This window comes from Plectropomus leopardus, chromosome 21, assembly GCF_008729295.1.
Source record: "Plectropomus leopardus isolate mb chromosome 21, YSFRI_Pleo_2.0, whole genome shotgun sequence".
Classification (NCBI taxonomy): Eukaryota; Metazoa; Chordata; class Actinopteri; order Perciformes; family Serranidae; genus Plectropomus; species Plectropomus leopardus.
The window spans coordinates 17,189,631-17,296,861 of record NC_056483.1 but is presented as its reverse complement, the minus strand read 5'-3'; the positions used below and the strand labels follow the sequence as shown (position 1 = coordinate 17,296,861).

Genomic DNA, 107,231 nt, shown 5'->3' with positions numbered 1-107,231 from the left:
GTTATCTTCCGGCCAGAAAAAGCAAATGCTCTCCATTTCCTTGTAAAGATCCCAACTCTAACGGATTTACAGTACATGCACTCAAATGTTATGTGTGTTTTACATATCAAGTTTAAGCATAAATACCTTCAGTTTCCTGAATGACATATACAACCATAACGAAGTGGTAACACTGTGGGAGACCGTAGCAGCTTGTCTGCGTTGTTTTCTAGCTGCTATTGATTACCTGACCCTACCCTTAGCACTCTATTTCACCGGTTTAGGAGGCCAGAAGAGAAATCAATGGCCTGGGATACCCATGAGAGGCCGGGGATAAGTGGAGCCTGGCCAGGCCTTGCAGGGTTTCATCAGAGTTGGAACAGGGGGATCAAATGGGGAGCTGCCAGAATGGACGCAATGGAGTGGAAGATATACAGAGAGAGCTTGACAAATTAAAATGACAAAGAGAGTCTTTGAAAGCTATTTCAGCACATAGTTGTTTGCCCTCTGGTGTTGCAGTAGAGTTCGTCAAGTGCAAATTAACTGATAAATGAAGTGTTTAACCTTTGAGGAATTTCAAGAAAATATTCATGGTTTTATTAAAACTGTCTTGAGTTTAGAGACAGGGTCAGACAAAGAAATGCTCCATATGGCTGCAGCCCCAAGCTCAGTGGGTGAGGGGAGTGACCCCCATTGTTATTTAGGTAGAGGGCCTCAAAAATCCAGCAAAACAGAGCTGTTGCCTCCAGTATAGCAAAATGCAACACAAGCTGAGTTAGATCAACTGAGTTGGAAGTTAGATTTGTGTTCTCTTACTCTTAAAGTTTTTAACTTTTAGTATTAGATTATCATGACATTTTGTACATAAATCATGGTCCCCAGATGATGAATCCTAATTACTATGATGGTCCTCTGAGTTTTAATCTAGCTACACCAGCAGGCCAAATCTTTATTAAACTAAGTGAAAAAACTTGACATAGACTATACTAGATATCAGCACGTTAACATTGGCATACTAGCTCAAACCACTGTTGTGCCTCAGCGCAGTCTTGGAGCCAAAGCGTGACAGAAGACTCTTGCTACTGTTATAAATAAGGATTATAAATAAATTCTGTGCAAATAACAATCATGCAAACTATCTATAACAGCCACTGTTACATAAATACTATAAGTTTCTAAAGTAAGAACAACCCAAACAGTGAGCCTAAAACACAACAGTATAAAAATACCTGCCTGAGCTGCATACACAGAAGTGGAACAGCATCTGATAAATAAATCATTGAAAGGTTTTCTCTCCAGACGACTTCCAAACATGACGCTGCTTTCCAAATGTTAGAGACAAAATGTTAAAAATATCTCATGATTAGAATAAAGAACAACTAATTAACCATCATATACTACACATAATCTACCCTCCACATTCTTTTGTGAGACAAGTTTGAACATCACTGTACATAATAATATTAGTTCAGTTTTTAAACCTCTATTTTATCAGTTTGGCCTCTGTCCAGTACAACAGTCTTTCTTGGGTTGCCATTGGTGTATGCTTATCACTGGACTGATGGTATCCTCCCCTCGTCTGAAAACTGACAACTGACATTGACGTTTTGCAACACTTCAAGTGGTATGCCAAGAGGTGAAGACAAGGCACTAAGGTAATGATAAATGAGTCTATATTTGTAATTGACATAAAATATAGTTTATTTTGATGCACCATATTGTTTCAAGGACTTCTGAGGTATTACATGAAATGATACATTGCCATAGCATATTACTTAATATCTGAACCAACTGTGCTCTCTCAGTGGTTTCATAAGTCTTGGATGCATAAGAACAATCTTTTGACCAGATGTTATGTAATCAAATACAGTTAATGCTGTGTTGTATATGGTAACTTACTTTTTCTACAAAAAAGGGTTTTGAATTAAAACTCTGCATGCAAAAGTATTTTAGTTCCTGCCTTCATATGAACATTTCCAACAACAATAGTGAGCTGTAATTCTATTTCAGTAATTAAGATCACAGGCATTCATGTCAGGCAATCATTTTAAAGGTTATATTTTAATATAAGATGAAACTCACATTATTTCTTATGTTTATTTTTGTATAAATTATAAGCAGATGGCCTTGACTTTGGCAGACCGAGCCATTGGGGCCATTATTGGGGCAGCAGTGGCAGATGCAGCAGGTAAGATAAACTGTGTGTTATGGTGCTGGGACTGAGTTAACTACATCAGCACGGCTTTCCATATTATAAACCAAATCTGCTTCCTTCCCTTGCCATATCTCAATAATTCATACTCCTGCTGTATGTTATGGGGCTTTTATGGAGCTTCTACTGTTTCATGTTACATACATGTTTATTTATCACATTGCAAATGTGATAGGGTTTATTTGTAACGTTTGTTATTTGTCATTTGTGGTTAAATATTGTTAAAAGCTTTCTAGGGCTTGTTGGGTTTGACATGAAATTTTAAACACTGTTTTCTTATGTGTTGCACTGAAGCATTATCAGTAGCATTGTCCATAAACAACATCTGTGCATGCTGATAAAGTACATGGGCTGTTCCTTAACATGTGTAGTCAACTTGACTTCACACACAATGTTATGAAAGCACATAGTTTCTGCAATATTGCACTGCTAAACTTAAACTCACCAAAGTTATCGTTTATTTTTACTGTCACATGTCATTGTAAATAATAAAAGGGTGGGTCCTAAATGTTGGTTCCTGTTTGATCCTCTTAGTCCAGTACAACTAACAACTATTTCCCTTTCCATGCTATCTGTTATTGACACACTGTATATACAGTATGTCGAGTTAAAAACAGAACTATTGAATGTTCCACTATTTTTCTACCTCTTTCCTATGTGTGTGTGTGTGTGTGTGTGTGTGTGTGTGTGTGTGTGTGTGTGTGTGTGTGTTATCCACCCATACAGCCCAGCCCATGCATTGGATCTACAATCCAGACCAGCTCAAAGAAGTTCTGTCTGATCTGGAGCCCTGTCCTGAATTTAGGCCTCAGTCAGCAAATCCTTTCTACCGCAGGTTGACTGGCGAGCAGACCTGCTATGGAGACCAGGCATATGTCCTTCTGGAGTCACTGAGCCAGTGTGGAGGTAATGGAATTAATTCAAACAGGCAGCAATTGTGGGTCATATGTCAGTGTGACATTCTCAGTGCCTGCCAGTTTGTTACAGTAACATTGTTGGATTGTTACCCAGATTGTCATATGTCATCATCAAAGTTGTCCCTATCTAGACTCTGAAACTGGTAAAATTAAGAATATATTTCTCAAAAATCCTGTGTCACCTATGATGCAAAATGGATGACTCTCCATAGATTTTCATTTTTTTCTTTACTGATAATTTTAAAAACCACTGCGTTAAATATGAAATAGCAGCCAGAAAATGATCATTTTGCTGGGCATAAAGACTGGAAATGGCTAGCCAAACTGAAATTTAAAAAGGAAAAGTTGTGGTTTGAAGGGCTGTTACTATTTTTTATAGCGCTGACTTCCCGGGTTATTTGGGGTTACATTCTGAAGACAAAACTTCAGAAAGTCCTGAAACCCAACCAAGAAACGGTCCAGCACATAAATACACTTAAAGGTCCAGTATGTAGGATTTAGCAACATCTAGTGATGAGGGTTGCAGATTGCAACCAAAGTGAAACTTTTCCCCTGTGCCAAGCATGTAGATGCCCTTAAATCCTCACTGGACCTTTACACTGAAAGACAATATGTGTTAACTGTTTAAAGGTCCTGGTTAAAAGATTTTGTTGCTTTTCAGTTTTCAGTTTCCTCTTTTCCAGTTTCTATGCTAAGCTAGGCCAATTGTCTTATCTAATGTTCAAATATAGAAGTGGTATTATTTCTCTTATCTAACAGCTGGCAAGGAAGCAAATACATTTGGTGATTTTTTATGCATCACTGTGTACATTGTCTTTTTCAATACATGGAGTTATAATATGTCTTTCATTTTGTCAAGGTAAAAGTCATTTGCTACTTTCATGTTTTTATTGAGGGGATAATGTGCATGTATCTAAATATTAATGTGTCCCCTGTATCCTCCACAAAATCTAATCCTATGTTTAAAGCTAACGTGAATGTTTTTTTTAAGGATACAGTCTATGTCATGTATTTGCAGATGTTAATGTGGAAGACTTGACCAAGCGCATCTACAAATTCTTTGGCCCAGGAACAGTGTACGACCTGCCCCTCAATGATCCTTACAGGAAGAAAGGAGGTACCTGTTCTGCTTTTATGTAACTGTCAATACTGAAATATATCAATCATCAGCTTAACAGTCCTAAAAGGATGTGAGAACCTCTGTTACTGTCTGATAACATTTTACATAATGTTTTTCCTACCAGCTAATGGGGAATTCCCTCTCTATGAAAATATTCCATACAGTCAGACCTTTCTGTTCTTGGTTGGTATCCAGAGCTTTGGATATTCTGTGCTTTTTTTACTGTCAGGATATCATATAAATGCAGTGCTGCTGCAAATCACCACCACAGCACAGGGCACTTTCGGGTACAGTAAACTCCAGACAGCTTTATGTCTTAGAATAATATAAGAAGAGCTGTGTCATCATCATTGGCAGAGATAGCCATGACTGAGCAGACAAAGAAAAGAGCTCCACCTACAGAAACTGAAACTGCATCAACATAAAGGAAATGTTTCTTTTCCTCTCTCACTTGTTTTGTCTCTTAGCCATACTTCTATCTTCACCACAGGTATTCTATGATGTAATTTTAGAGCTGTCATTAAAAGGGTTTATTGCATTTGTTAGGTCCTAAAGCCATCCTCCCTATAGCTGGCCCATGGAGAAATGGGAGTCTGAAAGCTTTCTTCAGAAATGTGGATGCCGGCAAAGAAGAAACTGGTAAAGATCACAGATCATATGAACATTAAGGTTTTCTCCCCATGCTTATTTGTTGGTTGTAATCTCTGTATACATTTGTGTTTTTGAGGCTGTGATGTGGACTGTCAGATGGACGGTGTCACTAAACTGGCTCCAGTGGTGGCAATGTACGCTGGGCGACCTGAGATGCTTGAGAAAGTGGAGAAAGCCATACGGGTGACCCAGAACAATGACATGTGTGTTGCTGTGACACTGGCTGCAGCGAGGTAAGAGACAGTTCTGCTGAAGGTCAAACCCATTTGATCAAACAGTAGTCATGAGAGGAGTGAAGGGAGGCGTAATCTTTGTTTGTCTGTCTAACTTTGTCAGGTTTGTGGAGCATTTCATTCTGAACGGTCCAGATCCCAATGCCTTGGATGCAGTTCTGGCTCAGCTGAGTGACCCGAAGAGACAAAACCCCCAGGAGCTGGACCTGGCTGTCATTGGTGAGGCTCCGTGCGTCCTCTGTCCTCTTGAGATTTAAAGGAGTAAATCATTAATTGCTTAAATATGACGAGTACTAAGATAACTGTCTGCTAAAGCACCACTGTGTAGGATTTAGTCGCATCTAGCGGTGAGATTGCAGATTGCAACCAACTGAATACCCCTCACCCCTCCCTTTCCAGGCCACGTCCCAAGGATGTGCGCTGGGCTTTGAGGCCAATTTTCAATTGGCCAAATATGTAATTAAACTTTTTGACTGATGAAAAAGACATGTTAGTAGTAATCTTTAAAGAACAGAGCCAGGGTAGCTGTTTCCCATTCCTTCATGTCTTTATGTTGAGTTAAGCTAATATGTGTCTGGGTCTAGCTTCACATCTTATTAAGTGGAGAGATGTTATGCAATCAACCTTTTCATCTAACTCTCTGCAGGGAAGCAATTAAGTGTTTTTGAAATTTGGAACTAACTTTCAGCATGATAAGCTTAAAAAAATGAGAGTAAAAGTAAGAATAAGCTAAATGACTTCTGGCTCAGCAATGTGACTGAGTCGTGTGGGTCTTCTGGGCCATCTAATTCTCTGAGGGTGAATGCCCAAAATGTTGGACTATTTAAATGTAATTTCTGTGTGCAAGGCATTTGTACCAGCCCTGCTAGCAACCTATATACTGTATTTTACAATGTATTGTAACAGGATGGGTTTAAATCTGCTGTATTGTTTGATTGTTTAGTAATGGGAAGATGTTTAGTATACAGCAGGAACTGTTTTTATTTTTTGCTCTTCCCTCATCCTTCCTCAAAATAAGAAGAGGCAGTGACAGGCAAACCAGAAGGCAAAAACAAAAACCAGAATGCAGAAACAAACAGGTCTTAAGGGAAATGTGGTCAACACTTTAAGAAACTCAAAATGCTACATGTAAGGACATGATCATCTTTACCGAAATAGTGTCTTTCAAAATCAAAACATAATGTTACAACAGAGATGTATAACATATCCTACATACTGTGTGTTATGACAATAGGCAGCCACAGCAAAAAAGGGTTACAATGTTTAAACACTAAACAATGTTTTCATCTCTCTTCTTCTGTTGCTGCTAAAGCGCATATTCACCAGGTGAAGGACAACCTAGCCAAGACATCCCAACAGCTCATACCTGCTGTGTTCACAAACACATGAGGTAAGCCAGTCGGTGGCAGCAGGATCCAGGTCTGTTGACTTGGCATAGCTCGCGTACCTCCCTGTCAGTATATCCGTTAGTTGGATCCTCCAGCCTTTGATCTCCTGACTAATGGTTTCCCTCCTCCTTCCTTTTCATTTTCCCTGTCCCGCTGAGCTGAGTGTCTCAGGTTTTACAGGGCTAAAAGGTTGAGATGCTTAATATACGTGTGACGCTCTGCAGGCCTGGTCTGTTCAAGTAATGATACTGCAAAAGTAAATCAAATAATGCATAGGGAATAACATAAGTAACTTGGGGGCAATATAAGGACATTTACAAAGAATTGATCTTATATTTGATATCTGATCTGTTATTGCATCATTTATCATGTAGCCACCTGCACTAAATCTGGGTATGTGTCTAGGTTTGCCTGGTGCGTTCCAGGGAGCGCTTCATGGAGTCCTGAAGCTGAAACAGCTGGATGAAGCAGTCAGGGACACCATGCGCTGTGGGGGATGCACCGCCAGCCGAGCCTCCTTCATAGGAGCCTGTTTTGGGGCGCAGGTACTGGAGGAATGTTGCCTCATATACCAATCATTAGTCAGTGATACACTTTAAAATTTGTAGTGGTGGAAATCAGTGCTTCAGTATCTGATGCGAAGATCACTGACAAAGTGGCAGTATTTGAGGAGTTGGGAATTAGAAGGGGCTGGTCATATTTTGTTCTACCTTGGATGGGGATTTTTGAAAAATAGCACTTTAGAGGACTAGTACTGTGAACCTTGAACCTGAAATTAAATTCCACCCATGATCTCAGATATATAATTTAGCATATTGTTGTTGTCTGTAATTGTGGAAGCTTTCTGTAGCTTTGATGCTTTCAGCTGTCGTTTTGATGTGTTTCAGACTGGTCTCCAGGGAATCCCAGAGTCTTGGAGGAAAAGGACACTCCGATACCCTCTGCTGCTTGAGCTGGCTGAAAATGTGGTCCAAAAAAGTCAGCAATTGTAGTTCAGCTTTGCTTTTGCCTATCAAGTATTTATGGGATGTGGATAATCAAAGCTACTTTAGAGGACTTTCACAAGTTGCAGATGTGCTTTGACACGACAATCCATGACAGTCTCATTCTAAAGTCTTGAACTGAATGAAACTCGAAGCCATGTGCTCTGTCAAAGTTGCATCATGTATGACTGTGAAAGTCTGTGTTAGGAATTTATCTTTTGTGTTGAGGACATGAAATATATTATCCTCAAAGGCTGCATTGTAAACAACGTCAAAATAAAGAACCTCTCTGTCACCAACATATCTGTATTGTTCCATTAGTTCTTCGCCCTGAAGTGGATAGTTGGGATTTCATAATCTCAGAAACATGGGTGGATTATTAAATAGTCTCACTGGGCACAGGCACAGGGGCCAGAATTAATTGTCAAGGGACTCCCTGGTCTTCACTTGTAAAATATCAGTCAGGTTTACATGTGCCAACCGAGAAAAGACACAAAATGACCGCAGAGATGCAACGACATACAAAATCATCACAAAACGGATGAAACAACCACAAAGAGGCAAAAAAGAGACACAATTATCTCAAAGGGACATAACATTACTTCAATAAGACACAAAATCACATTAAAGCAACCCAAACGTCAACAAAAATGCACAAAACGACAAAAGAAACAAAATGACACAACAAACAACAAAAAACACAATATCACTTAAAAGAGAAACAAACAAATACAAAAAACAAAACAATCACAAGGACACACAACAACCACAAGAAGGAAACAAATTGACAAAAAAAGACACAATATTACTCAAACAGACACAAAACAACCACAAGGAGAAACAAAACAACTACAAAAAGACACAGAAGAACAAAACAGATACAATATTACTTCAGGGAGACACAACTGACTACAAGAAGACACACAAAACAATATCACTGCAAAGATACACAAAACAACCACAAGGAGAAACAAAATGACTGAAAACAGACACAAAATAACAAAAAAGACACAACGTTACTTCAAAGAGACACAAACGACTCCAAAAAGACACAAAACTAGCCAAGGAGACACAAAAAAGCAGAGACAAAAGGACAATAGAACCCCACAATAGTACTTCAAAGAGACCAAAAACAACTAAAAAGTCCATGTGCTTGCTCCTGGGTAAGAGAGGTGGAGGGACCCTTTGCTTATCTGTGCTCCGGGGGCCCACTGTCTCATAATCCACCCATGTTCAGGAAGCATGATTAGCCTTGATGAGAAAGTCATTTTGCTGAAGTTAAGTTTCGCCAGGTTTTCATTTTCTTGTCTTGCCCTTGAGTGCTTTCTGTTATTGTGAAGTGAAAGAGCAGATACACACAGATTTACTACTGGAACAACCAGACTGCAGCCGATTCCTCCCTCAGAGGAGCTGTTCTGCCGTCATGAAAGTGCTGACTTCCATATTCGCGTGTTTAAAGCACCCGCCCCAACTACTCTGAATGTTAGCCAAGCATAAAGCGAAGCCAAAGCCTTAATTTCTTTGACATAGTGTGGTTATAAAAAAATGCAGTGTGTAGGCTACAGTTGGAGTGCTTTCGCTGTTTTATAGCTTATGTACAAAAATGATAAAGTATGAGCCTTTTTCAAATTGGAAACATTTAAAGGTTGACCCTATAAATCAATACTTTTATGTAAACTGGTATTACATGACATCTTGGCAGTACAATAAGAAACTACTGTATGTGTGTGATGGGAAAAGCCCATGGCATTTTCAGTTAAACACAGCATAGGAACAAATGTGTGGATGAAGAAATCTTCGAGCCACTGTTTAGTGGAGTAGAAAGGTTGTAGCTGACGGTGCATTGGAAGCCTACAGAGGGGAAGTCATTTGATTTCTCCCTCTGCCTGACTTCCTCCCACACAGCAGGTAGCAGGCTCTGTCTGGCATAATTACATCCAGACCTGAAGAGTGGTTTTGTTTTTCCAAAATCTGCCAAAGTTCCTCAAGACTTTTTCTGAGAAAGAGGAGAGGGTTGCACAAGATATTATATTGTAGATCCCACAGCAAGTGATCTGCATGCAACATGGCGGTATAAAACAGACAATATTCTAAATGGAGATCTAAAGAATCCCTCCCTGTCCCCATAATTATAATAGCCTCACTTGCACATCAATTTGTCCTTTACTTTCATTAGAATTGCAGAGTTTGGAGTCCAGCCATGACTGCCGCTAATAAGAAAATGCATATCTTATGAGGACAGATGAGCGTCCCTCTCTCCTCCTCTGCATAGAAGTAATGCATAATGAAATTAAATCCTGTGATGTTCCTGTTTATGGTGGGAGGGAGCAGCATCCAGGCTAGTGTCCCCAATATGATTTTCAGGAAAAAATATTTATTGTTCTCATATATTTGATAGAGTGGTGGTTTTGTGTTTGGATCTCGTATGCTATGAATTGCATGATGAAAGGTTAATTAAAGGTTAATATTCAGACTTGTAGTAAAGGGTCAATGAGCACAGGCAAAGTGTGCGAGCTCCAAGGTTTAAGGCAGATGATAAATATGTATGGTATTTAACTGCTGCTGTAAGGTGCTTTATTTTATGTAGTTTGAATGTTTAATGAAACCGCAGCTGAGAGAACACCAGTTTGTATTTTCCTAAGAGGAATCATCCTACATGTGATTTTGAGTTTGTAGCCTATCAATGCAGGCAAGAAGTCCATCTATTCTCGACAAATAGAAGAAAAAGAAGATAAACCTACAAAGTGACATGCTGCTGCATGTAGGTTACACCAAGGCTGTTAAATCCTTTGAGACCTGAGCAATTTGACTTGTTTTCTTTTAAAAACATGGGAAAAAGACAATGAGTAACAAAAGAAGAAATAGCAATCAAACTACCTAAAAACCAGTTAAATCAGGTAAGTAACCAGTTTGTATTTTCCTAAGAGGAATCATCCTACATGTGATTTTGAGTTTATATATATATATATATATATATATAGATAGAGAGATAGATAGATAGATAGATAGATAGATCGATCATTTTTTTAAATAATCCTCTTGCAACATGTGGAACATTTGTGTTGTTGTTGAAAGTTTAAATACTTGTGAAAGGTGTCTGAAAGCAGCACAAGAAAAGTGATGTTGTTCCAGGTTTCAAAAGGTTAAATGCCAAAAGAAGCAGAAGCAAGCAAAGTCGCCACAAGTACGAGCACCTGCCGTCACTGCGACCTTTTAACTTCCCTTTCAGTTTAACTTGTAAATATTATGTTAGTTGTAAAGATATGCCTACAAGGCACATGTGCATCAAAGTTGAAATTCATGGGTTTATTCACTTTTTACTAGAATTGCCAAATGTTTCTAGAATGTATAGCAAATGAAGTAAAAATAAAAAGGTAAAATAAATAATATTGTTGCCATATGCCTGCTGTATCTCTGTCCAGAAATGTCACATCTCAATTGTGCTGCTATTGTGGAGCATTTCGAACTTCTTGTTTCACTTCGCAATTTGATATTTGTGCAGGACATGAATGCTGCAAAATAGCAACTCCTGAGCAGAGCCTAACTTGTAGACCTAATAACCTCCAACATCCCCTAATAACACCAAATAGGCTTGCTTGTCGACCGACATGAAAAGCAAGACTTGTTATTATAAACTAAAACGTGTGCTGTGTAGTTTCACTTTATTGCTGTTCATTTCTTATTGTCACCTTCCCATGTTGTCGAATGCCAATGTGCGCATGCGCGACATTTTGTCCCAACTGTCAGAATCGGTTGGGGATGTGAACTATCTTGTCCGTATACTATCTTTGTCAGGATCAACAGCTGGGTGGAACTCCGACAAAAAAAGTTGCTTCAATGACATTTTCCATAGGGATGGCAGTTTGACTGTGAAACAAGCTAGCTTTTGTGTTAAGTGTTTATTTCCCCCCCGGTGCCATGGACTTTAACGTTAAGCGGTTAGCTGCAGACGCCGGTACTTTCCTAAGCCGCGCGGTACAAGTAAGTTTGACCGTCTAGTTTGTGGAAGTTGTTGCTAACCAACGTTAGCTCTTAGCAGTCAGTTAGCGTTAGCTCCTATGCTAAAAACCTAACGCTACCGTGGCTAAAGTAGTGTTGCTAAGTAGACCGTTATCAGAAAAATTATATATATCCTGCAAAGTAGGCTGCTGTTAGCCTTAGGATGTGTTAAACAATAATGTTCCCACTCAGTATTATAGCCAACACTTTATAGTTGCTCAACATAACCATGAAAGCAGGCCTCGAAAACCATAAGAGAGCGCTATCAACATTAGCATGGCAGATAACGTATATTTTGTCCAGCTTGCTAATCTTAATTGGCATCGTACTTATCCCTCATGACACTCGAGCCACTTTCTCTTAATATATTGTGTATCACTTTTAAGGCGATAGGTTATGTACACACTGTAATAGGATATTTTCTTTTTCAGTTTACAGAAGAGAAACTTGGCCAGGCTGAAAAGACAGAGTTGGATGCGCATTTGGAGAACCTTTTGGTCAGAGCTGAGAACACCAAGCAATGGACAGAAAGGATTATGAAGCAGACAGAAGTCTTACTACAGCCCAACCCAAGTAAGAGAATCAATGTGATGAACTTTATCAGACTGACAGACAAAATGCGGACATACTGGACCCCTTTTTAGAGCAATGTGGGAGAGGTACCAACTTTATCTTGCTCTCTTGATGTGGAGAAAGTTACCAGATTCCATCCATAATTCTGTCAATTCAGTGTCACTCACTTTTAAGTGCATTTTGTTGATTTCATGACTGATGACATAACAGTCATTGTAAAATTTACCGGTAAATTGGTATTAGAAATCAAATATATTGTCCATAGTATCATATTAGTGGTGAAAGTTGATACCTTGATTAGATGCGTTGAACAATAATAGCAGCTATGATTCAGGTAATGCCGCAATTCGGGATGTGTACCTGTTTGTCATTAAGAAGGCCACGGGTCACTCAAAAAATGCATAGCATCTCTGAGATGTTGTTTGACACACAGCAGTAGGTAGGGTGTCTGTGAAGTCTGTAAGCTCAGCTGTGCATCCTCCTCAGTTCACACTGTCATGTACAACCACAGCAGAGGCACAACAAACATGCACAGACCAGCTGCTGCTTACAGTCTTGTGTATCCATCTTGGATAATGTAAGCTGGATTTGTTCTACTTTTTTTAATGCATCCATAAAATGTACCACACGAGGGCTGACTGTGACTGTCCTTCCATGTGATGTGTTAATAATTTCTTCATGACTGTCAATATGAAAGCTTCTTTTTTAGTTAACAAATGTAATGCAGGCTGTCCGTAAGTTGCTGCCTGCGTTTGGCTCCCTCACTGTAGTCTTATGACTTTGTAATTAAGTTTTCTTGTTGCAATCTGCAGATGTCCGGCTAGAGGAATTTGTGTACGAGAAACTGGAGAAAAAAGCCCCAACGCGAATGAACAACCATGAGCTCCTGGGCCAGTCCATGATTGAGTCAGGGAGTGAATTTGGTCCTGGCACTGCCTACGGTGAGTGATACAGTGAGCTGCCCAACACACTGGGACTTAAATGAACATTTAACCTCCTGCTGTATTCTGCTAAAGAGTGCCTGTGGCTCAGACAAGTGTTGTTTTTGGAGTTTCTTTAGCTGATTCTTGAAGCTGGTTGACAAACACAATCCTCCCCTATGATTGTGCTTAATTCAAAGAATATAAAATGGTTGAAAAGCCTCTTAGTATCTTGCTGCTAAGGTTTAGTGTTTGGGCTTTGAGTAAAGGCTATTTGACATTTTCTGGTGAACATTTGAACATCACTCCTCTGCTATTATGTTAAACACCAGCTTCATCCCTAGCCTTGGCTTCTTGCAGCCTCCTTCAACAACAGCACTTTGTACATATCCACAGGTCTCTGTTTCCTCGCAAGGCGGAAGTCTTTAGTTGACACTGTGGTGCCACATTGTACATTCTCCTGTCCAGTATTAGTGAAGTTGTGTTTGTGCTGCTGACCATTACAGGAAATGCTCTGATAAAATGTGGGGAGACAGAGAAGCAGATCGGCGGGGCAGAGAGGGAGTTAATCCAAAGTGTTGCCATCAACTTCCTGACACCTTTCAGAAACTTTCTAGAGGGCGACTTCAAAACCATCCTGGTGAGTTGGACTTTCTGGGTACAGGTCATCTATCTCTTTCACTCTTCACCGACTCTCAGCGCTGGTGAGTGACTGTAAATCAGCGATTCTCAATTTCATACTGCAGGCCAAATCTTGCCAGTTGATTCACTCTGGCTTTTTTTTGTATATTAAATGTAAATAAGGTGCCAGATTGCATTAAAAAAGTGTTTGGGGAGGACCTCCTGCTTCCCTGAGAGGTCTGGGCTAGTCCCTTGAATGTCCTCCTGGAAAAAGCCTTTGCATACACCTGACCTGTGCTGGCCTGCTTTATCTGGATTTTCCTTGTTTATTCATTTTATTTAATAAATATTATTAATATCTGTATATTAATTGGCCTTCTGTCATTTTGCTAAAGCAGCCTCCAGGTCAAACAAGTTGAGTATCCATGCTTGTCATTACAATCATCACTGTGGAGCGTAGTTGAGTAAAGTCTTTATGACTGTCACTTTCTTTTGCAGCCAAGTTAGTCAAAAATACATTTCATTGTAGAATGTCAAAAGTTTCAAATTGTGTTGTGAAGTAAAACGTTACCAAAAGGCAAAATAGGTACAACTCTGGTATCTATTTGACAAAAATATAGAAACTGGCCCAGACAATACTACTGATAGAATTTCCTTCAAGATGTGAGACATAAAACTTGTACTTGTAAGTAGGGCAATATGATGCCCTCTGTGAGTCTGAGGACATGTTAATCATCATTGTTTGTTTTCTTTGATTTGGCTGTGTAATCAGACCCATTTCAAGCTTAAGTTTCACTTAATGCAAACATAACTATTCCCGTCTCTCAGAATTTTCTCTGGCTGACAGTTGCAATGCTTCCATAGAACAGCTGCTACTGCAAGATGGCCTACTTAAAGATGTGGAGATTTAGACACAAGACATGTTTAAATATTGCAGGGAGGAATGGTTAAAAAGAAGAAATGTAAAAAGTGAAGTGGTGAGATGAGGAAATATATTTCAGATATTCAGGACCCAGTTGTTTAGAAGTAATCTGATTAGATTTTGCTTCTCGGATTGGATCAAATGTTGAAAACAGGTTTTTCAAAAGAAAAAAGGGGATTCAGAAATCAGGTCACGTAATCCAGTTTTGGTTTTGATGTGGATCAGACCTTCAGTATATGTTGTTAAAAATGTTTTAGTAAGAGTGGGATACCACCGATTCATAAAATCAGGATCATCCTGATCCCAGCAGAGGGGTGGATTCAGGTTGGATTTCAGAAACAAAATGTGACAAAAAGTTTATGTTGGATAAATTAGACATTAGGCCATTGATGTCCAACTTTTTTTTTTTTTTTAATTTTAACCTTAATTTATCACTTTATATTAATCAAAATAACCCAGTCAAAAGTAGTTCAATCACCATGCTGTTTTCTCTCTCTTTCAATAAAAACACTTCATGTGACTCCACTGTTCTACTTGTTGTTCTTGACACAGCTATTATGCTACTCTGTGCTATGTAGTTGCATTTAGAGCATGATTATGGTCTTCTTTATTGACAGTGTGCACCTGTTTAAAAAAGAGTATGATACTGATGTAATTTGTTCCAATAGACTTTTAATCAATTGCCTCCAAATAGCCTGCACATTAGACATGCCGTTATACTAAGCAGCATGATTGTTCATTCTCCATCTACCGTAAAGTGAGTGATGACAGCAAATGCACACCACCGATCTCATATGCAAAACAAATAGTGACAGTACGTGATGCACGAACGGGAGAGTTCTATTTTTTTGAGAGTTTGATTGTGTTTTGTGTGCAGAAAGAAAGGAAGCTGCTGCAGGTCAAACGTTTGGATTTGGATGCAGCCAAAACCAGGCTAAAGAAAGCCAGGATGACTGATGCCAGAGCTGCAGTAAGTACACACACACACACACACACACACATCATTGTCAATGAAGGGCTTCATTGTTTTTGCATCAAGATTTCTTTAGGTCATTCTAATGCTGATTAATGAATAGTGAGTGAATTCTTCTTTTCTAAAATCATTAGCCAATTTCCTTTGAGAGGAAGAAAAGCTGTCTGGGCGTATACCACTGTCCTTCTGTCTGAAATCACTAGTCATGACTGCCACACCAAGTTACACAACATGAAGCTGATCATTTTATCTCTTGTGACTTGCATACGGTCACATGAGCAGCTATGGGAAGTTTATGCTTCCCTTTTTCTGGACAGCCTTTTTTCTTGCTGTGGTGTCTCCTTTTTCTTCTAACATCTGGGTTGAATTTCTCTTTTTCTTTGTCGTACCAGGGCTCCACACTACATTTATTGTTAGGGGCATTAGAGCTCTCAAATAAACAAAAGTAGTGGATCAGACAAAACTTAGGCACACAGTTATTTTCTAAAAGAAATAACAATGCATCTCTTGTCTTTGATTGTTAACACTTAACATACAGACACAAGAAAACTTGGAGAGTTAACTTGGAGATTACTAAAGAATTTTAAAACTTAAGATGTACTTGGGACCCATCAAGACAGCTGGTAAAATATGAAGGTGGCTGCTAGTTTTGCTTCACTTACCAGACAAAAAAACAATGGTAATCTATTGATTGGCTGCTGGATTTTGGAAACCACCAGCCACACTTGCAGGTGTACAAAAAAGTTCATTACAACACTGCTGGGTTTTGCAAGCAAGAGCAAATGCTTTTACTATGGAGCCCCACGTACGTGTCTTTATGCACAGTTGTCTTCCTGTGTCTGACGTCAAAGCTGTACATTGTCTTTCATGGCTCTACCAGGCAAGACTGACTTCCAGTTAACAATGTCTGAAGATGATATCTCTAATGGCCTCAATATTTATCAACTGAACCAAGACTTGGCCAAATGTTTTTGGAAAAATGTAACCCCTGTCATGCATCAAGAGTGGAACACAATGGATGTGTCAGCAATAAAAGAGATGAGACAAATGCTCAACTAAGATGCTGATATTTTACAACTACTGGATGCAGTATCTGTAATCAGTGTGATGTCATTTTAGGGGCGTGAATGGACATAAAAAATGCTGGGCAGTATCCCAACAAAGCTATTTGGCTGCAGAGCATCTTGAGTAAATGAGTGGCTTTTGAACACAATTTTCCAAAAATGCATCAAGAAACATGCTGAGACTTGGTGAACTTAATCTCCATCCCTCTTCACAAAACTATTATTTTATTCCCCTCAGCGAATTCCAAGCCAAGTTCTCCCTGCGGCTTGTCAGCATGCTCATTTAATGTAGCTTTTCTGAACAGCAGGTTTGTCTAATGGTCTGTTTAATCCATACAAACAAACTTGTCCTGTCAACAATATCTGCATGAACTTGTTTACTCATGAAGAACATGGTGTCACGTAAAAACAGGAGGTGTAAATAGTAGTTTCAGCTGGTTAACGGCAGCACCAGCTCTTCTTTTAATCTGTGTTGACAAATGCTACTCGGTGTCACACAGATCACACAGGGAGCCTGAGGTGCTTTGGTTGTGTGAAAGCTAAGGGATGAGAAATATCCCAGTGCTGCCGTCTACAGAGTGTGGTTTTGTTAAAGCATGCCCATTTCTCACCCTCACACCCTCTCACACACACACACACACACACACACACACACACACACACACACACACACACACACACACACACACATACACACACACACAGTGTAAGGATGTGTTGGCTGTGGCCGTGCAGCAGCTGTAGCTCTAACTACTGTGTCACTGTTTTCACAAACGCAAAGCAGCAGATGTGAGCAGAGGAAGTGACAGAGGTGAGTGGAATGTTGGAGCCATCTTTGAATTGAACACACACACACACACACACACACACACACACACACACACACACACACACACACACACACACCAAACCCCCTGGTAGCAGTGTCAACAGCTGCCGTCTGTTCCTCTCCCTATCTCCTCCGTGACACATACTGTCGTACCTCATGGAAAACCTTGAATCCTTGTTGTGGACAAGACCCAAACATGTTCTCTCCGTGGCTCTAATGTAAGCTGTGGAGAGGTCAGGACAGTAAGACCATTGTCCCTGTCTGTCTCAGCTCTGGACCATATGTTTGTTGGACTTTTTAGCAAGTCTCAACAAGCCATTGTTTAACAGGTCTCATGTTGAATCTTTTGGCTCAGTATGAGGAAAGGGAAACATTTCCCTCAGGACATTTCCCTCATGGTGTCCTTTTCCTGGTCTTTTCTTGATGTGCCTGTGACTTCCCTCTTCACTCTTAACCAACTGCACATATATGGATTTTGGCATCATCTTTATGTTGGGGTTCATTTTCAATGTTTAATGCCTTTTTGGAGACAAATCAGTATTGACACTGAGTTTAAATAAATTTGATTATTTTGTGCCAGAGAGTTTTAACAACTGTATTTTAATTTGTAATAGTAAGCTTCATACCAGTAGACACAATTATTTTATTCAAACACAGATGCATGTCAGAGGCAGGCCCCCTTTTCAGAAGAGAGGATATCAGCAAACTAATTTGTTAATTCATTCACACGTATGTTTTAAACCAGTGGTTCCCAACTGGTCCAGGCACAGGGTCCATATTTCTCCATCGTCATTAGTTCAAGTACCATACATTCACTGTATTACCACATATATAATTTTATTCAGTGAAATGTAACGTGTAGAACACAAATAAATAAAACATAGTAACTTCAAGAGTAACTTCAAAATGGCACTTTAAAATAAAAGTTTTGTGCTGGAAATTTCCTTTACTTCAAATAAAGTGTGTTTTTTTACAAACTTGACACATTCCTGAGTCACTTTCAGTCCATTCAGAATGGACCTGTGACCCTCTTTTGGACCACGACCCACCAGTCGGAAACCACTGTTTTAAACCAAATGTCCTTTGGTATTTAAAGCACTCTGATTACAGCCATAAATCAGTAAAAACTGGATTTGATTTTTGGTTTCTTGGATCATCATTATTTCTCTAAAGCAGGCACAAGTGTATGGTAGTGTTGCTCTATAAAAATCTGTTTTTGGTCTTCATGTATAGGCAGAGCAGGAGCTGAGGATGACCCAGAGTGAGTTTGACCGGCAGGCAGAGATCACCCGACTGCTGCTGGAAGGAGTCAGCAGCACTCATGTATGTAGCCCAGCGCCGCCCGGCACACCCTGCATGCTCACACACAGCTGTTAAAGGCTTTTCCTCTCTCAGGCTTCCACTTTAATTATCATTCAACCATTAAACAAGTAACATTAAGGGGTGGTACTGTAGTGCTGCCGGTCTTCGCTAGCAAAGACTTCTGGTGTTTGAAGTGGGAAGAGCTACTATTTAGGATAACAAGAGGTTTGTTACAGAAAGATGTGTATGTCTAAAGGGACAGTTCACTCCCCAAATCAAAAATCCTCTTACCTGTAGTATTATTTATCAATCTGTATTGCTTTGTGTGCATCGACTGCTAGCTCACTTAGCACTAAGCTAGATAACATTACAGCTCAGCCAAGGAGGACAGCATTAATGTTTACATCTCGCACTGTCATAAGCACGAGCCTCTCGTTCATGAGAAGATGCACGCTTCTTTCTGCACCGTGTTACGATTAGTGGGGGCAATTCAGTAGAAAGAAAATAGTTCCTACATCAAACTGCCTACAACAAGGTCTGGGGATTACCTTGAATAAGCAGGCCATGATTTCTGGAAAGAGACTTTGCTGTCAAGTTTTTCAGATGTTTTTTTTTTTTTTACTAGAAACTTTACAATAACACATGGAAAGTTTGATTAAAAAAACAATGGCGCTTGTAGTATTATTCACTTACATCTCTTGTGCATCACTAGGCACACCACCTACGCTGTTTGAATGACTTCGTGGAGGCTCAGACTACTTACTACGCACAGTGTTACCAGTACATGGTGGACCTCCAAAAGCAGTTGGGCAGGTGAAATACCACAGTCGCCTTTCATTCCTTTTGTCCTGAATAGCTCCATTCATCTAGCTCAGTTTTGTCTCTGGTGTCATTCTGCATTATGTGGCTTTTCATTTTCCAGGCAGTTCACAAAACAGGTAAGGTCACATGTCAGCTCCACTGGAGCAGCAAGGGAGATAATAGATAAGTGCAGCACTTATCTCAATATTTTCACAATCTGTGTTACTCATACAGAAGTACCGGTATTTTTATGCTCTTACTGCGCAGAGCCGACCGTCCGTGCTCTGCTAATTTTCTCTCTGAATGGGTCAAACTGTACTTTCAGAGCACTGATGAAGAGTGTTCTTCTCATGCTTTGTGTGATAAAATCAAACCGGTGCAAGTTCATGCAGGGCGGCGAGAACTTTTCACTTTTTAGCAGAAAGATGAAAAATACTTCATCAGGGACGAGGTCACACAAGTTATCTCTGTCTAATTCATACGTGGAGAGAGAGCAAAAAGAGTTGCACTGTTTCCGTGAGGAACATGTTAAACACCCAGCTGTGCTTCAGGGTAGCACTGCAGTCTGCAGTTACCAGTGTTTATTCCCTCCACCCCCTTCCTCCCGCCAGTTTCCCCTCGTCATTCTCCAACAACAACCAATCGTCAGTGTCGGGCGGGGCCAGCATCTCGGTGCCCACCATCCCGGTGTCTGCCTCCCTGCCTAGTGTGTCTGCAGGCCGCGACAGCTCAACAGCATCGGGCGGATTCAATGAATTGCGAAGCTCCAACGGCAGCCGCAAAGCCCGAGTGCTTTACGACTACGACGCTGCCAGCAGCAGCGAGCTTTCCCTGCTGGCTGATGAGGTGAGCATGAAATAATCATTAGCAGAGGGGGCAACCATACCAAATTTATGGGTGACTTCAGTATTGCTTTATGTTTTTACTTCAGTTTTTCAACATATTTATCCATATTGATCAAGCTAATTTGTTATTTCCATTTTTTATGTCTAATTGTAGTTTGTTTTTAATCTTTTTTTAAGATACAGAATTGACATTTTAACTTAACCCTGAAACATCTTACCCAGCTGCTTGGTTGAGCACATTTTAGGTCACTGTATTTTAATTAAAAATGTGTTTAGTTTAACTCAACCTGATTAAGAAATTGCTACCATTCAGTTTAGCTTTGTATGCTAAAAATCCATTTACATAGGTAGGAAGATGTTTTTGACATGCTGTTGTTTCAGAGGTCTTAATAAACTGATTTGTGTGGCTTTATAAAAAAATAAAATAAAAGTATACTTTTTTTAAAAAAACACACTAACAAATGGTTGATTTAGCTCTCCATGGTAACGGTAGCGAAGCTAAGCTAATGAAATGAAAATTGGCCATTTGCTAAGAAAAAAAACTCATTCATTGTTATTAAATGATTAATTTAGTGTTATCCATTTTGTATATGATGAAAACATTTTCATAATTTTTTTAAGGAAAAATTTAAGTGTTTGATGGAGGCCTTTATTAAAAAAAAATGGGTATGTTAAAAAAAATAAACATTGATTTCTGTTATTATAGCCCCAAGTACATAAATTATGCAAAGATTTTTTTTTTCTATTAACTTTTTTCTTGATGAGCACTTAAAAGGGTTAAAAAGGAAGCCTAGTTTAAAGTCAAAGTGTGGTAGAGCAGTTCATGTACAGTAGTGGAACATGAGCCACTCCCTTTCCTGGAAAAGCACTAAACTGTCCATTACAAGCCTGTGGCTGACTAACAATGAACCAGCATTACCTCATTCATTCTAATACTCACTTTCAACAACATTTTCCAGTCTGCCACTGGGTTATGTGAGCCAGCTGTGTGGCCTGGATAGACTTTCTAACCAAGCATTACTTAATTTTGGTGTCTTTGACGAGTGGAAAAACACTGTAAAATTGTAAAGTTCTGCTATGCAAGTGATTTTAAATAGAAACTGAGATTTGATGAGGTAATACAATATGTGTCCCTGTCTTTGCAGGTGATCACAGTCAGCAGCGTCCCAGGCATGGATTCAGACTGGCTGATGGGCGAGCGTGGCAGCCAGAAAGGCAAAGTGCCAATCACTTACCTGGAGCTACTTAACTGAGACCCACAAACTACCCCCTCCTCTCTTCCAGCCCTCTGTAACCAGCTGTGATCTCATATTTATATTGTGTTGCAGGGACAGGCCTCACTTTCTCTTCCATTCAGTCCTTTTAGTATGAGTTTTCTATGAAAAGGAGTCTCAGTTTTCGCAGACTCGAGCTGGAATTAATACGTTTTGAGTGGAAGGAAATGGACCCCAATCCCTGATGTGTATGCAACCGCAGTACATTTCTAAAAAAAAAAAAAAAAAAAATCTGCTTCCATGCCTTTGTGTTTGATGCCATGCAATCTGCAATTTGTGCCAGAACATCTCCCAAACTTTTTTTTTTTAAATTGTTTTTGTTTACAATATATATCTCAGATGGTGAACTAAATGCTTTTAATGTGAGGGTTTTATTTCTCTTCCCTCCCTGTTTTCTCAAGTAGTGATACAGTAGACATGTTTTTTTTTTTTTTTTTTTTAAAAATGCACTTGTTTGAAGTGCAGAGTGATGCTGATTATTATTAAGTCTTATTTTATAATTCCTAATTTTATGGAGCTGTTATGGTTACCCAAAATATAAAGGTTTTTTTAACAGTATCATAAGTATTGCACATCAGTTTTTTTCACCTGCGCGACGAATTAAACACATTGCTCCAGTGCGTTGGATTGATGAGCGACGCAGAATAAGTGAAGTTGTAACCTTCAGATAACAGAGCAGTTAAAAGTCATTAAGTGCCTATCAAAGTGAATCTGCCTTTCTAAAACCGTTTGCCTTTCTTGCAGCTACACCAGCAGTATTGAGACAATTCAGTCTCTTCTCTAAGTATTGAACCCGAATACTTCTATTGAAGTTATTGAAAATTGGAAACCAGCATTTCCACATTTCTCTTGGAATTTCATTAGCCAGAAGACAGCTGTCATCTCTGATTAAATTATTAATTTGTATATTGTTCATGAATACAAAATTTATGATATTTCTATCCTCTCAAGTCTTGGTTGACTTGGTGTTTACTTTGAAGAAAATGCCTTAAAGTAAAAACATATACTTTTTTTTTTTTATTTTACATTACTAACATAATTTTCCCCTAATCCTGCATTTCAACTCCACATTGAAAAAAAAATGTTACATCCTGGGAGATTAAAGTATATCACATGACTGCTTTTTGTTTTGTGTGTAACGGACGAGATAGCATAAAACTGTAAAATGAATATACAATATGATACATTAAAATAAGGAAAATATCACTTGTGTGTTTTGAGATTTAATTTTATTATGTGACTGCAAACTGTCAGTAGTTACGATTGAACATCCCGCTCAACCTTTGAGCACATTTTGAGTCTAATTGAAAATGTGTTGAATTTAACCTGATTGAGCTGTCCCTACTATTCGATTTAGGTATGTCGTGCGAAAAATAATCCACCAGATGTCGCTGTGTCTAAATAGTAAGGCTCTTCATTTCTCCTCCTAAACGAAGTTGTCCTCTAGACAAGAGTGCTCTGTGGTGAGATTTTCTTCAACATGCAATACTTTCAGAGGTCTTACAGAACACATTTATTTAACATTATACAAAAATAAAAATCTAATAAGGTTCAATTAATTTTTCAACACATGCGCTACCAAACAACTGAATTGGCCTTTTGTTGTAAATGCAGTGATGCTAAGCTAATACATTTATAATTTTTATGAAATAAAAAAGAATGAATATTCACTGTTTTTAATGCCACAATGGTATTTCATTCATATTTTTTATGAAAAATATATTGGTAATTCTTTTTACCATTTCTAACATGTTTCCAAAGCACTGTAATGGTAAAGTCTAGAATACATTAGTGGAAATAATATTATTACTAGTAACATTCCTATTTCCGTGGTCAAAAATTGATATGAATGTTGGTATACCAACACATTACTATCATTTGTACTAGTACATGATTTGTCATTTTAAATTTTGTCTGTTGTAGTACTATTATGATGAGACATCTCAATTATTTGGTAGAGGCCTCTATTTAAAAAAAGCAAACATGTTTGTTATTATTGCCCCAAAGAAATAAAGAATGCAAAAACAAAAACAAAAAAGCCCTTTACAATGTTTTTTTTTTTTTGTTTGTTTGTTTTGTTTTGTTTTGTTTTTAGTGAGGATACGTTAAGGGGCCAAAAGAGGAATTCACAGCTGGCTTCAATGTTGACTTGCTGTGATTCTTTGTGGCACCACTGGAGGGCAGTACAGTCGTCATTATCATTTTGTGTGCTGTGAAATGAAACTGGCTGCACTGTTGGCACATACAATCGAAGTCATGTTTTGACCATGTCTTTAGGCAGAATCATATGTGACTGAGACACACTACTGAGCGGGAGAAATTTCTCATAAAAGTTAATGTCCATTGGCTGTGGAAGAAGTACTAAGATTTTGTACTTCAGTAAAAGGAGAATTACATCTGTATAAATGTACTCCGTTTCAAGTAAAAGTCCTGCATTCAAAAGCTGACTTGAGTGGAAATACAAAAGCATTCACATCACAGTGTATTTAAAGTAGACGTTAAAGACAGTGGCACATGTCAAAATAATACAAATATTATTATTATTATTATCATGAGAAGTAGTAGTAGTAGTTGTAGTAGTAGTAGTAGTAGTGATGCATTCATGTGTAAGGATCACTAATGTGAAGCTGGTAGAGTTGGAGCTAATTTAACTACTTGATATACTGCTGGAGAGATTCATCTTTAATAACAATAATAATAATAATACATCACAATTTATAAGTTGCCCTATATTTTGTATAAATACTCTGAATCTGCAAACTAACTAGTATCTAGTAATAATAATAACTTTATTTATATGTATATACCTATTTTTATAGAATATTTTCCTCTAAATTATAGTAGAGAAGACATATTAAGGAGCATACATTGGAAATGACATACATAGTGTACATTTTAAAAAAGAAGTCAAACTATTTTTAGTAGTTCACTTGCTGTGCAAAACCTTCACAAATGTACTGTAGCTCTGCTAAAAAGTTCAAAAAGACCACGTTTTGTTTTCAACACTGATAGTGTTGCCACATACTGGTGTGACCATAGACTGTGTAAAAGGGTGTGACACAATTCCTGTGAAAGAGGTCAAGTAAGTTTAAAAACAGAAAGACTTTAACTGAAGTATTTTTTTTTTAAATACGGATTTATTTATGAATTAAAGCTTATTCTTCTAAGGATTTGTTTTATGTTTGTGGACAAATCCTTTTTCTTTTTTCACCTATGAACAACTTTATTTTAATGCAAATACTGAAACATGTTTTTGTCAGAGGATATGGTGATCTCGGGCAAAGAGTATATTCTCTCTACCCTGGTGTTATTTTGGGCTCTCTCCTGACCCTTTCCCCAGTGGCTTCCACAACTCCCAGTTGAGCTTCATCCTGTTCTGCAAGCAGCTGTTAACCAAAATATAAAAAAATACAAATTCCCTGAAGATGACACGAAACGCTGACCCAGTTTAATAGAATATCTTCATTTGAAAAAGATTCAAAGGGCACCACTATACTAGCCTTACTCAACCTCACTAATGATAGCTCCTCTCTAACCATTGCTTCATGAAATTAACTTGTAAAACCTCTTGTGTCACTCTTATCATTAGTTTTGCAATTTTGCGGCAGCTGCACAATTAAATGTTATTGAACGCTTCCTGAATAATAAGTCCAGTGCAAAGAGCCTCATCCTTCCTTGTTTTAAGAGCAGGAAGGGTTAAGAGGAAGTGGAGTTTTGCAAACTGCCTGTTGACTTCCTGTACATCAGCTTGCATGGGACAATATTTTCTTTTTCCAGCACGCGCCCACCAACGTCAGACACCACCAACCTTTAATTTTAGAAGTCTGTTACCTTTTACCAAAAGAGCTGTTTAATGTGTGTAATAGTCACCTAAAGGCCCAACAGAATGAATCCTAAAGTGTTAGAATAAACATTTTTTATACAAATGGACACTAAGCTAATATATAAAGTAAAAGCTGATAAATCATATATTTGAGGCTTTGAGGCTAGATTGGTCGACCTAAAACCTCAGCTGTGTGCAAACTTTTCAGTTATACAGTTTCAATACCCGACTTTTTTTTAATCTTTCACATCTTTATCTCTAAAAATAACCCTACCCCGTTAGATAAAGTAACCGTTCACAGATCAGATGAGTGATCCTGAAAAAAATACTTCCTCTCTCATCAGTCCTTATTTTCTTTCATGTGTGGCACAGAAAATACTAGTTGACATCTGCCACTTTAGGCTTCCTTAAAATTCACTTGGTGTGCAGAGGAAAAAAAGCTAAATATCAGTGTTTGCAATGTATCTTCAGCTCTCTTTATTCCTTGAAAAAGGTTTTTATGTCGCAACTACAGAGGATGCTGATACAAAATGCTTATCTGTAAACAACTTCACATCAGGCAGTTCCTCGTTCCTTTTGACAGCTTCAGAGAAATTGTGGAGTCTGTTGAAATGAGTTTGCTCGGGTGCAAAATCAAGTTGACATCAGGACAGTCAGAGCAGGGTGACGAAGCGATGTGAGGAGATAAACTGCTACTTATCTCATGTGCGTGCTGAAGAGACTGCTTCACACTGTAAATGGGTAACTGGTAGCCACCAGATTCACTGTCAAACATTTTGTCAAGAGGGCTGTGTAGATTTGTTAGCCATGCTAGCAGCTAAGCTCTATGGATGGCAGTGTTGGTTGGTTGATTTTTACTCAAGTACCTGATATTCCCATCAGCCTCAGCTGCAATTTGTGTGCAGTATTTTAGCAAATGTTAGCATGCTGACATGCTACACTAAGGTGGTTAAAAAACATATGAGCTGCTCAGCATCAACATAAGCATGTTAGCATTTAGCAGTGGTGGACTCAAGCTGTCTCGGGGGCAGGGGTGAAAAAGTATAATGGGCATCCGCTACATGTTGTGGGACACCAGTGCCCAGAAAGTTTTCTGACATAGGGCAGCCTATGCAGTGATTAGCACTGCATTGCATTTTTTTTAATTTTAAGGCCACATGAAAACAATGATTCCCAGCAAGTCGGTCGCGGTCCAAATGTAGGTCACGGGTCCACTCTGAATGGTCTGCAACTGACTTATGACACTGTCAAGTTTGTAGAAAACACAATTTATTTTGGGATTTGAGATTTTATTTTGAAGTGACGTTCCTGTATTTTTTGTATTTTTATATATTTTTGTGTTCTAAGTGAACATGTTGTTCGTTAAAATTGAATATGTGGTCATTTATCTCATTTGTGGACCTTGAACTAATGACTAAGGAGAGATCTGAACCCCTTTGCTGGACCAGTTGGGAACATCGGTGCTACAGGGCACTTAATGATGTCAGAACTACCAGAAGAGCATCTAAGAGGGCTTTTTCACTGCTTTTATTATTTTTTAATTTTTTTTTGCCAAACATAGGGGCACCTAGCGGGGCAGGCCCCTTCAGTAAAGAACTTCAAGCTTAAGTTTAAGCTTAAGTAATAATATTGTATGATAAAGTGGGTAAGATTAGATAACTTCTTCGTGCTTCTTTTTAAACTTTTGTTGATTCTTTATCAGTGTTAATTTTGTCAAAATCTCTTATTTCGTGACTGAACTGTAATCAATGGGTGTGAAAAAAAAAATGTGACACAGCCTCTGTTTATTATGCCCTGCCGAGTAAAGACGGGATAAAATAGTTGGCGTTGTTTGACCAGACAACCTGACTTAGATCACAGTCATCAGCCGATCACTTACAGTAAATATCTGTTCCTTGTAGAAGATAATTTATGATTTCTTACGAGTCAAAAACAGTCATTTGGTGAACATTTCACATAATTCAGTAATGACTTCAGGTCCAGGTAAAAGACATAATGTTTAAATGGGAGTTTGACTGAGAAATATGCCATAAGATATCGTAGCAAACCCTAATATCAGTAATGTAAACTAGTAGTAATATTTTAAAAACAAAAACTTAAGGCATCCATTAGTAAGTGTGAAAGAAATATAGTAAATGTCAGTGGGCTTCAAGAGAGTTATAGTGTCTGAACTTATCACAGGTATATGTACTTATACCATAAACAAAATAGTCCCATACACTGTATGGTAATTTCCAAGTACAAGGTTGGAGGCATAATCAACACTAGAATTAGTTGTCTTGGCACCTGTTCAGTGCAATCAGGAACATGTTTACAGTCACCATGACCACTTCTACTAAAATGTATGCGGATATGCCATATCTAGATTGTACAGAGATCTAGCTCAGAATTACCACAGTGCACACCCGCTGACAGAGTGCAAACTCAAAAGAATCTTATTTGACCACTTTTAACATCAAATTTCACTTCTCTGTTCATGTTTAGATTTATCTGTGAGAAACTGTGACCACTATTTGAAAGAAGAAAAAAAAGGTTGACGTAGCCGCAACGCTTGTGGTGTATATTTGGAAACTCACTTCAAGAACGGACCCCATAACCACAGCTGGGCTGTTTTGCAAAGACAAATGCACTGTATCAATGAGTTTGGCCGCCATGTTGTGTGAATGCCCTATAGTTGTCTTCTAACTTTTGACCTAATATAGCTGAGTAATCAAATAAAATTCCTCTTGGTCAACAATCTGTGACCAGTTGCAAAGTGCCTTCCGCAAATGATGATTTCTCAATTCCTTCCCCATGTCATCAGACTCTAAGGCCATTTTGTCAGAACAGTAGCAGCATTTTATTACCATAGGTCAACTTTTTGCCTCCAGTAAGTTACTCAGATGTCTTTATTTTGTGTCGCCGGCTGTAGATTTCCTGTTAGAAACTGAAAACCTCAATTTGCACCACTAAGCTCAATATTTGCTGGCACTTTTGCTTCAAATTAAGCTTACACTGGTTTCAAATTGCAGATCAAAATGAATCCAGCAGTGTAGGATGTGTGATTGTTCACACTACTTGTTCCTAAATTAATGGTGATTAAAGATATATAACAGAAACCTTGTAGTCACAAGCCTGTTCATCTACCTGCAGTCAAATACTGCACTGAGTTGAGTCCATGTATGCTTCAAACTAATTCTCCCTGCTCTGCAGACTAGCATTAAAAAACGTGTCACGTCTGACTGTCTGACAGATAACTTTATGTCATAAAAGATATGTAAAAATTATGGTGTTTCTAGGCTTTGACACAGCTTTGCTCCGCTTTCTCTTTTTATGTTCCAACCACCATGACCCTGAGCATCACCACAGCGGTATTCTGGTTACTTTATGGTTAGGTCTCCAGCACTCTGCACAGCTACACACTGATCTACCAGCCTTCCCACTCCTTAACAAATACCCACATTCACACAAAAGTAGAGAAATCAGTTGCCTTTTCCCTCTGTGCCATACAGCGCTGTTGCTATATAATGTTTATAATGATATCTGTAAACATTTGCTTTAACTTGATGTTTTTTCGCTTCATTGCGGCCAAGTGCATAGCAAAATCAATAAGCAAGTATTAACAGATTGGTTCCTTGAGAGTAGTGATACAATGAAATTTTATGTCTATATTGTATCTGTGTCTCACTGATGGTAAGGAAACCTCAAAGCCCTCCTCTTTGAGATACAGAACTGGGCAGTTGCTGCACATCTTAGCAAAACAGGAAATTTCATGTTTCCTCTGCTGCTTATAGCAACAGCTTGCATCGAACTACTTCTGCATATGTTCTCTCTCACACACACACACACACACACAAACACACACACAAACACACGCACATGCACAAGTCCCACAGGAACATAGCCACATTTTTGCATCAGGGTATCAGGATTATTGTTTGGTTTTGAACCACACTTGAACAGCACAGCACTGTGAAAAAGTAAATACCCCATTGCTTCAATACTTAAAATTGTCCCTTCATCATTGTAAACACATTAACAATGACTTGAATTTATTTCAAAATACATTCAGTTACATTTTTCAATAATATACTGTACAAATGTGGTTTGTTGCAGGTTTATAAAGTATCAGTAAGATGTAGGCTTTAAGCACTTCTTTTTGATTGACATTTGTAGCATTTGGGGCTTAAAGGTGAGGAGGACAATGATCGAAAAGCCCACAAAAAAAAGACAGATGGGTAGTAAAAGCAGAATGTACCATAGCAGAGATTCCCCGCCTACCTCCAAACACAAAAATGACTGGAAGTGCTCCACTCTGTGTGTTTTTTGAATCAGATCCTGACATTCGATGTCTGATTGTCCAACCATATTGATTGTCTTTGTTGTTTCAAATGTCCTGAACCATTCAGTTTGGCAGCAGTTGAACGGATTTCCTGTGAGGAAAACAGTATGCAGTTTTTGGGCTAATGTGTTGGCGTGACCAGTGGGAATAGTGGACAGTCTGTTGTCCCTCAAATCCAGCACTTTCAGGTCAAGACTTAGAAGTGAAGGGGGGAGGTGGGCTAGAGAGTTCCTTGAAATATTCAAAGACTTCAGACGTTGGAAGTGGGAGAAGTCAAAGTCTTGTATGTGAGTGTTTCCTAAACCTAGATGCTGTAACGTCTTGCTGAGACTTTGGATTGATTCTTGGACAATGAGTCCAGGGTTGTCGGACAATTCTAAGTGCGTAAGAGACAACCCAGCAAATGCAGATGATGGAATTCTTTCAAGGTTGCATCCCTTAAGGTAAAGCTGCCTTAGCGATACGATGTTTTTCCAATCTGCGCAATCCAAGCTAGTGTCTGTACTGGTCTCAACTTCCTCAGGAAGGCAGATGTCAATGTTGTTATAACTGAGATCCACTGACCTGAGGCTTGGTAATGAGGAAAATAATCCCAAGGGTAATCCCCCAAGATCATTCAGACTAAGGTTAAGGTACGTCAGATTGCCAAGAGAGGTCAGCGTATCATTATCTGCGACAATCTGGTTCAGCCTGTTGTTGCTAACGTCCAACTCATATAAGCTGCCAGACAACTGTTTTGACGTTAGGTTTAAGGTTTCCAGACAGTTTGTGCTCATTTGAAGTCTAGATAGGTACGGCATTTTCTGGATGAATCCTTGAGGAAAATACTCCACCTGGTTTCCTCTCAGATCTAAAATCTCCAGAGATGAGATGTCACCATGAAGGCTCTCGTCCCACAGCTGAGCTGTCACATTGCCAGAGTACTTCTCCATATTGTAGAACTCCACACTTGAAGTCGAGTTGGGGAACATGTCGTTGTCTGCCAAGTGTTCGTAAAACCTAATGCTGTTGTGGGATAGGTAAAGATTACGCAAGTGGCTGTGGTTAGGCAAGAAAGGAAAGAAGAGCAGTTTGTTATGTGACAGATCGAGTGCCTCCAGCTGGAAAGTGTCGTTAAGGTCTGGTCTGGAGATGAACCACTCAATGTAGTTGTGGCTGGCATTGAGGACCACAAGCTGGGTCATGTGGAAGTCTGTCAGGCAAAGCAGAGAGTTGAAGGCCAAGTTTAGCCGCTGGAGTTTAGAATTACTGTCAAAGGCACCATCAATCTCGAACATGATGTTTTTCTGTAGGTCGAGTTCTTTGAGTTGGTGAAGATCCCTGAATGACGTCTCATCCAATCTCTGCAAGAAGTTTCCAGAAAGATTGAGGTACTCCAGGGAGGTCAGATTTTGGAGAAGAGTGGCTGCCATTTCGTCATCAAGCTCATTCTCAGAGAGATCCAGAGCTCTAAGCTTGGATAGAGTCTTGAATGCATGGCTGGTTTCCTGGTAGCCAATATGAAGATTGTTATTTGCTAAATTAAGGCTTTCTAATGATAATTTTGAGTCTTGAAAAGTGTTTGCTTCTAATTTCTCCAAATTGTTACAAGCTAAGCTCAATGTATTTAGTGAGGAGAAATGAAGAGAGCTGTCATGTAGTGTTTGAATGTGATTGTAGTTGAGCTGAAGCTCTTCAAGGTTGTCTGGCAGTCCTGAAGGCACAGAGGAGAACTTGCCATTGTTGCAGAGAGCCGTCCTTTGTATCTGCAAAGAAAAGAAGAGTGCGTTGACTTAAATTAGCGTGTTTGTCAACTGGACGTCTCTTTGTGGGAGAAAAATGTTTGACCTTTGTAGAAAATATGCAAGGTTCAGGAATCACAAGGCTGAATTTAGTCTATTGTGGGCTTTTACTAGCCACCCCCTTTTTGGAAAGGATTGTTAGACCTTTTATATCACTCTATGTAGCGTTTGAACTTTTTTTTTCTTAGTTTTAAGCTACAGTAGCAGTTTATCCACCACAATGGACCAGAGCAAATATATCAATGTTGGATGGACTGCAATGGATGTTACTACACTTGAGGCCCCATGGAGGATGAATTGAAATACCTTTGATACCTAATACTTCACTTCATGACCAAATACCTGCAAAACTAATGGCATTCCCATCAGCTTCAGATGTGCTTTGTCTAGTGTTCGTGCTAATTAGCATTGGGCTAAACTAAGATGGTGAACTTCATGAATATTATCTGCTAAACTTTAACATGGCATTGTAGGTGTGATAATTTCAGCATGGCAGTGCTAGCAATAATCACAAAGTAAATGTTCCCGAGTACAGCCTCACAGAGTTGCTATAGTAATCTTCGCTATATTGCATTTTTGGAATATTAGCCCCGAACAGCCATGTTCTAACAAACTGGGCAAGAGAGCTAATAGCTAATTTGATTCATAGCAAAGTACAACTGATAGCTAGAATCAAGTAATATGAACATGGAGGCTCTGTGTTCTGAACCAGCGTGAACCAAGATGGCAACACTCTTATTTTTTCATGTTGTCCATGGCAGCACATTATCGCCTCACTCCTTCAATTGTTTACCTTCCACAATAAAAGACTACCATTGTTTACCTTGTTTACCTTGTAGAGAAGCAACTCGACAAAATAGCTTACACAAGTCAGAACTTACCATATCCTGTGGCTTCACATGCTTTTCTCTGAGCTCTCTCTTTTTTGTTCTTTTTCTGTCTTTACTAGTGTTTAGTAAATGACTTATTTTTGATTAATATATCAGGAATAAATCTGGGGGTTTTACGTCATATAAACTTTTTAGCTAGCTACTTTATTTAAAAGGAAGACTATTGATCACTTAGAAGTAGGTACCCTCCGGGGAAAAGCAACAGAGCCTCCAGACCAAACCCAGATTATTAACAACATTTAATATTATATTTTATATGTTAACTTTCACAAATGCAGACTTCAGGGCTCTTTAGAAAGTAAAAGAAGTAAAGAGGTCCTACACGAAAGTAGTCCAGACTACCAACTTTAATTGATTAGTTAATAAATTACTAACTTTGCCTTTCTTTGGAGACAAAGTGGAAAATATCTGAGTGCACAAAACATCCTCACAAAAGAACATTTTCAGTCTGAGTCACCATATCATGTTTACAGATAATCTGATATGCATTGAATGCAGCATCGGAGTATGCAAGTTTTGTAAGAATGACTTAAAAGACAGAGATCATGTTTTTTAGCCCTCTACGTGCAATGTCTTCTATAAAATCACATGAATTGTTTTGTCTTTTAAATTAGATATATTCTTTTTGATATCTCAGTTTACTTAGATATGTGGGATCATTAAGTAGGGCTGAGGAAAAACAGAAACGTCTTACCAGCTGGCATGGGCTGTGTTTTGGATGACTTGAGACCGATGTTAGGATTCCCCACATGAGTAACAAGCAAAGCAGGATGGGAGGGAGCCTGTGGACTGGCATTTTAACATCCTCACTATTGACAAGGTGATAGAAGGAGCGATTTATCAATACAGGCATGTGCTGGCAATAGATGTTTCAAAATATATACCCACATAGCCTTGCTCTTCCTACATTAAAAACCATAGCCTTTATAATTTGCATGTGATAATGAGTGTGGTATCATGGCATTTTGAAATAATGTCTTAAAATGCAAATATGTGCTCTACGCATGAAAATGAAATCAATCTGTCCACTCTAAATGGATTATCAAATTAGGAGAGCGAGAGACAGCAGCTTAACAAACTGCTACGGCGTATCGAGGTCATGGACGTAGATGGGCAGATACCTACTCTTGTTAAAAACTATTGGTGTAGATTTCAAAGGGGACACCGGACATGCCTCAGTATTTAGAACATGAATTTTTGTCCCCCTCCCAATAAAAGCAGTAGAGTAACAGAGGCCTTGAATTTTGACCAAATGAAAGACATTTAAACCATAAATAGATCCCAAAAAAGGCGAAAATTGGTGCCAAAAAATTAACCAGTGTGCAGGAAATTAGGTGTTTGATGCTCCAAATTTTCTGGAAGAGGCCCCCTAAACACCCCATTTCAAATGTGCCTCCCCTCCCCAAAATGTACCTACCCTCGAAAAATGAAACCTACGCTCTCTCCATAACTGAGGATATGAGTGACGATTTTCACTCAACTTTTTAACTTTTTAGTATTTTATTTAGTTTGTTATCACTAAAAAGTAACATATACAAGCTAAGTAACAAAGTCACAAAACCCTCATACACACACTCACACAAAAAAACTTAGCTATTTTAAAATTTGTATTCATAACTAAAACATTTTTGTATCCTATTTTACATGTTGTATCTAAAACCTTAAATGTCCCTTATTACAAATACGCTTTTATTCATGTCCACAACATGTTATATGTTATGTTTGTGGATGTGTACGGCTGACCCTAGACATTCAAATAACTAACTAATTGTAAAACTGGAGGTAAAGATAAATAAGTTGATGTAAATCTATAATATCATACTGATCATGAGAACAGCAGCTGGACATTTTAGTAAAATTTCCCTAATTTCAATTCAAACCACTGCGTGACGTATACTGAATATGAAGGTTGCGTGTTACTTTTAAATCTTTGTATTTCAAATGAAGTATTGTTTTTCTATGATAAAATGTGTCACTGCTATTTTCACTTTGCTGTTGTTTTCCAAAAAATATTTTATACTCACCTATGTGCTGACGAAAAGACATATTTCAGATTACTTTCTCTTTTCTTTTTTTTTTACAGGTGTGATAACAGCTAGCTTGTAGGAAAACCACACGTTTAATACTGACATAATATAAACCATGCTTACAATGCAAGAGAATTTCATAAAATTACAGCATATAGTTCCCAATGACTTAAAAAGTGAAACTGTAAAGTTTGATTGAGATCACATTGTGCCAATTTATTTTTAAACTTTAGAGTTTTGATAGTGGGCAATACATAACTCAAGGGGCATTTCTCAAATGCCAAATACCAAACAATTTGCTATTAATATATGACACTGTATGCAACATTCACTATTAATATCAAAATTGTTTTATGCTGTAATTTGTTTTAACAAAACTCTATTATATCCTATACAACATTAGCAGGATTTTTAGCATGCACAGCAGCAGGTGATCAGTACAGACTCTCGATCAAATACACCAAAGACAAAATAGATTTGAATTCAACATTCTACTTTTAGATAAAGCATTAAGTTTGCTTCTTTTAGCAGTTTTTGCATCAGTGCATGTAGTGCACAGTGCATTTACTTACACTGGTGGTTAGGTGTGGATTTCCCAAGCCACTGACGGTTGATCCCCTGACCATATCGCTAGTTGACTCGCTGTTGCAGAGTGTGTTCTCATGTGTGAGGTTCAGCTGCCTTCCTCCGCTCTGACTGAAGCACTGATGCCTCTTTTTACTATTCACGGAAGCAGGCAAGCAACGGAAACCAAAGTCACATGGACAAGCTGCAATCAGAAAGAGGTTCTCAAGCCCAGGGCCACAGGAAGGCGAGTGCAGGCTCAACAGCTCTCAACCAGCAGAGCATACATTTTTACTCATCTTTTTTTTTTCCTGCCACACAAACATTATGACAATAGTGATGTTGCGCAGGCAACTAAGGTTGGTAGCACAACTGTGACCGCAAAAACCTAACGAGAGCACACCCTCTCCACCCTCGGCTTGCTCTGATCAGCCAAGCTCTTAGAGAGGAAACCACTCAACACACACACACCCTTCCTGCCAGATATTCGGCCTGTTTCTGCAACAGTTATTACAAAACACACAGATACAATCATGTTGGTAAATATCAAGTAGTAAAGTGAAGGACCAAAATTCCACATAAAAACAACCCAGAAGATGATTGATGGGTAGCACACTTCTCAGCACAAACCATATCACTGCAACATACTTTGAGTTATGGAGACACCCTCCAGTGCTTCACTTTCTTTACATATATGTTGAAAGCACACTGAAAGCACAAACTCTTACGCCTTTTTTTCTCGTACTTTATTAACTACCCTTGCTAACTTGTTTCTCCTTAGTAGTCACCCATGGGTGCGAGAATAGGGAATTAGGAATCAGGAAGTGATGGTGCCGTCCTTAAAGAGTTGATTTGTTAGTAATTCCTTCCTGTTTTCACACAGGACATCTTTAGCTCTCACTTCTGACTGAGTTTTAAGTTTGGGTGGAAACAAGATTTTCTGATCCGTGACTCCATGTTAGGGCGTGTAGCTCTGAAGACAATAAAGTTAAAACTTCTGAGACAAAACACATCAACTGATTTTATATACAAATTAAAAACAAAGACAACCGACTGTACTGATCTGTTTTCACTGCTTTACTGTTTCTATGCACATATACGACACATTATTCTGAAAGTTATTTAAAAGTTTTATAGTTTTATACATTCACTTTGTCCTCACCATCCCTTGCAGTTTTGCGGGTGGCAACTTTCTTTAAAAAAAAGAGGACAATTCAAAAGAAGAATGTTTGGGGCACCTTTAGGGGCTGAAAAACCCACGTACCGTACCTTTGGAATGATTCATAAAACCTGGAAATCTGGTTTCCTCATCTAAAGGTTTTTTGCATTTTAAAAATTTTTTTTTAGAAGCCTAAAATAAGGTCTGTGGTTAACACTAGCGCTTAAGAGACTTTCACGTTTTGTTCCACAACATAAAATATGCCATAAATACCCCAAAGTGAATATGGGAGCCTTTGTCTAAAAAAAAATAAAAGGCGGTTGCCAAAAAATGGTTAAATGAGACTACATAACGTCATCAAGCTGAAATGCGCCAAACAAGGCTTTACGGCCCCTTATTGGGGAAGATGCGATGGCAGTGTACTTCGTTCATACCCTAAGATTAGCTTTTTACTTCTTGCAATTACATTTAGGATTACAAATCCTGAAAGTGGTTTTCATTTCTGCAGATTATGTAGCTGAACAAAAAAAATTAAGTATCATAAACATTTGTTTACCATAGAACAAAAAAATCCTTGGCCCCAGAGCATATATCCCAACAAAATTGCTAAATTAGCAATAAGATGGCCATAGAGTATTGCATTAAAATCATAGATTTGAATAAAAGAGATACGGTTAAGGTTAAGGAGAGGGTGATGGGAAGGCCACAACTTGTTACTTCTGCTAATGCTTAAGCAGCAATTAGCTGGCCGTGAAGAATTACTTTAAAAGGTGACAATTGAGATTAGGGAAAGGGTAATGGCATGGCTTCATCTTGTTACTTATAAGTTTATCACATCTTCATTTAATATTAATTATAAAGGGGATTATTGCTGCATTTGGTCTTGTATTTATTCACTACAGTGTTGCATTGTAACAGGGTTTAGACAACTGCCGTGTTTGTGGGTTTGTCTTGGTGAGTGCAGTTTGTAGGAGTGTGTAATATGCAACAAACGGAATGTATCTGCAGCTATACATGTCTGAAGCCAACATCGAATTGCGAACAGATGCAGTTCCTCACATGACCATATGAGGCTGGTTCCAAAAGCAATTCAGTATTCACAAGCCCCCATGTTAGAATGACTTTACAGCAGAGATAAATATGTTTACAGCCTGGTACAAAAAAAACCAGTTTTGGTCATATAACTTACCTGTTCCATTTTTATCAAGGCCCAAAGCTATTCATATTTAATAGCACGGTTACTTAAGTGATAGGCTATCTGCGAGTCATCATTACTGATTGCTACGGTTTATGAGTCACATCCACCTCTCACTCCAGCGCCATCCTCCAAATATGGTCTCTTCTGGCTCCAAAGACCAAGATGATGACGGCTGAAACATCAAACTTGAGTCCTTAAAACAGCAGCCCACAAACAAATGAGTAACGTCATGGTTGCTACGTCCATTATTTATACAGTCTATGGAAATACCCCAACTACCTTTCATGTTAAATAACTGAGAAGCCTAATGATGGAAACATTTTATCAAAGCAGAGGAAAAGGCCTGTGAACAGGGGTCCTGATAGACTAAAAGATAAACCTCGCCAATAGTTTCACGCTGTTTTCACTGATAGATAGATGGTAGTAACATGGTCGGAAAAATGCAGAAATAGATGCTTTGTTTACAACAAAACTTCACAGGGCACCTTTCATTTTCACCCACGCTGTATAAATAATGAAATTTAAAAACTTGTTTAGACATAGCAGTTGAATTAACCTACTCTCAATCTCCCACTTTACACCTTCGGTTGGCTTCTAGCTTGTATATAACAAACATACATTTACAGAGGATATCAAGTGCTTAATGTTTCAGCTAAATGCATTACACTTCTTCCAGTTTTACCCCAGCAAGGTCCCTTTTAGTAGCTTCAGATGTAAGCCTTCCCTTCCAGTTATAGTTTAGCATGAACTGTCACTTGTGTTATTCTTGTATACCGAGCAGGCAGATGGAAAGCAGCCCACATACTGGATTTCTAGTGAAATCATGTGCATGCATAAGTGTGAAGTCTGTTTATTTGTCACCTTCAGGATATATGAAGACATGGTGCTATATTAAAATTTGCATGATATTTTTGATAACTGAGGCGGTGATGTGACAGTTGGGGGGGTAAGTCCCATGGTTGAAGGGAGATATGGGCAACTCACACCCTCGGTGAAATACCACCACAGTAACGAGCACTTTGGTTACCAAACATTAATGTGTCTTTTTTTTATTATTATAGTAAAAAATATATATTCACCTAATATATCAGACACATTAACAGTAGTGTGTGATGTGAATCATTTCTATCCTCCTCCTAAAATGTTTCTAATATACGTTTTGGGTTTTTTTAATATTCTATTTATTTGCAAGAACCTGCTTGATTAATAATTAAAGTGAGATTCTCTTGAGATGGCACACTGCACATGACCAGGATTTTCTGTGGTAAAATGCACAAGAGGATTACTGCACTCTTGTGGAAATAGGTTATATTGCATTTTGAAACTACAATTGCAGGTGTAGCCCATGGGATCATAGTCATTTCAGGGGGTAGTATTAACCCTTTGAGACCTGGATCGACATTTAAACATTAGGCATTAGGCATTTAGACGCCTTTCACAAGCTGTTTAACCCTTTGAAACCTGAGCAAATTGGTTTGATTTCCTTTAAAAGCATGAGGCAAAAGGCAGTAAGCAACTTGAAAAGAAATAAGAAAAAGAATAAAAGAAGAATTAAAAAAAAAGTGACAAGGTAAATACCTAACTTTTATTATTTTTTATTAATTTTTTATTTTATTATTTTTAACTGGGTAAATTAAAAAAAAAAATGTCCGAAAAACTATACTAATAATTGTAGATGTGTCTGTGTATATATATGTTATGTATGTATGTATATGTATATGTATATGTATGTGTGTGTGTGTGTGTGTGTGTGTGTGTGTGTGTGTGTGTGTGTATATAATATATATATATATATATATATATATACCTATATATATTATTTTTTTTTTGTTTTTTTTTTTTATGGTAGTTTTTCAATTTTACTAATTTCTTCTGATTTTTGGTCCATGTCTTATTAAATTGTTTTACTTTCAGTGTGCAGAACTGCTGCATTTTATCTGAACATTGTCTGAACAACAGACAAGATAATTTCAGTTAATACCCAGATATAATGTCTTTAATTAGCTGTTGTGCTAACCTCGTTTGGTTAGAAATACAGTCTGGAGGAAAGGTGTAGTGACAGACAGGCAGATACTGTAAAGCGATCAGAGGTAGACACACTGACATTGACAGACAGACAGACAGACAGACAGACAGACAGTCTGGCGAACAGACATTCAGGGTCAGAACAGGACCAAATGACAGGACGCCAGAGAGACTGCTCTGAACTAGGAAACACTCAGACGGAAATTCAAAGAGAAAGGGACAAATAGACATACCAAGGCAGCCAAGCTCTTAGCATTGGCAGCACATATGCAATCAATCATTTATTGAAGTGGTAATCCTCAGAGAACATCGCAGTGGAACACTGTGTCCGGCGGTGATGTCTTTTCCTTTTATATCCTGTTGATAAAGGTTGAGCTTCTGTGGGTGGTGCACCTGTTTTTTTGTCTGTTAATCCACATTTGTGAGTCATGCTGATTTGGCTCTGTATATTTCAGAACAAACTGCTGCATGAAATCTCTTCCTCTGCACTGACAGTTTTTTCCAGACATACCAGAAATTGAGAGTTTATAGCAGTGAAAGTAAAGTCTGTAGAAAATTCTGTACACTGAATCCCTTGCACTACCTTTATAAATCATTTACATACACATGTTGTAAATCATTGCTTGGGTGTAGCTGAAATGAATGTGTTTGCAAAAAAATGCTAAGTGACAGCCAGAGGTGTTGATTCAGGCTAATTTTAGGCCATATTTTTTCAAAGAAATGTCCTGATGCAATCCTCCAGTTAGTGTTGCTATGCTAATGCAGTTTTTCTTATTTTTGGCATATAACGTTGTATTTTTGGGAGCCTTTTTCTTTAATTGTACTCAGTTTGTAGTGTTTATAATAGTCTAGCAGCAGTTAAGGCAGCGGAAGTCAAGCCTCCTGTGTTCCCTTGGCAACTAATTCTTTTAAATGGTGACTGTCAGATCAAAAGTATCACATTTTGCTAATGGGCTTTCAATGCAATGTGATTCACTGCTGTGTCGACTTTCATGTGATTGACTCACATAAACAGGACTATGATTCACACTGTCAGCGACTTTGTTGGTTCTATTGAGGCCCATGTTCACAACGGCATGACATGCCATTGTTCAGCAGATATATTGTTTACCATATTTGCCATCTTAGTTTATTAGTTAGCATGCTGGCATTTTTCTGAATAGCAAATACAGCTGAGACAGATTGGAATGGCATAGTGTTTTAAAGTTTTTGTTATAAACTAAAGTACCAGGCAAATTATGACCTGATGATGGCATTATGGGGACATGTCTGTCCAAAATATGATTGGAATTTAACCAACAGTTGTCATATTTCACTGAAAACTAAAAAAAAATCAACTCCATGATGGTGTAACAGTATTTGTGTAGTATGTGATAGCACTTTCTTTATTTATTAGTATATATGCCACTGGCAATTTTAAAATGCTGCCAGTTTTTAAGAGACAGCCTGAGGTGATTTACAAAGCACAGCAGTGCGTACAAATATTGTGTATTAATGCCTATTATGCCCGTTAAATGTTAACGAGAAGATTTGCATGTGGGTTGCTGTGCTTTTTTAATACTAAAATGTGAAATCAATGGCACAATGCACTCTCTAAGCCATCTTGTTGTTAAAATAACCTGTTTTTTTTTTGTTTTGTTTTTTGTGAGCTTCCTTTAGCGAGTCAGCTATAGGACAGACCTGTATGTATTCTGTTCCCAGACATTTAGGCGGCACAAAAAGATGAACCTGCTCATCATTCTCCACACTATACAAACTCAAGGGGTTGCTTGAACCAGCTAGTTACAGTGAAGTGCAACTGAGTGCAATTACAATGGCCAAAAAAAAGTCAGGGGATTATCTAAATTGCCACTCCTTGAGCCATGCTGCTACAATATGCATTTACAGTGGACTGAAACCAGGTTTGTGCAAAAATAGGCCTGAACATTGTTAATGAATATGAATTAAAATACATAGACATCACCTGGTATATGCCAAAAGAGAACTTAAAGGCTTTCTGAATGTATGCGACATTCAGAACGTATCTAAAATCCAGAGTGTAGGCCAGGATCGTCTGCACACAGCTTTCAATATGAATGTGGCTGAGCCAGCAGCTTGCAGTTAATGGTGCGAACAGCTGGAACAGTGCTAACAACAGCAACAGCACTAACAGAGCTAATGATGTTAACTGGGGGCAACTAGAGGATGGGCGCTACGCATTCACAACAGAACTGTTCTGATACGAGCGTAACAGCCTGTAACGGCAGTGTGAGCACTGTGCAGAGCAGCAGCAATTAGGTATTCAGTGGGTCGCACACAGGGGCTTACATGCACTAACTTGCACTGACTGCCAGATTGTTTACCACAGCAAAGAACAGCACACCTCCAGAGTGCAAAACACACATAAATAGCATGACTTCTTTCTCTGCTCAGGACGCCATGAAGGGGGCGATCACATCAAGACATATTGCACCAGGTGCAACCGCTCCAAAAACGCTTTGAAAGCACCCGGGGCAGGGCTGCGTGCCTTTCTGATGATATCTGAAGTGATACTGATGAGCAGTGCAACTTCGCATCTTGAGCTAAAAAGTTTAAAATATTTTAACTTAATGTGCCCAAAAAACGCATTGCACAGCAACAAAAGAGGAGCTCCTGACAGGTGTACTGTTCCATAGGAAAACAATGGTTTTGCTGCCGACGCTTTTCTCTGTGTGATAGGCTCTTTACTCAACTACATCTTTACCTTGCAAATAGTTGTTTGCTGCTAAATTAGTGATTTGAATGTCATATGCAGAACCTTGGATAACACTTCAAAACTATTATGTGGTAGGTTAGATATTAATCTTCACTGGAAATGACTGTAATGATTAACTTAATACGTAGCCTTGTGACTTCCTGTTCTCTAACCTCCAAAACAGAAATGTCATCAGCCCTAAAATGGTTTTATTGTGCCACTTAATAGCTAATGTTTCAAGCCATAACTAAAAATGTTTCCATTTCTACACTTTTATTGATCTGGGTAAAAGATGAGTGCTGAACACTTTTTTTTTGTCCAGTGCTGATTCACAGGTAGTCAATATGTGCAGTTCAACACTGTAGAGCTGAATGAATAGCCTTGACTTGATCTGCTTTTAGTCACTGTGTGTGGTGTTTACTACGAACTGTGCATGCCATTGTGCAATGTCTTTAAATGTACAAGTCATCCTGCACCCTCGCATTAAGGCTCCAAAAATAGAAATGAATGCGGCCGCTTAATATAACATGTATTAAAAAACGAAGTGTAATTGGATGGTTGTGCATAAGGTATACGTTAAACTGTCTTTATTGTAAGAGTGGCACCATGTAGACTTTATTCTCAGGCCTTACTACCATACAGGATCTATAGTACCATAGATAAAACCAAGAAATAAATAGTGTGTAATACTACGGTAGCACATTAAAAAAGGACACACATTAACATGATACAGGTAATCTCCACCATTACTGGATAGGTATATTAAAAGGTCGGATGTTAAAGTCCACACGCCAGTATCCATGCACATGCATGACAGCTGGTCCGCATGTCCTCTATATTTGCCTAAAGCAAAATAACATCAGGTCACATTAATTTGGCATATAACCATTATAATCCAGTCATCGAGTATAGTGAAACTGTTAATTCACGATGAGCTGTTTCAGTTAATTCATACAGTACGACAGATAGCTACTGATAACAACTACTGTTTCACTTGTTAAAATGATAAAGTATTTGCCACAGTTTAGAATGGGTTTGGCCTCGTTTAAGCAGACATAAAATCTCAAATTAATGTTCAGCACTGTTAGCCTGAATTAAATAATGTTCAACTATCCAGTAAATAAAACAGTCCAGCAGCTAAACTGTAAAAGTGGACACTTCCACGTTTATACAGAAATGTTTATGATAGTTGCACATCTTCTTTTTCCCTGTAGTTTGTCCAGTCTGAAAGCTGATTCCTTATGTCGGGCTGTAGTAGAAATGCAAACAGTTCTCTTTGTGTGTGTGAAAAGTTATTATGCTTGGAGGGAACATGATGCCCCCCTCAGACTCCAAAACCTTTGAGACGGTGTGACAAACAGAGTCTGCAGTCTGTTGACAGAAAAAGGTCTGCTCTTGGCCTGTAAGTTTTAATGGTGGCACAGGTTATATTGCGTCTAGCCGTCTAGAGGTTTTCCCAGGTACACCATGGTGACTTCAGTGTTGCCGTACACTGCCGAGACAGCGGGGAAGAGGCAGGCTTTGGGCAGTCCACGAAACGCTATTCCGAGAAACTCAAACCCCCTCTCGAAGGCTAACGTCTTGTCATCCATGTCCAGAATCACTCGTATTCTCTCCCCGATCTGTGGAAAGACAATTACACATTACTAAATTACAAAAATATCAAATGATTATACATTTTTAAACAGCAAACATATGTCCAGAAATGCGATCACTGATTGGCCAATTCATTCCACGCCATATTTTTTGGATTATCTAAAATCTGGAGATGGTACATGTAACCTACCTGATATTTTGGTGCATTGTTACACTGTGGGAAGTTCCCATTCACCTCCCCGTTATGAAGCAAGTTGTTATCGACCAGGTTCCAGCCCCAACTCTGGTCATCACTGCCCAGCAGGGCCACGTAGCCTTGGCACTGCATGGACGCCCGCTTTGTGGCAAGGCCGATGACTGCCACAGTGCCAAGAGGGCCTTCCCACCAGATCTCCCACGCGTGCCTCCCTTCTGTAAAGCCAATCTTGCCCCGTGCTCCATCCGTGCTCTGAGCTATAGGGTTGCGGTGCAAGGTGAAGCCATTCTTCTTCACATAAACATTGCGGGAGCAGTCGTGGGAGCTCAGAGCGTGTTGAAAAGCCTTGAGCTGTAGAGAACAATTGGACAAGGACAATTGATATGGTGAACAATCATTTAGATATAAAAGATCATGTTGTTATATTTATATTATATCACATTTCACAACACCATATTTTGGAAATGTTGGGTGCAAAAGGAAAAGCCTCTTGAATTTGTTGGTGAGCTCCAAAGATCTGAGAAACATATCTCATGGAAAGATGCACAAACTATGCAAGATTGTCATGGATTTGGGCTTTTTTAGAATGTGTTGCACCAATCAGGGCTTTGGAGCTCAGAAGCTTCTATCACATATTTCACAGTATTGTAATTTGAGATACATTTATCAGTATCTTCTGATATTGGTTTGGATTTTGGCATTTTAAAGTGTAACGTGGGATCTAAAGCTGAATCAGTGGTTCTCAAAATTAGGTCTAGGGACCTCCAAAGTTCCTTTAGGGAGTTTCATAGGGTCCAAAAAATGCAGAATAATTTCACAACAAAGATTTTCCTACAAACAGTGCCATTCATTTTCAGTTTTTCAGTTTTCTTTTCTTTTCTTCTCCCAATTAAAATCGTGTTTTCAGCAAACAAACACATTTGCTCTGAACATGACTTTGTTTTTGTTTATTAAAGCCGTTGCATGAATCACTGGGGTCTTCTGTGATACAGTAATGTTGCTAATGAATTTATACTGAAGACAGTGTGCTGTTTACCACATTATCAGTCACGTAACGTCAAGGTGTTTGCAGAGCAAAGGTAGCCTTAAACAGACAGACACATTTCTGAAAGGAGTTTGTCAATAATCACGGTCCTCCCCACCCGGGACAACAGAGGTATGTTGATAAACCTACTTTTCCTTTGTAGGTGTGCAGGTTGCACAGGATGTCAGAGCGCAGAGCTTCATCGCTCAAAGTCCGGGTGCAGAGGCTGCGCCACACCTCGCTGTTTTCATCCGCCAGTATATTGTTCCAATGCCAGCAAACCAATGCACAACGCATCAAATCGGAAAGCTCCAAGTATGAGAAAATATGCTCCAAGACCCGAGCAGGTAACCTCCCGGCCACCCCTGCGCCTCCCCCGGCTGCAGCAGCGTAGGGCGAGCCGGCGGAGCTGCAACTGGCTGCCGCTGCTGCACCCTGACAGGAGGAGCCTCCTCCTCCACCGGCCGCTCCAGACATTATACCCCTGCTCCTTACCGACGACACCAGTCGACCGAATAGTTTCACCTTACACCGTAGAAGGATTCCTAATATGAGCGAAATAGCGACATTTTGCCTATAAAATCCACATATAGGTCGCACTTAAACCACAACAGTATGGACCCTACTCTTCCCAGTTCAATGGCTGAATGGAAACGATGCGTCAAGGTCCTCGAAGAACAAAAGTTCTTAATGTACCGCTCTTAAAGAAACATTAAATTATTTTGTAAAGCTGTTGTTTAAATCAGATAAGGCGCTAAATCGAGTAATTCCAATATTGATATGTTTTTAGATAAAGCGAAGCCCTTGCCGACATGAAATAAATTTTATAGCCTGCAAGGACCGTAGCAGCCATAATAATGAGCTCACGAAGGATTGCAACAATGTTGCAGTGTGAGGATATTGGACGTTACATTGTTGCAAAGTCAAAGTGTAGTTACCGTATTGCAAAAAAAACCCCACCACAAAGTAAGTAAGCTTTGTACTAAAAAAACAATTGTTTAATTACAATTACAAGAAGTATCTGACCTGTTACGATAATTAAACTTTATTCATAATCGTCTTAGAGATCGCGTGTATATTGAGGAGAATTTAGAAAAAAATTAAAGCTACTGTGTAAAACGGAAAAAAAAATTCATAACCACAATTTAAATTGGTTACCTCATGAAAAAAATATATATTCGCACGTGACCACGTGACACTACACGGAAGTGACGCCGATGCTCAAAAGAGTTCAGCAAAGCATCTGGGAGCAAAACACCAGCTAGCCTAAATACATTTTACACCAGAAGACCAAAGGAGGGGACTAACAGACGGTCGGGACAGTTAACGGTAAGTTTTTGTCGGTTATTATTCAGATAAGGTGATGAGTGTTGTGCGTGTATTGTTGGGACAGGCGTTGCTGCAGAGCACAGCTGTCTGGCTGTCTGCCTCCTGTGCTATGCGGCCTGTTGACAAGCTGCCCCCATCTGGCTGCTGTCCGGGGACAGTCCGCTGGTTTTACGCGGTCAGGCAGGTGATTAGCAGGTCAGTCTGCGCATCGAAACCAGCCTGCAGAGGCAAACATGCTCGGCGGGTTGTACAGCTAGTAATGCTTGTGAGCTATGCTAGCTCATTATAACAAAGCCCCGCTGCGTTCACCTTTCGAAATTCTTCTACTTAAAAGGTTGCCATCTTTATTTTTGCAGGCAGCACGTCTAACGTCACCTGAAAACAAACCAACACCTATTTATCACCAAGGACTCCTGAAAACAAGCGTAGGTGCAAACCACCGAGCAACACTTTGTGAAAAAAACTAAAAATAGTCAACTTGGCATTTTGAATTGCTCCCCCCTCCTCATTCCTGTCGACTCTTTTGGTAATCAAAATCTTTATTTAAGCTGAATTATTGCTGTTCGCCGTTTTGGACATAGCCTATTTTCAGTTTGATGATGAGATTATAAAGATTTGTTAGGTTAGATTTTACCTAGTGGTTTTCAAAAATCAGACTGCAAAATAGATTTGGGTTTTTGGTAGTAACGTAATTAACTGAATAGGGGGCTATTTTTGGCTATATAGTGGTGCCCTTGTTTAAGCTTTACCTCAATATCAAATGACGTAGGCTGTTAAAGTAGTGCTTTTCCTTCACTGTTGAAATTGTCCTTGAATCAGCAGCTTGTAAAGTGATGTAATGGTATTTGGAGCACCGCTAGAGGGCAGCACAGGGACATTAGTTCACACTAATGAGCATCATGTGGAGCTCAAGTCAAAACTCACTCTGCTAATGGAATTAAGACAGTTGTAAAACTCTTGCAACACAAATGTGTAAGTAAACAGTTGCACAAGATAGTGTTTTATGAAATGTTTTGAAATGCTTTTGAGTTAAATATTGTGTGTTTCAACTGTATTATGCATTGCATAATGACAGATAAATAACAGTGGTTGTGCACAAAAAACACATGATTATGGTATGGAACTGCTCGTACTCAGTTAAGAAATTAAGGACCAATGAAAAAATCAGTTCAGTGCTGCAAAGGGGAGGGGGGCAATTGAAACAGCATAGTATTGCCATATATTTGCTTGGCACTATCATTCTGATTTTTTTTTTAAATGATAAAAAAATGAACAAATACAAAAAAAAGAAACTATTGATAATCTACTAGAATAATACAATCAGTTGCTTTTACATGCTACTATATACAATTTGCTGCAATAAAAATGTTCTGAAGTGAGAGGAACAGACTGAAAGTTTTATCTTAAAACAGATGTTGAAAAAATTTTCCTTTTGGGACATAACTTGCCCATACAGGATAAGGAAAAGGATAATAAATTGCAATTAATTGCAATACTTTATTACAATATGCATATCACATCATGTTTAAAATCACAATAACATTGTGTCTTGACTTAAGTATTGCGTTAATATCATATCATGGGGAATCTGGTGATTTCCTACAGTGGTGCAGATGTCTTGTACATCAGCATGTTAAATTATACATTTTATGTAAAACAGCTCCCAAAAAATGTCAAAATGCCAGCTATGAGTATATGTGGAGAGCACTAGACAGATGAAGAAATCTGTTGTGACTATGACTCCACAAGGTCATCTAATATAAGACATTGACAGCCCTTACTGTTATCCTTACCAGATAATGTCATAGTCCCAATCAGGGCCACTCATTAGGGGGGAAAGCAAAACGCTTTCTGGGGCCCAGCTGAGCAGTGATTTTCACATTTTTATTGGAAGTACAATATTCACCATTACTTATCAAAACAACAAAATTCAACATTGTACAATTTTGTAAAATGTAGTAATCTGAATGAAAACCCCCTCTCCTGAAAATGGTGTCATGTTTTTCTTTGCAGCTCTAGAGGGAAATAAAGTGTGCAGCTGGTCACATGACCTGAAAAATATACTGATCTAAACTAGGAAAGAGAGAGCATGTGCATGGGTTAATAGAAGTAAAGGCCAGTCATTTCTGTGGATGGGCCTGTTCCCAATATAAAATGCTGCTTTTCAACATTCTAGCAACTATTATGTCAAGGCTCGTCTATGCTAAGTGTTGCAGTAATGCATTATTTGTCAATATCCTCACTTGAACAGGTCATTTTACACTGTTGTCCAACAGCAGCATCAGGGGATGTCTACATTTCAGCAAACCAGCCTCTGTTTTTTATTCACGGCAGGTTATACTGTATAATGGGATGCTTTTGGAACATGAAACTTCGAGAGATCTACCCAGATGATCTTTGCTTTAATTTTGCTCGTCTTTTCTCTATAGATTCTTCCATTACTTATAGATATCAGAGAAGCCAGCTCACTTAATATTCTTATAAGAAAGCTAAAAATGCAACTGATCACTGTAGCCTTTGACCAGCTGTGATTTTCTGAAATTCTTCTTTTTACTCTTCAGATGACAGAAGCTCTTTTTATATTTATTGGTTTGGTGGTCTGTTTGTTTGTATTTAAATCTAAGGATTTTAAGCACTGTTTTTTTCTTTTAAATTGTTTTTGAATGTCTTTTTATGCTGAATTGCCTTGCTGGCCTGCTTTTATTGTAAAGCACATTGTGCTACGTTTCTTTCATGAAAGGTACTATATAAATAAAGTTAATTATTATTAGTAGTAGTAGAAGTATTAGAATCAGTATTAGTGTGATAATTATTTTGTTAATTAAATGCTCTGAAATTCACAGTCTGTGCTTCTTTCATTGCAGAATCTTTGAATAAGTGTCCATTATGAATCCAGTTTACAGCCCTGCACCAACAGGGGTCCCCTTTACCAATACTAAGGGCATAGGCTACCCAGGTAATTTCATGTTTTGATGCTTAATGGTTTAAGCAAATATCCTAACTGTAAAAATTATCCTGAAATCAAGAAAACTGAAAAATATTGACTTTTTTTGTTCCCTTTTTGGCAGCTGGATTCCCTGTTGGCTACGCAGCAGCTGCTCCAGCATACACTCCCAATATCTATGCAGGAGCGAACGCAGCCTTCCCCAGTGGTAATTATGTTTTACATAATGTTGGTTTCACTATAGTATGAGCTCACTGAGATTTTACAAGTCAGCGCTGTAGCAAGGATTCCAACACCTCTTCAGGTCATATGTGGGTCAATGTTTCAGTCTGCATATCTTTAGTAAGATGCAGTTAGTAACCATCAGTGTGCAAAACTTCTGCTTATTTTAAGTGACTGCATTGAATAATCAGCAGCACTAACGTCAAGTTTTATCCTCCCACTTAGGCTATGCTCCAGGCACTCCTTTCAAAATGTCCTGCTCTCCCAACACCGGGACTGTCCCACCCTACTCCTCCTCACCCAGTCCTTACCCTGCTGCCGTTTACCCGGTCAGGAGCACCTACCCCCAACAGAACCCCTATGCACAGGTCAGTACGTTTGTGTTGTTTAAGGATGGCAGTTTTAAGCTCCTGGTTCTGGAGTTAAAGTGTTATCCAGATTGGCCAGAGGATGGCGCTATAATCAAAGATTCAGATTTACAATTTTGACACAATAACTTACTGATAAACCTGTACCTGTTTAAATTTCTCTTCCGTCAAGTTTTACACCATTTTAATTCCTGCTCTGCTTAATGTTTTGACCTTTAACATGATGTTTTCTTCTTCTGTGATCCAGGCACTAATACCATCACAACAACAAGGCACTTATTACACACAGCCACTGTATGCTGCACCGCCTCATGTTATCCATCACACTACAGTGGTCCAGCCGAATGGGATGCCTGCAGCCATGTACGCCCCGCCCATGCCTCCTCCCCGACACAACAGTGTCGCCATGGGGATGGTAGCCGGCACCACCATGGCCATGTCAGCTGGTGAGCATTGCTTTCTATTCTGTTTTATCTATATTTTGTAGATATGCTAAATATAAAGTTCTGTCTCCTTGTTTTGAAGGTAAATATGCTCAATTTGCTTATACGGTCTGAGTAAATCTGGCCCCATACCTTGCTGTCAAAGTGTTTATTTTAATATCATTGGGTCTCATTCAGGAATGGCTATGCAAAAGAATCCCCTCTTATTTTTGTTCATTTCCAAGATTTGTTCTTATTTTGTCAGGACCCTTTAATTTCTGGGATTTAATGTTTTCTTTTTTTCTCTTAGGTAAGAGAACATTTTTCGAGTGGTTGTGAGCTTTTTTTATGAAGAAATGATAATCAAAAAACCATCTCGTCTGTACAGTCCACAAATTCTTTGTCCAACACAAGGAAACAAGTTTCAAATGTATTTGAATTTTTAATTAAATAATGAAAATTAAATGTAGAGTATTATGTTTTAGAGTGATTATAACAATTGGATAATTATATTTGTGGGCTAAATGAATATTATTGGTCGATTAATCTTAATTTATACAATAAAACAAATTTCTCTTAACTTCAGTCACTGTATGTCCCTCTGCTGACACGCCATCTACAGCATCGCAAATGTTTTGCCTTTACAGAGTTTTCAGAGTAACCCAAGTGCTGACACTTTGGAAAGTCACATTTACTTTATGTAAAGGGGAAACTACGCCAAATTTTAAAATTATTTAAAATTTGATATATTTAAGTATTTAATAAAAATCGTCCACGTGCCTCCAATTTTTGATCAAGTAGAATACAGCACCTGGGTAAGAGCAGACTTTGGGTGGTTAACAATTGGACATGCTTCCTGTTGTATCATACTTGTGTGCTTGTGCTCATTCTGTGTTCACTTTGCTTCTCAGGAACTTTGTTGACAACTCCATCACCAGCGTCTGTTGCCCCTCACCCAGTCACGATGCCCACATACCGGCCTCCTGGCACACCCAGCTACAGCTACGTGCCCCCACAGTGGTGAAGAGAGGGAAGCGTGAGTAGGATGTTTTGGTATTTACATGCCATTAACATGTGTTTTATATAAACATGTAACCCTTCTTGCTATAGCCTAAAACAGTGGTTCCCAACTGGTGGGACACGGTCCAAAAGTGGGTCGCAGGTCCATTCTGAATGGACCGCACATGACTCGTGACCATGTCAAGTTTGTGAAAAACATGCTGGATTTATTTATTTTTATTTTTTCCTCCCCAAAACCACAAATATTTTTCCTTGAGCCTCCCTGCATGATTCAGGGGTCAATGCATGAAGTGTTTGTCACACATATTGTGTTCATAGACTGTCAGAAATTTTAAAAATTCAATGATAATTTCTTTCTTTTAAAGTTTCTGGCTGTAACAAATAGTGTAATTTTGGTGATTTTTGGCGGGCCGGCAGTTTCTTGAAAGTAGCCAAAAAATTTAATAGGAAAATTGAGAAAAACAAAATCACCCAAAAAATAAAATAAAAAAAATTATCAAAGAAAAAAAAAACGGAAAAAGGAAAAAGAATCGCCTTTTTTTCTCTCTTTTTGTTTTTTTTTTAGAGATGACAGTTTTCTTTCTCACAAAGGTCTTGGCTAAGCCCTCAATGTTTTCAAATGGTAGAAAATGCCTCTGGTTTTAACCACTTGGACTTTATTCTTGCAATATGTTTTATTTCATTGTGTTTTAATCCCACGTGTTATTTACATTTAGTCAAATTAAATTTAAATGTGCTAATTTCTCTTGCATGCAGACCTTGAACTAATGACTAAGGAGAAATCTGGACTCAGTGGCTGGACCAGTTGGGAACCTTTGCTCTTAAACCTCCACCTTAATCAGATTTGAAGTTGATATTCCTACATGTCATTCTCTCAGCAGGTCAGAGGATGGTAGATATGCATTCACACTCTACTCCAGTGTTTATTGCTCTTGGTGAAGACCTGCCCTGCCAGTGTCTGCAACCAGTTACTCTTCTTCCAGCATAATGTGAATCTAAAACCCAACTACATAGAAAGAGGCCCATTTGGATAGGAGGGGGTGAAGAATAGGCCCATCCCCATGACCCCCTCTCAATGGAATAAGGCTGCATTCCATGTCACACCCCAGCGCCAGCACCTCTACAACCTGCTGCATATCACACATAAAAACAGCAATGCCTCCATGCAAACTTTATTTTGTGGACTGTCATGCAGGTTTTTATAGCTTAAAGTGGTGAAAAGGGAGTTAGGAGTTGTTTTTTTGTTGTTCATTTTAATCTGGGGGATACATATGATGTTGAATGCATGTGTATATATAGATATATGAAGTAATGCTAGCGCAATCTACCTGCTGTGACAGATGCAAAATCAACAAAAGGCACACATCCAAAGGAACTAAAAAAAAAAAAAGAAAAAGTAATAATCTGCAATGCTGAATCACCAGTGACCATGTCTTACATGTGAAAGAAGAAAAGACAAGAAAAGTTTATTCATGCAAAAACATACCTGCACAAAAAAAGTGCAGACCAAACTGTACTATTTTCACTGCTTTGTGTTTTGGTAAATGGAGCTAGGTTTTTATTATTTCTCTCAGTGATGCAGTGTATGCATTTCGTCTTACCATTTTTGTATTTTAGGAGAGATGGGACTTTGAGTTTGTGCCTCCGACTGATGGCCATTCCAATTCTTAATCATTCTTTGTTTTATTTTTCCTGCTCTGTCAAAACTTTTAGGGGAAAACGTTCCCAAAAGTTTGAAGCAGCCTTTGTTTCCTGCTTTTTTTTGGAGGGGGGGGGGTTATCAGATGATAAAAATATTCAGTTATTCCAGAAGCATTCTCGGAGGAAGTTGTTTGAAACCATTTGCACCCATTTAAGAGTTAAGAGTGGCTGAGTAGGAACAGTGTTGTGTGTGAGTGTACGTGTGTGTATGAGAGAGGATTGAAATAGAAACCATTAAAAATGGTGCCATATAGTGCGACACGCCTAGAATATTTGACCTACATCTCACAATAATCAACTTGTTCTTAGGTAGGTCTAAAGCACTACATCATTAAGTCACTGCTAACTGTGGGCATGTTAGGAAAACATGATATTGTTAATCTCCATTTGTGAATAGCACTACTGAAGAAAGGCACTAATTCAAAAGCAGTAAAGATATCTGACCTTTTACATTGCTCGCTGTTTTACCTCGAGGTTCCAGGCTAACCCACCAGTATCACTGTTTCAGACATGCTTTTCTATGTTGCCTCAGTCACCTCAGTTAAATAATCTGTTTTGTAAATGTTATTTTTGTGATTTTGGTTCTTGTTTTGTATTCTAAAGAAAGACCAAAAATAAAACAAATATAAGGGTAACCTTTGTTTTCACTTATTGTGTCATTTTGTACTTCTTGGCCCTGAACATAGGTGGAGAGTTATGTAGTTTAAAGAGCCTGACTACCACGAAATATTTTGTATTAAATTAGAATGTAATTTTACACAAGTCATTACACCTCTTTTTCCATACTAGATAAGATGTAATCAAGCTGTAAGGGACTGTTCTTTATTTGTCAGAGTAGGGAGCAGCTGGGATGTGACTTTATTTTTGTTAAATCACACACCTTACCTGGAGATGCAAATTTTTTTCTCTAGCCTCTGAGTGACTCGGGGGAAAAATCATGATTTTTACAGTTTCTGGTTACGATGAGTGGTGTAATTTTGGAGATACTGGTTTGATTTCTTTCAAACACATAGTCAAACATGGGAAGAAGGCAATGAGCAACTTAACAAGTTTTGGCCCAGAAATTGCCACAAAAAAGTTGCAATTAAATCACCTTTAAATTATGCAAAAGAAACAAACAAAAAAACAAAAATAAAAAACTGCCCAAATTGTATTTCTTTATTTCATATATTTTGTTAATTTTATCTGTACCGTTATGGTAAATATACTATATATTATACTATACTTTAAGAATTACTATAGTTATAAATATAGTTATTGTAAAGCTTTTCTGTATTTTTGTGATTATTATATCCTCTTTTTTAAAAACACATTTTTAAGGTAAATTTCTCGTCACCTTTTACTAGTTTCTGCTTTGGTCATTTTGGCTTTATTTTTAGCCAAATAAATGTGGGGTGCTGTAATTATGTGCAGCTGGAGTGACAAACTTCTTTAATGCTTCTTTCCCCTCAGTTAACTTAATAGAAAGAAATATACAACAACTATAAATCAAGTAACATGTCAAATATTGTTTTTTTTGTTTGTTTGTTTTTAATTAAGTAAATTGTACAAAGTCCAATATAGATTCCACAGATTGCCAAAAAATGAATTTAACATAATAGGGAGAAAATGGCAATTTACCATAATGTAGCTGACACATGTCCAAATAGTTGTTTTCAATAATGTAGCTAAACTGTTACACAGGGATGCTTTGGCAAGTTTGGATTTGTGTAGGCTTGATTAAAATTTTACCAAGCAGCATCATCTGGTCTATCTTAAAAATCAATTAATTATCATTGCTTTAAAAAAACAACCATTACATCTTTGAGATTTTTTTTTTAAGGTGACCATTATTTCTTGAAAAACATATATTTCAAAATATCTCATCTAACGTCCTCGATGGTCTGTTGCACAGAACAAGCTCCACAAACGGTAAATAAAAAATAAAAAGATGAAATTTTGCCCAAACTGCTCAGAATTGCTTCTTATAGTTGCAGTCAGAGCCCTTTAAGAGATGTTTATTCTGTGCACTGGTTGTAGTAGTACAAAGTCTGAACAGCAGAGGGCGTCCAAGATTCCAGATTACCAACAGCAGCAGAAGAAGAAGAAGACTTCCCATCATGCAATTCGGCGCGCGAATTTGGATTTTGTTTTGTTGTTGTCAACATGAAAAAACTCCACACGGATATGTCAGCTTAACAATATCATCCCCTGTCAACTTGTACGCTTTCCTCAGACTCGTCTGTGTGAGTGTTGCTCTTTTTAAAAACGTAAGACAGACGTTGTTGTCGTGAAATGTTACGACATCGAGAAAACGTCGGTGCTGTTGTGTTAACAGACTCAGGCTAAGTAGCGTTTAAATGCGCATAACGTAAAAGCGTGCTGCTTGATTAGCAGACGACTATGAATAATTCAGTGTTGTGTGAAAGTGTTTTCAGGTTCAAAATATGTTAGCAATGCCAGCAAATGTCGAGTGTGATCTGTACTTTGCCTCCGAGTAGACATTTAAACCTTAATGCGAACTTCTCTCATTAGCACATTTAACGCTAACGTTAGCTAGTTAGCTGTGAGTTATAACTTACTTTCAGTGTTTTCCATAAAGCCTCATTGTTTGTCAGTGTTCAGATTCTGTTATAGTAAAAGAGGGATGGCGAGTACACAAGAAAGGAAAAGGAGTATGATGGATATTCACCCAAAATCGTGTTAACGTTTATCATAAACAGTTATGGCTGGGTTGACAATACTAACAACAACAAAAAAAAAGGCTGTGATTGTAGCTCAGTTAGTGGTCAGTGTTTCACATTGAGAGACCAACATGTCCGTGCTTCTTTTCATAAATTAATACAGAAATATGAGTGCTTGGGAGAAACTAACCTTTGTTACATGTAACTAGTTACCCTTCAGCATAGTTACATATAGATACGTGAATGTAATTAATTTAGAAAATCAGTCAATTTTTAATCACTTACAGTTACTGAGAGAAAAAACGTGTCACTAAATTAAGGTTATTTATCAGAGTGTTGGTGAATAGAGGGGTTACATCCGACGATTTTATTTTTAGTAAAAGGTTTATATGTAGAATATAATATTTCTCATGTTGCTTCGCATCTTTACCCTTTGCGGAAATGCTTTCTTTTAATCTATTTCCAGACATTTTCAGCTTTATTGCCCAGTTTTTAAAAAATTAACACATAATTAAAAAGTCATCAAATGTCAGAAATGACAAAACTTTTATCTATGAATTAAAATAGTTAAATTATTTATTACATTTTTAACAGACCAACTAGTCATCTGTAACCTACTACATTTCAAAAGTAACTGCCCCAACAATATATATGATGAAGATTTTTCTTTCCAGGCAGTGTTGGCAGGTCGGTAGTTTCGGAGGGTTAGTTTGGATTTATCAGTGAATGGAGGATGAGCAGCCCGGGACAGAGCAGAGGAACACCCAAACCAGCTGACCTCTTTGAAGATTTATGGAGGCAGCTCGGAGAGTGCCACCAGAATGCACTTCAAGGTAACTGAACCATGATTTATGTAGACATAAATAGAATTTATTGTTTCTGTAGGTTAAACTAAAGTCACATACTGAAAAATGACGTCTTTTTTTATTTTTTTGCTTTTGTTTCACATTCTTCAACGTTGCATCTGCTTGCTGTTTTTAGAATTGGAGGCTAAAGTGATCAAGTTGAAAAATGAGCGTTGTTTGTGAGTATACTGTGTCGCTTCCTTTTAAATACAAAAATGATGATAACATGAGTGTTTTTGACCCTGGCTTTAGAAAATCATTGGTAAATATTTACAAATAATCGTGACTCCATTAGTTAACTGTCAATTCTTTTGTTTTCTACAGAGACGCTAAGAGACTTGAGGTGTTTTACAATCGCACGCAGCAGCTAAAGGAGCAAAACAAAACCCTGCAGGATGCCATCAGTCTCCTGGAGGAAAGGTAACTCCCTACACATTGCAGGCTGTCTTTGTTTGGAAAAATAAAAGAAAGCGTAACAAAGTTCAGCAGCTTTTGTTCTCTGTTTCCAGGCTCCATGCAGGAGAGTGTGATCGATGTGCCATCTTAGAGGAAAACCTGAAAAATAACCAGGATCAGAATTTGTGCCTCATCGCCAAACTGAGTGAGTTCAATCATTATGCTTATTTTTCCAGTCAGATAAAGGAAGTGATGAGCTGCAGCTAAACCCCCCTCCCTGTTGTGAAAAACAACACATTTACATTCTGCTCACAGACAGTCCAGATGCTTGAAGCACTTTGAAAATTTTAGGTCAGCCGTTTACAACAGATAACAGAAAATGCCAATTTCAGCACCAAATATAAACTCCACATCGATTGCACCTCTTTGCTATGGGCAACATCTCCATTGTTGAAGTGGAATACTTATCAGTATCCCAAAGGCTTCGTGAGAATGAGTTTCTCAAACTGCATTTAACTTTACCTGGCACAAGGAATCTTTATTACTTTAAGCCCATAATCAGGACAAAGGTCATGGCAGTTCTTCTGTGCAACAAATATAAAATGAAAGAACCCCTCACAGTTTAAGACAGTGTCCTGATATTTGAAGAAATCAAAGGCTCTGTCATGGTTCAGGGAGCCAGAGACTCATTGGTCTGAAAAAACGAAAAAAACCTGGAGCACCCAGGAGCTCACCTGGCAGAGCAGGCACCCTATGTACAGAGGCGGTGTCCTTGCAGCAGCAGCCATGGATTCGACCCCACCCTGCAGCCTTTTGCTGCTGCACGTCACTCCTCTCTCCCCCTTTCACACTTATGCTGTCCTATATGTAATGAAGGCAAAAGCCACAAAATAATCTTAAAAAAAGGAAATCTGAGTTAAAACATTTTTGCAAGTGAAGAATTAAAATAAAAACCTAATTTTCCCTAATTTTGACCAGAAGTAATGAAATTTAGGTAATTTATTTAACCTTGCTTGCAAGCTTGCAGATAATCAGAGAATCATTTTTTGTTTGTTTGTTCTTGTTTTTGTTTTTATTTGTTTTTTTTGTAGAAGATATTTGTAGCTTAAGTAAGGATGGATATCACATGAGCGACCTTTAAGGGGGCCTCAAATGGTTGGTCATTCTGGTTAATCAAACCACGTTGTTACACTATCTAATATCAGTTCATATTGTCAAGTTAATTTCAATCAAGTCAGTCTTATTTATAAAGAAAATTATCACAAATCACAGTTTGCCTCAGAGGGCTTTACAGCATACGACATCCCTCTGTCCTTAGACCCTCACATCGACTAAGGAAAAACTCCCCCAAAACACATATGTAGTTAATAATCTGTTCAAATCAAAAAGGCTGAGGTCAGAAAGGGATTCATTTCTGACAGAATGCCTCTTTAATACAATGTTAATAATACCCTTAACTGGCCTTTTCTTTTCAACATTTAGCCCATAGGGTTTTTTAGGCTGGGGTTTTTCGTTTAGGAGTTTTCGTCTAGAGATGGAAACATCAGTTGGTCTACCATGGATTGCCATTAAATTTTGTGTCAACAGATATGGCACCTAAAGGATGACTTTCTAATGATTTAACCAATCGCTTGAATTTTCTTGTAGTGCCACCAACAAGTTTTTTCTGGTTGTTTTTTTTTAATTTATTCTAAGAAACAGCTAAACATACACTTAATGGATTTGCAGCAAAGTTTGGACAGACATTGTTTACGCAGACGGAGAGTCCAAATAACTTTGTTGATCCCTTCACCTTTCCTCTGGTGCCATCATCATAAAATTATCATTTTAATTTGAGCAATTCCATGCAAAACTAATAACAATCCCATCAGCCTCAGCTACACTTTGTTTTTAGCATTAAGTAGCAAGTGTTAGCAGACAGCTAGCCTGGCTGTAGACTCATGAACAGTCTTGAGAATCCATGGCATGTTTTATTTAACATTATAAGTCTATTCTGACAATAGCCATGTACCACAAGATATGGCCACTGGCATGTTGAAGAGCAAAATGTTATAAATTGTAATGTTTGTTTTTTTTTCCCCAGAGAATGAAAAAAAATGCCTTGAGGATGAAAACAGGAAACTACATGCTGAACTACAAAAATTAAAGATGTTTCGGTAAGACTCTTATTGTGTCACAGTCATGATTTGTCAACATGTTTTCTTTGACATAATACAAATGTTGAAATAAATGCAACACAGCAGCTGTGTTCCTGTAAATACTAGAAGTGTTGCAGTCAAAACATACATCACAGGGGTTTCACTTCTGCTTTGCATGCATGTTTCCTCCACAAATTTCTATGACAGGACAGGTTCATAGCTCCAGTTTAGTGTTCTGGTGTTCTGTGCAGGAATGAGTTTTAAAGTGTCATTTCCCAGTTTCACATTGCAGGTGTTTTTATTTTTATTTTTTGGGTTGTTTTTTTTAGCTTGGAGCCCCAGCAGGCCTCATCCCCTGAACAAGAGGAAGGCATCATCCCAGACTCACCGATCCTGCCAAGCTCGCTGCCCGTCACAAACAAACTAAAGAAAAGAAAAGATGGCGGGAAAATGAAGCATGTTCGCTATGCAGAGATGCCTCTACCACAGTCTAACAAGTCTCTCTTTAGTGGTCAGTATGCTTGAAGCCACTTTTAGATTTTTTTAATATTAATTTCTATTATTTGAAGAATTTTACTGAAGGCCATAAGTCTTCTTATGTGTGTTGTTGTTTTTTTTTTTAAAGTACTGGATAAGGAGCCTGTGGACGCTACAAAGAATCCTGGAAGAGTGCAAGTTCTTGTGCCCAACACTTGTGAACTGGATGCATCCCAACTCTCAAGTAAGCACTGTTACTCCCTTTTTGAGCACTGGGCAGTATTTATCTACACTAACACACCCCTCATATCAGACTAATTCACACAACGGGACTGCACGGAGGGAGGGGTTGCTGTAAATTAACCCTAAAGTCTCAGATTAAACGCTCTACTCAGAAGACTGGATAATGAAAACTCAAAAGAACAGAACAAACCGCCTCTTTCAGAGCAATCCATGCGACAGAAAGCAGCATAGAAAGCAGTGATAGTAGACATTATCATAATTAGTGTAGTTTTTATGCCTCTGTGTGGGTGTCAGTCAAGGCCAGAAGCATCATGTTCTTGTGTTGTCCGTCTGTCCCATTCTCATGAACACATTAAGGGTATTTCTTTAAATTTGGCACTACTGTCTAAGAGGATAAAATAATGAAGTGATTACCTTAAATGTCCAGGAGGTCAAGGTCAACTTCACCATGACATGATGATTTGGAAGAACACTTTTCAGGCTATTATTCAACACTATGACTTAAAAGGGGAGACATTTGGTTGAATGCTGAATTTTTGACACTAATCTTGCAGGGTTCCTGAGGATCCTTCTCTTAATAGTCATTGAATTTAGTAACCTAGAAATAAGGCCTTAAAATAGTAATGCTTACACATACACTCACACACTGACATCATCTTCAAGGTTAAACCCAGCCATCTTTCAGTTGCATTAGATTATTGCATTCGTCCCTAAATTGAATGTAGCCAGCAAGTGAAAGAGCGCCATGTATGTATTTACTCATCAAGTTTGTTCAATAGAGAGTACACAGTCCATTGTCATAGTCCATTCTTCATATGGGGGTGGGTGTTTTTCTTCCAGTGCCTCATTAGTATCCCTTTAAGTGTTGTGAAATCCAAGCTAATCCATCTCTTCTAAAAATAGGACAAGTCAGAGTCCTTAAGATCAATGGTTGAACCCAAGATATACAGTTTTGCATATACAGTTTTTCTCCATAATTTACTGAGAATTTTTTCCACCTGTCCTCAAGTGCTCACAATTGAACATTTCCGGTTGTCATGTGTAAAGTTTCTGAAGTTGTTGTTGGGTCTGTCTTGTTTCAGATGATGTGAATCCATACCTGGAAGAAGCAGTTGCAGAAACTTGTGGGCTTGAACTTATTGACAAGCCTGACATGGTAAGTTGAGTTCACACTGCTGTAAAGTCTGTATGAAAGAGATTTTGCCAAAAATTCATTTTGTGAATTGAGCAATTTAGCTCCTTAGCTCCTTTTCCTTGTCATCTCTCCTTAGAAAACTGACACAGCTGCAGGCCAGCAGAGTAGCTCAAGATCTCCCTGGAAGTGTGTCTCTCGTTTGAAGTAAGGATGATAACAGTTGGTGCAAATTCATTGGCTGACGATTGTGACAGTATCATGGGTTGTAAATCAAGACTTTGACAACTTTGGCTTGTCAAAATGGACACAGTTGCAGACAGCAGTGAATTATGAATTGTCCTAAAGAAACACGTGGACTGCTTTAAGTCAAATTTCATAACTACAGTACCAGTAATACCACAAGTCGGAAGGGCTTGTCCCATATAGACGTTTCCCGATTATTTTGACTGAATTTTGTCTTTCATTCAATCAAGCAAAAGACATTCCAATAACACAACCATGTTTGTTTCCCTGCCTGAAGACCATACCGCTCCACCCCTTCATCCACGCTGCTCCACAGTCCAGAATCCACCACAGAAACATCCCCATCACTTCTCCCACGTGTCAAAAGGTTTTCAGAGGATGGCTCCGTTAACAAAGCAAAGCGCAAGAAGGAGGAAACTGAGCAGGAGGTGCAAGAGGAGGACAAACAAGAAATCCAGGAAGGGGTGGACAAACAGAAGGAAGGCAAACACAAGCAACCTGACCTGATCAAACAAGCCTCTGCATCTATAAGCAATCAAAGCTTCAGCAAGCAGCTGCTGGACGGAAAGGTAATGTCTCATTTGCACTGCATGCTTCACTTCGGCTTGACTCACTGTGGTACCAGGTCCTTTCTTTGATTTTGTTTTTCACTGCAGATAGTACCCAATCAGTCATAGTAATCTTCTGTGGATTTCGTCCACAAACTGTAACGTAACAGCAAGTCTCAGTTTTATAGCTGCCGGCTTAAAAAAGCCCATATTCGCGTCAATGTGATATTTATTACGTACGAATCTTCATTTTCTCCCCGTGTTTAGTCTTTCCCTGTTTGTCAACTAACGTGTGATTGAAAAGAGTTTGAATCAGTTATGTTTGAAAAATGCCAGGCAAGTGGGCGAAGAAAAACATTTTTTTTTACTGAGCCTTAAATGATTCTCTTTGACCAATCAGCAGCCTACAATGTTTCAGTTCCACCCTCTATTATCCTCTATACCCATGGTTATGGATATGGGTTATGGAAAACCTCCAAGTAATGGAATTATTAAAATCCTTTGAAAAACTCATGAAATTTTGTTGGGTATATTGAAATTTCTCCTTTTATCTTTCATGGATAACCCTCCATGTACTGTAACGTGACAGCAACTTTATTGCCTGTAGCTGTCAACGTAATGTAGCTCTAATATGCATCCACGTGTGACAATTTTTTTGTTTACCATCATGTGGGTTTTTCTTGTTTTCTCTCCGGGTTCCGTCTCTCCCCTCGTGTACGCCAACTATCTGAAACTATGTCTGAATCAAGTTTAATCAGATATGTTAAAAAAATGTAACGTAAGTTTTGGGATGAAAAAAAGCTTTATTATGAGTCTCTGAAAGGCTTGAAAAAGTTTTTTTCATAAATGCATGTTGGAATCTTGTAAAAGAGCGAGTCGAGTTGAGTAGAGTCACGTCAGGGCTTTTATGAACGTGTGTTGGGGGAAAGCTACCACCCAGCAAGATAAATTGCAGCAGTATTTTCAGACCAAATTTAGTGTGCATCTTTGTATCCCCTGCTTTTTTAGTGGCACTTCTTATATTTATAGAAATGCATATAATATATAAGCAGTATAGATGGAATAGCTCCTCTATATGGATTTAAAATGTCATGTGATTCCTTTAACATTTAGGCGGGGCCAGCACTAAATGGGACTTCAAACCAAAGGCCAGACGTGTCCTGTATAAGTCCTGCTTTCAAGAAGCCAAATGTTAGAGAAGCAAACAAAGAGAGTGCTGGGAAGAAAGGAACCGCCCGGCTGAATCTGAATGCTTCACATGACCAACATGAAGGAAAAGATGGTGAGTTTTCTGAGTGTCTTGTGTTTGACAGCAACATGTGAAAGATGGTCTTTTTCTGACTTTAGACTGAACGTTAGTCCATTTCAAGTATTTCTTTATCCTCTGCTGAATTAAATGTGACAATGCTAACTCTACTTTCCCAGCTGAAAGGAAGCACAGAGTGGAGCCCTCATGGAGCATTGACCCTGCGCTCGCCCTGTCCATGTATGACAGCGAGTGGAGAGAGCACGAGGTACAGTCGCATGGCTGAATATATACAGTCACTAGGCTCTTGTGCCTTGTTTTAGCAATCAAGATACTGTATATCCTGCTGATCTGAAGTGCATTATGAATTTAGAAAAGCCCTTTGTTGTTGTATGTCAGAAATGTTCATTCACCTTGATGATTTTTAGTGTTATTTAGCAAATATCTGACCAGTTGGATAAATGGTGTCTTTTACACCGAGCTATTTATCTGTACCAGTTTATATTTTAGCAAAAGGAAGACGAAGAAGAATGTCCCGGAGAATTAGTAGATACCGACTGCACTTGGGTCAGTCACAGTTTACTCCAGTGTCGGGGAGAAAACGCCCAGGACAAAAGACACAGCGTGTCGGGTGAGTATAAACTACATTTTTAAAAAAAGAATTGCTAATGGAAATGCTTAGGTTGACACTGAAATCATACACAAGTTGACAGGTCTTATCCACAGTATTTAATTGCATATTTCAAATGTGTTTCCATGAAAATGTCAATATATCTTTGTGCTTTCCAGGAATTGGCGAGAAGGCAAATGACAGTTTGGATATGATGTTTGACACAACAGCTTACGGGGAGTACAAGTCATTTAACAATTCACACTCAGGCCAGAGCCAGCCCTGTGGTGAAAATGATGATGAAGAACGAGAAGAGGAGGATGAAGATGGTGAGCTTTTACATTTAGAGAAACTGTTTGTCATCATGTTATTTGACCAGTATTTCTCTGTTTGACATTGGGTATTCCTAAAACTAAAGTGTCCATGTCCTTCTTTTTAATCTCTAAGATCACCAAGAACCTTATGAAGACACCATGAGCCAAAGTAACAGGCAGAAAGCACGGTAAGAAATACTCCATCAGCCGTACAGTCGGCAGGTTCTGGTTGCTTTTTATGAATCAATGCTTTTGTCTTTTGGGGTATTTTGAGCAGAAAGGTATGCAGACAAAAAAAGAAGGATTCCAGTGTCAAAGATATTATCAGTTTTCCACAATCTACATTTTCTCTCTTTGGATTAGACGTCCAGCATTTGCTCACGTGGCTGTGGTTCGCAAGAAAGACGAAAGAAGGAAACTGAAGGGCACTACCTGCAAGGAATGCGAAATTGTAAGTATTTTGACAATGAAGCTGAGCACCACACACGTTCCATCACAGAAACCTATTTTAAGGATGTGTATTTCAAACAGTATTACGCCCATCTACCAGAGGAGGAAAGGCAGAAAAAGTTGTCTGCCTGCTCAAGGCACCGATTTCTGTATATTCCTCCATGTACTCCTGAAAACTTCTGGGAAGTTGGATTCCCATCAACTCAAACATGCATTGAAAGAGGTAATTCAATGATTTTCACTTTTTCGTGAACACATTACCATGCAGAGATCGAAAATTGTCACTCTTCCAATGTTATCAGTGTTACAAAACCCCGTGTTGACTTAAAAGGCATAAAAAACACATATAGATACTGAGATATAATTTCCTTGTAGGTTATATCAAAGAGGAGAAGACTCCCCAGGCACGTACTCGGAGAAGACAACCACTCAATGCCTTATTCTCCCCAAATCCAAAGAAAAAACAACAGGAAAGCTAAAAATGTGCTTTTCTCCATAGAAAAACAGTTTGAGTTGGTCCTTTTCCAGAGGAGTATGGAAAGCAAGCTCATCACTGTGTTAAATTGCACTGAGAACAGTAATGTCCTGTAGACCTTATTAAGAATGCTGACCCTGTCTTTTTTGTGTTATTGTTGTTTCAAGTCTATAATGTCAATGTGCAGTCTGTGACTGCGTAGGTTTGGATAAATAAAAATGACTATTTGTCTATATGAAGGGATATGAAAGGCCTCAGTTGTTCCATCAACAAGAAATCCAATTGCTTTACCTCAAATGTTGCGGTCATTCATCCTCAATTAATAGAATTGCAATGTCACTGTAGTTTACTAAATTATTTTGAGCAAAAAGCAAGCACAATAAGTACACAAAAGTAGCTTTATTTGGTCAGCAGATTGTCAGTGCATATATGAGAAATTACAAAAATACAAAAGAAATTTCTTTATGGCATGAAAGTTGTAGATTAACCTAGCGAGCTGCAATTTCCTCGTCACAGCTGTGAGTCTCTCTGAGAGTACACCAGCAGGGCCTCTCCAACATGACTGATGACCACACTGAAACCAAACACAAGGAAACAAAATGTACTATTCATTCATGGTTTATGGATAATGACCCCTGTAGTACCGGTGTAAAATAATAAGGAAAAACACATAGAACCTAGAAGAGCTGACATTCGTTGATCGTCCATTATATTATTCATATTTTTCAGTACCAAGACAGTTTGTCCATAAACCTTAGACTGTCTTTCCCCATTTGGTGTGATATTGTAATCCATTATCATGAAGATTAGTGGCCAAGGGAGGGGGTAAAAAAACAACTAAGAAACACATCAAAAATGGTGGAATATTGTGTTTGGGGGGTTAGCAACTCCAACCAGTAAGAAACATATGCTACGGAAACACTGATAAAAACCAAACAATACCAAAGTCATGGGACGGAAGACTCTTCAATTTCCCAAGCTAAAGAGAAAATGATGATGAATACAAAAATACACAAGCAGACGGTGTATCTAAATCTTCTGACGCCAAGATGACCTACCAACATTGCAACACAAAACACCAATATCATGGATACAAGAGGAAAGATGGCAGTAATAGAGGAGATGAGGAGGTACTGGGCCTGGAAAACCACACTTGAAGGAGTAGGGTTCATGCTATCCAAAGACGCCACAAACCCTCATCAGCTGGGAACCCATAAACCCAAAGATCAATACAGTTCAATTTTATACACTGAAATTTTAAGTATGCTTCACCATCTCACGAAGGCTATCTAGAAGGTAAATGAAGTCCCGTCGGACTGTGGACATGAAATCGTGAAGATTCCCAAGAGAGGAGACCAAAAAGGAGTGCAGAAACTTCAAGGGAATAATGCTGCTCTCAATATGAGGGCAGGTGCTCGACTATATTCAAATGGAGTGGCTTCAGAAAGCAGTGGATGGAAGACTGAGGACAAAAACAAACTGACTGACAACTGTTTACCATCATGTGGGTTTTTCTCGTTTTCTCTGTAAAACATAGAACATCCAGGAATTTGCCAAAATGTGGATCTAAGTTATAAAAATCAAGGTTTTTCCCTACCATTATAGTCATAAGATTTGACACTTAATGATAACAAGACATGCCTAAATCATAAAACGGAACCCAGAAACATTAAAACCGAAAACATGGACTCTGAAGAAAATTACGACATATTTCATAGACCCTTACTTATGAAGACCAAATTGCCACCCTCCATGCCAGTTTCATTAATTTTAAATGACCTTTGACATTGTTAACTGAGACATTTTGGAAACTGATTCCACACTAAAGCATCCCACCAAAGTTCATCTGTATTGTCAAGAGCACCCTCTAAGAGACTCAGTGTTGAGTTCCCTCGTAACAGATGCCCACGAGAAGCCTTTGAGGTTCTGACTGGCATGCAACAGGAATGTTTGCCCTCGCCCTCAGTCTTCCTCCTCTGCATGGACCCGATCATATACCAAGTAATCAACAACAACAGAACCAGCATTCAATGGAGCCTGGACAAACAACTAAAGGATCTACATTTTGCTGATGTTATAGCACTACTTGCACACATTCACCATAAGATGCAGTACAAAGCACATAAACTAGTAAGAGTTAGACAGCTTTACATACCTTGGGAGCATATTTACTGTGGACAGAGGAACAGAGAAGATGTCAAAGCCAGAATAGGAAAGGCAAGAACAAGAGTCAACACACTAAGTAATATGTGGAAAACTAAAATTGTGGAAAGTTACTACCAAAATACTCAACAAACTACAGAAATTCATCAGACACTGCCTCCGATGCCACCTGGGAATCTACTGGCACACCATCGCAAACACCAGCCTATGGGAGTGCACCCAGCAAGAAGCCATACAACTTCAAATTAGGAGAAGTAAGTGGAGCCACGCACTTAAAAACATTGAAAATCACCAAGCGGGCATTACCATGGAACCTGCAAAGCAAGATAAGGAGGACCTAAAAACACCTGGAGAAGAAGCACGAAACAAATGAATAAGACAAGTGGACAGGACCGAGGGCCTTTGTCCAAGGCTTTTAACTCTAAGGAATTGCAAAAGTCTAAGCAATATGTAATACCTACCTCAATACCTAAAATAGGTGTGTAAGGTACCTACCAAAGAAGAGACGGAATACTAATGTCCATGTCAAACATAAATGGGGAGAGGGATATCGCAGTAACCTGCAAGAAAAGAGATGCAAAACTTGGTGTTAAGCAGAGGTCATTTCAATAAAAACAGTAAAAAATGATAAACAATCACCTTAGCCAGAAATATCCAGACCCCGAAGTGCTCGAGGGACAATCCACTTTTTAGTTTGACTGTGGCCAACAGCAACAAAAACCCCAGCAGTGCACTGTGATATAACAAACATTTACTATCATGCTGAAAAAGTTTTATTTCTGACATAAAAAATGTATACTCTTAAAGGCTAATGGCTGATATATAAACTTTGTAAACTAAGTAAATGTGTGTTAAAAAAAACTGGAAGGTCTCACCTGGCACAGCAACCACAGTGAAAAGTATGGGACTGAAGGGAGGGGAACTCCAAGGCACCCATGAGGTCACCTGTAGAGGTACAAAAATATGTTTGCGAGGCACAGATTTTTGATTGTAGAAGCTACATTGGGTTGATGCAACTTTTATCATCTTAGCATTACCTACGAAATATGTGAGATCTCATCAGGATCAATCATACCTGTTGGGTGGGCAGCAATGGCCAGCAGCAGAACACTGTTGTGTAAAGGCAGGAAAAGCTTAAATTAGACAATATCTGAAGATGCACTCTAATGATGATGTAAAAAAAAAAGTACCACATCTTTTCTGGATGCACATGAGAAAAAACCCTTTTACAATCACTTTATCATAGAGGTTATGCATTTAAGTTAACTCAGATTTTTCCAGTAAGCAAGCTATTACTTATATATAGTTTAAAATGTCTGGATTTCTGCATATTAACTTGTAAAGGCCCTTTTTACTCCGTTCCTCTTTTGAATCATAGGCCCTTCCTCCAGCCTTTCAGCCGCTCAATATTCTAGTGAACTTTGACTCCTTCTTGAGCTCCCGCAAAGGCAATAAACACAATCGGACCATCTGCATGTTGCATCAAATTCAGTCGAGATAACAGCTTCGTAGACCTCTCTTAAAGGCACTTAGTTTCTAAAATGAAAGAAGTAAATAATAAAATGAGTGCATATAGGTCTTAGCTGTTGTGTAAGAAAAAAAATCAGTTTAGATTATTTAAGACATTGTAAAGCCTTTAATTTTTAAATGGCACTGATGTGTGATGTATGCGATAGTTTTAGAAAGATTTATTCTTACCTGAACAAGTAGTTAATGCACTGTTGTTCAATGTCACTACAATGAAAACATAACAAAATGAGTGTCTTTAGTGAACAAATTTTAAGCTAAGTCGGTGTGTATGTGTGGAAAAAGTAGGGCATTTCTCCAATTGGTCCCATTAACAGAGCGTTTTTTTAAGCTGAAACATGGCCCTTTGTGTTAGATAAGGAAGAAACACACTTTCAATCAACATGTTTATATGTTCTCTATTATTATGTATCATTTTGCTTCCACATACCTTAAATTACTGGCTTTATAGTGAACTTGAAACGCCCTGTATGCACCTGAAAAATGACATAATATACTTAAACAATCAGCCTCTACTGATTATTACACTTTCTTTAATTATCGTCGTGGCTCAGCTCTCAGGCCATTGTTCCTCTCTTTATGTAAATCCTGAGCTAATACATTTAAAAGTGTAGCATCTTTGTATATTCTTGGACTTACCGACACAGAGCAGATGACAAACAGCCCAAAGATAACCATTGTAGTCAAACTGCAAAATATGCAAACATTTAAAACATTAGTAGATTTGTTTTGGCAAATGACCCTTAAACAGTCTTATTCCCCTTTCCAAGTAGAAATGATAGAAATGAATTATTACCTGAGGATCATGGAGGGGGAGGTTGATAGCTGAGAGCAGCATGAAGCTTATGCTAGAACAAGCAGAAACATTTAAAGATGTAGTCATGAAAAAGGAATATTTCACCTCTGGGCTTCATATTTTTGAGTATGTCCTTTTACTTTTTATCATTGCTGATCAAAAACAAACAAAAAAAAAGTGCTTTAAAAGTTTCTGTATTACCTTTATCAACATCATATCCATTAATATTACTATTATGTAATCATGCTGCTTTCGTGAGAGAACTAAAATGTCATCTATTTTCATGTTTTATCCAATCTCCTACGACCTGTGTGTAATTTACATGTGAAAAATTGGCAACAACAACAAAAAAGTCAACTATATAGTTGCACTGCATATTGATAAAACTTACTGTGCTATTGCACAGGTGAATGGAACAGGGAAAAGGCACAAACCTTATTAATTTCAGCCATTGCATCTTCTGTCGATTGGAAAGAGAAAACAAAGTAATTTTACAGACTGAGCTATATCATAGTGGTGATTAAAGGGGCTGAACTGGCTGCTAGCAGCTAACTGTGTTAACCCCATGAACAGTGCTAAACAATGGCAACAGTGCTTACAACAACAAACCACAGAGAAGCTCAGATTACAGAGCACTTAAGGGTAGCATGATTTCATTCTCTGCTCAGGACGCCATTCCTCCACTATATCTTTACATGGCAAATAGTGGTTTGCTGCGATATTGATGCTCTGAATATTACATACAGCTCATAAAAAGCTTGTACAATATAAAGCGTATGCCCAAGCTCATAAAGCGGTGGTGGCTCTGCCTCCTTTAGGCCTTATTTCGCTCCATTTGTTTCAAAACAGCAACATGAGGGAGTACAAAGGGAGCGAGTGCACTGCACATAATCGTACTCACACGCCGCAGATGGTGCAGGCACTTACCTCTCTATGGACGGCCTTCAAGATTATGTAACTAACAGCATGAGATGAATTCTGAAGGGTGAAGAAAAAAGGAATGTCCTGGACAGAGAAAAAGAAAAATGAGGGTGTTAGATGTATCCCACCTCAGCTGCACGATCTGCTTGAATATTTATGTAATTGAAAAGACACTAGATCTTAGGCTGATAGGTTATATGACATACTATGCGTGATAAGGCCCTGGAACCAGCATATATGTTTCCCACAAACAGGAGAGAGCCAGGAAGCCAGGAAAGAGCTGCTGATCTGAAAACATTACAACATATGAAACAAATCTCTTAATAATATGTGTGGTTATTCTCTGTAAAAACAAATTGTCTTAGCTTAAAAAAAAGTAAGGGTCCGGGCTGCCTTTAATCTTTAAATTGACTGAATTTGAGAATAGGAGTTTAATCCTGACAAAATTACCCAAACCTCTCTTAAATTACACTATAACACAACTTTTTTAGTTAAAACAAGTAGTCTATTTTTAGAGTGTTGGTAGCAAGAAAAAACAAGAACACTTTGAGTATGAATCCTACAGTAGTATATAAAAAAAGTACCTGGAGATGTGGCTCATTTCCACCCATCCAAACTTCCCAGAGAGAAGAAGCAGGGTAGCTCCAATAAATGTCTGCCATCTGGAAATATGCATTTTAGTCATGTTAATGAACAGCAGTTTTGTTAATTTTTTTTTTTTGGTTGAACTGTTTTTTTTTCATCACTCATTTATAGGGTGCACACAAAAGGCCATGTTAATCAAAATGCAGATTCAAATGCACTTAATATTTATTTACACATTGCAAAGATTTTTAAACATGTATTTGTCACAAGTGGAATGGTATTAAAGGCCAATGATTGCCCTTTAAGACCACTTCAAGTGTTGAATTTATATTATTTATTTAACCTTTAAGTGCCTGCACACACCCCGCAATGATCTGGAAAATACAAACACACCGAGAGGTTCCACATAAAGTATTTACCTTCAGATACTCACCCTTGAAATAAGGTTGGATAGGTGAAATTTAACACTGACAGGACAAACTGCAAAAAAAGAGAAAAAGATCATTTAAGTCATGAACCTATATCTTTTGCTTATCATGGACGATATATATACATATATCAACTAGAGTTTCAGCAATATATTGTTGTTAAGGTACATTGTGATAAGAAAGTTGTACATTATCACACTATGTACATTCGCTCATTTACAGTATTATATTCAGAAATGCAATTGGATAGAGAACCTCACTTAGTTTAATTGTTTTCAAAAGAGGGATTTTTTTTAAAAATCTGCTTTAATTTCAATTTTTTTTGTTTATAGTGATAGAACATTTATTCAACCAAAACTAACCCTTCTGTTTTCATTCCTTAAACAGTCTACTGACTGATAATACTAATAATTCTGTATTACCATGATACTGTGAAACCTAAATATTTTCTGAGACAGTTATCATAACGTGAAAATCTCATACTGTTTTAACCCTAATTTCAACAGTGCTCCTGATAATCGGTCCAGCTCCAAAAATAAGAAATCTGCTTGTGCATTACATGTTTTAATAGTGGCAGGTCGCCACAAATAATTGCGTGGGAAACCCTGACTGAACACTGGGAGCACTGCCACCAAACCTCCTCTAAAATTCGGATAATTTAGTGGGTCCAAAAGAAAATGCAAAGGCACTTATCATCTGTAAAACAATCTGACTAAAACAGCATATGTGGGCTTTACTCTTCGATTCGGCATATTTCTTTTTTACAATTTATTCATTTCCTGCATCAGTTTCTACCAAAATAAGAGTTGAAAATTGCAAACAATGCTGCTTTGTTGGGTTGCCTGACTGGTTACAGCAATTCGAAAAGGCTCTTTAACCATGTTCACTTCGTGGTTATTGCTGATAATGTGGGTTACATCGCAGTTTCCTGCAGTTTTCACGGAAATAAATCACGCTCTCTATACGGCTCATACTGCAAAAACTAATATGTTACTGTCGATTGCTTCACCTCTATGCTGCGAAATAGTAAACTATTTAAGTAAATCCCTGGATAAAAGTCAAAATGTATTTTTTTTTAAATCGATTGAGAAATGATGTTTTAGGTGGAGTTAACGGAAAAATGCATCGTCTCAAACTCACCTTATTAGTGAAATATGATACAACAAAAACTATACTGAAAGCGAGCCCCGCGATGTGTCTTCTCCACTGCATGTTGATCTGCAGACACACTGCAGCAGGGACATGATTCTTGATAAAGCTGAGTCTAATACATGTACCGTTAGCCTGTTTCAAACTAGAGACATTTCAAGATCGGAAACTTCCCTCACTGTCCCCGATGACACGTCAAGACGTTGTCAGACAAAGATCGCCTATTTTAGGGTGCTCATTCACTAACCCAAATGTGCGTGACGCGGCTTCACGCACGTCTTTCATATTTTCTGCAAGACATTTTGGTATGAAAACTACAGAAGCGAGATGCATTTCTTTGACAGAAATTAATTCTGCTGTTTTTTTTTCTGTATTAACGAAATTATCATCTCAGAACTCTAAAAAGTGTTTTCATGGAAACACATTTAGCCAGTTAATGCAGTACTACACCTTTCAAAAAACTGCACCAGATATGATGTATAACAAGAAACATTGGCAAATATCCTCAAATAATTTAAAAATAACTTTTTCATTGTGCAAAATGAAAATAGGAATGCTTGTGTGCCATTTTGTTATTTATAAATCCTTATTTTACAGAGTCCCTTAAGCCCCAAAAAGTGATTTTTTTGTTTGTTTGTTTGTTTGTTTGTTACCCAGTTTGTGCGCAGGTTTTCCTCATATTCATTATTACCTTGCGTGCTCAAGATATTTTTTTCCCATACGAGATAATTCATTAATTTATGGTGACAGGATTTCAAAAAAATCTACTCATGGGCTTAAGGGGCTCCATATAAATACCTCAGCCTGGGTTAAATTTTGTTACTTGGTTATGGTATCCCGAATTAGCGTCAGAGTGATACCTCTCTCCGCTCCTTTGTTTAGGGATCGTTTGTCTCAGGTTGTGTCACGTGGTGTCCAGCAAGTTTCCGTGTTTACAGAGATGTGATCAGAGACTGTGGCAGGTCGGTGTTGAGTTTCCAGAAGGATGGTGTGCAGTCATGGCTTTTTTAAAGACGCAAGAACGAACTAAAGAAAGGTTTGTGCTGCTTCTCCTGTTGTTAACACGTTGTGTCAGACATCGCGGAGGTCAGTGTGTGGCTTTAGTCTGCGTGTGTCTTTCTCTACTGTAGCTGAATGCCATTATAGCGTCAGACTGGGCCACTCAGCTAATGAGAGCTTCGCTGTCAGCGGAGTGATGCACTCTTGTTATTAGTGGCCTCGGAGAGGAGCAGGAATTTACAGTCTGCGTCTGTGCTGTTGATAAATATGAGGTGGAGTCTGTTCACCGTAAACCGAAAGTCGAATGTCTTTGTCATTTGAAAAATCAAACCTACTGTAAATCCTGATGTCACTTTCGATAACCTTAAAGAAAAGCCTCACGCGGCCATTTTTGACCTGACACGAGCAACATAGTCATATGAGTATATCCACAATGCTAATGTATCGACTGGAGTGCATCAGGGACCATATAGCGGACATTATGAGCAAATGGGGAGAAAAGTAGAGCCCTATAGAATGACTCCTTGGTGAGTTAAATATGTTCCTTATTTACCACAAAGACGATCTCTTAAAAGCTTTGAAATGATGGTTTACAGAGCAGTGGTTAAATTGTTTACTGTCTTTAGGGAGTGTTGTCATTTGTTTGAGTGGAGTGGGTGGCGCACAACAGGGGGTGGCACCTCAAATATTTTTTTTAAGCACTGGGGAAGGAAATACGGTTTTTGATTTTGCTTTAGGGACATTTAATTCTAAATTTGTGTGTTTTGAATTTATTTTAAATATCCTCAGAACCATCAGTTTGACAGGCATGTCAGTTTGAAAGGTGTTTGTTTTGTTCATTAAAAATGTCCAAAATCTCCAAATCCAAAAAAAGACTTTTTAATTCCTCGTATTTTGCACACAACTAGGCGAATTTGCCCCACCATGATCCACTTATGATGCACTTTATCCTTGGAGTCCTTTTCTTGATCCTCTGCCCTCTGATTTTTAGTTATAGGTTTTAGTCCTTTAGTGTTTTCTAGGCTTGTGTTTTTTTTTATCTGTAGTTTTAACATGATTTTATCGTCTTGTTGTGTTATTCGTTTTACTGTGAACAGCTTGGCCCTTTAATTTCCTTCAGGATTCCTTAAATTAATCTAATCTCATGTAAAACATTTATCATAGCCGAAAACGTTGAGATATGGTTATAGAGTGCCCCAGGCCGATGCAGAAGTTGGTTTCATCCTGGTTCTCTCATTAAAAAGGCTATGGGATTTTTCCATTGGATTTTAAATCATTCATTAAAATAAGCTCTGTGGTAAACAAACATTTATGATACTTATATATTTTGTTCAGCAAGATAATCTTCACAAATGGACACCACTTTTTGCATTTTTGTAGTCGAAATGCAATCGCCAGAAGTGAAAAAGTCTATTGTTAGACTATAAACAAACCACGCCGCAGTCGCATGATTTTACATTGCCTCATTCAGGCTGTGAAACCGTGTTCGGCATAGCACGATGTGTAGTCTCATGTAGCCACTTGTTTTTTAAAGACTCATAAAAAAGCTTCTAAGTTTGCGAGCAGGGTTTTTAATTATGTATTTTATGTTGTAGAACAGAGGTGCTTAATTGCTAATGCATTTTAAGCTTTTGGACTCAACAAAAATAAAGCCACACCCCAGCTACCTCCCTCATCTGATAAATAAAGAACAGTCCCTTAATATCTTCAGTGTACAGGGCTGCATATGGAATGATTTTAGGCCTGGATTACACTGTTTTTTCTTCTTTTTTTTTTTTTTGAATTAGCTACCACAGGTTAAAACAAGTAAACATGGAAATAATGTCTCCTTTGTGATGTCACAGTTTTCATGTGAATTTTCTCTCCTGATACTGATTCTGATACCTCCTTTCAATCTGACACCAGTACTCTCTTTTAAGCAAATTTCAAATCTGTTCACCTCATTGCCTGGAGCTCATTAGGTTTTTTTTGTTATTATTATTGAGGTTACATGAGATCAGGGATTGCTGTGGCACTGAATGAACAAAAGTGTTAGTAAAAACACTGACTTTTATCGTGACACTGACAAAAAATGTAAAATTACAGCATTTATCGAACTGTGTCTTATTCTCATTGTGACCATTTTGACTGATGGGTCACACTCACTTTCCCTAAAACTCTAGTACAATTTCTCCATTTAGTGTACTGGATATTTATCATGTGAATACAAGTTTTACTGTAAAATATGAGCCAGAGTGGAAGATGTACTAAAACTGTAAATTTAGTGATATCCGTGCACTTTTGGTCTTGACCCTTGACTGGTCTTAAGATAAAATCCAGAGTCCCCCTTATCTAAGACCGAGACAAGAGCAAGTAAAAATGCAAAGCAAATGCAATGAGACAAGACCGTTATCTTTAAAAATGTTCTTGAGACTAAAATCAATCTCAATTACTGCAACACTGGTTTATAGTTTCTGGAGAGACTCCCAGCAAGATCCAAAGGTGAATATAGATATTTAAGAAAAGAAGTGAGCTGTCACACGCTTAAAAACCCCAATTACTGTTGAGCAGAAATGTGGTTAAAACAAAAAAGTATTACTAGAAGGCAGAAATATTTCATACATGAGATGGCTGCAGCACAGGCAACACCTGGGTAACTGATCCTGAAATAACTCTAAATTCCTCATACATTGTCGGCATCCTGCAGCCTAAAAACCAGGTTTTTTTTTTTACATTATTGATTTTTCTGTTGACTTTGATCTTGGCAAGATGAAAAAAGTTTGTTTGAATAAATAATAACTTACAATTTGTGGGTTTTTTTCCCCAACTGATCATTAATGAAAATATAGGCCAGTTTTAAAGCTGTATATGCCATATTATTGATGGAAGCAAAATTTGTGGTCTCAAATACTTGACAAATTTACTCTCCCAACATTGGCAGAACCGTAAAAAAAAAATCAAAACTGATGCAGCAGAATCAGAGATAACTTCTTTTGTTATTCTGTGCATTCCTTTTTTTCCTTAAATTCTGATCCCTTAATTACCTGAGATGCAAATCGAGCAAGTGATACTATTTAAACAACACTACTCGAGGCAGTATATCAGATTTTTGGAAGCTTCGCCATAAAAGGCTTAATACAACTTTTTTTCACATATTCAGTTTTACTCCCAAACACCTGGAAACAGACTTTGAGGTGTAAAATCAGTGGAATTTCCTTTTTTTTTAAATTTGGATTTAGTTGTCTCGTGTTCGTCCCTGTGTCAAGAAAACCAGCCAATCAGTTTGGTAGGTTAATTGTATTGTTTATACAGTATTCGACACATTTAGCCTACATTTTACAGTAATTTTGTGTTATTTCACACTCCTCTATTGCTGTTTTTCCCCAGGTTTTCTCTCCTGTTGCTGGACTTGGAGGAATATTACTTCGAGCAGCACACTGCATATCATGTGACAACAAACTCAAAAAAGGAGAGGTAATGGTATATAAATGTGGTTTCTTTGTTACCTTTCAGCACAGTTTCACCAGTTTTTGTTATTCAACCTTCTGATCTCATGCCAAAGCCAAAATAATGTGCAAAACCCAAAAAACGCTGTGAACTGTTAGATATACTTGTAGCACTTCTGTTATACTTATCAGGTGTTTGCAGGTACTGATAATCAGTCAAAGCCTTTAAAGCCTGAGGCAGTTGTGTTAGCCTGTAAGGAGCAGCTGTTCAAACACCATTTTATCCTGCTGTAAAGGTTTGAGCAAACTAAGAAAAAATAAGTCTCTCAGAACAAGAATATTCAGACCATTTAGTTTTATTGTCATATCAGAGCGAGCAGAAAATGTGTCCGATAAGGAGAAGTGACAGATTTATGCCTAAAGATGTGTTTTCAAATGTGTCACATGAGCCAAACAGTGGCAATCAGCATCTCCCGCCTCTTTATTTTGTGTCATTAGTGTAATTTTTCAGTCTTTACCAGTCGGCTCATTGTATTTTACACTGTTTGCTATAAATGTCAGATTAGCCAAGAAACCTGCTGGATTGCTTCACAGTGCAAAACAAGACGATGCAAAACCTTAAAATCTTTAAACTGAATTCATTCTGGCTCATGAGAAACAAACATTAACAATTAAAAATGTAAATAGCATTTCGTTTTGGCTATTTATCCAGAAGAACTGTTTATAATTCCTTGTAATGTGCCCGGTTATATTTGTATTATTCTATATTGCAGCTGACGTTCACTTTTATCCTTCCAGAAAAGTCAGAGGCTCATTCAAGGTGTGCTCCAGATCTGTCATATTTGATCCAGAGGATCTTGAAGAGCCAATTTTAAAGGTTTGTTACAAAATATTTTGATGTCTAGTGTGTGTTTTTTAACTCTTGCCACCAGTTTTTTTTTTTCAAAACTGGAAAGGAAGTATAGAAATGCTGAAAATTGTCATCAATAAGAAATAGTAAACCCTTTTTTAAAAAGCCAAAGATCTGAGTACTAACAGTATATTTGCAGTTTGAAAAAAGTAAAAAATACAATCAAACTATATATATATTAGAACCAACATAGCATTTTATTGTAGGTGATATGGAGAAAATCAAATATTGTAATATTTTCGACTATATACCCTGATAGCGATATTGCTACGATGCTGTAGGGTTGATTATTGGTGTTTCCACAAACTATTTACACAATGAGTTTTTTGATCACTAATCAACAGTAATGTAAGTAAAATCTATGGCGATGTTGAGTCTCATACCATAATATTGATTTATTATCAGCATATTCCTCAGTCCTATTCTATAATGCAAGTTTGCATGGATGTTATTATGTACAATGGGTTTCTGTGTTACACACGATATAGTAACCAGGTCTCTGTAAATGATTATGTGATGCTGTTTCTGCAGATTCCTCTTCGAGACTGTAAGAAGATTGAATTTGTCGAGAAAGAGAACAACCCCTTCAACGAGTGAGCGCAGTTTCCTCTCCAGCACATTCAGTTCACACGCTGTTGTTTACTCAGTCTGTCAAACTGGTCCGGTAACTTTAAAATGGCACACTAATGTTAACTTAACCAAGACACCAATTTTGAAACCGACATCTCCAAATGATTGAGCATATTGTGTCTTATCATTAAAAACTTATTGTGATACTGCTTTTCAGATGACATAAGCTGGTAGTTCAATTTAGAACACAGTTGGTTTTGGTTATTTTATGTTCAGCAGAATCCGAAAATTCAATTTTACTGTTTAATTTTGGAATTTGTTTTACTTTCCATTTAAATCTTATAAATTGATTGCTTTTTCGGTGTTTTCCTCATAGGCCGAGGCCATCTACCATCTGTATTACATGTGTACAGGTGAGTCATCATTAAGCAACAATTTTTTTGTAATTTTATTTTAGTTACCGGTCTTTCTTTTTAAAGTAAAAACCCAAATTTCACTTTCACTTTAATTTCAGGTTATCTACATCAAAGAGAACAGTGTCATAGCACCTTACAGGAATGAAAGGGTGAGTCAGCTGAAGCTCGGCAGGGCTCTCCTCTGAAGTTTATATGCCAGGAGCTGTTTGCTTAGACTTGACTGTGCTCTTTATCTGTTTGTTTGTAGGATGAAAATCTGTTCATGCAAATCTGCAGTGTATCATGGTCTAGTCCTTTTTAAAAAAAAAAAAAAAAAAAGTTCTATGCTTGCAAAAATGTGGAGGGTAAAGGTCCTGTCGGGTCTAAATAGCGTGTGAAATGCAATTAGTCACACTTGACATATCACAGCCTCGAATAATATGTGGATTTCAGCTATTTGGAGACTTTTCTGCAGTATTTTCCAGGCATCAAAATTGGCTACATGCCTTGTTGTCATGCTAATGCTCACACTAAAACTCAAAATTTTAGCCATTAAAAAATGAATATATCCAAAGACTTATGTGAAGCCCCATATTTAACAACAAAAAATGAGTTTAGAAGTAGTTGTGAACAGAAAAAGGCTCGGAGATTTGCTCATTTATTCAACTGAAACACTTAAACTTCTCTCATCACCGTGACAGGGGTCTAAGAAGGTGACTTTTCAGCTGGAAGGTTGGAGTAAAACAGAAGATGTTGTTCAAACATTACTACAGGTATGTAGCTACTCCCAAGCAATAATGGCTGCAGAACTGGGAGGTTAAATTGTTTTGATAAACTGCTGTTAGATTGTTCTTGACTCAGGGATGCATGCAATTTTATATTTGTCGTTCTGATAGGCGTCAGTGTTGCTCTGCTCATTTTTTTAATCTTGTGAATTTTGCAGCTCCACAGGGCGTCCTGTCTGGAGAAGCTTGGAGACCAAACTGCAATGGTGAGTCAACCAGTGCTCAAAAGTTCAAACAAAGTGATGAAACTATGAAAAACAAAAGCATGAATGATTCATTCTGCTTCTTGTACTGTATTCAACTTAATCTTACTTCCTTCAGAGCATGATTAGTGTTATTTGTTAATAACTATCATATAGTCATCCCTGCATAACACATATATTTTTGTGTATTTCTAGATTGCAGCCAATTTACAATCACGACTGGCGAGATCATCTTTTGACAAAAACTGGTATGTTGACCACAAACTGAAGTGCTTTGATTTCAATGTTTTTTTACATCCGCGCCAACTATAGCTGAGGCCAGAGCATTATGTTGTGGCCTTGTCCATCCATCCCATTCTGGATGCTATATGACAAAATTTAACACAAATGTCTAATAGGATAAAATGATAAAGTGATGATGACATTTTATATCCAAAAGGTCGACTTCACTGTGACTTCGTAATATTCTGCAAAAAACAAAAACCTTTCTGGCAATTACTCAACGTCATGTCTCAGGAACATAAGGGGAGACATTTGGTCAGATACTGAATTGGTGATACTAATCTTTCTGTGCTGCCGGGTTGAAGATGTGTGTGTGTGTGTGTGAAGCATCCCTGTTTTCACAGAGATAGTCATGAATTGTAAGTGAAAGTTCAGTGGTTTGTGGTAGCATACAGCTGTGAGGCCATAATTCTAGTTTAATGTAATATAATGATTAAAGCATTGTTGTTTAATAGTTTCCGTAGGAGTATGCAGCTAAATGAGACAATATTGGAAATCTGATGTAAAGCTTTCAGAGCGTCGCTGAGAAGCCTCACATGGAGTGTGCGGTGGAGATGGTCACGCCTTTGGTGTCCAATCCCGGCCACATCTGCATAACAGATGAAAGCCTCTACTTCCAGCCTCTCAATGGATATCCGGTGAGCAGCCACATCTGAACAGACATGCTGAGTTCTGTTATTGAGCTGTGGCAATGGCATCACATTTGTATGGCTTGTCATTTCAGGAACAGGTGATTCAAATCAAACTCCACAGAGTCAGGAGAATCTACAAAAGACGGCATGGACTCAAACCTCTGGTGGGGTACCAATAACCATAACAAGTCAAGACATAAAAATGTGTTCAATAAGGATTTAATCATTTTAAATCTTCATGTTTGCATGCATCTCACTAATCATCTAGGGTCTTGAGGTGTTCTGTACAGAGAACGATTTCTGCTCTGACATCTACTTGAAGTTTTACAACACGGCTGACAGGGATGAAATCTACTACTACATCGCTACTTTCCTGGGTGAGAAAAGTCAAAGCCACAAGGGAGTCTGTTAAAGACAATCTTGAATTCCTAAACAGTCTTGTGTCTTAGAAACAAGAAGGTCAGCAGTACTGAAGATAGTCTTATGCATGTAAGTTAGGTACTTGGTGTGCTGCTTTTCTTACTTTACTTTAGCCTTCCAATATGAACGTTTTTATGCCTCAGCGGCAGCATTAGCCATAGCCGGAAGCATCATGATTCTGGTGAACTCAGTATCTTAACAGTTCCTTTAAATTTTGGCACAAATGTCCAGTTGGACTCAACGGTGAACAGATTAGATTTTGGTGGTCACAGGTCAAAGTTCAGGGTCACTGTGACCTCATCTGTCTCATTCTCAAGAACACCTTGAGGGAATTTCTTCAGATTTTGCACAGACATTCACTCTGACTCAATGATGAACTGATTAAAATTTTGTGATCAAAGGCCAAGGTCACTGTGACCTTGCGTCTGTCTCATTCTCATGAATGCCATATCTCAAGAAGGCCTTGAGGAAGTTTCATCAAAGTGGGCTCAAACATGCACTTGCACATAAGGATGAATTGGTTAGAATTTGGTCGTCAAAGGTCAAGGTCCCTTTGCAAGGACATACAACAGCATAATGGCAATTCTAGTTTGGTGATGGAATATGTTTTTTATTTTAACCCTTTTGGTCTTCAAAAGGTGACAGAAAAACTGTCCAACATAATGCAAATATACAGCAAAGTAATCAGGCTTTCGGAAGTGTTTTACACTCCCTTGATGGCCTACATGAGTATGAGACGTCAGCACTGATCCAAAATATTAGCAATATTTTCAACCATTATTGTTGAAACCTCGTAAACATGACTTACGTAAACCTGCTGTTTTTCTGTTTCTTGCTCAGAGAACCACATGACGGAGCACACAGCGGAGAGCTACATGCTGCAGTGGCAGCGCGGCCAAATGAGCAACTACCAGTACCTTCTTCACCTCAACAACCTGGCTGACCGCAGCTGCAACGACCTCTCCCAGTATCCTGTCTTCCCCTGGGTCATCGCTGACTACACAAGCGCACAGTTGGGTAGGTCGATACCAAAGATTAATTCACATAACATGTTACTACGGAAGACCAAGGTGGTCAGGATCAGTACCCATCCTGTTTCTGGGATGCAGTTACAGGTCTCATAACTGCTGTTATGTGTTTGATGCGTTTGGCATTGCTTCTTGTGTGACTTATGGGTTAAATTTAACAACTGGAGCAGTAGTTTTTTGATTCTCACTACAATTGCTCATATTTAAAATGCATCAGTAGCTTATTGTCCTTATATTCCCTAGATATGACCAATGCTGCCACATTCAGGGACCTGAGCAAACCTGTGGGAGCCCTAAACAAAGAGCGACTAGACCGACTGCTGGTGAGACTTTGCTGCTTCTGTTTTTGTTTTGTTTTTTAGATGTAGCTCAGTGACTAAGTCTGTTGATCTTATTCAGAGCATTAATATAGCAGCAAAACACTATTTGCTTTGCAAAGATATAGTGTACTAATGGTGTCCTGAACAGAGAATAAGAACACGCTCCCTCATCGTGTGTTGTAATCTGAGAAGCACAGTCCTTGTTGTTGTAGACTGTGCGGCTGCTCGTGCTTGTTAGTGTATGTGAGTCTTTGTGAGTGTTTCCTACTGGCTGACTAATTGTTGCAACTCTGCACAGCAGTAACAGACAATGACGCAGTGTTAGCATTATTTATGGTGTTAGCACCGTTAGCTACAAGCCACACCTCCATGTTGACAACTTTATGCAGACAATCCCAGTCACGTCTCATACAGCTTCTTTAGAAGATCAAACATATCTGCATTTTAAAAAAAAACTATTCGACTAAAAATGCCCAAATGTCTAAAAATGACCAATGTTACATATATTGGTGAGTAGTGTAATTTATTATCCAATTTTTCACAACAATGTTAAAACCCAGAGAAATCATTTGGTTGCCTGTCAATGGAATCGTATCTTCTTTAACCCCTGCAGTTGCTCTAACTTGCGGGGAAATGCCAGATAATACGTCAGAGTATGTTTCATCTTTCAACATGCTTATAATGTAATAATGTAGGAGGGGGATTGTAATGCACTTCCTTGTGGCAATCAAAGCAAGATCAAGATTGCAACATGTATATCTAAACTTAACAGAATTCCAAAATCTTCAACAGATTACAAAACCAAAGCATATAATAGAAGTTACGCTTTTGATTGTTTTGACCATGGATAATGGTGCTGGGCTATCCCATGACTGAGTTTGCCAGATAACATTAGCTACAGTAGCTATGTGGGTAATTTAGCAAATTAGCACAATTAACACAAATAAACATGACTAAACGTAATGTGGAAAAACATTTATACATTTGTCTGTAAACATGATATCTTCCGAGTGTCATCAGGGATTTTTTTTTACCATCAATGGTGGTTGATTAACGAAGACAACAACTCCCATGATCCCGCGCTACCTTACAATGTCATCAAAGTCCACCTTTTCTTAATGTTTTGATTGATTTGAGTCCCCTTTTGGCAAAAAAATACATACTGTATGTTTTAACTTTAAAACCTTTTTTATAATGGATGTATATGCACTGGAGTGTTTGCTACATGTTGTTTCTGTACTGTGACTACCAGTAACACAGAGATTGTCATGTTCATAGGCTCGCTATCGAGGCATGCCTGAACCTCGCTTCATGTATGGCAGTCACTACTCATCTCCAGGCTACGTCCTCTTCTACCTGGTCAGAGTCGGTACGTCACACACTTCATCATAAAACCGAGAGCATGCATGTAAGCACAGCACACACAGCCGTATTCAGTGTGTTTATGCACCAGCCAACCTCAAAAACCTTTTAGCCTTTCTAGGCTTTTCTTCTTTATTTGTTTTTTTGTTTAATTTGTAGAGCACCTTTCCCAACAGCTGGTAATATCTTTTACTGCAGCAAGCTAGAGACTAATTACACAAATGAGGGATCAGGTAGTTTCTATTGCAAATTTATTCTGGGTCTTAGAGTCTGTTGATATAGTGTTCAACTTTTCTTCTAGTGAAAAATTAAGCTAATATTTTGATTACTGTGCTCTCCACTGCAGCTCCAGAGCACATGCTTTGTCTCCAGAATGGCCGCTATGACCACGCAGATCGCATGTTTAATAGGTACATTATTTCTGTCATTTCAAATGTACCAAAAAGTCTTATACTGGATAATTGTCATCATTAGACATGTGTTTAATATCTGTTCTGTTCTCTTATTTTTACTGTGACTGAGTCATTTGATAAACCATAAATTGTAGGATATCAACAAGTTTGTGAATATTATGGGGAGATTGATATATGAAAAAATGTTACTCTATTCTGTGAATTCTTATTTTTGCGTAAAGGACTTATTAAATTATTATATTTTGTATTATGATGCATATTTGTATTTACTGCTCTGTGTTGATTTCTTACAGCATAGCTGATACATGGAAAAACTGCTTGGAGGGAGCAACAGACTTTAAAGAGGTAAAATATGACCCAACATTGTATTATGTCAGTGAGACACTACTGCCATATTTACAAAATATTTTCCTAGAAGTGAAGAGTTTGCGCTGTCAGTGCAGCCAAATCATTTTTTTTTTCACTTACATCAACATGACAATAGGTGTAAAATGATCCATTTATCTATTCTTGCCTGTTACATTTTAATTGTGAAAATGACTGTGAAAATAGACCTTGTGTGCAATTTATTCAGGATTCCCGGCATGCTGATGATGACTGAGAAGCAAATATTTGCTGTTGTTTCTATAGGAGGAGGACTTAGTGGCAAGTCAGGACAGAAAGTGAAAACCTGTTTGAGAATTTCAACCCAGAGAATATTAAAACCATAATTAATCAGTTCAGTGGTTGACTCGCTGTTTCCACAGAGCTCTTTTTGAGGTGCCAGAACATGCATTTACTGTAACTCCATTGCAAAGCAGTATTTGAAGTGTTTTGATGTGTTTTTGTGTCGAAGATCCTGTTTCATGATATGTCTGCTTTGTATAAATGTCTTTCTCATTATGCAGCTGATTCCAGAGTTTTATGGGAACGACTGCAGCTTCCTGGAAAACAAACTGAATCTTGGTTTGGGCAGAAGGCAGAACGGAAGTTTAGTCGGAGATGTTGTTCTCCCACAGTGGGCCTCAGGTAACTTTCAGATCCTGGTATGCATTCATAGACTCTACAAAAGAAATGGACGTAGCCACTATGATGTCACCTATTGGTAATTGGAACACAATCTTAAAGCCTTGAGTTTGGCATTTTGGCCATCGCCATCTTGGTTTATCTGGAGCCAGAGCTGACCATATTTGGAAGAGAGGGTAATGCGCGCTAGCTAGGCTGGTTAGTAAGGTGCATCCATAATCCATGTTAACTATGTTATTAATCAGGATGCTGTTTTTGGCTTGTGGCTTAAAGCTAAAACCTGAATCGAAAATGAGCAACTCTTTAGACCATCTATTTGACTTGTCAGTAACAGCCATGCCTTACATACATACACTGCTTTATCGTTTATTTTACTCTAAATGGGATCATCATCTTCAAAAAGAGCACCATGCTGTATTAAAAAAAGAGGACTTGTGATAACGTATTTAGTAAAATGTTAACGGGGTAACAAATTAAGTGAGATGTGGGGTCATGTCTTAGAGACTTCTATTCAATCTGACCTCTTTTTGTAATAAGTGGAGTCACCCCCTGCTGGCCATTAGAAAGAATGCAGGTTTAGGGCCCTTCCACATTGGCTTTACTTTTCAGACCCGGAGGGTCCGTCCCCTTCTTTCATTCAATCTATGTGTACATGTAAACTCTGTGCTACCCAGGTGTCATATTCTCTCCTTAACATTTACCGTTTCCCGTTTGTCACGACTCCAGATGCCAATGATTTTCTTCAGAAGCACAGAACAGCTCTTGAGAGTCAGTATGTGTCCGAGCACCTTCATGAGTGGATTGACCTGGTGTTTGGCTTCAAACAGAGAGGCAGTGAAGCTGTCGCAGCCCACAACGGTAAAATAACCTGCCCCTGTTTTCAGCATCAAACCCAACAAAAACGGACAAAAACTCATATTCATTTTATTGCCTTTCAGTGTTTCACCCACTGACCTACGAAGGAGGCATCGACTGTGATAGGTATAACCAACAAATTATAAACAAACTCACAAATTCTAATCAAAGATATTTCATATTTTAATATTTCATCATGGGGCTAACTTTCCGTTTCTCTGAGAAGCATCGAGGACCCTGACCAGAGAATCGCCATGCTGACACAGATCCTGGAGTTTGGCCAGACGCCCAAACAGCTGTTCACCACCCCTCACCCTCAGAGGATCACACCCAGGTTTCATAACATTACTCGAAGCCTCAGCAGCAACTCGCCAGTCAGTGAACTGTCTCCAGGTACAGTTGCAGAAACACACAAACACAGTTCGTCACGTTATAATAATAGTAAACTGACTAATGGTGCTGATGATGATTCATACCTCCAAGTGGATTTTTCTGTGAAAAACGCAGCACTCGCTACCTCTTCTTCAGAATGTGGGCTCGATTAACAGAAAAAAAGTGTGTCCAATCGTAAAATGACCTAAATTAATTAGAAATAAAATAATGTATTTATTTTCCGTATTTAATTGCATAATACTAAATTGGCATTAGCAGCATTTACCATCATCTAACACATAAAAATAATATTTTTGTCCTCCATATGTATGTTTTTTTATGCAGCCTCTCAGAGTGAGGACTCGTCTTTTGAGGACCTGACTGAGGAGAGCAGGAAGTTGGCCTGGGCAAACATGGGAAATCTGAAACCCATCTCAAGCCACAAGATCCATAAAGAGTAAGTCAGGAGGCAGCCAAATGGCTGCAGTAATGACAAAGTACGGATATAATTGCCATGCTAGTCCACTTACAGCTAAAATGAAAGCTCTGTTTCAAATGTGAGGAAGTGTGTGCAAAGCTAGAACGCAGCAGGCAGCTGCAGGAAAGAAAATAGTGATTTATTAAAACATATTGTGAGGACATTTGAAGAGGGGGCAGCTTAGGACAGATTGCAGCTGTCAAACTACTTCCTTTACTTTAGATTTTTAGTCTCAATAGAGCACGTAGTCCACTTGCAACTGTGTTTTTGTCTGTTTTTTCCTTGCTAATTACAGTGTGACTGCTACATTAACCTAAGTACACCCTCCCCTCCATATTTGTCTTCTAGATATTTCTGCATGTGTTCTGTTTTTGTGTAACTTTATCTTTCTATTTGATGTGCAGGGCTGTGACAGGCATCGCTGTGAGTCGAGATGGAGCAGCTATTTTCTCCACATCCCAAGGTCTGGAAAATATCTTTACATCTCAAATCCGAGACAAATATTGATCACCTTAGAGCTGCAAAAAGGATCAAAAGACAGGCACTGACTTTGTTATGGAACTGCAGTGTAGTGCCACCTCAGATACCCTGGTCCATTACGGTAAAAGATTTCACACCAGTAACATTAACACTGCTTGTGTAACGTTAACATCAGTGCCATCATCACTAAGTGGAAAAGTATTTAACAGAGCAGTGTGTATTGACCAGCCTCAGAGTGACGACTGTCTCGTGTGTTTGGGTTTTTTGGTTTTGTAAAATGAGACACAAGGCGCACACTAAAGACAAACTTTTTGAGACTGGGTGCTGAATCCTCAAAGTAGATATTAATCAAGTAAAGATCAGGACAGCACTCTGATTATATTTTTTCATGGTGGTAATAATAAAAATTATAATCAGAGTGCTTGACTGATTTTTTTTTCAATGTTCCTGTTTTCCCCCTTAGTTTAGTTTTAGTTGTTTTTTTTATTAAAAAATGTATTTAGTTTTTTGTTTGTTTTTAGTTTCACTTATTTTATTTTATTTTTGTATTTGTAGACTTGAAGCTTTTTATTTATTTTGTTTTCTTTGTGTTTTATTTTCTTTTTTTTTTCTTTTTTATGAACCTTTTGAAATCTATTTTTATCCTTTTTGTTTTAGGAAAAAAATTCTTTTCATTTTTAATTTTTAGGATTTATTTATTTATTCATTCATTCTTTCTTTCTGCCTTTTCCCCCAACCATTCTGGGGTTCCACTATTAGCATAATGGTGTGCAGTAATGTGCAGGTTTGAATATGTTTTCTCATCAGAAGTAGTAAGGTGCAGAACAGATGAACACATTGCAGATTGGTTCAAAACGCACTGATCAGAGTTCAGTTTGGTGTAGAATTGCCGTCTGTATTACTCAGCTATGTCACTCTTTATTCCAGACTCAACACTTAAAATGTTTTCCAAAGAGTTGAAGGACTTCCAGAGAAGCATGTCCTTCTCTAACATGGTATGTTGCTTTATTTACTTTCCACTTCACCATCTATTTTATCATTGTAAACTCCCTCTGAACAATAAACTACTCTGCAATTTTTCAGGTGTTATCATCATGTTTGATGCTGGCAGATGGTAAAACTGTGGTGTGTTCTTCCTGGGACAACAATGTGTATGTAAAGGATATATGGACATAATGATTTTCAGAATTAATTATTTGACTTCACACTGACTCACATGTTTCTCTTCCCTTAGTTATTTCTACTCCATCCCATACGGCAGGCGGCAGGACACACTGATGGGTCATGATGATGCTGTCAGTGAAATGTGTTGGTTTGATGACCAGCTGTACACAGCATCCTGGGATTCCACCGTCAAGGTAAAACTGAAGTTTAATGAGGTGATGCTATTCTATTATTAATTAAATGAAATTAATTAAATGAAATTAAATGAAATTAAATTATCTGGAATTTTGATTTTTAGAACAGGGGAGGGTCTGTAAAAAAAGCTAATAATACATGATGTCATTATTGCAGACAGATGTGGTGCATGTTCAAGTTTTTATGTTTAATTGAGAGATGAAAAGTTACAGATGATACTGTATATTTCACAGGTGTGGCAGTGCGCTGCTGATAGCTCATCCAGTTACAAGAGATCCCAGTTTCAGTTACTGGCTGAGTTGGAACATGATGCTGGGGTGAGTGTGTGGAAGTAAATGTTGTATTTAAAGGTCCCATGTTGTATAAAGTTAGATTGCTGTATGTCTTTTAACACAGAGCAGGTATAGGTGCTGTATAAACACAGTGAAAGTATGAAAGCTCTCAGTCCACAGAGAAGTTTAATAAGGACACATAAGCACATTGGTATCAGCCGATATTCACAATGTTGACTGCCAGTGGCCCTTCTGCAAGTAAGATGGCATTCATTGATGGCAGTGCCCTATATTTAGTGTGGATACCTTTGTTTCCCTGGCACAAAGGGGTAAAAAAATAACAAACAAATAAACAATAAAAAATGCTGATATCGATGCATCCTTAAAATTTACACAGTGTGTATTCCAAAACTGTACCTTTAAATGCGCTGTCAAGACTTCTGTGGAGCTGTGATGTCACAGCAATACAGACCGTTTCAAACTTCACATAAACCGTCTGAATTGGTCCTTTTGAATTTCATGGAATCTTTTTCCGTTTGTGTGAGCAAAATTGGCAGACAGGAAATAAACATGAACCCAAACTTTTGCCTGGCAAAGCAATTCCAGTAAAACTGTCTGTAAAAATAGAAAGTGCTGTTACAGTCATTTATCTGGCTGCAATGACCGTGCAGATGTGGAGGACTGTGAAACACTGACCAATCAGATCAGACGGGGCTTTTTCATGATTGGGCCTTAAAGAGACAGGCACTAAAAGTGAATGCAGGTATGTTCAGGCAGACAGTATGAGAAAAATTTTGGGTTTTTTTAACATTACAGCATGTAAACATGTTCTAGCAGAAACCAATAATACAAATATGAACCTCAACATGAGCATATTACGGGACCTTTAAAGTGTGACTTCAGTAACAGAGAAAATGTGGTAGTGTCCAAGTCTGAACACTGAAAAGTAGTAGCAGCATGTAAAAATATATACCTGTTTCCCCTCTGTAACGTCACCTCTCTTACATCCATGTACAGGTGAACGCCATCGGTCTGAATCAAGCGGGGACTCTGCTGGTGTCTGGCTGTAAAGATGGGACCATCACCATCTGGGACACCAGCAGTTACGGGACACTGCAGCAGATCCACTGCCACACTGGAACCATCCACCACGTGGCCTTTAGCCCAGGTATGTGTCAAAGCAGCCACTGTTATACTTTTAGTACTGTTGTGTTTATTAGCACAGAGTTTGAAGTTCAGAAAAACTTTCCGAGAATGACTTTATGTGACAAGCTTAAGTTTTATGTGTACACTATCTGCCCCCACAGAATAAGTGCTAGAGGTGAGTGGGCTTCTTAAATAGTTTATCAGAGCAGCCTCTCAGTCGGTGCAATATAAATTTTGCCTTTGAGGGTCAGAGCTGAGCACAGGAATTGATTCTGCCTTGCTGTTTGTTGTTTTGCACCTACAAACTAATTTTATTACACCGCACTGAAGTGGCCGGCAGCTGTTTTATTTGTGTTGCTGTGCAAGTCGTTGTGATCTTTGCTGCAAAAGAGAGGGCTGCTCTGTTTTAAATGCCAGCATTACAGAGGTAGGCATCTCTGGCAGCACTCTTTGCTTCATTATACCTCATAGACTTTGTTGTCCTAGCAGTCAATAATGTATACCTTTGTCTCTAAGCCATATAAACACCTGGACATACAGCAGTATGCTAGTTTTTCTTTTTGTCTCATGATGATTGTTTTCAAAGCTGAACTCGAGAAATTACATCACAACAATGGTCTGTGTGTGTTTTAAATATCTGAGTCACCTAAAAACGATGACTAAAGTGATGACTCTGATTTTTTTTTTTATATCCTCAGATAGCCGACACGTCCTCAGTGTCGGTGCCGACTTCTGCATGAAAGTTATTGACGTCCAGACGGGAATGCTGATCTCATCTGTGAAAGCTGAAGAGGAGCAGAGGTGAGGAAATAAAAAATGATTCACATTGCTGGCCGCCCCACAATAGTCCTGTGGTTAGCACTGTCACCTCAAGTTTGGGTTTGAATCTAAATTCTCTGGGTTCTCTGGCTTAATCCCACAGTCCAAAGACATCCAGGTTAGGTTAATTGGTGACTCTAAATTATATGTACATGTGAATGTGGATGTTTATATGAAAGTCTGTGTGTGTCCAGGTGTTTCTGCTGGGACGGGCACTCGGTGCTCTGTGGGGGACAGTCTGGAGACCTCCTGCTGAGGGACCTGCTCAGCAATACAGTCACCCAAAGGATCCCAGCACACTCAGGTGCAGCCCATCTTTCTTCATTCAACAACTCACGTGGTTAAACACTGATTTAACGGTTGTGTTTGTTTCTAATATTGAGCCACAACAACGTTACAACTTTTTAAAGTAGTAAACAGTAGGTAGTTCTTTTAGCAAATATGACAAACTGTTATTTTTTTTAAACTGTTACTATATCCTGACAGTAGTACAAAAGGAATGTGTGGAAAAATTACTGTCCTCTGCCTCCTGAATTGTGGTACTAATGTCATTTTGCAAGAATCACAAAAACAACCACTTAGAGCCGAGGAGTCTCCTTTTTTCTTTTTTTTAAATTGTTTTCAGAAACATATTTTAGTGAACTGTTTGGCTGTAAAATGAGAAAGTTTGATCAAGCTGGTGGGCGGTGCTTCGTTTTAGTTCAACTGTTTTGGATATTGCAGCCAGGAGACAAACTTTGTCATAGACAATACACGACATATGTTTTTGAAAACATCTGAGGCTGTGATGAGAAAACCTTGGTTCATACGATCTGGACAGTGTGACTGCAGTTCACAAGTAATGATTGACATGACTGACTGTTGCATTACGGACTTATAGCTTTAATTAGTTGTTTTAATGATTCTTGCAAATGCCATTAGGAGCACTATGAGGAGGAAGAGAAGCATGATTTTTGTTTTTCAGATCTGCCTCATGTACTACTAACAGGATATAGTGACAAATTAACCCAACCCAAGCTCAATGTGTGTCTTTGTACTGTTTTCTCAAAGTACTAATGCTACATGTACATTTTTCACAATATGAAAGTGCATAAAGTATGTACTTGAAATGTTTGTTCTTAAAGAAATGTTTATTGTGTGCACAGGTGCGGTCACGGCCATGTGGATGAGTGAGCTGTGCTCCACAGTTATCACAGGCGGGGAGGACAGACAGATCATCCTCTGGAAGCTCCAGAGCTAAAGGACCATTTCTGCACACCCCCTTCTGCTGGGGAGACAATATACAGGACAATACCAGCCAAGTATCCTGCAGACTACGTGACCCTGCAGACGATCTGACTTTGGGCAGAGACTAATGAAACATTTGTGAGGAGCTGAAAAGGTACTGTAAATGTACAGAGAGCATCTGGAGGGAGATGACAGCTTAAATCTCAACTGTTCTCATTCCAAAACCAAACAAAAGGTCACTCATGTTAGTTGATAGCTATCTGCATATTGAGAGAAAATATCCAATTGCAGTTTTGTGCATGAGAGCAGGAAGCTCAACCACTGTACACGCCTTATTTCTCACTTCTGTTTTTCTTACGCTAAATTTGTGAGGATTTTTTTTCTATTATGTGTCATGTTACATTACTTTTTTTTTTTTTAAAATTAGTTATCAAGTTTCTATGGATTTGTGTTCATCGCTTCAGGCTGCTCAGGTGTTATCATTATCCAAATAACACTCATGTCTAAAGGTAATCCTTCTGTCTCCTGTTTATTATTTCCAAGGCCTCAGACATTTCTAAAAAAAAGCTTGTTTTTGCTGAGCACACAAGACACAAGTTGTTTGTAACCACTTTTAAGAGCAGAATCATGAAAGCAATAACCATTTCTCTGATGTCACAGGCCCAGCATGTCTCAAACACAAAATTCAACGACTGCTTTTGTGCTCTTAACGTCTCCAGCACCTCATTTGAATTTGGCAGCAGCTCAGTTTTTAATTTGCGGTGCTGTAAGCAGCAGAGAAGTAATTTCTTTCATGTTTCATCTTAACAGTCTTAGCGAGGACTGGTGTCGTTTTACTTCCTATTTATCAGTTTAGATTGTTTTGATGTGAGTTGCTGAGAGTTGCCATAGAAATATCTGACTCTTCTCCAATATAATGGAAATAGATGACACTCAGCTTACATTTGATTTCAAGAAATCATGACCCTGTTACTCAAGATAATCCACAGACCTTGTGAGCAGTGTTATGTAGGAACTACTTTCTTTACACAGAACTACACCAGCCAACAGAATGACGGGTGTTTTACGGATGCCCTGTGGTGCAAGTGAGAAAAAAAATTCTGGTGATCCATTTTCTTTAAAAAAAAATGTCTTTAATTAAAAAAATTCTTGCAAAAAAGTCTCTGTCCTAAACAAAACGGGGAATTTCACACATGAAAAAAAATAGTCACTTGCCCCTCAGGGCTTCTGTAGTGTTTGGTGTAGTTCTGTGGAAAGAAAATAGTTCAGACATAAAACTGCTCGCAATAAGATCTGTGTATGATCTTGACCAAGGGGCTCGTGATTTCTGGGAAGAGATATTTCAAATGTTTTTTGTTGTTTTTTGTTGTTTTAGCACCAGAGTTGAAGTGCCATCTGGTTCCTTTAGATGGGAGAGAAGGCAGAGATGTTTATAGCCGATATCTCACACTGTACCTCACACCAAAACACATTGCACTGATAAAAAGCAGTACAGGTAAGAGTATTTTGGGGTGAACTCTTTAAATTCTTTTGATCATACTGGCTTTCCAGTGCATGAGCACAGATGGTGAAATCAGTCTGAGGTATGAAAGAGCTCATTTAGTAATAAAACTGAGGACAGATTTTGAGTAAAAATGTTTAACTTCGTTTCATATGAAAAATTACACATAGAAACTTTACCTATGTGACTACTGGCACTTATCAAGTCCAACGTAACGCTTAAGTAATTTAGAAATGTTAACAAGATGAATATTGCTTGATTCTAATTACAGATGCCACATTTCTGTATTCTCGTGAGCCTTTAAGTAGCCACTAGAAAGTGAAATACACAAAATGATACAGACTCAAAGCTGTGGAGCTCAGCAGCTTCACACATCCCAGTCTCATTGCTTCCCCTCGTTTTCCTGTTAGACAGAAGACCAAAAAAAAAAAAGATATGTCACCGCTCATTACAAATGATGGCACTGTTTTTTAGCCATTCAGTGCTTTCACTTTTTATAGGAGTACAAGGCTGTTTCTCAACACTAAATCGAACTATCCCTCTTATCTGTAAATGCATCACAGGAAAGACTTTACCTTGGCTTTGCGGAAATTGCCAAAGAGTTTCATTATCTTGGGGGTTGGTGGTTTTGGTCCAAACCCAGCCAAACCTTTCGGCTTTTCCTCGGCTTTAGCACCTGCAGGGCCTTTGGCTTTGACCAGTTTCCTTCACAAACACACACACAGAGACAATCATTTTAGACTGAAATTTGCACATCCAGATGGTTTAACAGTCAGTGACTCACCTTCCCTTCCTGGCCAACACTTTCTGAGACTCTGGGTAGTGGACGAGGATATCAAACAAGTCCTTCTTCTCTAGGACAAAAAGGTTAGCAAAGCCGTGCGCTTTCACGTTAGCTGTGCGCCTGTTTCCTCCATCTTTGGCAGACTGCAGTAAACTGTGATGGGGATAGAGGCCAAATACACTGTGTGACTAGAGGTATAGTTTATTTAACATAGACATCACATAGATATCACATAATATGTATAATATATGTGCGACAAGCATTGAAAAACGCTGAATTTCTTTCATGTGAAATTTCTTTAGCCGGGGTATATATCATTTTAAATCACGGCGTCTGTTTGTTTTGGAGAGTAAGTGACCTCTGGCAGTCCTCACCACTAGATGCCACTAAGTCCCCTTAAACCTGCACACTGCTCTTTTAATTTAGCATATTTCATATTGAAAGAGACAATGCCATTTTCAAATGGTTAAAGAATCTGGTGTGTGGTTCTTCACAAAAGCAAGGTAAAAATGAATCCAGTATGTTTTAGGGCCATTTTAGGAGTTTTAAGCATTTACTGTTGATCGTTGGGATATCAAAATATCAAAAAATTGTTTTTTGGCCCTGATAATAATGACAGAAAATTTTCATATCAACCCATGCCTACTGTGAAATATAGTGCACTATTATTTAGCTTTGTTTAAGGTAAGAAAACCAAACTTTATTTCCACGGTATCATCAAACTTGGGGATGCACGATAATATCAGCAGTTAATTTGCGTCAGTAGATAATGGCTTTAAAATGAAATATGGTCATCAGCCCAAAATGAACTTTTCTGCTGATATGATATGCCAACTTTAATTTGTTAAAATAGGTCAATCGATCCTAAAATTGGATGAATTTAACAGTTTTGTTTAAAAATTATTACATAAGAATAAGTATGTTGTGTTTTACATGTAACCTAGGCTAAAGAAGCTTTCTTGTTTTGCCTCATAAATGTGTCCATTTTAAAAAAGCATTGTATTTCATGTCTGCATCTGCCACTAGTGGGCCATAACTATAAGAAAAGGTATAATATGTTCAATTTATTACAGAAAAGACTTGATGTTCTCTGCAGTTAGGCAGAAAAACACGTGCATACATTGGTATCTGCATCAGCAATTGGCGTAAATGAGTTATCGTGCACCTCTAATCATGTCGGTCAATCATCAAGAAACTTACTGGATAATATGATGATGAAAATGATCAAATTTGTGACTTGTTTTCTTTTATTGTTTAGCGCTGTTGTTTTATATCATGAATGCAGACTCACCTGATTTCTCCAAACACACAGCCAGCCTTCAGTGTGACAAACACAATGCTGTTGTCAGGTCCTCCCACCACCTGCACAGCTCCACTTTTAATGATGTACATCTCTTTACCGATGTCCCCCTGCAGAGAAGAGCACAGGACATGAAGACAGAAGTCAGCATTGCTCTCAGGTAATTAAACCTTGTAAATATTAAGAAAATATTTGCTTCATGATGGTCACCAAGGTTTACCCTTTACACACACAAACACATATACTCACCTTCTTCACAACAAAATCACCAGGTAGATAGATGATTGACTTTAACCTCAGTAACATGTCCACCAACATCTGCTGGTCGCAGCCCTGGAAAAGACACCAGCAGGTTAACAGGTGAGCTTTCACTGCTGAATTCAGATAGATGTGTATGATGTGCAGCATTATAGTCAGTGGGCCCCTGAGGCGCAGATATGCAAAAGGCCCCACCACATCTCATACACACTAAAAAGACACCCTGACTCTGTGGTTTTGCATTTATTTTTAGCAGTTTTGTGTCTATTTGTAGTCATTTTGTGTCTCTTAGGTTACTTTGAGGTAAATTTGTATCACTCTGTAGTTGTTATGCACCTTTCTGTGGTTTTGTTTCTTTGTTTTCATTTTGTCTGTTATTGTTTTGTGTCTCTGTTTTTTTTTTTTTTTTTTTTGTCTTTTTGTGGTCATTCTGTCTCTGTGGCCATTCTTTGTCATTTTGAGGTAATTTTGTGTTTGTAGTCAGTCTCTGTCTCTTTGTGGTTGTGTTATAATTCTTTATAGTGGATGTGTCTCTTTATGGGTATTTTATGTGTCTTTGTAGTTGCTTTGCACACCTTTGTAGTTGTTTTGTGTCCCTTTGTAGTTGTTTGTGTACCTCTGTGGTTGTTTTGTGTCTTTTTGGAGTCGTTCTGTTTTTCTGTAATTTGTCTCTTTTCTGTTGTTATGTCTCTTTGCAGTTCCTGCACATCTCTTTGTGGTCTTTTTGAGTCTCTTCCTGGTGGTGCATGCTAATTTTAGATGTATTTTGCAGATGAAAGCACAGTTGGCCTGCTCAGTAATCCATCCATGACTACAGATGTCTATTAAGATGCAATGTAATTGTCTCAAATTATAGGAGGACACAGTAAATGCTGAGTCACCTGAAACAATGCTATCTTCTGGAATGTGGTCAGGTTGATGTCAACAGCGATGGCGGTTTTCATCACCAGAGGCATCTTATCCAGCAGCTCAGACTCATCTGGAGTGGACATGAATATCTCAACATACAGTAAGCTGGCATAAACATTCATCAATTCTCTGCAAAACCGCTTTTTCATTAAAATATTAGACTGGTTTTTAGGAGCGTTTTGGTATCTGATTTATCACTACTGGTACTGTATAAGGGTTTCTGAGTCTCACCCAGCATGCCTTGTGATGCCCAGGTGTAGTTGTACCAGGTGCGGATTCTGTTCTGGACATAATTGGGGATGGAGTTGGTGTTCATGTATTCAACACAGCCGTCCATTGATGCCCTGAAATATGTCTGACCTGCTGTTGCTGCTCCTATGACGTCTCTCATCTAAAAGATGGAAAGACAGGGACAGTGCTAAGTTACACTATATAACATTTTGGAGAAAAACAAGCGTTTGGCAAGATGTGCAATATGACAGTTGTGATATGGTAGAGCTATAAATGAGACTCTCCTCCTACCTGTCCAATCAAACTGGAGAACACGAAGACGCCAATGAAAAAGTTGGACATTTGAAAGGAAATCTCAAAGATGGTTACAGGCTCTGGAAGACCCCCGATGTTGATTAGGCTGCGGACTGCAAAGTAGTAACAGCGCAGGTACCTGTGAAAGGACAAGGTTTATCTGCATTTCATCTCTGTTACACAACAAACTTGCTGTTGTGTAACAGATGACCCATTGGATTGAAAATACATACAAAGGACAAAAAATACCATCCTTTACCACAAAATCACTCAATGGAATGAAATGAACACCGAGTCTACATTCATCTCTTTCTCAAACAAAACGTGTCAGAATTAGGTTTTTGCTGGGGTGTTGCTAAATGACTGGTAGTACATTGCTAGTGGCCTGCTACATGGACCTTTGGGTACTTGATTGATAGTTTTTTTTAGGGTTTATTTTAGTAAGGCTGGGCAATAAATCAATATATCTATCTTGACACGAAATATTGTTGTAGATTTTGGAAATTGTAAAACATATGCTGGCCTCAGGAAGAAGTGTGTAGAGGGTTCCCCCATCAACCAATAATAGATGAATAGTAGTGTAATGTTTTGACACGGTGGTTGCTATTGTGTTACATGTGTTTGGCAGGGCATAATGAGATGGTTGCTTGTTCAGGACTGTTGGGATGTTTCCAGGTGGTTGCTAGTTGGATGAGAGAGATCGGACCTTAATTCACTTTTCCCCAATGTGATAAACAGAAGATTACTCTGTATTGAGAATTCAGAAACTGAATCAAGTGTTTCACAGCTGAAAATTGCACTGCACTCAGAATTAGGACACTCAAATAAATGGCGAATAGTTAACGCAGTATACTGTATCATATATATATATAATAAGTAGGAAATTGTCTATTATAAAGAGATGAATGTATGCCAGCCAGGGATCAGCAATTAGTGTTTCAGCACCTCGGAGAGCTCCCATAACAACACTAAGTAAAATCAAAGCCAAAAGTACGTACGCTGTGCCTTTGCCATCATATACCCAGGTAGTCGTTCCAAGACCCTGGCTTACTGAGGCAACATAGTATATACAGGCGTTGAGATGGAGCATGAATAGCAGGTAACCTGTGGTCCGAGCCACTCTGCAATGGAAAAAGAGCAAAACAAGACGCTAAGGTGTGACTGAACTGCTCTGTGTGTGGAATTAGGGTCATTTGAGTGTGAGTATACCTGCTCAGAAGACAGCAGAAAATTAGCATAATTGGAATAATAAAATTAATGAATCACAGAAATAAATTATAACTACAACTCTATGTGACATGTGTCTTTTTGCAGTGCACTAAAAATTAGTTAAGAAAAACTGTGTAAATTTACTCCTGTTACTGTTCCAGCAGCATTTACCTCCAGATGTAGGCCTTGGCCATGATACTTTCAAGTCGATCGCTGAACTCAAAGAAGGACTCAATCTAGAACACACAAGGAAGCAAATTATTAAAGGAATGGTCAGGAAATATGAAGGCTATTAATATATATATATATATATATATATATATATATATATATATATATATATATATATATATATATATATATATATATATATATATATATATATATATATATATATATATATATATATATATATATACATATATACATATATATACATATATACATATACATATACATATATACATATATACATATATATATATATATATATATATATATATATATATATATATATATATATATATATATATATATATATATATATATATATATACACATATATACACACACATATATATATATATATATATATATATTAATATATATCACTTTTTTTCTCTCTGTTATTCTTCATTGGCGTTGAGGTAGTAAAAATTATCAGTCGGCTGCCTACCCTGATAAAGCGGTTGATTCGGTACACGGTGGAGAATTCAAAGTGTAGGCATAGAAGGTCAAAGGGGATAATGCTGAAGATATCAGTCTGAGGACAGAGAAATACAAGAAACTTTTCACAACATGTTCTGTTCCTCCGAGGTTACAGTGAGCACTAGATTCAGTTAAATTCCATGGACTGATCATACACCCCTGCAGAAGACGTATTAAAATCTTTTACTTAGGTAACAATACCAGCCCAACATTGTGAAAATACTCCATTACTGTTCAAATGCCTTATTTCAGATCTTGTTTTAATTGAGTGTAAATGTTTTTAGTTATAATTCTACACCATAACAAGGATGTTATCCTGTATTTTCTTTCCCATCTATTTCTATTGCTATTATTGTTTATTGTTTTATATGATTCTGTCTCTATTTAAACTGTTATTTGCATGCATGTTCAATGTTTTAAATGTCTTGTTCACACTCTGCATCACTTAAAATGATGGTCTCCCTAAATTGATTTCCCGAGCCTTAAATAAAGGTTTATATTGTTATAAAAGTACCTTACTTGAGTAAATATACTTCAGTATAATTTACATTCTCACCTTGAATCGCATAGATTTCCTATAATGTGTCTTCGCCATTGATCTGTCTTTCTGCAGAAGGATACACACAGCATAACAGTTCAGGTGGCTCTAAGACTATACATAGAACTATGTAAGATTGGACATAAATCACTAACAGTAATGCTGCATGATGCTTTGTGACTTACGATAATGTCTCCAGCTTTGACGAACTGCAGTCGCGGCTGCCAAACTATGATGTCAATAACATTCACTATGTCACTGAGAATGTCAAAAAATATCCAGAAGGGGTTGATGGTTTTGTTATGGAAAGGGAAGGCCATCCGGACAGTGCAAAGCCAAGTGTTGTAGTTGTATGCCAGCGCTACCAGGGACATCCAGGCAATGTACCGGCGATCTGGAGAGAGACAGACATTCACATTTAATCATGTGTGTCCATTTATTTTCAGTTTTCCTGTCCCCTGTGCACCACACCTACCTGTGAAAGGATCTATAGTGATTCCCAGGATGCTATCCATTTTGCTCTCTATTGGACTGAAGAGGACGTCAAAGCAGGAGCAGCTGATGTCCGGGAGGATCTTCGCTTTCTTCCTGGCCTCCTCTGCCAGCCTCTCCTCTTCTGCTTTCTTCTCAGCCTCCAATCTTTTCTCCTCATCCTTTTTCTTCTTCTCCTCTGCCTTTTTGGCCGCCTCTTCTGCCTTCTTTTTATCCGCTTCCTCTTTTGCTATTCGCTCCTCTTCCTTCAGTTTAATGTAGTCATCCTTCCTCAGAATAGGTGCTGTACAAAGAGAGTGGTGGTGAGTTAAATAGCTTTGGGCTTGTTTTCTGTCTGCATGTTGATCTGTCATTGTCCATACTTACTGACTGGTGGGGTGATTTCTGGCGAAGTGGCATAAGGGTCAATGGCTTTTTCTTTGAGCGCCTCTGTCCGATCTCTCATGTTCTTGAGCACGTGTCTGAGCATTTCATCTGTGAAGCGAGAGTAGACAATAGGTGGAGGAGGAGGCGGCTCTTCACTGAAAACAGGGAGCAAAAGCAGAAAAGACATGGATAAAGGAATGTGGTAGAAAAGTAACATTAAGCTAGCGCTAGATAGTGGTATCATGTGAAACTAGAAGACCAAAGGCATCCATTGGTGTCAACCATCAACCATTATGCAAACTTGTTTGGAAGGGAGATAAATAATGCTCCAAAGTTTGGCCAAACTTTGGTAAAAATTGACATGACCATTTTCAAAGGGGCCCCTCTAACCTGAAGATATCTGAATAAAAATCAATTAAAATTTCTTTCTCTATTAAAATTTAGTAACAATTAAAAGTTCTAAAAATGGTATATTTAAATATACTGGGATCCCTAAGTAGTTTTCAGTTGCATAAATCGGCAATGACCAATATTATTCCCTTTGCGATTATGTTAGCCCTCTTAATAGCCATTTCATTGTATTTAGAACATTTTTTAAACAGACATCACTGTATAAAATTACTATTAAGACTGCTGTGACCTCTATCTTCAACCTCAATCACATCTTCAAGAAACCCTACAACCACAAACTAGAGACACTGCACATTAAAAGGATATATGTAGCGCTTTTAATGTGATATTGACAATAAGGAGATTCCTAAGCAATTTCCAGAACAGAAGTTTTGATGACAAATCACAGCATGTATTTTCTGTGGTGTTTCCCACAGTCTTGGTGTCTTAATTTGGTATTGTGGGGGGCTTATCATGAGTTGAAAAATGGTTAAATTTGGCACCAAATCCATGTCCCAAATGGTATTGACCCAAAAATGGCCTCCACAACTTATCAGACATAATAGAGGTTGTTAATGGCCATCATATACCGTATGTACATCCATCATCATTTTCTAAGCCTCTTCAAAATCTAAACTCTCAAATTTCAAAAAAGTGCAAAACAGACACATTATGTCATCAGGTTCCCTGCTTGATAACACCTCTGTGTGGCTTAAACTGTTGACCTGTTATTTTCCCCTAAAGATGCCCTCTCCCTGTTAAAAAAAAGATAAAAAGGAGTGCATGATGGGTCTCTAAAGGTTAATCTGAAGAAGCACAGACACACAACCCTATATTAGTTTTGCAACTAGATTGGACTTCTATTTGGACTTAAATCTAAACTTCAAATAGTGTGTGATCTGCAAACAACAAAATCAGTTCTTTGAAACCACAGTGCACTTGCATGTGAATGTTATCTCTGATCATTCTCAGCCAAAAATAACACTAAGCTCCTAATCTCCTTTGCTGCTTTGGGAGTCACAGGCTGCAAATCACAGTGTGATCATGACTGCCGTTGCTGCAGCTAACATACAGTAGAAAGACACTGGAAAGCCAAAACAAGGGAGATATAGCTCTGCAGAACTTGCAACAGCCACTCAGAGTAAACTGTCAATCTGAACAATCAGCTCAGGATTTTCAATGTATATTTGGAGGGTAAATATAGCAGGTTTTGATGTAGGTAGCAGAGATTACCAACAGCTATGCCTAAAATTTTACACTGTGATTTCTGAATCTCTTGTTCCTTTGTTGTGCTATATTGTGTTGCACTGAGGCTGATGTACTGATACCTGGAAACCTGGGGCACAAGGAGTTATATGGAGAGAGCTCAAGCTCCAGGGTCAAAGTATTCTTAGTCCAGTCAAGTGTATTTGTATAGCTACTAGTCATCTCATCTAGCCTCACATTTTTACTGCAATAAAACAAATCATTAAAAAAAAAATTAAATGTCATTTCTCAATGGATCTTTCAGATGATTAAATTAAAATATCCCCCTCTCTATTATCTCTGCAAACATCTTTACAAAAATATTATCACGACACAGTTAGACTTAATGGAAATAGGTAGGGAAGCTTATACAAGTCAACAGAAAGGTTCATTTAAAATGTGGAATTCGGACTAAAGCAAATGTTTATTTTTTTCTTCTCAGAAAAAGAAATCCGAACACAAGTTGACTTATGAATGGTCATCAGAAGAGGAGAAAGGGAGGGAAAGGAGCCTGGATACTGCCCTGCGAACCTCCAGGTGTGCTCATATGACATCAACCATTATTGCAACACTAATGTCTGATCAGGCTGTTAACTGATCATAATCAAAAAAGCCACCAAAGTGACAGTCAACAGACTAGTCTTATTTCAAAGGTCACACAAAAAACGCAAACATTCAGTAAAATCAAAATACACAGGACACAAAGTAGCTGGCCTGCTCTTATGTAAAGACCTGCCACCACAAAGTAACATCAGCAAGCTAGTGTGCAGGAATGTTTGTGTTGTTTTTATACCAGTGGCTATTTGTGTTGGTGGAGCCAAAGTAATGATTAAATAAACAAATCATAATCTGTTGCCTCTTTAAACTATCGACTAATGCCAGTGCAGTTGTACAGAATATTAGCACGGCTACGATTTGGTGGTAGGCATGAGGCTACTATTAAGTGCAACAGCACTCCTTCTCATGTGATACTGCCAAATTAACCTCTGCAGAGTAGCTGGGCACTGGAACCAATCCCAGCCTGCACTGGGGGAGATGTGCACTACAGGCAGTATTTGGTGTGTTCTTACCCTTCACCCCCCTCTGGATTGGCAGGAGCACCGGAAGCAGGAGCAGCAGCAGGAGCAGCAGCAGGAGCAGGAGCAGGAGCAGGAGCAGCTGCAGCAGGTGCTGGAAGAAAAATACAGCAGTGCTACTGAGTCTGTTTCCAACAGTTGAACACAAATCCTTACACTGATATCATCATTGTGATCATGCCCTGGACAAAGTTGAAGAACACCAGAGAAGTTGCTCCTTTGACCTTTTGCAGATCAAAATAAAATCACCTAGAAATATGCGAGGGACATCTGGCTCCAGAATCTGCACAAGGTATGTTCTCGACTAAACAGAATATACATTTAAATTAAAATCTAAAAGTCCAATAACCAGAAAGTGCAGTTTAGCATGTATTTGTTATGATTTCTAATAAATGCATGCATGTATACCACTACAAGCTGTTCCTGTTCATTTATTGAACAGTGATTGCGATGCGAACAGTACTGTTTTTTTTCTGCCTGAAATTAATGAATCAGCTGCAAATATCTGCACGGCAGATGCTATATTTACAGAATTTCCTGTCTGCATGTAAACAGTGCACGCTGCACTAAAAGTAGACTTCTCACCTGGCTTTGGCTCCTCCTTCTTGGGCTCTTCTTCTTTCTTTACTTCTTCTTTCTTCTCCTCTTCTTTTTTTTCCTCTGTCTTTTCATCTTCCTTTTTTTCCTCTACTTTCTTTTCCTCCTCTTTCTGTGGCTGCTCTTTTTCATCCTTCTTTTCTGGGGGCTTTTCTTCCTGTAATTACAAAATACTGTTAACAGTGTGCAAAAAAAAACAAACAAAAAAACAAAGGACAAACAAAGTCTTCAGACTAATAGGACAAGCATTAATTGTAAGACTTATCGTTTTAGTGGTGGATTCAAAATGTCAAAGCTTTATATAATATAATAATAACTGGCCCAGGCTTTAAATTTACTATTTGCTATGATTCTTTTGTGCACACAACTATACTTAGAGCTCATCAGCATTATCCCCTCCCTCAGTTTCAGGAAAAATATTGCAGACTCAGCATCCCCTTGAGAAGGCAAAAGTGAATCCAGCTATGCTTCCCTTCTGGAACTGCAGTGACTGCTCTGCATCTGTGCCAAGCTGCTTCGGAGATTTTCACTGATCTGAGTCACCTGCCATGGGTTTCCTTAAAAACAACACGTGTGACGAGCAGGTATGGGCAGCTGTTTAGTGAGACAAATGTGCTGATTTCACAAATGTGAAAATGTAAAGAAATGTTTTCAAAAGGTCACTGTGGTCCATATTAAGATGTCAGAAAAAAAGGCAGGCCTTACCTTTGCTGGTGGAGCTGAGCTGGGAGGCGGGGTAGCAGCAGCTTGGGCAGGGGGAGGCTCTGGAGCCCCGAGCAACTTTTTCAACCTGCTGAACATGGCGTGGCTCGGTGTGGGCTACAGGAAACTGGCCATCCACTTCTCTTCCTAAATATGCCTTTTCTCTGGGACTCTCAGATCCTTAAAACTAGTCTCGGGATGCTCTGTCGTCCTTGTCTCACATCCAAGCAACAGACTGAGGCAATTAAATTTCTTAGACCCATTAATTCCCTCTGGGCACTCCCCCTTTTCTGTTGGAGTCAACACCAGATCAGCAGCCAGTGTCTGCCATGCAAGACAACTGTCCTGTGTCCTGTGCTGATTCAAGTCCAGACCCCTTTATTATCATTTTTTGGCAAATGTGCATAGTAGTAATTAAAAAAAATAACACTAATTTGCAGAATGTCTCTTGCATCAACATCACAAAAAAAGTCATGTAGTATGTCATAATAGATAATAGGCAAAATTCTCCTATATTTTACGTAATTGATGTCAGTTCATGATTTCTTTTCCTTTTATTTTGGCCACTGTAAAATTGGTCTTATTTTTTCTTACAAGTGGCTTTAAAAAAGCTCTTAAAAAGTCTGAAATCCCACTTTCTTTGAGTTGTATCAAGCCTGTTCTAAATAATAAAGATCAAATTAAAATATGAATTACTGTCAAAGTAGGTTGGGGGAATATGATGTATTTTATTTATATTTGGCATGATTTAAAAAAAAAAAAGTTCTTTTGCGCATTTTTCTTTAAATCTAATCACTGAGATAACGCAGAAATTACATGGTAGTAACTCGTAAAAGTTGCTGGTGTAAAATTAGACTGCTGGGGTTATTTCAGTCCACTCTGCCCACTTAGTTAATTAACCCTCACAATGTCCCTGTCTGGAAAACAGGATTAGTTAGCACCTCTCTCTCTTTGTCTATACTGTAACTCCAACCATAAACGCACAGCTGACAGACAGATACACAAAACGCAGATAAACAGGACAGAATGCCACTGTAAGTAAACTGTAGGGGAAGTACTTATTTAATCAGATATTGATGGAGATCAAATGAATCAAACATGATATTGTGAGCATTACTATTACCCATAGATATGATACATAGTCTCTTATAAGCTTTCATAACTACGGCGCATAGGCAAACTGAATAAATATAGCCAATAAAAACAGACAAACAAACAAACGTCGACAAGGTACAACAAGCATAGTCCACTTAAGCCAGTTGTTTAGGTTTACAGAAACATTCACAAATTTCACATCTTATCAAAATATTTTGGAAATACTGTATGTGTTTTAATACATTTTTGGTATTTAAATCTGCTTGTTGTATCTGCTTTTTAGGTGGGGTTTGCTGGGTGGGCTGTTTGTCTAATCAGAGGATTGATCCTGAGATAACAGAGGCATCAATTTTAAATAAAATCTCAAAATGACAGTTAATATACGCTCAGTACAAAAGAGAGTAGGGGGTTGAAAACAAAACTGTACATTCACTCCCAAAAAGGAGTTATAAACAATAAGCCTACAACAATCCTTACTGGCCACCAGCAGAAGCCTGTGGGAAAACAACAAAATATGGAATGTTTAGTAGTCTGCATAATTCCTATGTTATTTATATGACCACATATTAAGATTAATGTAAGCATTCTCACCTTCATTTTGTCAATAATGTTCTTGTTAAACTTTCCACCGAAAGCACGCAGCAGTTTGGGTGTTGGCGGTCTGGGTGGAAACAGTGCGAGTCCTTTCTTCTTCTCCTCCTCTGCCTTAGCTGCTGCTGGACCCTTCGACTTCATGAGTTTCCTACAGGCATAGAGAACGAGAACCTGGATCAACACATGTCCTCTGATACCAGGTAAGCTTGCAGAAATATATTAGTGCCTGTTGTCAGGGCTTTTAACACAGATTCAACAATAAGGGGGGACCAAATTCATTATACACCTTCTGTCACACTGACTTTATGGACCCAATATCATGATCATTTTTTAAAATTGATTGATTTTAAAATTTAAACAAGAAGACTTGAACTAAAACGTAATGATGAGTCTCTAAAGAATGCCTTTTGGAAAACTTTCACATGTTCATTCAATTTTAACACACTATTACTTTTTTTCAACACACTATGGTTTTTTTTCATTTTGTGTAGCATTGCCTTTTTATGATACACACACTATACACAATACAAACACTATAGATAGCTATTTTTTGACATTCTATACAAGACTGTTTTATGAGACATGAAAGAGCTGAAAACAGCTCTGAAATAGCATGCAGAGACATATCATAGCACAAAATGTTGCAATAAAAGCGAAGGCTATAGTAAGGCAAAATTTTCAAAAAATGACATCTCCCAAAAACAGCTGAAAACACCTCAAACAGCATAAAATAGCGTGCCGAGACACGCCACAGCATAGTTTATTGCAAAAATGTCCAGAAACACCATAATAACGCATTTAAAAAAAATGACCAAAAAGGTAAGGCTATAGTAAGGCAAAATTTCCAAAAAAGTGGCATGTCCCAAGAACAGCTGAAAAGACCTCAAAATAGCATAAAATAGCG

The 107,231-nt window shown here is 38.3% G+C and overlaps 9 protein-coding genes across 17 annotated transcripts; 5 read left to right on the top strand and 4 right to left on the bottom strand.

Annotated features, from left to right (window-relative positions):
* The first annotated feature begins 1,572 nt into the window (after positions 1-1,572).
* On the top strand, positions 1,573-7,775 carry LOC121960760 (crystallin J1A-like). Of its 2 annotated transcripts, none has more exons than XM_042510611.1 (10): positions 1,573-1,634; positions 2,101-2,167; positions 2,918-3,097; positions 4,127-4,225; positions 4,775-4,867; positions 4,956-5,112; positions 5,216-5,331; positions 6,425-6,502; positions 6,906-7,045; positions 7,388-7,775. In XM_042510611.1, exons 2-10 carry the CDS (start codon positions 2,101-2,103, stop codon positions 7,490-7,492), a joined length of 1,035 nt encoding a protein of 344 aa, XP_042366545.1. In that variant the 5' UTR covers positions 1,573-1,634; the 3' UTR covers positions 7,493-7,775. The 2 variants fall into 2 exon arrangements, with proteins under 2 accessions (XP_042366545.1, XP_042366546.1); XM_042510612.1 differs by having other exon boundaries at positions 1,595-1,634; positions 2,098-2,167.
* A 3,487-nt stretch (positions 7,776-11,262) lies between these two features.
* Positions 11,263-22,035, top strand: sh3glb1a (SH3-domain GRB2-like endophilin B1a). Its single transcript, XM_042510442.1, has 9 exons — positions 11,263-11,464; positions 11,914-12,055; positions 12,868-12,996; positions 13,482-13,615; positions 15,396-15,488; positions 18,618-18,707; positions 19,399-19,499; positions 20,099-20,333; positions 21,478-22,035. The coding sequence occupies exons 1-9, from the start codon at positions 11,402-11,404 to the stop codon at positions 21,583-21,585; spliced, it is 1,095 nt and encodes a 364-aa protein (XP_042366376.1). The 5' UTR covers positions 11,263-11,401; the 3' UTR covers positions 21,586-22,035.
* A 7,408-nt stretch (positions 22,036-29,443) lies between these two features.
* Positions 29,444-35,157, bottom strand: nrros (negative regulator of reactive oxygen species). Its single transcript, XM_042510655.1, has 3 exons — positions 35,021-35,157; positions 33,116-33,230; positions 29,444-31,495 (listed from the first exon to the last, which is right to left on the bottom strand). Exons 2-3 carry the CDS (start codon positions 33,215-33,217, stop codon positions 29,537-29,539), a joined length of 2,061 nt encoding a protein of 686 aa, XP_042366589.1. The 5' UTR covers positions 33,218-33,230; positions 35,021-35,157; the 3' UTR covers positions 29,444-29,536.
* Positions 35,158-42,398: 7,241 nt separating this feature from the next.
* fbxo45 (F-box protein 45) lies at positions 42,399-46,029 on the bottom strand. The gene is made up of 3 exons (XM_042510407.1): positions 45,074-46,029; positions 43,894-44,250; positions 42,399-43,729 (listed from the first exon to the last, which is right to left on the bottom strand). Exons 1-3 carry the CDS (start codon positions 45,398-45,400, stop codon positions 43,544-43,546), a joined length of 870 nt encoding a protein of 289 aa, XP_042366341.1. The 5' UTR covers positions 45,401-46,029; the 3' UTR covers positions 42,399-43,543.
* A 134-nt stretch (positions 46,030-46,163) lies between these two features.
* On the top strand, positions 46,164-52,682 carry fam168b (family with sequence similarity 168 member B). Of its 3 annotated transcripts, none has more exons than XM_042510409.1 (7): positions 46,164-46,252; positions 49,117-49,208; positions 49,321-49,404; positions 49,644-49,786; positions 50,034-50,232; positions 51,120-51,244; positions 52,110-52,682. In XM_042510409.1, exons 2-6 carry the CDS (start codon positions 49,139-49,141, stop codon positions 51,230-51,232), a joined length of 609 nt encoding a protein of 202 aa, XP_042366343.1. In that variant the 5' UTR covers positions 46,164-46,252; positions 49,117-49,138; the 3' UTR covers positions 51,233-51,244; positions 52,110-52,682. The 3 variants fall into 3 exon arrangements, with proteins under 3 accessions (XP_042366343.1, XP_042366342.1, XP_042366344.1); XM_042510408.1 differs by having other exon boundaries at positions 52,107-52,682; XM_042510410.1 differs by having other exon boundaries at positions 51,985-52,682.
* Positions 52,683-55,045: 2,363 nt separating this feature from the next.
* On the top strand, positions 55,046-64,948 carry rbbp8 (retinoblastoma binding protein 8). 2 transcript variants are annotated; one of them, XM_042510629.1, is made up of 19 exons: positions 55,046-55,154; positions 56,271-56,425; positions 56,574-56,616; positions 56,762-56,857; positions 56,947-57,038; positions 58,917-58,989; positions 59,301-59,482; positions 59,597-59,692; positions 60,774-60,847; positions 60,963-61,030; positions 61,347-61,638; positions 62,731-62,899; positions 63,043-63,131; positions 63,374-63,494; positions 63,653-63,802; positions 63,921-63,975; positions 64,151-64,238; positions 64,319-64,460; positions 64,613-64,948. In XM_042510629.1, exons 2-19 carry the CDS (start codon positions 56,326-56,328, stop codon positions 64,714-64,716), a joined length of 2,034 nt encoding a protein of 677 aa, XP_042366563.1. In that variant the 5' UTR covers positions 55,046-55,154; positions 56,271-56,325; the 3' UTR covers positions 64,717-64,948. The 2 variants fall into 2 exon arrangements, with proteins under 2 accessions (XP_042366563.1, XP_042366562.1); XM_042510628.1 differs by having other exon boundaries at positions 56,267-56,425.
* Positions 64,949-65,096: 148 nt separating this feature from the next.
* Positions 65,097-72,458, bottom strand: LOC121960656 (transmembrane protein 241). 5 transcript variants are annotated; one of them, XM_042510462.1, is made up of 16 exons: positions 72,273-72,458; positions 71,138-71,184; positions 70,704-70,781; positions 70,326-70,407; positions 70,126-70,203; positions 69,633-69,658; positions 69,199-69,250; positions 69,042-69,090; positions 68,833-68,878; positions 68,574-68,609; positions 67,951-67,985; positions 67,751-67,820; positions 67,515-67,608; positions 67,371-67,435; positions 66,868-66,883; positions 65,097-65,286 (listed from the first exon to the last, which is right to left on the bottom strand). In XM_042510462.1, exons 1-16 carry the CDS (start codon positions 72,342-72,344, stop codon positions 65,131-65,133), a joined length of 1,002 nt encoding a protein of 333 aa, XP_042366396.1. In that variant the 5' UTR covers positions 72,345-72,458; the 3' UTR covers positions 65,097-65,130. The 5 variants fall into 5 exon arrangements, 4 of the variants coding, with proteins under 4 accessions (XP_042366396.1, XP_042366398.1, XP_042366397.1 ...); XR_006106996.1 differs by having other exon boundaries at positions 65,204-65,286; positions 66,868-67,189; XM_042510464.1 differs by lacking the exon at positions 66,868-66,883.
* Positions 72,459-73,234: 776 nt separating this feature from the next.
* Positions 73,235-92,551, top strand: nsmaf (neutral sphingomyelinase (N-SMase) activation associated factor). The gene is made up of 31 exons (XM_042510757.1): positions 73,235-73,317; positions 76,647-76,733; positions 77,504-77,582; positions 78,147-78,208; positions 78,562-78,598; positions 78,700-78,750; positions 79,282-79,353; positions 79,524-79,571; positions 79,764-79,816; positions 80,359-80,488; positions 80,575-80,646; positions 80,751-80,859; positions 81,743-81,919; positions 82,174-82,253; positions 83,529-83,619; positions 83,959-84,022; positions 84,319-84,370; positions 84,913-85,033; positions 85,757-85,888; positions 85,969-86,011; positions 86,112-86,278; positions 86,603-86,714; positions 87,140-87,198; positions 88,143-88,210; positions 88,299-88,366; positions 88,450-88,573; positions 88,808-88,891; positions 89,864-90,014; positions 90,691-90,793; positions 91,006-91,115; positions 91,957-92,551. Exons 1-31 carry the CDS (start codon positions 73,280-73,282, stop codon positions 92,049-92,051), a joined length of 2,739 nt encoding a protein of 912 aa, XP_042366691.1. The 5' UTR covers positions 73,235-73,279; the 3' UTR covers positions 92,052-92,551.
* A 1,512-nt stretch (positions 92,552-94,063) lies between these two features.
* On the bottom strand, positions 94,064-104,737 carry LOC121960814 (cyclic nucleotide-gated cation channel beta-3-like). Its single transcript, XM_042510676.1, has 17 exons — positions 104,642-104,737; positions 103,925-104,093; positions 103,334-103,433; positions 100,629-100,783; positions 100,246-100,545; positions 99,956-100,164; positions 99,789-99,839; positions 99,201-99,287; positions 98,696-98,760; positions 98,314-98,436; positions 97,313-97,454; positions 97,022-97,181; positions 96,763-96,860; positions 95,873-95,956; positions 95,615-95,733; positions 94,324-94,476; positions 94,064-94,244 (listed from the first exon to the last, which is right to left on the bottom strand). The coding sequence occupies exons 1-17, from the start codon at positions 104,735-104,737 to the stop codon at positions 94,097-94,099; spliced, it is 2,259 nt and encodes a 752-aa protein (XP_042366610.1). The 3' UTR covers positions 94,064-94,096.
* Positions 104,738-107,231: the final 2,494 nt, after the last annotated feature.

Excerpts from the sequence above, each read along its gene's own strand:
- sh3glb1a (XM_042510442.1), top strand. The coding sequence starts at position 11,402 with ATGGACTTTAACGTTAAGCGGTTAGCTGCAGACGCCGGTACTTTCCTA. Across the intron at positions 11,465-11,913 it reads TCCTAAGCCGCGCGGTACAA|TTTACAGAAGAGAAACTTGG; the intron begins GTAAGTTTGACC and ends TTTCTTTTTCAG. Across the intron at positions 19,500-20,098 it reads CTCCAAAAGCAGTTGGGCAG|TTTCCCCTCGTCATTCTCCA; the intron begins GTGAAATACCAC and ends TCCTCCCGCCAG.
- nrros (XM_042510655.1), bottom strand. The coding sequence starts at position 33,217 with ATGCCAGTCCACAGGCTCCCTCCCATCCTGCTTTGCTTGTTACTCATG. Across the intron at positions 31,496-33,115 it reads AACACAGCCCATGCCAGCTG|ATACAAAGGACGGCTCTCTG; the intron begins GTAAGACGTTTC and ends TTTTCTTTGCAG.
- fbxo45 (XM_042510407.1), bottom strand. The coding sequence starts at position 45,400 with ATGTCTGGAGCGGCCGGTGGAGGAGGAGGCTCCTCCTGTCAGGGTGCA. Across the intron at positions 44,251-45,073 it reads TGCACACCTACAAAGGAAAA|CTCAAGGCTTTTCAACACGC; the intron begins GTAGGTTTATCA and ends TGTTCTCTACAG. Across the intron at positions 43,730-43,893 it reads ACAATGCACCAAAATATCAG|ATCGGGGAGAGAATACGAGT; the intron begins GTAGGTTACATG and ends GTCTTTCCACAG.
- fam168b (XM_042510409.1), top strand. The coding sequence starts at position 49,139 with ATGAATCCAGTTTACAGCCCTGCACCAACAGGGGTCCCCTTTACCAAT. Across the intron at positions 49,209-49,320 it reads TAAGGGCATAGGCTACCCAG|CTGGATTCCCTGTTGGCTAC; the intron begins GTAATTTCATGT and ends CCTTTTTGGCAG. Across the intron at positions 49,405-49,643 it reads GAACGCAGCCTTCCCCAGTG|GCTATGCTCCAGGCACTCCT; the intron begins GTAATTATGTTT and ends CCTCCCACTTAG.
- rbbp8 (XM_042510629.1), top strand. The coding sequence starts at position 56,326 with ATGAGCAGCCCGGGACAGAGCAGAGGAACACCCAAACCAGCTGACCTC. Across the intron at positions 59,483-59,596 it reads TAACAAGTCTCTCTTTAGTG|TACTGGATAAGGAGCCTGTG; the intron begins GTCAGTATGCTT and ends TTTTTTTTAAAG. Across the intron at positions 63,495-63,652 it reads CAAAAGACACAGCGTGTCGG|GAATTGGCGAGAAGGCAAAT; the intron begins GTGAGTATAAAC and ends TGTGCTTTCCAG.
- LOC121960656 (XM_042510462.1), bottom strand. The coding sequence starts at position 72,344 with ATGCAGTGGAGAAGACACATCGCGGGGCTCGCTTTCAGTATAGTTTTT. Across the intron at positions 71,185-72,272 it reads TATCATATTTCACTAATAAG|TTTGTCCTGTCAGTGTTAAA; the intron begins GTGAGTTTGAGA and ends CTTTTTTTGCAG. Across the intron at positions 69,659-70,125 it reads TGAAGGCCGTCCATAGAGAG|AAGATGCAATGGCTGAAATT; the intron begins GTAAGTGCCTGC and ends TCCAATCGACAG.
- nsmaf (XM_042510757.1), top strand. The coding sequence starts at position 73,280 with ATGGCTTTTTTAAAGACGCAAGAACGAACTAAAGAAAG. Across the intron at positions 80,647-80,750 it reads GGCATGGACTCAAACCTCTG|GGTCTTGAGGTGTTCTGTAC; the intron begins GTGGGGTACCAA and ends CTAATCATCTAG. Across the intron at positions 86,715-87,139 it reads AGCCACAAGATCCATAAAGA|GGCTGTGACAGGCATCGCTG; the intron begins GTAAGTCAGGAG and ends TTTGATGTGCAG.
- LOC121960814 (XM_042510676.1), bottom strand. The coding sequence starts at position 104,737 with ATGTTCAGCAGGTTGAAAAAGTTGCTCGGGGCTCCAGAGCCTCCCCCT. Across the intron at positions 98,761-99,200 it reads GAATCAACCGCTTTATCAGG|ATTGAGTCCTTCTTTGAGTT; the intron begins GTAGGCAGCCGA and ends TGTGTGTTCTAG. Across the intron at positions 97,455-98,313 it reads TATGATGGCAAAGGCACAGC|GTACCTGCGCTGTTACTACT; the intron begins GTACGTACTTTT and ends GTCCTTTCACAG.